Below are 120,293 nucleotides of genomic sequence, written 5' to 3' on the forward strand. Positions count from 1 at the left end.
GCAGAAAAAGTTGTAACAGTTAAAATATAATAGCTTCAACCATTGTATAGGCCTAGCTAATTTATAAGCGTAGCAACTTCCAAACATTGATATTCGTGTACACTTAAAAGTCACGAATACAAATTGTCTGACAGTCAGGCCCGGGATAAAGGTTAAATTATTTGTAAAACAATTTTACCGTGTGAAATATAAGGTTGTGACAAAGAGAAACAACTTTCATTCACATTTAATACATTAATTTTAGATGTATATTGTTTTAAAAAAATAGTTTTTTGAAATATTTGCCGCTGAACACATTTTTGTATTCCTCGGTTATTTAGTGAATGTGCTGAATTTTTTTTTTTTATCACTTCCTCGCCATTATCTCTTCGAACAAATAAAATCGGAACCAGCGATAGATACCTGCAATTTCACTAGATAAAATATAACTGCTAACAGAAAAAGCGAAAAACGTTACCCAATGTATTTGTAAACCAAACGTATCTTTATAACTGAATTAACAGTTGACAATTTTTAATATTATTTTTTATTTATTATTAAATTAGTTAGGTGTGAAATCATTCATGCATACACAATTGTTTTCAATACCCGTAGTTTTACGAATCACATTACTTCATAATAACGCTAATATACATGATATACTCTAAACCTAGCCGGGAACTCCTTATACACACACTTGTCAAACTTATCCCCATATACAACTGCTTTGTATTTTTAGGGCTTATTTCAGACACTTATTCTGAGCTTTTATCGGGGCTACATTTTTTTCTTTTAAAATTATAAATATTGCCGTATTAACCATATTGATTTCTATACATGTAAAACATAATCAATTAAAGCTATTACGGACATTTAACACATCTTTAGCGGCTATGGAAAACAAATTTTAAATCTATCCAAATTTAATTTATTTTATTTTCATGATTTTATCGTTTTTTTTTTTATTTTAGAATAGTTCAATATTAACTCGACTTTGTACTGTATATTCTTCATATTGTACGGAATGGTCTATATGAGTTCAATTGTAATTGATACACATGATACATATAAATAGCACGTCAGCATTCACGATTGAGGTAAACAAATATTATCACTCGCGAGAAAAAATCATATTTTCACCGGATTTTTCGCAAACAATTTACCATACATATTTTGTACATTTGTAAATACTAGTAGATGGACGTACTGTACATAAAAGACCCGACAAAATAACTAGCGCAAGTGTAAGTTCAAATGTTCAAAACAAGAAAACTCGCATTGTTTCAGACAGGAAAATCAAATCTTCTTTTATTTTTTTTTCACATCATGGTTTAGAACTTGATATATTTGGTCAATTCTAAAGACTGACATCGGATTCTCTTACGTGGTTTCAGTTGATCAGATGTCGTACTAATTACGTTTATCCAAAATATTTTCCCATTTCAATTGTTCAAATTCAAATTATTTAATCTTGTAAATGCTTGTACAATAATGACATACTATTTAATTAGTAAAGAAAACTAACAATGTTACTAGATGTAGACAATATTCTGGGTCCCTTAATATTTTGTTTGTTCGGTGTGAGCCGAGGCTCCGTGTTGAAGGCCTTACATTGACCTATAATGGTTTACTATTATAAATTGTTATTTGAATGGAGAGTTGTCTCATTGGCACACACGCCCAATCTTCCTTTATCTATGACAGTACAGTAATGGAAATTTTAAAAATGGTCACATTTATAAATTACGAAAATGGGTCCCATATTCTGAATTCATATATATACCTTAGAAAAAACAAGTGAAACTGCGAGCTACTGCTCACTGATGATACCCCGCCGCAAGTGGATAATATAAATAGTGTAAAAATATGCAAGTGTTCGGTAAACAGGAAATTGTCGAGTGATGAATCTGAAAACGCATCGCACGGTATAGCTGACTTATATAAATCCTGATACCAAATTTCAGAAATCCTTATATTGTAGTTCCTGAGAAAAGTGTGACGAAAATTTTCAACTTGGCTTTCATGTGTAAAATCATACAAGTGTTCAGTTAACAGGAAGTTGTCAAGTGATGAATCTGAAAACGCATCACACGATATAGCTGACTTAGATAAACCCTGAAACCAAACTTCAGAAATCCTTGTATTGTAGTTCCTGAGAAAAATGCGACGAAAAAATATTCATGGAAGGGACTGACTGACGGACGGACTGACGGACAGACAGACAGAGGTAAAACAGTATACCCCCTTTTTTTAAAGTGGGGGTATACAAATACACAGATTCAGTGACTTGTGACTCGTTTCATCCCGGATGGCAACTATTAAAGAACCTACCAAGTGTATTCATTGTAAATTGTTTTTGTCCTGAACATGCATGTAATATTTGCTACTGGACAATAGCAAATTAAAACCCCAAAAATATGCTTCCAAACATAAATATTATAATTAAATTACAACAAACAGCTCACTATTAGTGCAATATACATGTATGACTTTGTAATGCTTATTGTGTTTATGGAAAACAATGGGAAAATGTTGCTTAACATCTTGGGTCATATATTTAGAAGGCCTTTATTCAAAAGCAGATAGAATGGATTTGTAGAAAAAAACATGAATAAGGGCAGAAAATCACCGATTTAAAGTACAAGTCTTTGGTTAAACACAATATATTTGTCATCATTGGTGTATCAATGTTGCTTTTGTGTACATGGTATAAAAATCAAACTTGGGTTTCTCATCTAAACTTGTTTACATTGTGTTACATCATCCAATATAGCTAGGCCTGTTATAGGTTTTTCATTATCACACTTATGCGGAACTGATTTTGCTCATTGTTGAAGGATGTACAGTTACTAACAATTACATCACTTGGCTTACGATTGATGGTCGTCTTATTGAAATTCATACCACATCTCCTTATTCTGGTTATCATACAGTATTCATGTTATACAATACCTAGTATTATCAAATGAATTATAACAATTGTTAATAATGTAGTTGTCAGACTTTTGGTATCAAAAAGCAGCTACATATGTATAATCTTGCTTTTCCTACATGTATGAAGGTTTTAGTACATTGTACATGTACAGGTATCACACAAACTTTCCATTATAAATAACCTTTGAAAAAGAATTTAAGTCACAGTAAAATTAACCATGCCAGACAGATGATGTACACCCTACAAACTGACATTCCATACACAAAATTTAGTGATTTATACTGTCTGTGGAATAGACTTAACATTCTTAACATCCAAACCATGAAAATTAAACATTGCCCAATGAAACATGAAATGAGGTCATGGTCAGATGTAAAGCCTGCCAATCAAACTTGTACACCTTATGAATATATATCCAATAATATGCCAAAAATAGTGATCCTATACATGTCATGCATGTACATGTAGTTGATACTGTAGCATCTGAGAAACATTTGGAAATAGATCAAACAACAAAAACTAAGCATTGTTCAATGAACCATGATATTTTCATTGAGATCAAAGTCTGATGTAAGTCTTGCAATTAAGACATTTTTTCACCGCACTCATTTCATACACCAAATATATATAATTGACCTACTTTTCCTACTGCTTGTACTTTGTAGTATTTAACATGTGTGAGAAACAAACTTGACAAATTACATGTAACTGAAGTAACCTTAATCACTGATCCATGAAATGAAGTCAGGATCAGGCCAACCTTGCCTGACAGACAATGAGACATACAATGTAAACCTTTCAAGATACGTACATGTACATGTATATATAAATGGGTTTACCTAAAATTAATCCATGTTATACATGTAAGACTTAGAGTGTATTACACTGTGACTGTTCAAACAGTAATATTTTTTTCCAAACAGTTACATGTTCATGTAGCATGATGTAGTCTACCATGCAAACTAGGTTACGTGCAAGGGACAAGTCACTAACAGAAATGTCATAACATAAGGAAGTACCCAGGCCTTTCAGCTTCTAAAATGTATCTAGTGAAGCTCAAATACAAAACGGTACGTTGTAGTCAGATTGTAATACCAATTTCTTGCATGCATGTACTTCAACTTTTGTTGCAGATGGAATAATAAAATTATACTTTAAAGTACATGCATGGTTTATTTGTTTCAAATGCTTGGCCACTAATCATGCTAATTAAGATATTTATCTAATTCTAATTCAGACTTTAATAATTTAAGTACAGCAAGCAGTCATTTGACACTAAACAATTGACACAGACTGCACGAGACCCTCATAGTTGGTTAAGATCTTTTTACACACCCTGGACACGCTGGTGGTAGTTAACAATTGCAATGCCAACATAAACTTCAGATATGATATATACATGTACTGTTTTGTAAATTTCACTGAAGCTAGAAATTCACATATCCATATTCATGATATTGTTATTATAATAAATCCACTAATTAAAAGTATTCATGAATTCAGATATGATGCACTATTATTAGTAGTATTCACTGAAACTATGAATTTTCATTATTCCAAATTGCTATTTCAAATGAATAATTATCCTGGGTATTCATGGAACTCAGAAACAATGTACATGAATGATTGCAGTATTAATATGCATTACAACTATGGAATTTTGTTATTCCAAATTCACAATTGATCATGATTGATGATAATCCCAGGTATTTAGTCCTCCAGTAATGTGGTCCTCCTTTAATACAATATATTAAGTTTTCTATTTGTACAATGTTGTACAAGGCTCAATTTTCTTCTTGTTCAATTTAATCAGAACATCACATCATCATCATTGAATAATGCTGCAAGCCCTATTCTTTATTTCAAAAACAATAGATAACTAGTATAAAATAATGAATTAATCCATTGTTTCACAATTTGCAGCTATGAGAGCGACTCAGTGACGTCTACATTTCCTATGCATCAAAGTGCACATGTTTCCTATGCATTAAAGTGCACATGTACTAGCAGGCATCATATTCTAAGTGGGAATCAGGGTCAAAACAATACATTTTCAGTATGATTCTACAAAATAAAATATACATTAAGACTCAAGTACAGTAAATGTTTAACTAATAATAAATATATATAATACTACATGTACACGTATATACATTGTGCAATAATAAGAAAGTTAATTACAATAACTGTATTTACCTAAAACTATGGCACTCATTGACTGAAAAATTCTAGCACTAATACAATTCTATTTTCAAGTCACTATTAACAAGAAAAATGAATCTGTTAAGGGGGTCTAAATTCTTTATAGTGTTGTCTTTTTTTCCTGCATTAATTATTTTTTAAGTGTGATTGTGTACTTTCATTGAAGGGTTACTGTCTTATTGAGGCTCACACCATACTTTCAATTCTTTAAAACACAACAGGTTATTTCTTTTGTTCATTTTAATTATGTTTATAATTTAATATGAAATATATTGATACTACAAACATGACAAAGAAAAGTTTAAGGAATGAAAAAAATAAAATAAATAAACAACTTTGCACTGTTACTATATATACATGCACTAGATAATACACAGTGCATAAACATAACAGCCACTTCTGGCAGAAACGGATACTGCCACCAAAACCAACGGCGACTTTCTAAAACATGATAAATATACTTTTTTCTGAGGAGCGTGAAGTTGACTTACCAATAAAGTGTGAAGTGTCCGTTGCTACTAGCAGCCAGTATCCGTTTCCGCCAGAAGTGGCGGTTATGGTTATGCACCGTGTAATATTGACTTTACCTTTGTCCAGTGCATATAATGAATAAACCTTTGTGATGTAAATATATTGTTCCAAGACTTAACCATCCCAGTTAATGTTTTAAATCCTTGAGTTTAATATTTTTTACATCTTTTGTGTTACCCTGAATACTTTTTACTTATTCATTTCTTATTACAGCTTGCATTAAATAATACTTTGCAGCTCAGACAACACTTTTTGTTTATTTAATTTAGTCATTTACCCAATTTTATTTTAATAAATCAATATTCAAATTACTTTTAAAATTTGAATTTTTATATCCAAAATAATAGTAATATTATCCTGCTGTTTCATATTATTTAAAATTTGAATTTGTTTTGAAAAAGTTCTCAAAATTTTAATCATGATAATTTGTGAAAATTAACATAAAATTATATCATTATACCAATGACAGATTAAATATCATCCCCAGGGCAATAAACTATTGTGTCTTAATTTGTATATTAGCTACATCATGTATATAATAATTTCTTATTAATACCTATCAGATATCCAGTGTTAACATCCTGATTATTACCTATTGTAATGTCACATTTGCATGGTCATATTCAGTAAACACAAATATTTTATTTGTTTATTTTTTTTTAAATATTTTGAGCTTCATAAAATACTTTAAAAAGGTTTATACCATGTTAACATAAAAAAAAAATGCATACAGACATGACAGATAGATTGTTTTGTTATGTTTTCCTGACATATTGAATTTTAACATAAAATAATTATCATGATTATGTAGAAAATGCAAAAAATCAGCAATCGTTTGTGAATGCAAAGGAGGTGTGGGATATACCAATGATGCATCAACCCAACAGTTAGGTAACAATAAGGCCAGGATTTTTTAATTGTTGGTTTACGGATCTGCCACCCGATTTTGCCGATTTCCAAAATAAAATTAAATTGAATTTTCAGGCGCTTTTTTTTATTTTCGCCGACCTTAAGAAATGCATTATCCCTGAAAAATAATTAAAATACCCTTTTTTATGAAATAAAATGCATTTTTTAAAATCACTAACAGAAGGGATGAAACTTTCGATTCTGTTGTGAAAAATGAAACTTTCAGTTTACGTTTCTAAAAATAGACAAATCAATTATTAATGACCTTGAAATGTTGTTTGCGCAAATAATTTTGCCGAACGAAACCTGTGTTTAAAACCAATTACACAATAAGTTTCTTTCCCTTATTTGTCACCAGTCCGTAAGATGCATGTTCTCATAAAAATAGACTTGTCCAAATGTGGACAGGTGGAAGTTCAAGACATCAAGTTAAAATACTGAATTTTAACAAATCATTTGATATTTTCTTGTTTTATAGATAATAAAAAAAATATCGTCCATTTGGATAAAAAACGGGAATGCATGACAACAGATTATTTAACCTGATATTCTCGTTTTTCCAATGGACGAGTCTATTAGGTTTTTGACACGTGTTTTGAAACTTATTTTCATACGACGTTTTTACTTTTTTTTTCTTTATCAGTTTTCGTTCTTATTATTTTTCACCAAGTTTTGATTAAAAGCTAAGTCAAATAACTGACGTGAATCTGTTTTTCTTGTTTGTGAATTGACGATTTAATTTCGTCTTTGTCAGTGTACCCACCCCCCCCCCTTTTTTTACAGGAAATTATTAGACAATGTCATGCGATGTTTACAGCTGAGCAATAATAATTATCAAACTAAAATTTAAGAACGATGAAAAAATGGTATGACAAACATATATTAGAAAGATGAAATATATTTTTATGTTGCATATCAGTTTTCTGTCTTGAAAGATCTTTTTTTTTCTTTTTTTCCCCGACCGACCGACCCGACTTTTTCATGGAGAAAATCCGTAAACCAACAAATTAAAAAAACGTGGCCTAAAGTAACCAAAACACAATTGAATGCGTGTCAAAAAATATGACTATGACTCAGGATTAGAAGGTCCTTAATAAATGTGGGAATAATATAAAGACCATTAAATGTTACTACTTGTAAGTTACATAACATGTATTGCACAAATGAATTTTTAAAAACAATGCTAACAGGGCACAATTTATATAAAAATTTCACATGAAAATATATAGTTTAGGTTCAAAGTATTAACAAATTATAGTGATTTAATATAAATTTTATGTTAAATCTAAAAAGAATAAAATTATGATGCTAGCTTTGCTCTTTTAATATTTTCTTTTTAAACAATGCAGTACATGATAAAACAATTACTAATTGAATTAGCACAATTTGTTTAATCAACAGTGTTTAAATGGCAACTGTTTATGACTCTGTGCCTTGTTTCAGGAACATTAATTTAATAATATTGTTTTATTTTGATGATTAATGCTATTTTAAACCATTTCTGAAATACCTATTCACTTTCAATGCCTGCTATCATGTATTATCAAAAATATATATTAATATGATTTGAGAATTATTTAAAATCTAAATGAAAGTGGACACTTGCTAAATAAGTCACTATTTAATCTTAAAGTTAATAGTTTTCATAACATTTTATGATCAAATCAATTGTTTTTTGTATTATGCATGTTTTTTTTATGGAAATTGTGACATCACAATGCATTCCTAATTGAACAAAAACTATCAGCTGATAAAGCAAAATCAGGGAAATACTAGTAATCAAGCATAAGCATGATAAGAAACACATTTATATGGATACGTACATGTAAAGATCGGTTGGTTGTTGGTTATAAAATGTCCAGTGACAAGTATTTCATGCAAATTTATGACCCAAGTTAGCAATACTTTAACATTCAATATGTACGATACATGATGTATAGGTCAGTGGCACATCCAGAACTTTTCATAAGGGACAGGGTTGCTGACTGCCCTTAGGGGCACAGATCCAGTCATGCTTGAGTGATTCCCTATATAATCAACCAAATTTTTCCCACAAAAAAGGGGAAGATATCTAGAGTAACCTTTTCTGTATTCCACTCAGGGTGATGTATGCAAAATTATTAAGGTAATAAATGGCATACTGTTCACACATGATAATAGGGGGAGGGGAACGGTGTCCTTTATGACTTTCAATGATTTATTATGATGCTCAACTTTAACATTGAAGCTCAAAGCCTATATTTTCACTGGAATATGCAACTTTGCACGAGTGTGTTAATATAGAACATTGATTCATAGCTATAGCCTATCGGAGTATCTAAATACATAGATTCCGTAGGATCAGTGGCGGATCCAGACATTTTAAAAAGGGGGGGATGGGGGGGGGGGTCCAACCCAGGACAAAATAGTGGGGGTCCAAATATATGTCCCCATTCAAATACATTGAGCGGCCAAAAAAAAAGGAATGGGTTCGAACCCTCTCCCCCCCCTTTTGATCCGCCAATGGGAACAAATTGTAAGGTATGTAAGCCGACAAATGAGGGTATGGATGGGGGGGGGGGTCTGTTATTCTGTAAACATTTAATTTTCACCCCATTTTTCTCTAATCTTTAAAAAATTTACCCCTTTTTTCTCTAAACTTCCAAAAATTAACCCTTTTATTCTCTAATCTTCTATTTTTTGGCTCATTATTCTCTAATCTTCATTTTTTAAGGGCATTATTCTTTAATCATTTAACCCCATCCAAACCCTCACAAATGTGCACATTTTCCCTTCAAAATTATGAATCCATGATTACTCGATAGACATGCTATAAAATATTGATAATTTCTACTCACCGATTGTAATTTCCAGCTAAGATTATTGAACATGTGGTCTAACATCTGTAGTTACCTGTGTAAAAATATAGTTTGCCGACCTGAGGTCCAAGGTTTTTTGCCGACAAAAAAATAAAGAGGGTAAATCGTTTACGGTGAAGAATTGTTTTCCGTTTTTAATGAAACTTGACAGATTTTGCTAATTATTTTTTTAATCATAGGAAATGTCCTTCTTGGTGAAATTCGAATTAAAACTGTTTTATTATGCTGTACAATATTGGTAAGTGAGTCATAATCTTTAAATTTATTTCAAGTACACCCTTGTACATTTTTCTATTGCGCAGAATTTATCAAAACTTTTTTAAGTATAAATTTGAATGAATTCATTGTCATCTTCTTATTCTTCTGCAATAATATTAAAACTCTATTTTAAACGAAAGCTGCTGGTTTTTAAAACCAGTTATGAACGAAAATGTTATAAAACAGATATTATAAAATAAAAAGTAAGGATATCAGAAGGATTATTTAAAGTCAAACGCACATGACTGTCAAAAATGAACGGACAATGCTACGGCAATAAATAGAAAACGACAAAAGACAAACAACGATCGCAAAATAAATGAATAAACAGCAAAACAAGTTTACAATCGCACAATAGACGATAATAGTATAAGTAAAGACTATTTCACAACAAAATCAAATCTTGAGAGCCGGGTGAGACGTGATATTTTTACACTGATGGCCGACTACCGTTACGCTAAAATATTTGTATTAAAACATTTACCGACTGTATCAACCTATGAAGTGTTTGTTTTAAACATTTAACGACTGTGGCAACCTTTTATAAGTTGTTATAAACATTTAATGACTGTGCCAACCCTTAGAAAGTTGTAACAAACATTTAACGACTGTCCCAACTCTAAAAACGTTGTGACAAACATTTTTTGACTGCATCAACGTCTGAATAGTTGACACAAACAAATTTTAACTGTCTCAACTATGAAAAGGTTGGGACAGACATTATGCAACTGCCACAACCATTAGAAAGACTGTAATAAATAGATTTTGACTGTGACAACACCGTAAACCACTGCAACAGTTCTGAAATGACTGATGGTAGCATTTTTTGACTTTCACAACCCGTAGAAAAGTTGGGACAGACATAAATAAACTGTTGCAACGAAATATGACAGATTTGACAGTCATTACTGGTCTTTTACAGACTAAAACAGTCGTACAATGACTGTTACTGGTATGGACAGTTGTTTTTTCGTCCAGTAGTGTGGGCTGGTGATACCCTCGGGGACGAAACGTCCACCAGCAGTGGCATCGACCCAGTGGTGTAAATAGTTATCAAAAGTACCAGGATTATAATTTCATACGCCAGACGCGCGTTTCGTCTACATAAGACTCATCAGTGATGCTCAGATCAAAATAGTGAAAAAGCCAAAACATATACAAAGTTGAAGAGCATAGAGGACCAAAAATTCCAAAAAGTTGTGCCAAATACGGCTAAGGTAATCTACTCCTGGGGTAAGAAAATCCTTAGTTTTTCGAAAAATTCAAAGTTTTGTAAACAGAAAATTTATAAAAATGACCATATAATTGATATTCATGTCAACACCGAAGTGCTGACTACTGGGCTGGTGATACCCTCGGGGACGAAACGTCCACCAGCAGTGGCATCGACCCAGTGGTGTAAATAGTTATCAAAAGTACCAGGATTATAATTTCATACGCCAGACGCGCGTTTCGTCTACATAAGACTCATCAGTGACGCTCAGATCAAAATAGTGAAAAAGCCAAAACATATACAAAGTTGAAGAGCATAGAGGACCAAAAATTCCAAAAAGTTGTGCCAAATACGGCTAAGGTAATCTACTCCTGGGGTAAGAAAATCCTTAGTTTTTCGAAAAGTTCAAAGTTTTGTAAACAGAAAATTTATAAAAATGACCATATAATTGATATTCATGTCAACACCGAAGTGATGACTACTGGGCTGGTGATACCCTCGGGTACGAAACGTCCACCAGCAGTGGCATCGACCCAGTGGTGTAAATAGTTATCAAAAGTACCAGGATTATAATTTCATACGCCAGACGCGCGTTTCGTCTACATAAGACTCATCAGTGACGCTCAGATCAAAATAGTGAAAAAGCCAAAACATATACAAAGTTGAAGAGCATAGAGGACCAAAAATTCCAAAAAGTTGTGCCAAATACGGCTAAGGTAATCTACTCCTGGGGTAAGAAAATCTTTAGTTTTTCGAAAAGTTCAAAGTTTTGTAAACAGAAAATTTATAAAAATGACCATATAATTGATATTCATGTCAACACCGAAGTGCTGACTACTGGGCTGGTGATACCCTCGGGGACGAAACGTCCACCAGCAGTGGCATCGACCCAGTGGTGTAAATAGTTATCAAAAGTACCAGGATTATAATTTCATACGCCAGACGCGCGTTTCGTCTACATAAGACTCATCAGTGACGCTCAGATCAAAATAGTGAAAAAGCCAAAACATATACAAAGTTGAAGAGCATAGAGGACCAAAAATTCCAAAAAGTTGTGCCAAATACGGCTAAGGTAATCTACTCCTGGGGTAAGAAAATCCTTAGTTTTTCGAAAAGTTCAAAGTTTTGTAAACAGAAAATTTATAAAAATGACCATATAATTGATATTCATGTCAACACCGAAGTGATGACTACTGGGCTGGTGATACCCTCGGGTACGAAACGTCCACCAGCAGTGGCATCGACCCAGTGGTGTAAATAGTTATCAAAAGTACCAGGATTATAATTTCATACGCCAGACGCGCGTTTCGTCTACATAAGACTCATCAGTGACGCTCAGATCAAAATAGTGAAAAAGCCAAAACATATACAAAGTTGAAGAGCATAGAGGACCAAAAATTCCAAAAAGTTGTGCCAAATACGGCTAAGGTAATCTACTCCTGGGGTAAGAAAATCTTTAGTTTTTCGAAAAGTTCAAAGTTTTGTAAACAGAAAATTTATAAAAATGACCATATAATTGATATTCATGTCAACACCGAAGTGCTGACTACTGGGCTGGTGATACCCTCGGGGACGAAACGTCCACCAGCAGTGGCATCGACCCAGTGGTGTAAATAGTTATCAAAAGTACCAGGATTATAATTTCATACGCCAGACGCGCGTTTCGTCTACATAAGACTCATCAGTGACGCTCAGATCAAAATAGTGAAAAAGCCAAAACATATACAAAGTTGAAGAGCATAGAGGACCAAAAATTCCAAAAAGTTGTGCCAAATACGGCTAAGGTAATCTACTCCTGGGGTAAGAAAATCCTTAGTTTTTCGAAAAGTTCAAAGTTTTGTAAACAGAAAATTTATAAAAATGACCATATAATTGATATTCATGTCAACACCGAAGTGCTGACTACTGGGCTGGTGATACCCTCGGGGTCTTTCGTAAATTGGTTAAATTGTTATAAATTAGGCCGTAAGTTTTCTCAATGGCTTGCGCCTACGTTTTTTTCGCTAATAGGTGGCGTATTGTTCCATCAGTTATACTTTCGGAACTCCTCGTGACCTATCAAAAAAGCGCCATATTGTTGTCAACGTAAACACCGCGAATTTTAAAGATTAAAGAAGATGCCACAGTATTGTAGTGTTCCTGGATGTACGAATTCTGGTGGTCACAAGTTTCCTGAAGAAAGAGAATTGCAACTTAGATGGAGAGTGGCTATTAAAAGAAGAGACTCTACCACAAAAGGTCTCTGGAAGCCAGGAAAACATGACGTTGTTTGTGCCGCCCATTTCAAGGAGGCTGACTACAGAGTTTCTGGACTATTAGGTTAGATAACTTTCAATGATGAATAACATTAATATTTATTGATTTTTTTTTAAAGTGTAGTGATACTTCCAAGAACAAGTCATATACCTTTCACAAGTGGATGTCAATTTTAAGCGCAGATAATGGCAAATATAATATGATTATGAATATAAATCAGTTTTTAAGTGCACTTTGGCAGCACATTTTCCTTGTTTATTTGTTAAAATATGTATCAATTATATATTTTATCATGTTTATTGTACTGTAGCAACAAGTTTTTGTATTTTTTTAGAAGCTTGGGCGTGTTTGCTTGTTTGAAGAACCACTACACATATATATATTCATTGTTCATCATGTTTATAAACCAATTTCTACAAATGCAATTTTGTGTCAAATGATTTTTTTCATTCAACTTTTTTTTGGTTAAAAGGACAGTATTAAATTACCTTTCTATAAATTGGGCCTTTAAGGACATAGTCACATACATTTTTACATGTACCTATAGTACTAGGTGTCAGCTTTTCAAACCTCCCAAATATAGCTTTGTCTAGCTGATTAGACATATGTCTACATGTATCTATTTCAGATGGGTCTTCATACATTTCATCCTACACTTTGCAGTCAAATTTAATAACATACAATATATTGAATGACAATTGTTTTTCTAGCAACAAACTATTCATAGCTGCATGTGGCTTCCACTATATAAAAAAACTATCCACAAAAGACCAAAATGACACAAACATTAACAACTATAGGTCACTGTACTACTACTATACACCGTATAACCTGGATATTTTACTTTTAAAAGTTTTAAGAATGTAAGAATGAACATTTAAAAATGTAGATAAGATAAATGACACAATCTTGTATTTTAACTATTTGTTTAAGTTATGCAAATATGTTGCCAAATGTTTACCTTTGGTTACAATATCATTGATTCATATATATTACAAATGTATTATATGACTTGTATCTGACATGGACATCATCACATTCTTGAGTCTTACAAGAAGACACCCCATACCATATAGTTGGTTATTAAATATCACACATGAATAAATGTGAAGCAATTCAAACAAGTAATTAACATAAAATTAGAAGTTGTATGATCTTGTATGCTTGTCAGTGAGACAACTGTCCAGAGGTGGATTTAGAGGCCTTCCAGGGGGCCTGCCCTCCTATTCTAGCAAACATTTCGTTGATTATATAGAAAATCATTGAAGCATGGCCATAGCAGCCCCCTCTTAGACAGTCAGTGGGCCTTCACTTATGAATAATTCTGGATTCACAACTGCTGTCTACTAGCAACTTCAAATGAAGTGGACGTAGGCAATTAGAGGCAACTTTTTGCCTTTAACAATGAGAAAAACTCACACCATTATATAGCTGACTATAAAAAGCCTTGATATGAAAATAAGAAACAGTAATTTGTTTTACCTCTTAGATCTGCCTTATTGAGCAACTTGTGCTAATATTGATAACACTAACAGTATTCTGTTTTACTCTCAAACGAATTTTGAAGGAGCACATCATTATTCCTATACATCCTTTTTGTAATTTGGCATATTTTTTCCATGGTCAAATTCTCTCAGACTCAAATTCATTTCATTTTATCATTACTAGTTAATTTCTGTTATTTTTGCATGATATTTGCTTTGTTTGCTTTGTGTTTTTTGTTTGTTTTTACAGAAAACCTAGATGCACATTAATTTTGAAAGGGACCATTGATCTGACCAACAAACAGTCTAATGTCTGGAATCAGGAATTCAGTACTGTTGAAATGTATCATTTTATGGAATAAGCTTTGATTTTCAATGCTGTGGTAATTAAAAAATTCTAAAACCAGGTTATAAGGCAGAATAAAAAACAAATTCATCTCAGATTCATTATGCAACATCTGCATTTGACATGTACAAATGTATTTATATTAATAACTATATATTTACCGCATACAGGTACATTAAAAATAACCACATAAATAAATAATGAACAACAAATAAATATTTTGTGTACAAAGGGCAATAACTCATTCATTAGACAGATGGTACAATCTAAAATAATAAGTTCAAGTTGAATAATTATATTGTATCAGAAAAACATGTATTAAGGTGGTACTCAACACTTTCACTAAATTTAATTTGGCTTGTTTAATTTTCATAAAATTTGAACACAGTATTTACTTTGACCCTTGAACAAAAATTTGAAAATTTTGAACCATTCCTTTTGTCAGAAAAATTACAGTGGTTATATAGCAATTGGACAAACACCAATTTTTATGATTGAAAAGCTTAATATTCCCTTTACAACACAACGTAATTATAACGTTAATTTGACTTTACAGAGTTATCTCCCTGTAGTGTTAGGTACCACCTTAATATAGTGAAATCAAATTATAATTATATTACATTTTGTTAAGGAACTTTATTGCAATCACTCATTAATATTTGAATGAAATGCTGCATCTTTGTTTACTAACTTTTCGTCAAAAATTTTTTATTGATGCAGTTTAGGTGGTCAAGCATTTGATAGTTTGATACCAATAAAATTGAAAACTTCAAAATTGGTATTTGCTGCTACACAGCTAAGCACACAACTTTTAGGGATAAAAGTGTAGACTCTTGAATCATATCAATTTGTCTGGGAGTGGGAGAGTTGACATGACTTTTTGAAATAGTTTATTAAAAAATATCTGCCAAGCAAAAAGCTTGATTTAAACACATTATTAGTATTAAATTAACAGGTTTAACTCCTGATATAAGCATCATGCTGCATGTAATATTTGCCACTAAACATAAACCATTCATTTAATTTTTAAATTTGTTATAAAAAAAGATATGACTTGAAAATTCACAAGGACAATTAAAAAACATCTTTGGTTTCAGTATTCTTTTTCTTAACCTATTTTATAGGAATACCTTATGTTTCAAGGGATAGGGGGAGTTGCTATATTTTGTCAAATTTCTAGAAAATGATTTAAACACATTATTATTACATGTATCACAATAACAGGTTTAAGGCCAGATATAAGCTATAATGTTCACCACTAAATATAAACACTATAAAAAAGAAGATGTAATATGATTGCCAATGAGACAACTATCCACAGAAGACCAAAATGACACAAACATTAACAACTAAAGGTCACCGTACTGCCTTCAACAATGAGCAAAGCCCATACTGCATAGTCAGCTATAAAAGTCTATCTCTAGTTTTAAAATTTGTTATATAGAAAGAGAGTTGATGTAAATATATTGTCATTTATTGTTATAGCCTGTTTAATGTTTTTTCTTTCATTTTGATTGAAGTAACAAAAATGCCCTTTTTTTTAGGGTCACGTAAGCGGCTTCTTCCAGATGCTGTCCCTTCATTGTTCTTGTTTAGGGAAAGCTCTACACCCAGATCAACCAAATACAGTAGACGAGATGATGTGGACTTAAGGGTGGTCAATAATGTACAGCTTGAAGTTGAGGTTGGTAACGAGGCGGAGGTCAAAGAAGAATCTGATGACTTAGATGGTATTGAGCCTATGCAACATGAAATGGGAGTACACTGTACCTTACTTGGAAGATTTGGTATTGATAATTTGGAGAATGATTCAAAACGTGTCCAATATTATACATCATTCAGGGACTACGAGCATTTTATGTTGTTTTTCAATTGTTTAGGCCCAGCTGTAAATGAGTTAAATTACCAATGTCTGTCTTTGACACCAAAAGATCAACTGTTTATGTGTTTACTGAAGTTACGTCAGAACAAAGAAGATATAGAATTAAGTTTTTTATTTGAAGTGTCTGAGTCAACTGTGTCAAAGATTGTCATAACTTGGATTAATTTCTTGTACTTTCAATTAAAAGAGATAAACATTTGGCCATCTAGAGATATTGTCACTGATTATATGCCAGATGATTTTAAGAACAAATTTGCAACTACCCGAGTGATTTTAGATGCTACTGAAACCCCTATACAGAAGCCATCACATGTTGATGCACAAAGTGTGACATGGTCTAGCTACAAACATAAAAACACAATTAAAACCATGATAGGTTGCACACCAAGAGGCACAGTATCATATGTAAGTGATGCTTATGGGGGTTCAGCAAGTGACCGTCAGATCATTGAAAAGTCTGAATTGCTTCAGCTAAATTTGAATTTATTTGAACCGAAAGATAGCATAATGGCAGACAGAGGAATAATGGTTCAGGATTTATTTGCAGCACAAGATGTGAAAGTGAACACTCCCACTATGCTTAAAGGAAAAAGTCAGTTGGAACCTGAGGAAGTTGTAAGGGACAGGAGAGTAGCATCCAAAAGAATTCACATTGAGCGAGTTATTGGATTAGCCAAAACATTTAAGATCTTGAAAAATGAACTGCCATCAGGCAAACTTATACTTGGGTCTAGAATTGTTTTTGTGTGTTTTTCTATTGCAAATTTCAGAAAGTGTATTGTGAATGAAAATGCATAAGAATATATATATTTGACAAAATTACTCAAAACCAGATGAACTGTAAATGCTTGTTTATGTAAATGTTGTTTGCTTATTTATAAATTACACTTTATCACTTTCATGTGTCTAAAGTGATTCTTTGGCTTTTAATGGCAGAATTGATCCAAAATATTTAAAAGGCTTTGAAAAAAAGTAAGGCAATTACTTTTAATATCAGATTTACTGAAGCATTTTCAATCATAACATGCTTTTTAAAATTTGCCAAAATAATAACATTATTTGATTGTCTTTCAAAATTTTGAAGATAGTTTGAAACCCACATAATTTTTTGGTTACTTTTAAAGCATGTTAATTATTTAAAAAATGAGATTTATAAGTTTATTTTACATGTACCTACATAAATTATTTATTGACTTGCAAAATTTGAAAGAATAAGATTGATTTTCAAATTGATATTCTTCTCTTGTTATTAATTATGTTACTTGACAAACATTGAATTAATCATGGTTCCCAAATTTTGGCACATTCTGATTTTGCACCCAATAAATGGATCAAACATTGTATGCATGGTATTGTATACTAGAGAAGACTTTATTCCATGTAATTTCATTTTAGATATACATGTACATGTACAAAATTTTTAAAGAAAAAAACAAGTTTTTGGTTTATTCATTCTTGTCATGGTTAAATTGGTTCAAATTTTTATGTTTAAAATTGTTTAATTTCATTTAGAATGTTAAATTTATGATACATGTTTGAAAGCCATATGGCATGCATGGAATGTATAAAAATATTAAATTATTTGGAACTATCGACATTTGAAAAATTCTTAATGAATCCATTTTTTTTTTATTAAATACTACCAAAGATGCAGCAGTTATCTAATCTAAAAGTACAATTAATGTTTTTAGAATATCAAAAAACATGGGAATGTTTGAACTTTGAGAGTTATAACAAAGATGCCAAATATGGTCTGAAGTATTTCTCATAAAACATGGATAATTTTGGAACTAATGAGTTAAGGCAGAAATTTTCGTCATAATCGACTACTTGCACAAACAGATCTACAAAAGTATACACAATGAAATAGCAGTATTTTCTTTTTGCAATAAACAGTTGACCTTGAATTTGTGCATAATAGGTGCTTATCTCCTTTAAAGCTATTTCCCCAGATTTATTTCTGTATAGGAATGGAAAACATTTTCCTGGCAATATTTTATCATTTCTTCCATTGTATGGACATTTAACTTCTATTAAAAAATCACCATCAACAATGCCATCAGGTGAAGCCCCTAAAAATGGGAAATCTGGTCTAACAAACAGACCTGAGGGCCTACATTTTACACCTTTTTGTGCCTCAAATTTGCAAATAGCTTTAGATTCAAATTGTTTTCCATGTAACAAACACTTTCTAACTATTTTATGGGTATTAATTAAAGTTTTGCATAGTTTGTTTTTGTTTCTTCTACAAGTCATTCTGGTAATTTCCCCAAATCTTGACGCAGTCAATCTCCATTTTCTATGCCTGAACCACTCATTGCATTTACTTTGCTTCCTCGTACATTTCTCTATTGCCTTGCAGTCATTCTCAGTAACCTTCAACAAAATGAATTAATTTGGTTTTGTTATTTTTTTTAACCTTTATTCAGAGTAGAAACACATAGATATCGATTGCTAGTTATAGAAATTTACAAATACATGTCTTTGGTTCATGATCAAGTCTAAATTTGAGGATGAAGAGGTTACAATTGTATACCCGAGTTCTGTTATTCAATGCAAGTCAATAAAAAAAGTTTGCAAGAGAGCAAAAAAAAAAACCCAACAAAATAACACATAGAATTCATAGTCTGTGAATACCAAATACAAAGGTTAATTGTGTTAAATAAAACAAAAGATCTCATGAATATCAAAACAAATTGTTTGAAAAACAAAGGATATGGGAAATATCAGTAAATTCACAGCTAAGCAAAGGAACACTCTGGAACAGTGCTTTTCATTGCTGTTCTTCATCTCAAAGTGACAAGAAAAATGTTTCTCATGATGTGATCAGAAGTTCTTACTACATGTATGCATGAATCCTGAATCATGTGACTTTAGTTATAAAATATGTGTGTAAAAATATATACATTTTTCTTTAAAGATCATAATACATAATACCAGGAGAAATAATTACAAGTTATCCCAGCTTAAAATTTCTTGAATAAATATCTTGATGGCAAGCCTAGTCTCATTGGTTGTTCATCATCATCATATATTTTTGTAATCCATTCTTAGTCTAGTAGTTTTGGGGCCATTTATAGCTTGTTGTTTGGTGTGAGCCAAGGCTCTGTGTTGAAGGCCGTACATTTACCTATAATGGTTTACTTTTATTAATTGTTATTTGGATGGAAAATTGTCTCATTGGCACTAATACCACATCTTCCTACATCTATTAGACTCACCTTAAGGGCATTATCTATCCAATACTCAGCAAATGGCTTTTCAAGATAGTCATGGTCATGAACTGCATTTTGAAGATCTGCTTTTGGATATATATAGCGTAAGGATATATCCATGGAAGATGTTGAGCAAAAATTAATTAAGGAATTTCTGACATGATCATTGTACCCCTTCAAATTCTGGAACTTTGCTGGTCGTGGATCATCCATAATACTATCTAAATGTTTCCTTTTAGATGGAATATTTTGTGTCTTTACTGGTGATCCTGGAAAATACATATGTTGCTTTTAAATAATAATAAAAAGGTTCCCGTATGACATAATTTTGCAGGATATGTCGATGTATTGCAATTATACTGACGGTGTCATGTCACCTTGATCTAATAAAAATATTTTGTATCAAGTTTTTTCCAATTTGGCAAAATGTGGCAATGCAAATTTTTCATTCTTAATCATTTTCTGCCTATTACTCAAGTATGTAATCGTGTCGGTTTCAATTTACTTAGCAGTTACAGAGAAAATGTTTTGACTTCGACCTCATTTCATGGATCAGTGAACAAGGTTAAGTTTTAATGGTCAAGTCCATATCTCAGATACTATAAGCAATAGGTCTAGTATATTAGGTGTATGGAAGGACTGCAAGGTGTACATGTCCAACTGGCAGATATCATCTGACCTTGACCTCATTTTCATGGTTCAGTTGTCAAAGTAAAGGTTTTGAGTTTTGGTCTTTTTATCTATATGTCCACTATATTTGGTGTATGGAAATATTTTATGATCTATATGTCAGTCACGCAGGTATTTTTTTACCTTGACCTTGTCTTCACGGTTCATTGCTCAGGGTTAAGTTTTTGTGTTTTATTTTTCTTACATGTAAACTATAAGCAAATGGTCAACTGTATTTGCTGTATGGAAGCATTTTTAGCTGTACATGTCTGCCTGGCATGGTTTATCTGACCTTGACCTTATTTTCATGGTTCATATGTGACAGTTGTAGTTAAGCTTTATATTTAGGTGTATCAACATAATGTCAATGATAAGTAAAGAAGGCGAGACATTTCAGTGTGTGTAATCTTGATCTAGAGTTTTGAACTACTTTACAATACCATTGTAGAAAGCTTTAGGTTTGTGAAAAGTCTGGAGGTTTTCTGTGCAGCACTTTTCCACCTGTACGTCTCCTGTTTGAATAAAATGCATCAACATCATCATGACAGCAGCAATATGTTTGCATGTACCATGTGGTCCTTTTCCTGCTGGGCATTCACAGTGAGAATTTAATGGTTCCCCAGTACATCTATCAATTTTTATTTTATAGTTGTATGTAACCTACAGGTAGAAGGAATTGTATTACTTTCACAATAGTATCAACCTTTAAAAGCATGCATTCATAAAATTTAAGAAAGCCTTGTCATATGTGTTTTTCATAACTTATTTGTTATAAATGAGGTCCCTATTATTATGATTTGAATTATTAATTTTTCACATATTTAATGTGGAATTTTATCATTGTTGAAGGTCCTTTATAAAAGTCATATGATATATCCACTACATACATGTATGAAATTGAACTCTGTTGGATATGTTTCATTGTGGAAATCATACCACACTAATTATTTTATGTCAAAAGAAGCCACTAGTACTTTGGAATGTTAGAAATGGTCAACATAGTTTATCTGGTTTGATCATGTAAACATTCATTCAATTTTTGACCACTATGACAAGGTAAATATTTAAATAATGTGCCCTACAGAAACCGTGACAACTGGTCCAATGTATGTGTTGACATAAAAATATTAAATTCAAGAAACTTTTACAGAGTTAAATGACAAATATATGGACTATATATTATTTGTTTGTATGCACTTACATGTAACAGAGACTTTCAGAATCTAGTAAAAACTGAAGGAATTAAAAAAAAAAATATAATTTATGCAGCAAATGTGTGAGGCCCTCATGATCATATGCAGTGAAATCCCCCTAGTAGTAAAATAAATGATATAATGTGTTAATTTTCTGAATTTCTATTTAAATGGAACCTTATGTCTCATTGCTGCACCAACAATTCCACTCAAGAAAGTGTTTTGACCACTCTGATAGAAGCTGCAGGCTAAAATTCTATGTGATTCAAACATTTTTTTCCCTTTTTCCAATGCCTTGATATCCCCACTGGCCTGTCGATCTTCCGCCATCCGATATAGGAAGTATCCCTCTATTTGTTCTGTAGTAAGTTTTGGTAGCATAATTTTATGTTCAGGTCGTAACTGTTGGAATCCTGTCAAAGGCCACTGTGGCTCTAATGGTTCTGGCAAGTTAACAGGAACACCTCGGAAGTTTGCATTTCTGTCATAAGCTCTCAATCTGTAGTAAAAATAAAATATGGTACTGCATTTAAAAATTTAAAATATAGTTTTCTCATGTTTAATATCATTCATATTGGTAGGAAAACAACTGGCTTCTCTGTTGCAATCAATACGTCTCATTTCATACATATCATAAAATATAAGAATACACTTACTTTTGTTTGAACATTGACCAGAGATCACCATTTTCATACTTATCTTTTTCCCAACTTGGACAGTAAATGTGATGAAAATGAAATTGAAACAAGAGAGGAAGTCCAAGATGTTATATTGAAATCAACATACTAGCACTTCCCCTAACTGTGACAAATCAAATTAATTCCAACAACAACAGGAAGCATGCCAACTGGAAACTGAAAAAAAAATAAAATGAAATGAACTATAAATTGTAAAAAATAGGTACTAAATCCATTGCAATAAATACGACTCATTATTATGCTTCAGACACTTTAGGTTCTCCAAACTTTACTAGACTAGAGTTAATGTTACATTTGTCCTTACATATTGTGTGATAGAGGATGAAGATGATTAAAATTCTCTCGTGCCGCAGAAAATTACAGATCATAAATTTATGTTAACATTTTTTATCTCTTCAATTTATATGACATTTATAAAGGATATTAAAATGAAGCTTGTGACTGTTAATACATGTAGCTTAATTGTTGTTTTACGGCTGACCGCATTCAATTTTATCAAGGAAGGTCTGAGGTTTGTTTAAAGTATTTTTTTATTTACACATTTATACTGTTGTGAAAACATGACAACACAAACAATCAGGTTCAGGTTTCAATCTTTGCCATTATTTAGATTATTTAGATTACACATTATCACTAGTATCAGTATCCCTACATAAAATTAAGAATGGATACAGGGAATGTATAGTAGAGTCTAATTATATTATTTATTCTGGCTAGTGAAATGAGCTATTACTCATTTATAGTACACCAAATGTTCTAATGAGTTATATACAATAGCGACATAAAATTACCAAAGTGATTGAAATTACAGAGAGATTATAGTGTCAAGTTGACACTTCTAAAGACTAGAATTAAGTTAAATTTGGTAAATTTAATACATTATTCAGTGGTTCCCAAAGGATCAAAACAGAATAAATAACAGTATGATGGACCCCCTAAGGCCCTTTGATAGATGACAACAGCCACATCAGAATCAAAACTGAAAGTGACAAGATTAGATACAGGTCTACAAATTTAAATTATATCCCCTTTTTAATCTTTTAAACACGGTATTTCATGATAAAACCCTACGTAATGCCATTAAGTACAGATGAAATGCGGTTATTGGGATTATTACAGTATCGTGTATGGGTATTAAATTATTTAGATAACAAGATTCGGGAGATATTGCCATTATTGACGAGTGATTCAATGATCAGATCATGATTGATTATGACCTTGGTGCCAATCCAGTTTTATCCATAGCTTAAAACAGAACAAAACTGAAACAAATAACCTGTAAATCAATAAAAAGATATAAAATGGATTATCAACCTCTCAATTAAGTCTGTTTTTCTGCCGGTAGTAGTGGCACCACGACGTGAAAGCTCATTTTTTAGCTTCGGTATGGGCCACAGAACGTAAACATCCGCCATATTGGATTTTCTGTAACTGATAGTACAGTTGCGCCACCTGTCGTTAAGGTCGGCGGGTGAAAGCCATTGAATTGCTTCATATTTTTCATGTTGGGGCCTTTATAGCTGACTATACGGTATGGGTTTTTCTCATTTTTGAAGGCCTAACCGTTGCCTATAATTGCTTACATCCACTTTATTTGAACATAAGTGGATAGTTGTCGCATTGGTAATCATACCATGAATCTCCTTATTTTTATAAAAAATAAAATCATTTGTCTTTCTTTTACAGGATATAATGGCAAGTTGGGAAGAGGTAAGTTTTTCTTCTTAAAATTCAGTGTTCATGTGACCTATGTTGTTTATTAAATGTACAGAAAGGTACAGGCGTGCAGTATTCTTCATTTTCTTAGGGGGAGAACAGGAGAAATCAAAATGACTACAGTGAAAAGAATTTCAATATATACTAGTTCAAAATTCCAGGACACAAAAAAAGAGACATTAAATATCAAAGGACATTCACAACTCTTTGTAAGTCAAAGAGAAACTGACGACGTCGTGGCAAAAAATGAAAAACAATCAAATAAATAAACATTCTTCAAAACATTACATAGAAAATAAAAGACCCTACAATACTAACTCCAACAAAAACTGAGGCTCCATCTCAAAAATGATGCATAATACAATTGTCTAAAGATTTTTCTAAAAAAAACTGTGAAATTATAGACAATTTCTTTCCCTCTTCATAGTCATTGTATTTAATATACTATTAAAACTGTAAACATGTAGCTTATTAAATTCAATTATTACATTTATAATACATTTTTATATTCTAGAGGAAAATGTAAAAAGTTTGTTTTACTTACAGAAACTTCTTACAGCTGCAGAGGAGGGGAATATAAAAGAAGTAGAACTAAGTGTAAAGAACGGAGCTAATTTGGAATGTAGAACTGATAATTATTTGGTAAGTGAAGTAAAATGTATTTATAATATATAGTACACACAATATGAATCAGTTAAACATGGCTCTTGTTAGTGTTCAGTGATTCAATGTTAATTTCTGGTTATTATACGCCACGCAACTCGTTGCGTGGCGGAGGGTATAATGTTTTTGACCCATCCGTCCGTCCATCAGTATGTCCGTCAGTCCGTCCGTCATTCCGTCCATCAGTCCTGTTTCTTGTCATCGCAACTCCTCTCAAACCACTTAACAGAATTCCACGAAACCTTTTCAGATAATAAGGACATACTATGTAGTTGTGCATATCGTTGGGAAATTGCGATTCAATTTTTTTTAGGAGTTACGCCCCTTTGAACTTATTTACTTTTATGTACTACTGCAACAGTTTGTCATCGCAACTCCTCTGAAACCACACAACAGAATTTCACGAAACCTTTTCAGATAATAAGGACATACTATGTAGTTGTGCATATCGACGGGAAATTGCGATTCGATTTTCTTTCTAGGAGTTACGCCCCTTTGAACTTTTTTACTTTAATGTACTACTGCAACAGTTTGTCATCGCAACTCCTCTGAAACCACACAACAGAATTTCACGAAACCTTTTCAGATAATAAGGACATACTATGTAGTTGTGCATATCGACGGGAAATTGCGATTCAATTGTTTTTTCTAGGAGTTATGCCCCTTTGAACTTATTTATTTTAATGTACTACTGCAACAGTTTGTCATCGAAACTCCTCTGAAACACATAACAGAATTTCACGAAACCTTTTCAGATAATAAGGACATACTATGTAGTTGTGCATATCGACGGGAAATTGCGATTCAATTTTTTTTCTAGGAGTTATGCCCCTTTGAACTTATTTATTTTAATGTACTACTGCAACAGTTTGTCATTGCAACTCCTCTCAAACCACACAACAGAATTTCACGAAACCTTTTCAGATAATAAGGACATACTATGTAGTTGTGCATATCGACGGGAAATTGCGATTCAATTTTTTTTCTAGGAGTTATGTCCCTTTGAACTTATGTGCTTCAATGTACTTCTGCAACAGTTTGTCATCTCAACTCCTCTGAAACCACACAACAGAATTTCATGAAATTTTGTAGATAATAAGGACGTACTATTTAGATGTGCATATTGGCAGGAAATTAATTTTTCTTATACAATTTTTTTTTCTTACACTTATTTAATTTCTCCAATGACAATGTGGGGACGTTGGGTATGTGAGCGTGCTCACTAAGGTTCTTTAATTGCAAAAAGTCTTCAAAATATTAAGAAACATTATTACACATCCCGAATGTATATAGAACTCTTGTATTCCACAAAAACAGTGCAAAACATTATTTCACAACACCAATATATACAACTCCTGTATTCAACACAAACAGTGAGAAACATCAGTACCCGACATCAATGTATCCAACACCTATACCCAAATAAAACAGCGGAAAAAAACACATTAAGTACATGAAGTAGAAGAAGAATGCCATGGCCAGACGAAAAGACAAACAACAGCCCCAAACAAACTTGAAATACTTCATTACACTGATGAATACCACTCCAGTTTGTATGTCAAATGGTTGCTGTCTGATACTTCATAACTGTATACAACTGAAATATTGTGATTTATTCCTTACACATGTTACACTGATGAATACCACTCCAGTTTGTTTGTCAAAGGGTTGCTGTCTGATACTTCATAACTGTATACAACTGAAATATTGTGATTTACTTCATTACACTGATGAATACCACTCCAGTTTGTTTGTCAAAGGGTTGCTGTCTGATACTTCATAACTGTATACAACTGAAATATTGTGATTTACTTCATTACACTGATGAATACCACTCCAGTTTGTTTGTCAAAGGGTTGCTGTCTGATACTTCATAACTGTATACAACTGAAATATTGTGATTTACTTCATTACACTGATGAATACCTCTCCAGTTTGTATGTCAAAGGGTTGCCGTCTGATACTTCTTAACTGCATACAACTGAAATATTGTGATTTACTTCATTACACTGATGAATACCACTCCAGTTTGTATGTCAAAGGGTTGCCGTCTGATACTTCTTTACTGCATACAACTGAAATATTGTGATTTACTTCATTACACTGATGAATACCACTCCAGTTTGTATGTCAAAGGGTTGCTGTCTGATACTTCGTAACTGTAAACAACTGAAACATTGTGATTTATTCATTACACTGATGAATACCATTCATGTTTGTTTGTCAAAGGGTTGCCGTCTGATACTTCTTAACTGCATACAACTGAAATATTGTGATTTATTTTATTATACTTTATGACACTTAACATACACTTTCATGGTATTCTATAAAAAAATTCCTTTGGTTTTACATAAATTTTGCATCATCATGACACAAGACATGACACATGATCATACAACAATCATTTACCAATTCTGTATTAAACATGACATGTGGCACCTGATCATACAACATTCATTCACCACTCCTGTACTGAACATGACATGCGACACCTGATCATACAACATTCGTTACCACTCCTGTACTTAACATGACATGTGACACCTGATCATACAACATTCATTAACCACTCCTGTACTGAACATGACATGTGACACCTGATCATGCAACATTCATCCACCACTCCTGTACTGAACATGACATGTGACACCACATCATACAACATTCAATGAACACTTCTGTACTGAACATGACATGCGACACCTGATCATACAACATTCATTACCAATCCTGTACTGAACATGACATGTGACACCACATCATACAACATTCATCCACCACTCCTGTACTGAACATGACATGCGACACCTGATCATACAACATTACATTCGTTACCACTCCTGTACTGAACATGACATGTGACACCACATCATACAACATTCAATGAACACTCCTGTACTGAACATGACATGCGACACCTGATCATACAACATTCGTTACCACTCCTGTACTGAACATGACATGTGACACCTGATCATACAACATTCATTAACCACTCCTGTACTGAACATGACATGTGACACCTGATCATGCAACATTCATCCACCACTCCTGTACTAAACATGACATGTGACACCACATCATACAACATTCAATGAACACTCCTGTACTGAACATGACATGCGACACCTGATCATACAACATTCATTATCAATCCTGTACTGAACATGACATGTGACACCACATCATACAACTTCATCCACCACTCCTGTACTGAACATGACATGCGACACCTGATCATACAACATTCGTTACCACTCCTGTACTGAACATGACATGTGACACCACATCATACAACATTCAATGAACACTCCTGTACTGAACATGACATGCGACACCTGATCATACAACATTCGTTACCACTCCTGTACTGAACATGACATGTGACACCACATCATACAACCATTATTAACAACTCCTGTACTGAACATGACATGTGACACCTGATCATACAATTTTCATTTACCACTCCTATACTGAACATGACATGCGACACCTGATCATACAACATTCATTACCACTCCTGTACTTAACATGACATGTGACACCACATCATACAACATTCATTCACCACTCCTGTACTGAACATGACATGCGACACCTGATCATACAACATTCGTTACCACTCCTGTACTGAACATGACATGTGACACCACATCATACAACATTCATCCACCACTCCTCTACTGAACATGACATGTGACACCACATCATACAACATTTATTAACAACTCCTGTACTGAACATGACATGTGACACCTGATCATACAATTTTCATTTACCACTCCTGTACTGAACATGACATGCGACACCTGATCATACAACATTCGTTACCACTCCTGTACTGAACATGACATGCGACACCTGATCATACAACATTCGTTACCACTCCTGTACTGAACATGACATGTGACACCACATCATACAACATTCATCCACCACTCCTCTACTGAACATGACATGTGACACCACATCATACAACATTCATTTACCACTCCTGTACTGAACATGAAGTGACACCTGATCATACAACATTCATTTACCACTCCTGTACTGAACATGACATGTGACACCTGATCATACAACATTCATTTACATCTCCTGTACTGAACATGACATGTGACACCTGATCATACAAAATTCATTCATATACTCAATACCAACCTGACATAGCAATAACACTCTTATACTCAACCCCAACATGTGACATAGCAATGACACTCTTACACTCAACACCAACATGTGACATAACCATGACATGCTTATCCTCAGCACCAACATCTGCATAGCACTGACACTGTTTTACTAAACATCATCATTTGACCTAGCCATGACACTATTTTCCTGAACACCAACATGTGACATATCACTGACACTCTTATACTCAACACCAACATGTGACATATCAATGATACTCTTATACTCAACACTAATATGTGACATAGCAATTACACTCTTATACTAAGCACCAACATGTGACATAGCAATAACACTCTTATAATCAACACGAATATGTGACATAGCAATAACACTCTTATACTCAGCACAAACATGTGACATAGCAATTACACTATAATACTCAACACCAAGATGTGACATAGCAATGACACTCTTATACTCAACTCCAAAATATGACAACAATGACACTCTTATACTCAACACCAACATGTGACATAGCAATAACACTCTTATACTCAGCACCAACATGTGACATAGCAATAACACTCTTATACTCAACACCAATATGTGACATATCAATAACACTCTTATACTCAACACCAATATGTGACATAGCAATAACACTCTTATACTCAGCACCAACATGTGACATAGCAATTACACTCTAATACTCAACACCAATATGTGACATAGCAATGACACTCTTATACTCAACTCCAACATATGACAACAATGATACTCTTATACTCAACACCAACATGTGACATAGCAATAACACTCTTATACTCAACACCAACATGTGACATAGAAATAACACTCTTATACTCAACACCAACATGTGAAATAGCAATAACACTCGTATACTTAACTCCAACATGTGACATAACAATGACACTCTTATACTCAACACAATCATATAACATACCATTGACACTCTTATACTCAACACCATCATGTCACATAGCATTGACACTCTTATACTGCTCACAAACATGTAACCATACCACTCTTATATTTAACAGAAACCTGTGACATAGCACATTGTAGCAATGACACTCTTATACTCAACACCAATATGTGACATACCAATGAAACTTATACTCAACCCTAATATGTGACATATCACAGACACTCTTATACTCAGCATCAACATGTGACATAGCAATGACACTCTTATACTCAACACCAACAAGTGACATAGCAATGACACTCTTATACTGCTCACAAACATTTATAGGCAACGCAAACAAAAAGTAAAAACACGGCTTATTGAAGTTCTTCACTTATACTCAACACAACATACACCATTGCTATTTTACCATAATAAGCAACAGCAAATATTATATGAAGCAACACACAATACAAACATTTTACATGGAAATACCACTTAATTCTTTTTAAGCTTTGATCATTATTCTGAATTAACACAAAATACTGGTAATCAGACAGGTTTAATAGACAACAAATATTTGATAGAATTATATAAAGTGGGGTCTCATTTTTCCTGTCTCATAAATCTGAATCAGAAAACATAATTTGTTTTTATTTTTCTTGAAATTGTTTTTTTTTTAACTTTGATCATCATTGTTAATCAGACAGCTTTAAAAAAAACAAAAAAAACAGAAACTTGACAGAATTATATAAAGTGGGGTCTCATTTTATTGGTAACTCAGAACTTAATCAGATAGTAAAGGTTTTATTTTGTTTCCTGACGAAAAATTATTTTGTAAACATTTGATTTTAATGAGAAGTTGATGAGAACAAGTTGTGTTAACATCTGTAGTCAGATAATGTGAATTCTACAGATCTAATGTACAACATCTTTTAAAAATAACAAATACTTGACAGAATTATATAAAGTGGGGTCTTATTTTTCTTGTCTCTTCGTACTGAATCAGAAAATATAACTTGTTTTAATGTTTCTTGAAAAAAGTATTTTTTTAACTTTCATCATTCTACTTTTAAATCATTGTTAATCAGACAGATTTAATGGACAACAAATATTTGACAGAATTATATAAAGTGGGGTCTCATTTTAATTGTCTTATCCAGCTGAGTCCATTGATATAAATATTGTTTATGTTTCTAGAAAAAAGTTTTTTTTTAACCTGACAGTTCTGATGGAAGTTCTGACATCTCACAATAAAACATGTTGTTTATTTGCTGTTTATGTAGAATATAAATACAAGTGTGACTGGTCATTTTATTGAGTTTTGACCACTGATTCATGTGATATATATTTTGTTTATATTTATTACATAACATTGTCCAGTTTATGACACAAGTTTTGATGTCTGTTATATGTTGATATTACAGTATGGAAGGACACCATTAATGTGGGCGGCTCGGGGAGGACAACTGGAGGTGGTGACGTACCTGGTCACTCACGGCAGTCAGTTAGAGGCCACAGACACCTTGGTAATGATAGATATAATGACATTACTTTGACCAAACATCACTTTATACAGAATCTACACAAAATCATGCTGTTAATCAGACAGATTTAATGGACAACAAATATTTGTTAGAATTATATAAAGTGGGGTCTCATTTTATTCGTAACACAGAACTGAATCAGATAGTAAAGGTTTTATTTTGTTTCCTGACAAATTTTTTTTATGTTAACATCTGATTTTAATGAGAAGTTGATGAGAACAAGTTGTGTTAACATCTTTAGTCAGATAATGTTAATTCTACAGATCTAATGTAAAACATCTTTTAAAAATAACAAATACTTGACAGAATTATATAAAGTGGAGTCTTATTTTTCTTGTCTCTTCGTACTGAATCAGAAAATATAACTCGTTTTAATGTTTCTTGAAAAAAGTTTTTTTTTTTAACATCACAGTTCTGATGGAAGTTCTGACATCTCACAATAAAACATGTTGTTTATTTTTTGTTTATGTAGAATATAAATACAAGTGAGACTGGTCATTTTATTGAGTTTTGACCACTGATTCATGTGATATATATTTAGTTTATATTTATTACACAACATTGTCCAGTTGATGACACAAGTTTTGATGTCTGTTATATGTTGATATTACAGGGAGGAAGGACACCATTATTGTGGGCCGCTGGGGGAGGACACCTGGAGGTAGTGATGTACCTCGTCAGTCACGGCAGTCGGTTAGAGGCCACATCCGTGGTAATGATAGATATAATCACCTTACTCTGACCAAACACAACTTTATACAGAATCTACACAAAATCATGTTGTTAATTAGACAGGTTTAATGGACAACAAAAACTTGTTAGAATAATATACATGTAAAGTGGGGTCTCATTTTATTCGTAACACAGAACTGAATCAGATAGTAAAGGTTTTATTTTGTTTCCTGACGAAAAGTTATTTTGTAAACATCTGATTTTAATGAGAAGTTGATGAGAACAAGTTGTGTTAACATCTTTAGTCTGATAATGTTAAGTCTACAGATTTAATGTAAAACATCTTTTAAAAATAACAAATACTTGACAGAATTATATAAAGTGGGGTCTTATTTGTCTTGTCTCTTCGTACTGAATCAGAAAATATAGCTCGTTTTTATGTTTCTTGAAAAAAGTTTTTTTTTTAACTTTGACCATTCTACTTTATCATTGTTAATCAGACGGTTTTAATGGTGACCTAATAATTGACAGAATAATAAAAAGTGGGGTCTCATTTTTCTTGTCTCTTCGCACTGAATCAGAAAATATAACTCGTTTCAATGTTTCTTGATTTTTTTTTTTTTCAACTTTGATTATTCTACTGAATCAACATTAAATCATGTTGTTAATCAAACATGTTAAATGGACAACAAATACTTGTTAGACTTATATTAAATGGGGTTTGCTATTATTTTTTCCTGTTTTGTAGAACTGAATCAGAAAATATATATTTAGTTTATATATCTTAATCTACCATTTATGATCCATTTATCCGTTTACACAAATATAATTGAATATTTTTTTACCAGATGTTATATTTCTTACATTTTGATAAATTGTTTAACTCCTCTCTTGATTTATTATCACACACCATTAACATGTTTATATTTTTATATTGTTATAGAATGGATACACAGCTTTACATCATGCTGCTGGGAATGGACATATTGATGTTACAAAATTGTTATTAGATCAAGGATGCAGTCCTTGGGTGAAAACAGAAAAGGTAATATTCAGTTTTATATACCTATATGGAGTTATTTTCTTTCAGAATGTCAGGTCATTCTTTTTCAGAATCAACCCGGACGATATCATGTTTCAATGATATATGTTCCAAGGCATACAATAATTACCTGTGTAAGGTCATTATTTTCCTTGATAAACATAGTCTATGATTTACTTCACAACTTTATTCGTCTTATAGTTTTTTGATGGCGATTTGGAAATTTGTTTTTTTAAAGATCAATCGATAATAGGTGTAAAAGAAACTTTCATTGTAGTCCTGCAGTTTAATTTAAGAAACAAATAACGTGAAGTTTTGTTGATTTATCGCTACAATAAACATGATAAAGAAACATTTTCATATACATGTGATGAATTTTAATGTAGACTTTCATAAAATAAATCCAGATTTAACATATTCGTGTGTAAGATTTTGAAAATCTAATTGAGTCAAATTGAATAGGTTGATGGATTTTTGGTTGCTTGCTTAACGTCCAGTGGCAAATATTTCATGCATGTTCAGAAAGATACACACTGAATAGGAAATCATACTGTGACCTACATGTATTTATATTCGTCTTCGTGTCAGTTCTTAACTTTTTAAAATTTATGTATACCTTTTACTCTATCAAATGAGCAAATAATAAGATAATCTTACATTCTATTGAATAACATTAACGTAACTCACGCGAGAGTCGGTTGCGGAGGGTATATAATTATATCCTGATTATCTTTTAATAAAATGTATTTCTATTCAAAAGATATCTTTTAATAAAATGTATTTCTATTCAAAAGACAATCTTTTTTTCATTTTTCATTCGATTCAAGTAAAGTTGTTAAAAAAAATAATCACTTTTCCGCGATAGAAATAACAAAACAAATAGAAAATAAAACATATCCCACCCCCCTTTTTCCATAAGCTAAGTGGTAAACCTGTATACAGTTTTGTTGCTTGGTCGTATCTGTCATATTGGTTTTTCGAAAATTGTTTTGTACTAAATTGGGTTCCTTAGTTTTCTCAATTCAAGTTGTTTCATGTCAGGATCTTTTATAGTCGACTCGACGGTATTGGTTTTTATACGACTGTAAAAATGTTGTGGTCGTATATTGGTATCACGTCGTCTTTGTCATCGTCGTCCGAAGACACATGGGTTACAGGACAATAACTTTTGTTTAAGTGTATGGATTTCTATTAAATTTTACCATAAGGTTAATGACCACAAAAGGAAGGTTGGGATTGATTTTGGGGGTTATGGTCCTAACAGTTCAGGAATTAGAGGCCAAAATGGGGCCCAAACAAGCATTTTTCTAGTTTTCAGACAATAACTTGTGAAATGATGTAAGGATCTCTTTGAAATTATACCACAAGTTACCATATCACAAAGGGATGGTAAGAATTTGCTTTGGGGGGGGGGGGGGGGTTATGGCTCAAACTGTTTAGGAATTAGGGGCAAACAAGGGAGAAAACAAAGGTTTCCAGGATAATGGACAATTACTTAAGTACAAAACATAATTTGAAAGCAGTGTAGGGAGGTTATTAAAACACATATCATCAAATTACCTCCCTTACACTGCTTAAGAAATGTTTTGTCTTTAGGTGATTAGCTGTCAATTTTATTTTAGACAGGGGCGGATCCAGGACCTCGATGTCTGGGGGGGGCACCATGAACAAATTTTTTTTTAATATAAATATATATATATAAATATGTGCGAGTGTGAGTGGGTGCTAGGTTTGTTTTGTGTGTTGTTTTTTTTTTTTTTTTTTTGTGGTTTTTTTTTTTGGGGGGGGGGGGGGGGGGGTCAGATCATCGTTTCTGTATTTCGATATGTTTTAAGTTTTTTTTACTTTTTCACTTTACTGCCAATTGATCTTTATTATATTCAACCTAAACATGCATCAAATATTTGCCACTGGACGTTTAACAACCATGCAACAATCAAACACTATTTTCTTTATATTTCATCACCTCTATATTCTTTTATCTATATGTTTTGGCCTCACTTCCAGACTTACTTTTTTGCACATTATTCTAATATCTGCAAAACACCTTCATATCTTCATAAATGGTGACATTTGCAAAGCCTCATACATGTACATGGTAATTGAAACAAGAACAATAAAAACAATATAACTGCATGCTTCGGCTTTGAGAGAAATGTGTAAGTCCTAGATTCTGTTACAAACTTAATTTTAACGAACATCAAATAGCATTTTATTGATGATTATTTAATAGGAAATGTCAGTTAATTTTTCCTGGACGGGGGAAGGCATTAATTAGGGGAAAGGGGAGGGGGAGTAAAACAAATTGTTGATTTCCCTTGAAAATAAGAGGGGAATGAAATAGGACATTCCGTTTAAAAAACATATCTTCTAAGTTATCAAAAAATAAACAGTTTAATTTGTTGCTGAATAAATTCACAAAAACAAAGTTTTGGAAAAAAACGTACATTTGCAGGAAATGTTTGTACCGATTCTTCAAATACACAAATCAGAAGTTTCACCTTGTAATCGATCTTAATCGGTATTGTATTATAAACCAATACAAATGTGTACTATTCCAATCAACATGTAAATGTATTTTACATAAAAGCTTTTTCATAAAGACATTACACACAGGTGTCAATATTTACACACCCACCGATAAGTTGTCATAAATCACGCATGGGGACGCTGATATTAATTAACGTCCACTTTAAGAAGTCTAATCAAGCTGTGACAATTTCCGCCACTAGATAAGAAGTTTCAGTAACAATAAAATTATGTTAGAAAAAAAAATTGTTGACCTGAACTGGGGGGGGGGGGGCACGTGCCCCCTGTGCCCCCCCGGTAAATCTGCCACTGTTAGAAGTTACTATTCTTAAAATGTTTAATAAAGGTTATTTAATTATAGCCATGATTTTGGATGTGAAGGAATTTTATTTTTAGATATTACTATTTAATGTTGCTGATGGAGGCTTTTTAATTTTAGACATGATCATGATGTCATTTTCTATTTTAAAAAATAAATTATTTTATCCATGATTATCATGATTATGTATGTGAAGGAGTTTTATTTTTAGATATTACTATTTAATGTTGCTCATGGAGGCTTTTTAATTTTAGGGATGATCATGAGGTCATTTTCTATTTTGATACTGTTAATACTGATGTATTTAAAAGGGTTTTTGTGGTTGCAAAGTCCTAGCTGTCAATTTATTTTTAGAAGTTTCTTTTAAATGCTGATGAAAGAAATTTATTTTTTGATATTACTATTAATTGTTGCTGATGAAGTTTTTTGTCGAGCCTGCAACTGTTGTTGCAGAAAGTTTGACTTAGGGATAGTGATGCGGCGGCGGCGGCTACGGCGGATTTAGCTACCTTCTTAAAAGCTTTATGTTTTAGAAGGTAGAAGACCTGGATGCTTCATACTCTGTATTTATGGTTTCATGGTTCACGGTAATAGTTAAGCTTTTGTGTTTTGGACTGTTTTTCTTATACTGTATGCAATAGGTCTACTATATTTGGTGTATGGAATAATTGTAAGGTGTACATGTCTAGCTGGCAGGTGTCATCTGACCTTGACTTCATTTTCATGGTTCAGTGGTCAAAGTTAAGTTTTTGAATTTTTGACTTTTTTTTCTAATACTATATGCAATAGGTCAACTATATTAGGTGTATGGAATTATTTTATGATCTATATGTCAGTCGTACAGGTTTTATTTGACCTTGACCTCATTTTCACGGTTCATTGCTCAGTGTTATTTTTTGTGTTTTGGTCTGTTTATCTTCAACTATAAGCAATAGGTCAACTTTATGTGTTGTATAGAAGAATTGTTGGCTGTACATGTCTGTCTGGCATGGTTATTCAAACCTTGACCTCATTTGCATGGTTCATCTGTCAATGTTTAGTTTTCTTGGTTAATGTTAAGTTTATGTGACAGTTGTATTAAAGTTTTACATTTAGGACTATCAACATAATATCAATGATTAGTAAAGAAGGCGAGACATTTCAGTGTATTCACTCTTGTTAATTTTAGCCATAACTATGATGTCATTTTCTATTTTAATACTTTTATCATGTTTATGATGTACAAATGTATTTAAATGGGCTTTTATAGTTAAAAAAAAAGCATTTTTCTAATTTCCAGACAGTAACTTGTGATTAAGTGTATGGATCTCTCTAAAATTGTACTAAAACGTTCCATACTTCAAAGCAAAGGCTGCAATTAAGTTTGATGGTTAATGCTAAAAGGGGGATTCAAAAAGTTTGGGGGGAAGTGGGGTTTCCAATTTTTTTTTAAAGGGGTTCATATTTTTTTTCAAAATTTTCAAAATTTCAAATCTTTGAAAAGTTTCAAGAAGAAATCTTCAATTGCACAGTATTGTGCATTAGATTTGTAAAATCTTTAACCACATTTATTTTGTGTCAGAAACCTATATTATGTCAAAAATTTGATCACAATCCAAATTCAGATAGTATCAAGCTTGAAAATTGTGTCCAAATTTGCCCCAACTGTTGAGGGTTCGACCACTGTGGTCGTATAAGGCTGCGCTCAGCGAGGCATTTTATTCTCATTGTTGAAGGTCGTACGATTGCCTATAATTGCTTACATTTAAATCATATGAACTTTGGTGAATAGTTGTCTGATTGGCAAGCATACCACATCTCCTTATTGTTGAGCCTGCGACTTTTGTTGCAGAAAGCTCGATATAGGGATAGTAATCCGGCGGCGGTGTTAGCTAACTTCTTAAAAGCTTTATATTTTAGACGATGGAAGACCTTGATGCTTCATCCTTGTATATAGATGCCTTATGTTACGAAGTTTCCGTCTGTGACATGTCCATTGTCCTTGACCTCATTTTCATAGTTCAGTGACTACTTGAGATTTTTTGTAATGTTAATTTCTCTCTTATTATGAGTAATACGATAACTATATTTGGTATGTGCGTACCTTGCAAGGTCCTCATGCCCGTCAGACAGTTTTTCCTTTGACCTCGACCTCATTTCAGGGATCAGTAAACAAGGTTAAGTTTTAGTGGTCAAGATCATATCTCAGATACTATAAGCAATAGGTCTAGTATATTTGGTGTATAGAAGGATTGTATCATGTCCAACGATATTCCCGTGCTTGCATTTCCTAACATGATTTTCTTGATAGAGGGTTACTGCTCACAAGGAAGCTATTAAACCAAGAGTTCCAAATGGTGAAGTTGAAATCATCCCTTCGTAAATTTTACGGACGCCATCACGAGTTGGTTGACCGTTATGGAATAACCGTTTCACAAATGATATCAGATATGTTCCTTACGTTGTAACTACAATCCCCTTCCCTTTCATGAATTTGACCTACTGAGTTAGACTATTTACCGGATTTGTTATCACATACAGTCAGGGGCACTACTTGTACAAGTGTATTTTATTTACTTGAAGAAGTGAAAAAAAATATACATAAGTAAATAAATAATGTTTGAATAATCTCCCCTTAATTTTCTGAAAAATTTACTTGTATAAGTAAATTTTTCTTACAATCCAACAAAACTCCTCAAGTTTTGAGGTGTAAAATCATGCCTTTAATGATTTTTCCCAGGTTTGCTCAAATTTTTTCATTAAAGTTCAATGTTTCATCTCATTAATTCATCAAAGAAACTGATTGAGCAAAGATCTTGTATATTTGCGCAAGGCCTTCAAAAATTGCTCCTTTGGGGCTTGTAAATGAGCAGTGTTTAGAAGATAACAGACAAATGGGACTTTCATTGTCCATGAAATTACACTTAAATGATTATTAAAGACATCTGCAAAGGGTACACAATCTAAAATTCTTTTAGAGCAAAGAAATATTCAAAATTTAAGAAAAGAAGAAAGGTTGATTTTTTTACCTATACAAGTAAAAAAAATCTGAATGCCGAAGGGACATAACTCAGCCAATTTTTTTTTTTACCTATACAAGTAAAAAAAAATCACTTGTATAAGTATCCTACAAATTTACTTATATGTGTATATTTTTTTTTACTTGTTCAAGTAAATAAAATACACTTGTATGAGTAGTACCCCTGACTGACATAAGCAACACGACGGGTGCCGCATGTGGATCAGGATCTGCTTACCCTTCCGGAGCACCTGAGATCACCCCTAGTTTTTGGTGGGGTTCGTGTTGTTTATTCTTTAGTTTTCTATGTTGTGTCATGTGTACTATTGTTTTTCTGTTTGTCTTTTTTCATTTTTAGCCATGGCGTTGTCAGTTTGTTTTAGATTTACGAGTTTGACTGTCCCTTTGGTATCTTTTGTCCCTCTTTTGTCTTCTGACCTTGGCCTCATTTTCATAGTTCAGTGGTTATAGTTAAGATTTTGTGTTTTGGTCCGTTTTTCTTATACTTTATGCAGTATGTCTACTATATTTGGTGTATGGAATGATTGTAAGGTGTACATGTCCAACTAGCAGGTGTCATCTAACTTTGACCTCATTTTCATGGTTCAGTGGTCTAAGTTAAGTTTTTGAGTTTTGGTCTTTTTTCTAATACTATATGCAGTAAGTCAACTATATTTGGTGTATGGACATATTTTATGATGTACATGTCAGTCTCACAGGTTTTATTTGACCTTGACCTCATTTTCACGGTTCATTGCTCAGTGTTAAGTTTATGTGTTTCGGTCTGTTTTTCTAAAATTATAAGCAATAGATCAACTTTATTTGTTGTATGGAAGGATTGTAAGCTGTTCATGTCTGCCTGGCATGGTTCATCTGACCTTGACCTCATTTTAAAGATTCATTGGTCATTGTTTAGTTTTCGTGGTTAAGTCTGTTTCTTAGTAACTATAAGCAATAGGTCAACTATATTTAGTGTATTGGTCGAATGATTGTAAGGTGTTCATGTATTTCTTGTTTGGTTTATATGACCTTGACTTCATTTTCTTGGATCATGTTAAGTTTATGTAATAGTTGTAGTAAAGCTTTCATTTAGGACTATCAACATAATATCAATGGTTAGTAAAGAAGGCGAGACATTTCAGCATGTGCACTCTTGTTTTTATGCTACTATCTGATTCACGAATACCTGCTATTTATGGTTATTATTTTGTATTTAGGGGTGCATCCAGTTGCATCATTTTATCAAAAAGATATTTACCCGACATAACTTAAAGAGAGTCTTTACTTAACTTTTCTTGTATACAAATTATGAAACATCTTCTCGCAATTTTTACTAAGAGTAATTAATCTTCAAATTTAGCAAAATATGGCCTTGAATCTTAACTGTATTATAAATATGAAATAAGCCACAATTTGTTTATTAAAATGCTTCTTAGTCAAACACCCAAATAGTAGGTAAAATCAGTCTCCAGATATAGACTCGATCTAAGGCAGCACATTTTAAAGATTCTGCATTCTGCTTTTGCATTGTTTGGGCATAAAACACAAGTAAATCTAAAAACACATATAAAAATAAGGAGATGTGGTATGATCTCTCGTCAAGAGACCAAATGACACAGAAATTAACAACTAAGCATTCGTGTTGTCAGATTAAAATATCTTTAACACCCCAGTCCAGAGATACATTATACAGAATTTACCATATCCGTACTTATTGTGTAATAAGACATGTGTCCAGGTAAACAGGCTAACAACAAGTACTTGGTATTTCAAGTAGAAATACATTCCTAATGAAAAAAATGGACCGATTTGAGTTGGGATAATACTAATTTAGTTTGAATTTTAGATTTGGATTCCGCCTGGGTTCCTGCTATTTTTAAGCGGAATCCTCCTAATATTCTCATATGGGAAGTCTGCTACCAATAGTTATGCACACGTTTTAGAATTTCGTTTTTGTACCTTTTTGCATGGACTGGCTCATATATATATGTCTGATTTTTTGCATGAAATTATTTTAAAAATTTTAATTCGCATCGCTCGACTGTATATTTTCACTTTTAGGGAATTACGTCCCCTTCAAAAATCCTGGATCATCCCTGTGTTGTTCTGCTTTTGGGGCATATTATCAAAATTATAGAATATTGTATTAACCTTAACTCAGGACATGGACCGTGGCAACTTTGGATTTTGTTTGATATCGTCGAATTCAGAAATACTAATTGTTTACCTTTTCCTCTGGACCAAATCACTTCTTTACTTTAAAATTTACCCCAATATATTTACAAAGTAATTTCATCCCCTTTCTAGCTTTTTGAGTCTAAAACATGTAGTTAACGTACGATTTGAATTTTTTCTATGGGGGAATGGGGGGATGAAATAAGTCTTTATTGTCATATATACATGTAAGTCATGTAAGTATACATTGAAAATCAACCATATATTTGTGACAAATACAACAGGCTTTTTATCTCGCCTTGACGGAGGCAGGCAAAAAGCGAGACATAGGTATGCTGTTTCCGGCGGCGACGGCGGTGTCAACAATGTATTAGTTTGTGATTAGGTCTAGTTCATGGTGAACCACTAGTGGTAGGTCTATGATATTTGGTATACAGTTGTATTAGCATTGGCACATCTCATTCCCATATAGGTTATTTGGCCCCGCCCCCTCAGTCAAGATCTGTTGACTTTGAAACTTTTCATAGTTAACATGTATTAGTTTGTGATTAAGTCAATTTATGGGGAACCACTAGTGGTAGGTGAATGATATTTGGTATGCAGTTGTGTAAGCATTGGCATATCTTATTTCCACGGAGATTATCTGTCTCCGCCCCCTTAGTCATTGTCTATAGACTTTGCAAATTTTGCTAAGTTAACGTGTTCAGTTGTATAAGCATTAGCACATCTCATTTCCATGGAGAATATTTGGCCCCGCCCCCTCAGTCATGGTCTATTGACTTTGAAACTTTTGTTTAGTTTACATGTATTTGTTTGTGATTAGATCAGTTTAAGATGAACTGCTAATGTTAAGTCAATGATATTTGGTATGCAAATGCATTGGCATTTGAAAGTATCGTTTCCATGGATATTATATAGCCCCACCCCTGATCATGGTTCATTGACTTTGAAACTTTTACATATAGTTTACAAGTTAATGTTTGTGTTTAGGTTTGTTTAAAGGGAACGACATATATTAAGTCAATGGTATTTGGTATTCAATTGTATTAGCATTGGCACATCTCATTCCATGGAGATTATTTAGCCATGTACCTTCAGTCATGGTTCATCGACTTTGAATATTTGCATAACTTACATGTTAGATTATTGCTATTTTAATTTCAACATTTGCATTATGAAAATTACAAAAAGGCGATACATATCTCTGTGATAACAGTTTATTTATGCTTGTATTTTATTCTAATATAGTCAGGGACGGACCCAGAACCTTGATGTCTGGGTGGGGGGTGGGTCACCATGAAACCAAAATTAAATATATATTTAGAGATGTATGTATGCGAGTGTAATGGTGGTGGGGGAAGAGGTGTCAGTTTCTATAGTATCTTTGAATTTTTTGCCATTTCACTCTATTCTTTATTCTTCTGCCAATTGGTCTCTATTATATTCGTCCTTAACATGCATGACATATTTGCCACTTGACGTGAAGCAACCAACAATCAATCAATCTATTTTTTATATTTTATCACCTCTTTATTCTGTTTATTTTTTTCCCATTATTTTCTTTTGAAAATTGGAGGGAAAAGAAAATATGACATTCAGTCTTAAAACAAATCTTGCATGAACAACATTTTTATTTTTGAATAAAGTCAAAAGAAGACAATTTTGAAAATAAAAAATCACAAGAAATGGTAATGTTAGAATTTTGTTAAGAAGACATATGCCATATATCGATACTAACATTCTTGGCACTAAACAATGTATTTGTAAAGTTCGTATAAAACACGTGCCCCCCTGTGCCCACGGTAAATCCGCCACTGATATTAGTATTGTTCATCAGTAGAAAGCAATTATGCTTTTCGAAAAAGACAGTTTTGTTGTGTGGGAAGAATCAGAAAAGAGTTATTTTTCTAAATTCTTTTTGTTAACGTGGACTTCGTAGAGAAACCCGGTTTGAATTTTACAATATTGAGTATCCTATTGAAACATGAACACGGACTTCAATGAGAACACCTTGATTGAAAGTTTGCAAACGTTTCGACCAATGAAATTCATTTGAATATGCAACGCGGACTTCAACACCTGGATGAAATATTTTATTTAGATCAGCCAATCAAATAAGTTTTTAGTGATTACCGCTAAAATATAGTTCATTAAAATTACAGCAACTTTGCGGAAATGTTTAATTTCTATTCTTGTTTCAAAATGTTTGTCAACTTTTGGTCTGTATAATTATATCAAATGTCACAAACGTAAAAGTAAGTTATTTAAGTGCATCAAAAGGCGTAAGCCAGGACCGACCGTGTGAGGGCTAAATAGCCAGTCAAGGCCGTTAAACCCACCATCATTATCACAGACTGACATTTATCTTATCTTTTCCATAATCTATGTTCATTTATTGCAAGAATTCTTGTACGTGCAGACAGCACAATAATTCCGTAACACAATAGTAACCACGCTTCAATTTTCGTTTGATATTCACTGTTTTTCCACAATTAACGCACGTTTTGCACCATTGACCGGTATTACAATTTACATAGTTTGAAAAGTTCTTGAGCTGTTACTTTATTTACAACTTTTAGCAAGACTAAACTGTTTACTCAATGAATTCAACAAATGTCAATATATCTATATCAATTTTTATACGATCGCAAAATTTTGCGGTCATATATTGGTATGACGTTGGCGTCGTCATCGTTGTCGTCCGAAGACATATTGGTTTTCGCACTCTGACTTTAGTTAAAGTGAATGGATCTCTATGAAATTTCACCATAAGGTTCAATATCACAAAGGAAGGTTGGGATTGATTATGAGGGTTATGGTACCAACAGTTAAGGAATTAGGGGCTAAAAAGGGGCCAAACATAAGCATTTTTGTAACTTCCAGACATAACTTGTGTGTTAGTGTATGGATCTCTCTGACATTGTACCGCAAGGTTCCATATCACAAAGGAAATGCTGGGATTGATTTTGGGGGTTATTGCCTCCAAATTTTAGGAATTAGGGGCAAAAAAGGGGCAAAAAAGAAGCATCCGGCGTCAAGATCTATCTGCCCTGAAATTTTTAGACGAATCGGACAACCTGTTGTTGGGTTGCTGCCCCTGAATTGGTTATTTTAAGGAAATTTTGTAGGTTTTTGTTTATTATCTTGAATACTGTTATAAATAGAGATAAACTGTAAAAAGCAATAATGTTCAGGAAAGTAAGACCTACAAATAAGTCAAATGACCAAAATTGTCAGTCAGCCCCTTAAGGAGTTATTGCCCTTTATAGTCAGTTTTTAACAACTTTTCGTAACTGTTTGTAACTTGTACAAAAATCTTCTTCTCTGAAACTACTTGGCCAAATTTAACCAAACTTGGCCACAATTATTATTGTGGTATATAGTTTAAACAATCTGTCCGATGACCCTGCTTACCAAACAAAATGGCCGACATGGCTGAAATTAGAACATAGTGGTGAAATGCAGTTTTTGCTTTATATCTTTGAAACTAAGACATTTAGGGCAAATCTTTCAAGATTTAAACATGTTAAATGTCCATCAGAATAAGATCTATCTTACCCTCACAAATTTTCAGATGAATCCGACAACCTGTTGTTGGGTTGCTGCCCTAAAATTGGTAATTTTAAGGAAATTTTGCAGTTTTTGGTTATTATCTTGAATACTATTATAGATAGAGATAAACTGTAAACAGCAATAATGTTCAGCAAAGTAAGATATACAAATAAGTTAACATTATCAAAATTGTTAGAGGACCCCATAAGGAGTTATTGCCCTTTATAGTCAATATTGAACAACTTTTCGTCATTTTTGTAACTTGTACAAAAATCTTCTTTTCTTAAACTATGGGCCAAATTTAATCAAACTTGGCCACAATCATAACTAGGGTATCTATTTAAAAAAAAGTGTATAATGACCCCGCCTACCACCCAAGATGGCCGACATCAGTAAATACAGTAACAGGTGAGCGATACAGGCTCTTGAGAGCCTCTAGTTCTTGTTTCCCGACAATAACTTGTGTGTAAGTGCATGGATCCTTACTGCAAGGTTCCATATCACAAAGGGAAAGCTGGGTTTGAGTTTGGAGGTAATTGCTCTAAAGGTTAAGGAATTTGGGGCCAAAAAGGGGCCAAAAAACAAGCATTTTTCTAGTTTCCAGAAAATAACTCGTGTTCAAGTGTACGGATCGCTCTGAAATTGTACTGCAAGGTACCATACCTCAAAGGGAAGGTTGGGATTGAGTTTGGGGTGATGAATCATAAGGGGGTTAAAAGAATTTTTTTCTTTAAATTTTTCCATTTTTAATTGGTTATTTCTGATTTATATATTAAAAGCAAATAATAATGATATGGTTTGAATAGGTAAATTAATTTTTTTTTAAGTTCTTAGACCACATTCATTCTGTGTCAGAAACCTATGCTGTGTCAAATATTTAATCACAATCCAAATTCAGTGCTGTATCAAGCTTGAATTTTGTGTCCATACTTGCCCCAACTGTTCAGGGTTGGACCTCTGCGGTCGTATAAAGCTGCGCCCAGCGGAGCATTTTATATTATTTAACAAAAAAATGTTTTTAATTACAGACTCTTTTAAATGTCGGTATAATTGTAAATGTTTTTTTTTTAAGAAAATTTAAGTTGCATCGATTTAAATTATATAATAACAATGAATAATTTCTGTTCCGTTTACGATATTTTCAAAATCTAAATAACGAGTACAATATAGGAAAACAGAAAAAGAAAATGTAAATATACAGGAATACATTAATTCTTCACATATAATAAGAATTGGTGGACGCCCTATAGTGATCAGTCTGTCCAATCGTCTGTCCGTCTGTCTTTCCGTTCGTCCGTCCGTAACAAATTGTGTCTACTCTATATCTATGAACCGTTATCTTTTTAAAGTTTATACTTGACATGTATATTAACCAACACCAGAGGGTGTGTCATAATGTATGTACAAATTCCTAGGTCAAAGTTCAAGGTCAAAAACTTTAGTTTCAGTTGACAACCCCATGTCCTATGGTAAAGATCGTGTCCGCTCTATATCTTGAGAACCGTTATGATTTCAAAGTTTATACTTGACATGTATATTAACCAACACCAGAGGGTGTGTCAAAAGTCAAGGTTAAAAACTTTGGTTTCAATTGACAACTCCATGTCCTATGGTAAAGATACATTTTTTTTACCATACATTATTTCAGCGGGGCCCACAGAGATGGCTCCCATCTCAATGATGTCTAGATTATTCATGCTTTTAAACAGTAAAATCTCAAATATTGTTCATGTATCTCTTTATAATGTCACTTCATATTTGTTGTTGGTTTAGGTTGACTGGATTTATGTCAAGTATTGTATAGGTAAAATTAGTACAACAATTGCCTATTATTTAAAGAAGATGTATATTTGTATGATTGATAAAAGAGTTTTTGATTGTATTTCAGGGTGAGACTCCTTATGATATGGTAACAATGGAAAGCTATGATTCTGAAGAGATAAAAAGGAAGAAAAAAGAAGTGATGGACTTCCTAAAGGTGAATATTCTGTCTTAATTAATAAGAGATATTCACAAATATGTCACAGATATGTTAGAGTCACAACAGACTTGGTACAAAGAAGTTTCAATAAAACATTTGCCTTTAGTTGTCTATGTGGTATTTGTTGTCATTTAACAATGTAAGTTGACAAGCTTGGTACCTAATGTCAGAATGTAGATGTTGGCATATGTGAAAGAAAAATGTTTGAAAACTGTGTACTCATCTGTTTGGATATCTTTTTGGTATTTGTTTTGTCGGCTTGCTGTCTTGGTTGATAAATCACATCTCCTTTTATTTAAGCATAATATGTGCATTATGTATCAGTGTATGAAAATATTGATTTAAATGTTTCTCTAATTCTATGGAAATTTATCCCTTTCCGAACCCATTGTATAAAAAAATTTAATCAACGTGTGGTTGCTGGTGATCTCAAAAGATCATTGGATGATTTTAAGGGTCATAACCTTTCTAGCTAACTGGATGAATCAAAATATGCTAACAGGTGTTAATGAAATTGACAACTTCGTGGAATGTGAAAGGCACACGAAGGGGATTTTTGTTTAACAAAAAAAGAAAATTTATTTTTAATCATTAGAGAAACAGATTCTTACATTATTACTCGTGGATCATCGTGTTTATCCAAGCTCGATAGTTAAGTTATAACTGAGGCTCTGACTTTAAAATTGATAATTTAACTATCTCGATTGGGTATATCAGATAATCCACTGTTATCTATGTAAGTATGTGATAAACATATATATAAATGCACTTCTTTACATCATTTTTTACATGTGTAGAAAAACCTGTATAAAATCTTTTAGAATTTAATATAAATACAATTACAAGTTAATCACAACATTATTAAATATGCTAAAATCTACCATCATGTTGTATTGCATATAAGAAAAACAAATAACATGACTAGTAAAGGATAATGATTCTTTTTCAGTGCGTGCAAATACAAATATTTGAGACATTATTTGTAGCTATAGTAATGATGCTTTCAAAATTTATATTAGTTATAAATGTAACCTCAATTTTAATATTTTGATTAATTTTTCCACGTTTAATTAAAAAAAAAAAGTAAACCGTGTACAGTAATTTATATACATACATATGCAGATACAGTGAGGTATTTTCAGTTTGAACCTGGTACACAAATAAAGGAAGTTATTTACAAATTTGATACATCATGAATCTTGTCCTTTGTGATTTATTTGAAAGCTAATCAAATATAACAGTTTAATAACAAGAAGAAGAAGTTGTTTTGATTGTTTTTATGCCCCAGCGACAAAATGTCAGGGGGCATACTAATTTACCCCTGTCTGTCCTTCCGTCCGTCTGTTCGTCCGTCCGGAGTAGGATACATTGTTCGTCTGGCTAACTCCTCCTACAGTTTTGGAGGTACAACTTTAATATTTTGTAGGATGTTCATAAACATAATAAAGGTGTGCATGGCCACAGGATTTAGATTTTTTTCAAATATTCTGAGAATGACAGGTAGTTGGACTTAGTCATGTTTTTGGTACTAGCTGCATAAAGAGATCATGGTTTGTCTGGCTATCTCCTCCTACAGTTACATCATCATACATAGTGTTAAATTTTGATTTCCTATGGTCAGGCGGAGGCATCATTTGTGTCTAGCAGACAGCGTAACAATTTCAAGTTGTATGCCAACATCACTGTTTGTCAAATCTAAAATAGGTGGAACTATACTCGTGCATGTGGCAGAGCAGAAAAGGGAGTTGGGGGCATTGTCCATATCTAGTATTGTGTATAGTCATGTTTACATTTTTTCATGGTTTTTAGCTCACCTGTCCTGAAGGGCCAAAACAGTTTTTGTCATCACTTTTCGTCCATTTCAAACTGATGCATTAGATATTTTCAAACTGATATGTTATTGTGTTGTGTTGTTGCACCACTGTCTCAAGTTTAGGGGGATTGAGCACTCACAAACCTGTTTAACCACCACTTTATGTATGTGCATGTTCCAAGTCTGAAGCCTGTACTTCATCCAGTTGTTTTAGTTGCTGTCTGATATATTTGTATTTCGATTATTGATTGCTTGATATCAGACTGTTGATTTTCTCGTCTTAATGGCTTAACATTTTACCGTGGACACACCAGGTTTATGAATTGTTATGTAACATCAGATTGTTTTTTCTTTTGTAGACTGTTATGTTAAAGACTCCAGAAGGTAAGTCTAGTTATGATCTGACAGTATTATTATCTATCATACCGTTATTTAAGAATAAAGTGTTTTTCCTGTACTAGTATTGATAGCTAGTTTTTATACGCCCGTTGTCTTTTAGACGGGACCTATTATGGTATACCGTTGTCCGTCCGTCCATCTGCCCGTCGGTCCGTCATCCACACTTCGGACAATAAGTCAAAAACGCTTTCAACAATTTCCATGAAACTTAAGTCAATTGTTTATATCTATTGACGTAAGCTCCCTTTCGTTTTTTTTTAATTTCAGATTTTAAGTTTTGGATTTATGGGGCTTTATTCAGAAAAAAAGGGGGATTTTTAACACTTCGGACAATAACTCAAAAAGGCTTTCACCAATGTCCATGAAACTTTGGTGAATTGTTTTTATCTATTGATGTAAGCTCCTTTTCAATTTTTATAAATTTCAGATTTTACATTTCCGTGTTATGAATTTTTATGCTTAAAAAAGGGGGATTTTCCAATTTTGGGACAATAACTAACACTTTCACAAAATTTTATGCAACTTTGATAAATTGTTTATATCTATTAACATAAGCTCCCTTTCCATTTTTATAAATGTTAAAAGAGCAACGGGCGTATCATGCGCTAAAGCCCAGCCCTTTATTGGATGTCTGTTTTGTTAAACTTCTGATCGTGAATAAAAGAAGGTTGGGGGTTGAGATATCAAAACACTAATTTAAAACTTCCATATATCTGTATATTCATGTGCTTTCCCAAATCAGAAATCCTGAAAAGAGTATTATTGCTATAGCTTTTCGTTATTTTCAGAATTTTGTCTTTATGGCAGATCTTGCGTTGTGTTTGTTTAAAAACATCTTCTGTACTAATTTTTTCTGCACCAGGAACGACTGTCCACATTACAATTATTTCAGTGATTTCGTAGCTTGAGTTATATTTACACCTGTCCGCTTCAACAGAGCTATGAGAAAACTGACAAATTAACACTACCTCACAAAATGTAGTTTTACAGTCATTATAACAAATTGGTTGACCGATATACGACCTGTTTGTGGCTTTATGATTACCCACTAGCGAAATGCTTTTGAGAATATTGAGATACCATTATGTTCGTCTGATCTGTTCTTCATTCACTGAGTCTTATTTTCATAAAGTTACTTTTTTCTTAGTGTGAATTTGCGTATTTTCTTTTTTGAAAAACAAAATATTAAAGTTAAAGTTCCTAATGCCATAAAAGAGCTAAAACTAAAATATGGATGTTTAATATAAATCACCACAGCGGACAATGGGCTTTTAAAATCCTTTTTGTGAGGAGGTATTTTAACACCAATAATAACTTTTACGTAATGACAAACCGTCAAAAACATTGGGAAACTACCCAGAAAAAAACACTTCTATCAACCTTGATAATTGATCAAGGAGAATTCGAAATCGCATATTGAAAGTATATGACATGTATGATAGATAAACAGAACTCAGATTAATTGATACAAACAATTGTTATATAACTGCATCAAAGACGGAAAGATTAAAATGGCAGAAATCTGTTTTATTTTTTGACTTGTTAAATGATTTTTAGCTTCCGGTAAACATTATTGTGTGATTTTTTTCGAGCCTTTGAAATTTATAAATTTTACGAAAAGTAATTTCATGAAAGTGAGACATAGGGATCCTAGATTTCGTCTTCGCCGTCGTCAACATTTAGGTTCAGTTTGTGGTTAAATCTTTTTAGATATCAATAACTGTATCAAATCTAGATGGAGTTTTAGGGAATGTGGACAGACTTTATTATGACCCGGAAACAAAATTTTGAAAAAAATATTTGCATTTGTATGTATTTAACATATAAATGGACTTAAGTTTATTTTACAGTTAACAAATGGATACAGTCTGGAGTTAAGTTTGTTACACATCAGTTACTTTATCAAACCTTCATAAAACTTTATGAAACTTTGGTACAAGATTTTTGCTGATGAAGAGATAATGTCTGAAGCAAACTTTTGATTTTTTTTTTTGATTTTTAGGATTTTTTTCTGATAGTTTGACTTTTTACAGTTAACAGTTACAGACAGTTTAAGATTAAACTTTTATGAGATAATGAATGTTTAAATCTTCATGGATTCTTATGAAACTTGAACAGAAGCTAAGCTTCAGGACCATGAAATAGCATATAAAGAGAAAGTTTGAATTTCTGATAAATGAACTCACTTTTTAAGTCAACAGTTCACGAATAGCTGCAATCACAGACGAGACTCAGGATTCTGTCGAACCCCGTATGATTTTTTAAGACAAAGAGAAACACTTTATGTATTTGAACTCCAAAAATTCATAGTAATGGTTTTATATCAAGTTGATGACATTTTTTGCTGAAGCGAGACATAACAAGCTCACATTAATTATGTTGTAGGTGTCCACATTTAGGTTCAGTCTGTAGTTAAAAGTTTTTTAATCATTAGTAACTTTGTCAAATCTTCATTGAATTTTATGAGACATGGAAATAAGCTTTTTTATTGATCAAATAGACAGTATACAGATATTTTGAAAATATTTTTTCAAACCAATAGGACAGCCCATTTTGCAGAAATTGACCCTGAAACTAATGTTTATACGCCTGCTTACATGCTTACGGGACGTATTATGGTATACCGTTGACTGTATGTCCGTCCGTCCGTACGTAGTCATCACATCGGACATTAACACAACAATGCTTTAACCAATTTTCCTTGTTACGTTTCCGAGTTATAAGATTTTATTCATAAAAAGGGGTGATTTTCAAGTTTTTGGATAATATCCTTAAAGTGCTTAGAGCAGTTTTCATTAAACTTTGATGACTGATACAAGTCAATAAGTTACCAAAATTGGTCAACATCAAGACCCATGCATATTTATAAAATGATCATGCATTTACATGAACATTGAAAGACAATGCTTTGTCTTGTAAGAAAACATATGCATGAGAGCCTAAAAAAACGAAATAATGTTTATTTACTTTAAAATGCAACCATCTGTAACCACACATAATGAGGAAAGTAATCTATGTTAAGTAAAAATTTTCAATAAAATAATGTGATATACTGATATAGATAAATCAGGTCCATTTGAAATCTCCGAAAGGTTTATGATGTCAAACTTGGTGCACTTTGGCTACCAACTAAAATTATGTCTTTTCATAAACATAAAAAGACCTTAACAAGTCTGTCATTCTCTGACTAAAATAAGTCCGAAAATGAAAGTACATTTTTATGATAAATACATTTTTTATACGACCACAAATTGTGATCGTATATTGGTATGAGGTTGGTGTCGTCATCGTTGTTGTCGTCGTCGTCGTTCGAAGACATATTAGTTTTGGCACAAGGAATTAGGGGCCAAAAATGGACTGAAAATAAGCATTTTTGTAACTTCTAGACACTAACTTGTGTGTTAGTGTATGGATCTCTATGACATTATACCACAAGGTTCCATATCACAAAGGGAAGGCTGTGTTTTATTTTGGGGGTTATTGGCCAAAAATTTTAGGAATTGGGGGCCAAAAAAGGGGAAAAAAACAAGCATTTTTTTCTAGTTTCATGACAATAACTTGTGTGTAAGCGTATGGAACTTTCTGAAATTGTTCTACAAGGTTCCATATCATAAAGGGAAAGCCTGAATTGAGTTTGGGGTAATTGCCCAAAACATGTAGGAATAAGGGGCCAAAAAAGGGCCAAATATAAACATGTTTCTAGTTTTTATACGACTGCAAAAATTGAAAATTATTTGGTCGTATATTGGTATCACGTTGGCGTCGTCGTTGTCGTCCTCCTCCTCCTCCGAATACTTTAAGTTTTCGCACTCTAACTTTAGTAAAAGAGAATAGAAATCTATGAAATTTTAAAACAAGGTTTATGACCACAAAAGGAAGGTTGGGATTGATTTTGGGAATTTTGGTCCCAACATTTTAGGAATAAGGGGCCAAAAAGGGCCCAAATAAGCATTTTCTTCGTTTTCGCACTATAACTTTAGTTTAAGGAAATAGAAATTAATGAAATTTAAACACAAGGTTTATGACCACAAAAGGAAGGTTGGTATTGATTTTGGGAGTTGGGGTCAAAACAGATTAGGAATTAGGGGCCAAAAAGGGGCCCAAATAAGCATTAGTAAACAGAAATCTATGAAATTTAAACACAAGGTTAATGACCATCAGGTCCGAGACCACAATTATTTCGTAGTGCATTTCTTTTAGAACATAAATGAAAATTAAAAAAAAAAAAACCTGCGCTTTCTCAAAGAAACTTATACAGTGTGTTGTATTACGTTTGGGACAAATTATATCAAAATTATAGAAAACTTCATCGTTTCTAACTCAAAATATGGACAAATTTCTGTTTAGGGCGTCTTCAAATCTTTTGACAGCTTCTGAAGTGCTAATTTTAAACCTTTTTCATCTGGACCAAATCACTACTTTCCTTTAAAAATCTGGACCCAAATTTTTTAACAGTGTAATTTCAACCCCCTACTTGCAATTTGAGGCATTTAACATGGAGAAATAAATTTAGAAGGGGTATAAAAATTAATGGCAAGTAACCCACTATCAACACTAGGGACTATATTTGTTAACAACGAAAATCAAGGGACGACAATGGCGGTCTCTGACCTAATAGGGTAGAAAGAGTTGATAAATCTTAAAAAAAACTTGGTATGACCAAAGCCTAATGAATTATAACACTGCTTACAAAGTTTCATGACAATAGGATGTATATTATAGACATTAAGTTTAGTTCTATACTCATCTTTGCGTGTAAAATTTTGACGTTAAAATTGAAAAATTTCAACTATCAACATTTGGGGCTTTAAAAATTAATACATTGCAAAAAAATACTTTTTAAATGCCTTAATATATAACTTATCATGTACTAAAAGCAATAGAGTACTCATTTGATTTATCAGACTTGGCATAATTATTCAAAAGTCAAATTTATACGAGCCTGCGCCTAAAAATTGAGGTTTTTCATGAAGGGGGGCCTTACATGAAGATGTAATATTTTCCAGCAATTTTAAATTTGTGAAGCTTTTTTGTTATAAATAATCCTTACATATGTATTGAAAGTACTTTAAATGGAAAGAAAAGTTACAAATAACATATCATATTAGTTTAAAAGGGTCTAAGGCCAAGTAAGACATTTAGGGTCATTTTAGGCCGTGCCACATATTTACATTAAAAAATGCATATTGAGGCTATAAGAAATAAAAATTTGTGTCTTTTTTATCATTTCTTTACTCATGTGACATGATACAACAAATCTGAGCACAAAAAGACTCTTGCAATTATCTTTTCTTACAAACAGTATGGTCTGATACAAAGATTTTTGCCTTTTTTGGGAAAAACTTGCATGCAATTTATTCTCAACAGGCTTATATTTAAACCACTTGCTATCCTACAGAAGAAAAGAAAGATATTATGTGAAATTGAACAGGTACAATAGACATTGTAAAGTGCATTTGATACACATTTAGTGAGGTCTTTATTATGGACATCAAATTTTATGTACCAAGCTCCCCACTATTGACTTCATCCAAACAAGGTGTTAGACAAGGGTCATTTATAAAACACAGTTTGCACATTTTGTCTGAGATAATCTTCTTTTCTGTAGATTCAGAGTTAATAAATAAGTAAAAGAAGAAGATAAAGGCATAGAAACACAAATATTGAAACATGAAAACCTGTCGGATAGAAAGTAAGGATGCCATTTATGCATCAATATTGAAAAAGATATAAAATGCCTATTTTGACCGTAAAATGCCAAAATTGGTCATTTTTGCAGAAATTCTATAAAATAAAAGTTTAAATCCTTTAGTTTCATGCTATTTGACATATTGACACCATCAAATCATTTAGGGAAGTTGCCAAAGTACAGATTCTATATTTCCAGATTGCACCTCTTAGGTTTGAGACCACAATTATTTCGTAGTGCATTTCTTTTAGAACATAAATGAAAATAAAAAAATCCCACCTGCGCTTTCTCAAAGAAACTTATACAGTGTGTTGTACTACTTTTGGGACAAATTATATCAAAATTATAGAAAACTTCATCGTCTCTAACTCAAAAAATGGACAATTTTCTGTTTAGGGCGTCTTGAAATCTTTTGACAGCTTCCGAAGTGCTAATTTTAAACCTTTTTCAGCTGGACCAAATCACTACTTTCCTTTAAAAATCTGGACCCAAATTTTTTTACAGTGTAATTTTACCCCCCTACTTGCAATTTGAGGTATTAAACATGGAGAAATAAATTTGGAAGGGGTATAAAAATTAATGGCAAGTAACCCATTGTCAACACTAGGGACTATATTTGTGAACAACAAAAACCAAGAGACGACAATGGTGGTCTCGGACCTAATAAAAGGAAGGTTGGGTTAGATTTTTGGAGTTTTGGTCCCAACAGTTTAGGAATAAGGGGCCCAAAGGGTCCAACATTGAACTTTGTTTGATTTCATCAAAAATTTAATAATTGGGGTTCTTTGATATGCCAAATCTAACTGTGTATGTAGATTCTTAATTTTTGGTCCCGTTTTCAAATTGGTCTACATTAAATTCCAAAGGGTCCAAAATTAAACTAAGTTTGATTTTAACAAAAATTGAATTCTTGGGCTTTTTTGATATGCTGAATCTAAAAATGTACTTAGATTTTTTATCATGGGCGCAGTTTTCAAGATGGTTCAAATCAGGATCCAAAATTATTATATTAAGTATTCTGCAATATTAAGAAATTTTCAATTGCACAGTATTCAGCAATAGCAAGAAATCTTCAATTGCACAGTATTGTGCAATAGCAAGAAATGTTCAATTGCACAGTATTGCGCAATAGTAAGAAATATCTAATTGCACAATATTGTGCAATAGCAAGAAATTTTCAATTGGAGTTATCTTTCCTTGTCCAGAATAGTAGTTGAATCAACTTAAATCATTGTTTTATACAATATACAATGTATATTCACTTTTACTACCAACTGATAAATTAAAACAATCTTTACCATTCATTGATGACAAGCACTTTATTTTACATTTTAATATTTTACGATGTATTTAAATGAGTAGTTATTGTTGCAAACTCCATTAGAAATTTGAATTGAGATCAGTTTTGGAAAAAGGGAAAGGGGGATGTGAAAAAAAAGGGGGGGGGGTTAAATTTTTCTCATTTCAGATTTCATAAATAAAAAGAAAATTTCTTCAATCATTTTTTTGAGAGGATTAATATTCAACAGCATAGTGAATTGCTCAAAGGCAAAAAAATATTTTAAGTTCATTAGACCACGTTCATTCTGTGTCAGAAACCTATGCTGTGTCAACTATTTAATCACAATCCAAATTTAGAGCTGAATCCAGCTTGAATGTTGTGTCCATACTTGCCCCAAGCGTTCAGGGTTCAACCTCTGCGGTCGGATAAAGCTGCATCCTGCGGATCATCTGGTTAGACAATAACTTGTGTTCAAGCGTATGGATCTCTCTCAAATTGTACTGCATGCTACCATACCACAAAGGGAAGGCTGGGATTGATTTTTGGGGTAATTGCCTCAATATTTTAGGAATGAGGGGCCAAAAATCGGCAAAAAACAAGCATTTTTCTAGTTTCATGACAATAACTTGTGTGTAAATGTATGGATCCTTCTGAAATTATACTACAAGGTTCCATATCACAAAGAGAAAGCTTGAAGTGAGTTTGGGGAAAAATGCTTGAAACGTTTAGGAATTAGGGGCCAAAAAGGGGCAAAAAATAAGCATGTTTTTAGTTACCAGACAATAACGTGTGTTCAAGTGTATGGATCTCTCTGGAATTGAACTGCGAGGTACCATACCACAAAGGGAATGCTGGGATTGATTATGGGGGTAATTGCCTCAATATTTTAGGAATTAGCTGCCAAAAAGGGGCAAAAAACAAGCATTTTTTCTAGTTTCAGGACAATATCTCATGTGTACATTACATTTCGTTCTCATTATTAGACATTTAAATAATGAACATTTGAAAATTGCACAGTAAATGAATAATGAAAAATTGTAGCATTTTTCATTTTTCAATATCAAACGTCAAATTCAAAAAATGCTCCACATTGGAGCATTTTTCATTTTTCAATTATATCAAACGTCAAATTGAAAAATGCTCCACGTTGGAGCATTTTTCATTTTTCAATATATGAAGTCAAATTGAAAAATGCTCCAACCTAGGGCCAAGTGAGCTTTTCTCATCACTTGGCGTCCGTCGTCCGTAAACTTTTACAAAAATATTCTCCTCTGAAACTATTGACCCAAACTTAGCATTTAGAGCAAATCTGACATGGGGTAAAAGTGTTTATCAGGTCAAGATCTATCTGCCCTGAAATTTTCAGATGAATTGGACAACCTGTTGTTAGCTTGCTGCCCCTGAATTGGTAATTCTAAGGAAATTTTGCTGTTTTTGGTTATTATCTTGAATATTATTATAGATAGAGATAAACTGTAAACAGCAAAAATGTTCAGCAAAGTAAGATCTACAAATAAGTCAACATTACCAAAATGGTCAATTGACCCCTAAGGAGTTATTGCCCTTTATAGTCAATTTTTAACAATTTTTCGTAAATCTTAGTAATCTTTTAGAAAAATCTTCTCCTCTGAAACTACTAGGACAAATTTAAGCAAACTTGGCCACAATCATCATTGAGATATTTAGTTTAAAAATTGTGTCCGGTGACCGGGCATACCAACCATGATGGCTGCCACGGCTAAAAATAGAACATAGGGGTAAAATGCAGTTTTTGGCTTATAACTCAAAAACCAAAGCATTTAGAGCAAATTTGAGAAAGGGGTAAAATTGTTTATCAGGTCATTATCTATCTGCCTTGAAATTTTCAGATGAATTGGACAACCTGTTGTTAGGTTGCTGCCCCTGAATTGGTAATTTTAAGGAAATTTTGCTGTTTTAGGTTATTATCTTGAATATTATTATAGATAGAGAAAAACTATAAACAGCAAAAATGTTCAGCAAAGAAAGATCTACAAATTAGTCAAACATTACCAAAAATGGTCAATTAACCCCCTAAGGAGTTATTGCACTTTATAGTCTATTTTTAACCATTTTTCGTTAATCTTAGTAATCTTTTAGAAAAATCTTCACCTCTGAAACTACTGGGACAAATTAAACCCAACTTGGCCACAAATCATCATTGAGGTATTTAGTTTAAAAATTGTGTCTGGTGACCCGGCATACCAACCAAGATGGCCGCCACAGATAAAAATAGAACATAGGGGTAAAATGCAGTTTTTGGCTTATAACTCAAAACCAAAGCATTTAGAGCAAATCTGACAGGTGTAAAATTGTTTATCAGGTCAAGATCTATCTGCCCTGAAATTTTCAGATGAATCGGACAACCCTTGGTTAGGTTACTGCCCCTGAATTGGTAATTTTAAGGAAACTCTGCTGTTTTTGGTTATTATCTTTAATATTACTATAGATAGAGATAAATTGTAAACAGCAATAATGTACAGCAAAGTAAGACCTAAAAATAAGTACAAATCTGACATGGATTTAATTGTTTATCAGGTCAAGATCTATCTGCCCTGAAAATTTCAGCTGAATCGAACAACCCGTTGTTGGGTTGCTGCCCCTGAATTGGTAATTTTAAGGAAATTTTGCTGTTTTTGGTTATTATCTTGAATAATATTATAGATAGAGATAAACTGTAAACTGCAATAATATTCAGCAAAATAAGATTTACAAATAAGTCAACATGACCGAAATGGTCAGTTGACCACTTTAGGAGTTATTGCCCTTTATATTCAATTTTTAACCATTTTTCGTAAATCTTGGTTATCTTTTACAAAAATCTTCTCCTCTGAAACTACTGGGCCAAATTAATTCAAACTTGGCCACAATCATCATCGGGGTATCTAGTTAAAAAATTGTGTCCGGTGACCCGGTCAACTAACAAAGATGGCCGCCACGGCTAAAAATAGAACATTGGGGTAAAATGCAGTTTTTGGCTTATAACTCAAAAACCAAAGCATTAAGAGCAAATCTGGCATGAGGTTAATTGTTTATCAGCTCAGAATATATCTGCCCTGCAAATTTCAGATGAATCGAACAACCCGTTGTTGGGTTGCTGCCCCTGAATTGGTAATTTTAAGGAAATTTTGCTGATTTTGATTATTATCTTAAATAATATTATAGATAGAGATAAACAGTAAATAGTAATAATGTTCAGCAAAGTAAGATTTACAAATAAGTGAACACGACCGAAATGGTCAGTTGACCCCTTAAGGAGTTATTGCCCTTTATAGTCATTTTTTTACTTTTTGTATACATTTTTGTAGATTTTTAGAATTTATTTTCCACTGTAAATACTGGGCCAAGTTCATTATAGATAGAGATAATTGTAGCAACAAGAATGTTCAGTAAGATCTACAAACACATCACCATCATCAAAACACAATTTTGTTATGAATTTATCTGTGTCCATTGTTTAATATTCACATAGACCAAGGTGAGCGACACAGGCTCTTGAGAGCCTCTAGTTAAGTAATGTCCCTGCCAGTCAATGTTATATTCATAATTCATTTTAGTTGGTATAGTCAGTTGTACTGTTCATTTGTATATTTAGTACATTGTTTTGGGGACATTAAGGTGTACCCTTGTTTGTCAGTCGCGCCGTACATACGTCCCTAAATTGGTATACTGCTCTAAACTTTAGTTGGTCTCAACTTAATTGTATTAAACTTATAAACAATAGATATAGGAAGATGTGGTGTGAGTGCCAATGAGACAACTCTCCATCCAATGGTTATTACCACAAAACACAGATCAAGTTTGAATGCAGGTGGCATCACTTTTACCATTCTAGAGTTACGCCCCTTTACAAATGGAAAAGTTGCTTAAATTATCGTTTCCGTTCTCTAACTTAAGTTTGCCTTTTACAACTTGTGATGAAGCTAATACACAATGCTTATTACCTCAAAACTTTGATCAAGTATGAATTTGGGTAGCATCACTTTCACTGTTATTGAGTTGTGTCCCTTTATATTAACAATATAAGCAAGCGGGGGCATCATCTGTGTCCCATGGACACATTAATCATTAATTTTATCATCTTTTCCCCCCGGATACCATTGGAATTCATATAATTTAAGTGAAACATATTCCTGTCATTTTTACAGAATATAACAACTTGAAGAAAAAACAACAGTTAAATCGTTTAACGGGTAAAGGTACCTACAAATCGTATGACATGCGCTGTATGGTGACTGGCCAGTTCGCCGTCGGAAAAACTACTCTGGTGAAGCTATTAGTGGGGGACGTCATTCCCGAAGGGAGACATCCTACAGATGGTATCTCGCTTCTAGAAGGTCGCTGTGGTCTTGACGTCCAAACAAAAGAATGGATTCTTATAAATCCAGGTAAGAGCATGTTTGTTTATGCCCCTGTCGCATTGGAGGGGGGATTAAGTGTTACCCCGGTCCGTCTAAACGTCTGTCCAAGCATTATTGGGAAACAATACTTGAAAATGTTACCCCACCAAACCCAGGTATATGCAATTATCCCTCAATACCGGATGCTTTGCAGAGAAGCATAAATACCAAATTAGATTGTCACGCCAATTACTCGTTCCACTAAACATAGAAAATGATAGTGTGAGAAGGACATTTATATACTATGGACACATTCTTGTTTGAAACCTATATACTATGATCATTACCACAAAACTAACAACAATATTTTGAATTTTGGTGACGTCCCTTTTAACGTTCTTGAGTTATGTCCCTTTATAACATTATATGCAAACAGGGCATCATGTGTCGGCGTCCACAAATATTCACTCTGTGGTTAAAGTTTTTAAAATTTCAATAACTTTCTTAAACTATCCTGGAATTGTAAGAAACTTGGCCAGAAGCTTGTTTATGATCAGAAGATAGTATCCAGAAGTAAATTTTGTAAAAAATAAAATTCCATTTTTCCCGTAATTTACTTATAAATGGACTAAGTTTTTTTCCAGTTAACATTACATACAGTCTGCAGTTAAAGTATTTAAAACATTTTTAAGATTTTTAAACTAGCCTGGATTTTTACCAAACTTGGACAGAAGCTTCTGACAATCAAAAGATAGTATGGAGAGGAATAATTTTATTGATTTTTTTCATCATTTTTGATGAGTGTGTGATTAACAGCAAAAGTAGGCGAGACACTGGGTTCCGCGGAACCCTTACAATTTTTTTTATTAGTTGTTAGTGGCTTTGAACTAGCTGTCAGATAACTGCGAGTACTCTCAGATCTGTGCATTGTGTCTTTTTGTGTATAAGTACCCGGCCACGTCCACTTGTATTTTTGTCCATCTGATGAGTTAAGCCTTTTTCAACTGATTTGTATAGTTCATTCTTATGTTGTACTGTCCAAGTCAGGAGCCTGTACTTCAGTGGTTGTCATTTGTTTATGTGTTACATATTTTATTTTTTTATATAAATAAGGCCGTTCGTTTTCTCATTTGAATTGTTTTACATTGTCTTATCGGGGCCTTTTATAGCTGACTATGCGGTATGGGCTTTGCTCATTGTTGAAGGCCTTTCATGTATAGTTGTTAATGTCTGTGTCATTTTGGTCTCTTGTGGACAGTTGTCTCATTGGTAATCATATCACATCTTCTTTTTTATGTTGACCCGTTAGTCCCTTATAATCATCAAACTGTCCGTCTTATGCTTGCCATTGCACCCATCTGAAATTACAGCACAAAACTTTAATAATACTAATGACATAATATTTACATATGCATCTCGACATGATATTATTATTCAGTATCTGTTCTAGGAGTTATGTCAGCGCAAATTCTCTTTCAAATTTTAATACACAGTTTGAGTTTACTGTTTTTAAGACATTTTTTGTTTGGTAAGGAATTGGGGGTGGGGGTGGGGTGCTTTTGTTTATGTATTGTCATTTTTGAGTTAGATACATTTATTAGTTATGTACAATCAATTGAAGAAATCATTCATGCAAGCCATTTATATCTAAGACATTTTTGCATGTGCAGTTATAATTGATATTCAATACCAATCAAAATTTAGCTTTATTTGACATCATTTTTCAACGCGTCTTTTTACAATCAAAATTTAAATTGCTAAATTGCAAATATTTTTACTCTAAGTGAGAGGTTAATTGTTGTCGAGCCTGCAACTTTTGTTGCAGAATGCTAGACATAGGGATAGTGATCCGGCGGCAGCTACGGTGGCAGTGGCGTTAGCTAACTTCTTAAAAACTTTATATTTTAGAAGGTAGAAGACCTGGATGCTTCATACTTTGTTTATAGATGCCTCATGTTACAAACTTTCCATCAGTCACATGTCCAATGTCCTTGACCTCATTTTCATGGTTCAGTGACTACTTGAAAAAAAAGTTAAGATTTTTTGTAATGTTAAATTCTCTCTTATTATACATGTGTTATAAGTAATTGGATAACTATATTTGGTATGTGCGTACCTTGCAAGGTCCTCATGCCCCTCAGACAGTTTTCACTTGACCTCGACCTCAATTAATGGATCAGTGAACTAGGTTAAGTTTTGGTGGTCAAGTCCATATCTCAGATACTATAAGCAATAGGTCTAGTATATTCAGTGTATAGAAGGACTGTAAGGTGTACATATCCAACTGGCAGGTGTCATCTGACCTTGACCTCATTTTCATGGTTCAGTGGTTATAGTTAAGTTTTTGTGTTTTTGTCTGTTTTTCTTATACTATATGCAATAGGTCTTCTAAATTTGATGTATGGAATGATTGTAAGGTGTACATGTCTAGCTGACAGGTGTCATCTGACCTTGACCTCATTTTCATGGTTCAGTGGTCAAAGTTAAGTTTTTGTGTTTTGGTCTGTTTTTCTTTTACTATATGCAATAGGTCTTCTAAATTTGGTGTATGGAATGATTGTAAGGTGAACATGTCTAGCTGCAGGTCTCATCTGACCTTTCATGGTTCAGTGGTCAAAGTTAAGTTTTTGAGTTTTGGTCAATTTTTCCAATTCTCTATGCATTAGGCCAACTATATTTGATGTATGGAAATATTTTATGATCTATATGTCTGTTTCGCAGGTTTTATTTAACCTTGACCTCATTTTCACGGTTTATTGCTCAGTGTTAAGTTCTTGTGTTTTTGTCTGTTTTTCTGAATTTATAAGCAATAAGTCAACTATATTTTTTGTATTGAAGAATTGTTGGCTGTACATGTCAGCCTGGCATGGTTCATCTGACCTTGACCTCATTTTCATGGTTCATTGATCAATGTTTTGTTTTCTTGGTTAATGTTGAGTTTATGTGACAGTTGTAATAAAGCTTTATATTTGGTCTATCAACATAATATCTATGATTAGTAAAGAAGGCGAGACGTTTCAGAGTGTGCACTCTTGTTATATTTTATAGTGTGTGTTTCTATGTTAGGATGATACACTATTGTTCTTTATAAAAGTGAAAGTCGGTACCTATTAGATTGTTTAAACCATGAGTTCCAAATGGTGAAGTTGAAATCATCCCTTCGTAAAGTTTAAGGACGCAATCACAAGTTGGTTGACTGTTATGGAATAACCGTTTCACAGATAATATCGGACATATTCCTTATGTCGAAACTACAATACCCTTACCTTTACACGAATGTGACCTACCGAATTATACTTTTTACTGGATTTGTAATAACATAATAAACACGACGGGTGCCACATGTGGAGCAGGATCTGCTAACCCTTAGAAGCATCCGATATCACCTCAGTTTATGGTGGGGTTCGTATTGCTTAGTCTTTAGTTTTCTATGTTTTGTTATATGTACTATTATTTGTCTCTTTGTCTTTTTATTTTTGGTCATGGCGTTGTCAGTTTGTTTTCGATATATGAGTGTGACTGTCCCTCTGGTATTTTTAGTCCCGCTGCAAGTCTTTCTGATGTTCAGTAGTTGTCTTTGTTGATGTGGTTCATAACTGTTTATCGTTTCTTGTGATATATATATATATATATATATACTTTGATTACCTCCCTCACACTTCTTGAAAATTATGCATACAGAAATGATGATTGTCTTGAGATGATCAGCTGTAAAAAAAAGTTATTAGTTACTATTGATTAATATTAATTTTAACCATGACTGTATGTCATTTTATATTTTGATATTTAATGAGGTATTTAAATGAGTAATTATTGTTGCAAACTCCATTAGAAATTTGAATTGAGATTATTTTTGAAATAAGGTAAAGGGGAGGTAAAATAAAATTGGGAGGGAGATACACATTTGTCGGTGGGGTGGTACAATTTTGCTCATTTTAGATTTCAGAAATTAAAATGAAAATTTCTTCATTAATTTTTTTTTAAGGAGATTAATATCCAACATCCTAGTGTATTGCTCAAAAGCAAAATAAAATAATTTCATTAGACCATATTTATTCTGTGTCAGAAACCTAAGCTGTGTCAACTTTTCAATCACAACCCAAATTCAGAGCTGTATCAAGCTCGAATGTTGTGTCTATACTTTTCCCAACTGTTCAGGGTTCGACCTCTGTGGTTTTATAAAGCTGCGCCCTGCGAAGCATCTGGGTAATATATATATATATATATATTATTGACCTATCATGGTTTACTTTTATAAATTGTTATTTGGATGGAAAGTTGTCTCATTGGCACTCACACCAAATCTTCCTATATCTAGACCGTTGGTTTTCCTGTTTGAATAGTTTAACAGTTGTCAATGTTAAGACCCTGTATAGCTTGCTGTTTGGTGTGATTGAAGGCTCTGTGTCGAAGTTCGTACTTTGACCTTAACGTGCTATGATAGTTTACTTTTAACATTTGTGACATGGAAGGGGAGTTGTATCTTTGTCACTCATACCACATCTTCCTACTTCTATTGTAGTCTGGTGTTTGGTATATACACATAGAATGTTATCACCCTATAATGTACAATGCCATAGAAGCGCATCATATAGAACACCGTATAGCGGATTATTTTAGCGGGTGTAAAATATCGCGGTTGACATCTAAAAAGGTATACGAAATATTTAGGCAGTAATTATTTTGGCAGATTAAAAACTTTTATCAATTTTATTGCATGTGCGCTTTTTAATTGGCGGAATTTATTTTGGCGATTTTGTTCTATCTGCGAAAATAAGCGAAAATGTACACACCGCGAAAATCACCCGCTTTAAGTTAAGCATTTATTTTAACTTTTTATACTAGAATTCTTTTTTGTTCTTCTTATAGGAAGTTATAACGCCATGGATGTTGTTTACAATAAGGTTTTAATGACTTCAAGAGACGAGAAGGGAACAAATTCAAGTGAAAAGTTAGACCAACATCAAGCATCAGATATTAGTCCTGCTGGAAGTAAAGACGATAACATGGGTAATCCAGGTGTCCTACAGCAATCACAAGCTATGGCATTGCCTCTGCCATCAAACACATCAGATACTATCTCTAACCAACCCCCATCAGCCATACCTTTATCACCGGAGACGTCCTTCAGTGTGCCTCTATCACGACAGCAGTTGAAACAGAAAATGAAAGCAAAGATGACTATAGATGAAATCAGAAGAAAAATGGAAAAAGTCCTAAAGAGTGGAAAGTACAAGATGAAAGTTGGAAGACTCATCTTCTGGGATTTTGGTGGACAGTATGTTTATTATACAACACACCAGACCTTCATGACCTATAGAGCTTTGTTTCTTGTTGTTTTTGATGGAAGCAAAGGATTACATGAACAGGTTCCTGATGTCTTGTGCTTTCCAGGGCAGCATATGACTCCAACCCCAGCAGGTATTATTATGAAACTATTCATTTTATTAATCAACTTTGTACTAGTTCGGTGTTGACATGAATATTAATGATGTGGTCATTTTTATAAATTTCCTGTTTACTAAACTTTGATTTTTTTAAAAACTAAGGCTTTTCTTATCCCAGACATAGATTACCTTAGCCGTATTTGGCACAACTTTTTGGAATTTTGGATCCTCAATGCTCTTCAACTTTGTACTTGTTTGGCTCTATAAATATTTTGATATGAGCGTCACTGATTAGTCTTATGTAGACGAAACGCGCGTCTGGCGTACTAAATTATAATCCTGGTACCTTTGATAACTATTATTAATATAAACATATAACACGTTCAAGACTTACAAATCATTAAAACATGAACTTTGTTGTTAACTGATCATACGAATTCTAAATTCATCGATTGAACCAGAGGGTGTAAGTAAGAGGATGGAAATCAATGATGAAACATGCTGACAGACGGAAGCTTTTATACAAAATGAAAAATCCAGAGAGAAACAGGTGTTTGGAATCGCGATCTTTAATATATTTCAATCAAATGGGGTTCACAAGGTATTGAATGAATAAATGAATGAATCTTTATTGCATTAGCAACAACATTGCTTTAGCATAAAACTCGGTCAAATTAAATATTCAAAATTCCATTGATGGTTTTTTGGAATTAATCCATGATTCATTGGAAAATAACATATTGTTAACTTGGTGATATGGGCAGTGATCAAAATTGAATTCATAGTGACATTGAGTCAGAGAACTCACTTTGAAATGGCAATAACCTTTAAAAATAAAAGAACATTTTATGTATTTAGTTACAGACAAAAAACACAAGGAATTACTAGAAACCAATATCGATATTGCAAACTCAAGCCAGCTATTTATCCCGAAAATCCATATAACTGGAAGTAAGAGATGTATTGTATTGATATATTGTATTTTCAGTTTTTCTACAACACTGGGTCAACTGTATCCTTACCTATTGTAAGGCAGTATATACCGGAATTCCAAAGATCTTGTTTGTTGCTACTCATAAAGACAAAGTACCAAAGGTAAGTGAACTAATGTTAACTAATATACAGACACGTCAGATAATGGCATGGTATTCTTTACAACACTTATTTTCACTAACAATTCAGCACATGATCTATGAAAATGCTGTCAATCGAACTTATTCTTTTAATGTCTTTAATGTATGCCAATCATTTAGTATTAGAAGGACCTTAGTGATTGAGTGGTCTGAATAGTTCATATATTGTAATACCATCCCGTTAATACTGAGAAGTGAGGTACAAATAATCAATTAACAAATTGAAGAAACTACCTGGTGTGTAATAATGCAAATTGGTCAAGTTGGCAAAATGGTTGTCCAGCTGTAAGGAGAAACTCAAATAACATTTTCTTGAAAAGTTTATTGTTTTATAATTGGATAATTCATAATTACTACTGTCCCTACTGTAACAAAGTTGCAGAAGTGATATTACTAACTTTAGTGTGGTTTATGCATTAACATTTGTGAATTAATCAGTTGGAGGTAACCACTTTTGAAGTCAATACTGTTTGTTATAAAGTTTCATTAGCTTTGGTAGATAGTGCTATGAATGAGCAAAACACGTCGTACCTTTCCTTCTTTTTTCGGGAGAAGTTGTTTAATAATAATCCAAACTTAAGGTAAATAAATTTGTGTCAAACAAATATGTTACACAAATATTTGGACAAATATTAGATCAATTGAGAATGAAGCATCGTTTCTGTCAAAGGTCAGAATCACAGCAGTAGATTGAAATTAAGGCATGTTTGTTGTTAGAATATAACAGAAAAAGGCAAATTTAGGATTATTGAGAATACCTATACAAGATCTGACATCATTATTTTGATTGCATCAGATCAGATGCACATTTCTGCAATGTCTCTTTACTTATTCGAAAGGTTCAAATATTTTAAAATCAAGAATCTATTACAGACTTTGAAGATAAGATTTTTACCAACAAATTGAAAAACACGAGTTTTTTTCTTCAGTTCAATAACTTAAGTTTTAATGATGACACAATGGAAATCAATTTCTATATCGACGTATTTCACTGTTACTGTTATCGTGTAGTGATCTTTGAATGTATTGAAAATGTACCAGAATGTCGTTTCTGTGCGAAAACTTCTGTATCTAGTCCTCTTCCAAAATGATGTTTGTGATGAAAGTATGGAGGTCAAATTAAATATTCAAAATTCAATTGATGCTTTTTTGGAAATAATCCATGATTCATTGGAAAATAACACTTTATATCAATTTTGTGCAATTACGAAGAACACTTAACATAGTTTAATGTTATCACATTTCAATCTCAATATGTTGATTTGTTGAATATTCTTTTTTTAGGCATTTAGGAGTTGGCCCCATGAATTGCTTAATTGTTTTACATGAACAACCAATAAACAGTTTGCTGTCATTTTACACGCCCTTATTTAGTTTTTTCTTTTAATTGTTTAGGAGTATTAAAATCATCAACTTTTTATTTTGGATTACTGGATTCAATGATAACTTAGTTTTACATGAACTAAGTCAGTACATACATTGCATTTCACCATAAAATCTTATTACTCTCTGTTCTTCTGTATTTTTTAATAGGAAGATATTGAAACACGGCGTACAGAGTTGTATAGTGGAGTAGAAGAGTTATTTAAAGACCACGAAGGACGAGAACATCTGGTGATTGCAAACCAAATATTTGTCAATGCCACAGACAAAACAGACCCAGAGATCGTTGTCCTTAAGAAAGCAATCACAGACCTTACCTTTCAACATCCTTGTTGGGGAGAGTCAATGCCCAATGCATCTGTTCCCCTTGAACTTGAGATTGCTAACCTGGTTGTAAAGGGGAAACAAGTATTGTCATTTAGAGAAGTTGAAGAATTGAATTCCATCAGCAAGGTGTCTGTCTTATCAAATGAAGAGCTGAGAGATTTTCTACAATTTCACCACTCACTGGGGAAATTAGTCTATTTTGATACCCCACAGTTGAAAGGTTATGTGATCATCAGTCCGCTGCTTCTGGTCGAAGTGATGAGATCCTTTGTTACAGGTATTATATGATATAATATCCACTTGTATATTCTCCATGGCCATCAAACACAGCCAGGTGTCTATATACTATGCTAATAATCTCATTATTTTACATTGTCATATCGCGGCCTTTTATAGCTGACTATGCGGTATGGGCTTTGCTCATTGTTGAAGGCCGTACGATTACCTATAGTTGTTGATGTCTGTGTCATTTTGGTCTCTTGTGGACATTTGTCTCATTGGCAATCATACCACATCTTCTTTTTTATAATTAGGCTAGATAATTGTCAAAACAATTCAAAAGACTTTCAAAACTAAAAATTTGCAGTTCTAAAACTTTCTAGAAAAATTCTCAAACACACTCATAAATCAACCAATTATAATACTGGATATGATGTTTGAAGGTGTACAAATGAAAGTTTTAAGATAAAAGGCCTTACATATATACAATCACAGATACAAAAGGCAGTGAAACAAAGACTTGATCACCTGACAATTGCCATTTCTTGATGTCAAAAATGTTCTTCTTTGAAACTACTAAAACAGTTGCAACCAAATTTTCATTGGAGTATCTTTTCTAAAGAGTTTGTGCTTGTATCGCTGCGGTCAGTCATTCAAATGGCTGCAAAATAATACATAAGGTTGACATCATCGTAATGTATGTAACCTCTTAGCAAAACTTAAACAAATTAGACCAAAGTCATTATCAGTGTTATTAGAGTATATATTTTTTTAATCGGGTTTAAATATTGAACATAGGGACGAAATGCAAGCTTTGTTTATTGTAATGAAAATGAATAGCAAGAAAATATGACAGTGCCAAACATTATCAAAAGGTTGATATCTTGTAATAAGCTATTCTGTAAAAACTGTCAGACATCGTTTTTTATAGGAGTGAGTGCCCTTAAATGGCAAATGATACCAGTCTTTTGTTTTAAATCTTTGCCTATTTAGTTAAAAAGTATAAAAGAAAAATGGAAACAAAAAAGCCGTCATAATCAGCAAGACAAGATTTAAAAATTAGTCACATGTATGTCCCGACATCGTTAGTAAACTCTTTTTAGAGGTCACGAAATTATTTCCTTCAAATTATTTTTTTCTTTTTATACGACCGCAAATTTTGAAAAAAATTTCGTCGTATATTGCTATCACGTTGGCGTCGTCGTCGTCGTCGTCGTCGTCGTCGTCGTACGAATACTTTTAGTTTTCGCACTCTAACTTTAGTAAAAGTGAATAGAAATCTATGAAATTTTAACACAAGGTTTATGACCATAAAAGGAAGGCTGGTATTGATTTTGGGAGTTTTGGTCCCAACATTTTAGGAATTAGGGGCCAAAAAGGGCCCAAATAAGCATTTTCTTGGTTTTCGCACTATAACTTTAGTTTAAGTTAATAGAAATCTATGAAATTTTGACACAAGGTTTATGACCACAAAAGAAAGGTTGGGATTGATTTTGGGAGTTTTGGTTTCAACAGTTTAGGAATTAGGGGCCAAAAAAGGGCCCAAATAAGCATTATTCTTGGTTTTCGCACAATAACTTTTGTTAAAGTGAATAGAAATCAATGAAATTTAAACACAATGTTTATGACCACAAAAGGAAGGTTGGTATTGATTTGGGAGTTTCGGTCCCAACAGTTTAGGAATAAGGGGCCAAAAAGGGACCCAAATAAGCATTTTTCTTGGTTTTCGAACCATAGCGTTAGTATAAGTAAATAGAAATCTATGAAATTTAAACATAAGGTTTATGACTATAAAATGAAGGTTGGTATTGATTTTGGGAGTTTTGGTCCCAACAGTTAAGGAAAAAGGGGCCCAAAGGGTCCAAAATTAAACTTTGTTTGATTTCATCAAAATTGAATAATTGGGGTTCTTTAATATGCCGAATCTAACTGTGTATGTAGATTCTTAATTTTTGGTCCCGTTTTCAAATTGGTCTACATTAAGGTCCAAAGGGTCCAAAATTAAACTTAGTTTGATTTTAACAAAAATTGAAACCTTGGGGTTCTTTGATATGCTGAATCTAAAAATGTACTTAGATTTTTGATTATTGGCCCAGTTTTCAAGTTGGCCCAAATCGAGGTCCAAAATTAAACATTGTTTGATTTCATCAAAAATTGAATAAATGGGGTTCTTTGATATGCCAAATCTAACTGTGTATGTAGATTCTTAATTTTTGGCCAAGTTTTAAAATTGGTCTAAATTAAAGTGCAAAGGGTCCAAAATTAAACTAAGTTTGATTTTAACAAAAATTAAATTCTTGGGCCTCTTTGATATACTGAATCTAAACATGTACTTAGATTTTTGATTATGGGCCCAGTTTTCAAGTTGGTCCAAATCAGGATCAAAAATTATTATATTAAGTATTGTGCAATAGCAAGTCATTTCAATTGCACAGTATTGTGCAATGGCAAGAAATATCTAATTTCACAATATTGTGAAATAGCAAATTTTTTTTTAATTAAGAGTTATCTTTCTTTGTCCAGTATAGTAAGAAAGAAATATCTGCAAGAATTTTTTTTTAATTGGAGTTATCTTTCTTTGTCCAGAATCAACTTAAATCTTTGTTATATACAATATACAATGTATATTTACTTTTTACTACCAACTGGTAAATTTAAATAATCTTTACCATTCAGTGATAACAAGCAGTTTTTTTTACATCTTAATATTTTATGATGTATTTAAATGAGTAGTAATTGTTGCAAACTCCATTAGAATATTTTAATTGAAATTAGTTTTGGAATAAGGGAAAGGGGGATGTGAATAAAAAATTGGGTTCAATTTTTCTCATTTGAAATTTCATAAATAAAAAGAAAATTTCTTCAAACATTTTTTTGAGAGGATTAATATTCAACAGCATAGTGAATTGCTCTAAGAGAAAACAAAAATTTTAAGTTCATTTGAATACATTCATTCTGTGTCAGAAACCTATGCTGTGTCAACTATTTAATCACAATCCAAATTTAGAGTGGAATCCAGCTTGAATGTTGTGTCCATACTTGCCCCAACCGTTCAGGGTTCAACCTCTGCGGTCGTATAAAGCTACGCCCTGCGGAGCATCTGGTTGTGTTTTGAGCTCGTTTTTTATAATAAGATTTGTTTAAAACTTTTTTAATTTGTACTTTGTTTGAATTTTACTTTACAGATATTGCCTTCTGGCCAAAGAAAGGCCTTATTAGAAATACTTTCGAAAGGATGTCAGGAAGTGGAATAATACAAAGAAAAGATCTGTATCTTATTTGGGAACAAAAGCATTTCAATAAGATATCACCCTACAAAGAGTTCATATTTGATATGCTTATCCACCTTGATATTCTATCAGAGCAGCGTAGATATGATACTAATACGGGAAGTCGGTTACCAGTGGAAAACTTCTTTGTTCCCTGTATGCTCACTCAAAGAAATGACACAAGATTCATGACCCATGAATGCACACCAGAGAAAGCCATCAGTCTAGCTTTTGTTTTCAAAGGGACAATCATACCACCAGCCTTACCGAATCGTCTCATTAGCGCATGTCTCAGTATGTGGACTGTGAAGACATATGAAGGAAAACAACTCCTGTTTTCAGGATTCATTGGATTATCATTCGACAAAGCACATGATATTGTTGTATGTGTTGAAGGCAACAAGATATTTCTCTACATAGTCCATGAAACCTCCAATGGACTGATTGTACCAGATATTGCCACTGGTATCAAGGAATGCATGTATACAACATTGGAGAGAATCTCAGAGTTCTATAAGTCCACAGTCCAGGCCACATCTATCAGCCAAAAACTACCCTTCCACATTGAATATGCATGCTCCAAGTTAGGATGCCATATAACTGAAGAGGCAGCACTCACGACTGATGAATGGATCTGTAATAAACACAAGATTGTACATACTAAAGAAAAGTGGAATATTTGGAATCAAGATCAGGTAATAAATCATATGGCTTTAATAGAATAAGTTTATTTGTTTTGGAATACTTTGTGGTTCTGCTAGTTTTCATCTAAAGTACAAATTGTGATGTTTTAAAATGTTATCTTGTAATCTGTTTCTAGGTTTTATAGAATAAAGTGATGGATAGTTTATGTTGGAAAAGATAAGAATTATATCTCAGTGACTTTTTTATATATCTGCAGAGTTTCCACTGGGTCAATTATTTTTTTTTGCCACCATTTTCGGCAAAACAATATATTTTTCGCCACTTTATTATTTTTTCCTTTTTTTTTAACCCCCCCCCCCCCTCCTAAATAAGATGAGTTTGCTCCATTGTTTTCTGGGATTATTTTCTCAAACTTATCTTAGAGTCTACATTTAATGAATAAACACTAAACCTTTACTTTTGAAAAGAAGAACTTTTTTTAACTTAAAAAGGGGAAAATTCATTATATTTTGAACAGCTTTTCTAAAAAAGGGAGCCACTAACTTTTAATAAATAAGATATAAGTCCAGGAATATAACAAAATTCTTGGACATGTTTTGACCATATAATACCAGAAAGATGTACAGTTCTTTGGGGAAATTTCTTCAAAAGAAAAATATGTGCCCTTTTGTACTAAGAAGTGGTTTTTACAACAAAACAAAAGCTTTTATCACTCGAAATCAATCCCTCATTTAAGGTGTAGTCATTACAGTGAGTGGTTTCTCTCATTCGAGGGGTTATTTCCAACCTTTTGCATAGATTTCTTCATAACGACATTTTTCTTTTCTAGACCATCGTAAATGAAAAAGTTGAGACGTAAAACTATGCTTGAAACACGTCATTTATAAAGTACTCTTTCAAATTAATTATCTATATCAAAGTCAACATGGCCAAAGGATAAAGTTTAAATCGAAGATTTTTCTTGCTTCTGAACATTTTTCGTTATAAAAACAGTTTTATTTTCTGGACTATCATCACAAGAAGGAGAGGAGACGTCAAAAGTTTGCTTTGAACACGTGCGTCGCCAAGGGGTTAATAAATCCTTTATGTGACATGTGACGAACGCCATTTCATCATATTATTTTGTCAAACAACACAATCAACACCTTTATTAATTAGTACTTTGTTGTCGATACCTATCAAATGCAATCAGCTGATTATTGATTTCCTGTCAAAATATTAATGAGTTCAAGACGAATTCCGAGTATTGTCTGATCGGATAAAATGCGAGAAATCCGTAAAAAAAGTAAATAAACAAGCTAAGATGGATGACAACAAATAGTTATATATATTTCTTTCAAACAAATTTTTTCGCAAATGACGAATTTTAATCGCCACATTTATTATTATTTCCAGCAGAAACCCTGTATCTATACATACCCTTTTGGCTTCGTCTTTCTATATTTTCGTGTACAGGTTGACCGGTTCTTTGTAATTTGAAAGTAATCTACCCTAGTCAATAGCATGTTAAAGTTTTTATACGACCGCAAATTTTGAAAAAAATTTCGTCGTATATTGCTATCACGTTGGCGTCGTCGTCGTCGTCGTCGTCGTCCGAATACTTTTAGTTTTCGCACTCTAACTTTAGTAAAAGTGAATAGAAATCTATGAATTTTAAAACAAGGTTTATGACCATAAAAGGAAGGTTGGTATTGATTTTGGGAGTTTTGGTCCCAATATTTTAGGAATTAGGGGCCAAAAAGGGCCCAAATAAGCATTTTCTTGGTTTTCGCACTATAACTTTAGTTTAAGTTAATAGAAATCTATGAAATTTTGACACAAGGTTGATGACCACAAAAGAAAGGTTGGGATTGATTTTGAGAGTTTTGGTTCCAACAGTTTAGGAATTAGGGGCCAAAAAAGGGCCCAAATAAGCATTATTCTGGGTTTTCGCACAATAACTTTAGTTTAAGTAAATAGAAATCAATGAAATTTAAACATAATGTTTATGACCACAAAAGGAAGATTGGTATTGATTTTGGGAGTTTAGGTCCCAGCAGTTTAGGAATTAGGGGCTAAAAAGGGACCCAAATAAGCATTTTTCTTGGTTTTGGCATCATAACGTTAGTATAAGTAAATAGAAATCTATGAAATTTAAACACAAGATTAATGACCATAAAAGGAAAGTTGGTATTGATTTTGGGAGTTTTGGTCCCAACAGTTTAGGAAAAAGGGGCCCAAAGGGTCCAAAATTAAACTTTGTTTGATTTCATCAAAATTGAATAATTGGGGTTCTTTGATATGCCGAATCTAACTGTGTATGTAGATTCTTAACTTTTGGTCCCGTTTTCAAATTGGTCTACATTAAGGTCCAAAGGGTCCAAAATTAAACTTAGTTTGATTTTAACAAAAATTGAATCCTTGGGGTTCTTTGATATGCTGAATCTAAAAATGAACTTAGATTTTTTATTATTGGCCCAGTTTTCAAGTTGGCCCAAATCGGGGTCCAAAATTAAACTTTTTTGATTTCATCAAAAATTGAATAAATGGGGTTCTTTGATATGCCAAATCTAACTGTGTATGTAGATTCTTCATTTTTGGTCCCGTTTTTAAATTGGCCTACATTAAAGTCCAAAGAGTCCAAAATTAAACTAAGTTTGATTTTAACAAAAATTAAATTCTTGGGCCTCTTTGATATGCTGAATCTAAACATGTACTTAGATTTTTGATTATGGGCCCAGTTTTCAAGTTGGTCCAAATCAGGATCTAAAATTATTATATTAAGTATTGTGGAATAGCAAGTCTTTTCAATTGCACAGTATTGTGCAATGGCAAGAAATATCTAATTTCACAATATTGTGAAATAGCAAATTTTTTTTTAATTAGAGTTATCTTTCTTTGTCCAAAATAGTAAGCAAGAAATATCTTATTGCAAGAATTTTTTTTAATTGGAGTTATCTTTCTTTGTCCAGAATCAACTTAAATCTTTGTTATATACAATATACAATGTATATTCACTTTTTACTACCAACTGATAAATTTAAATAATCTTTACCATTCAGTGATAACAAGCAGTTTTTTTACATCTTAATATTTTATGATGTATTTAAATGAGTAGTTATTGTTGCAAACTCCATTAGAATATTTTAATTGAGATTAGTTTTGGAATAAGGGAAAGGGGGATGTGATTAAAAAATTGGGTTCAATTTTTCTCATTTGAAATTTCATAAATAAATAGAAAATTTCTTCAAACATTTTTTTGAGAGGATTAATATTGAACAGCATAGTGAATTGCTCAAAGAGAAAACAAAAATTTTAAGTTCATTAGAACACATTCATTCTGTGTCAGAAACCTATGCTGTGTCAACTATTTATTAAGGTTTATGAGCCCTTCTGTAGCCATTTTTGTGTGAACTTTTCAAACTTCAATTGAATCAAAACTACATATATAATGAATAATATTTCATTGCATTTAATAGAAAAAAAAGGACTTTTTGGCAAATTAATCAAGATTTTTATAGAAAATCAACAGCCTTTATCCTTGTACTCTCATGTTTGGCAATTTGATGACTGATAGAAATAGGATTACTGCATACAGTGCTAGCATTGATTTTCTTAAAACAAGTTTATAAATGTAGTTATTGGTTGAAACAAATTTAAATATGGACAAAATCCAGTACGCCTTTTAGGGTGCGCTCGACTTTAGGGACTCAGCACCAGGTGTGTTGGAATTTACAGGTTGCTTAGATCTTTTTGTAAAAAATAAACACTGCAAATCATAGAAAATCAAGTAAGTAATTTATGTTTCAAATTTTATAACAAAAATCTCTGTATTAAAGGCTGTGGATTTTTTATAAAAATCTTGATTTATTTGCCACAAAGTCCTCTTTTTCATTTAGATTTAATGAAACAGTAAAAAATAATGCCTTGCATCAAGTTTCCCCTTGAAATATGTACAAAATGGCCTATCTATATTATTCATTATATCTGTAGTTTTGATACAATTGAAGTTTGAAAAGTTCGTACAAAAATGGCTACAGAAGGGGTCATAAACCTTAATGGAAATACACGATGTGACGTCAACACTGTTTTCCTATTAACTTTAATTTAACATGTTTAACATAGCCCGCCTTATTTATATGTTTCAGGAAAAAGAACAATGTGAAGAGGACTGTCCAGGTAATTAACCTTAATTAGATATTACTGATCTGTTCATTACACTAGTTTATACCTTGCTGCAACCCAAAGACGTTTTCGCGCCTAATCACATTGATGAACTACTTGTTGTAGATCCAGACCCTCAGCAACGAGCTGTGAATCAAATCAGATATCATTTTTCTTCGAAATTCCTTCAGAGCAAAACATATGCATTAACTGCTTGTGTTAGGGTTGTTTGCAGTTTCAATCAAATTGATATCAAATCAGGAATCCTATATTTACTTCTTATTTTATCAAAAACAGCATCAACTTCTTTTCATCCACTGCCCTATTGCTATTATACTATCTTTGTTCTTTTCTTTCCCAACCTTTGATATCTTATAAACGATTTCTTCGGTATACTTTTTTGAACATTTCTTATTCATTTTTGTATTGCTTGGTTTGTTTATTTTCGCTCAAACATCATATGCTGCACGTTTGAATGATCTCATTTCCGGTTTTGGCAAGATAATACATTACACATGCAACAATCTGCTTACGTTTGGAAATTGATTCAGATCAATTAAGAACTTATTCATGGGGGCTTGAATATATCTTGATTTTACCACGGGTTGTCTCTTTATGCCGATATTTTACCCCCCTGCTATCGCTCAGGGTAAAATATTTGTCATAAAGGGACAACCTGTGGTAAAATCAAGATATATTTAAGCCCCCATGAATTATTTCGATTCTAATAGGACAAATACGACAATTGTTTTGGATCGAAGGGCTCTAGGTAAAGGCATTATTTGCCGTTCTGATAAATGAACGCACTATTAAATTGACGTAAAAGAACGGAGCAAACTGAATAAGTGGCAGCTAAAACTATTTACAATAACATATTTAGATGGGTTTGGAGGAACTTATATAAGTGTATTTATATGTCTTATGTGTATATGTTCCGGACCATATGAGTATTTGGACCATACGCGTATGGTCATGGGCATATGCGTATACTCATATGGTCCGACCATACGCGTATTTGGACCATATAGGTATTTTTTTTTAAATTACATTATAAACGTTTCAGTAATACAAAAACTTTATCTAAAAAAAACAATGATTGTTTAATACATGACAAAGTATTTATTTTATAAATCAAAGACTACGTTAAGATTAAATATTGATGCCATAATTAGTATTCATCGCTAATTACATTCTTGCATGTAGGCTTGGGGTGACATTTACTTCCACACGGTATCATAGCTTTTTGCATTTGCAATTCTTGGTTGTGCATGATCTTTTTTCATTTACACCTTTTGTTTGCGAGTGAAAAGTTAGCCTTTTTTGCAGCTATGTACAGTGATACCGAGGTCTTGTGTCATTCCGATATGTCTACGGTGTTTTTATGAAGTCTAGATCTCAGATATCGTAAAATGACTGCAAAACACCATATTCACAAGACACCATAAATAAACTATGTTACTTTCCAGTGACTTCTTGTGTAACAGTTCTGAAGAAATGTTTTGGATTTATTTGTTTAAGTTGACATATTGCAATTCACTCGTAATAACAAATTGGTAATGACCATCGGTAGTGACATTCAGTATAAACGTGTTTATTATAGTTTTGACAAGTAAGTAAAATTACCTATATGAAACTTCTAATTTTTATTTAGCTAATCTTTTTATTATAATAAAATAATAAAATTACCTATATGATAGCGTCTTTTTAATGAACGGTCATACCATATGAAAAGTTTAGAAGTATTCAAAGTAAACTGTAACATAGTGTAAATAACCCCGACCATAAACGTACGGTCGGACCATATGAGTATATACCTATATGGTCATAACCATACGCGTATGGTCCAAATACTCATATGGTCCGGAACATATACAAAACATGGCTTATATAACACATTTTAGCATCGTTTGTTTGCGTTTCCTTGTTGTGATGATTTTCCTTTTTACAAAGCGTGTATTTTCTCGTAAAATGCTTATATTCTGACGTTATCGTTTTATGACGTCAGGTAGCTCATTAATAAAAAAAAGCATATGACGCGAGAGTATGATCGGAACAGCCCAAACAATATATATTTATATTTTACCACGGGTGTGTACTCAAAGCGTTTAAAGGACGTCATGTTATAATTCCGCATATCCTTGGTACAAATTCTCCGTTTTGCTCCACATGCTCCAATGACATTCTGATTTCAATTATACAGCAATCGATCTGGTTCTGCATAGTATTGCCATATTGCCATTGTCCAGAAGACAAACGTAGGAATTATGGACAATTTGCCTAAAAGATTCCAGTGCTCATGTGGGTGGTTCTGATGCTCTCAGAGTTATTTCAGGATTATGTTTCCTTTGTACCAAACGCTAATCAGAATTTGCGAGATAGCTTTGCTTGTTGAAAATTACTAAAATCAAGGTTTTCAATTCAACTTTAGTTGTAGAATCTCTAAATTTGAATTGAAGCAAATTCAGGGAATGTTAAAGCATGCTGTTGATTGATTTGCAAAAATTGCGGAAGATATTTCGCACATTAATTAATCTCATTGGAACAGTGACAATGGCTTGACGATTAATTTTTAAGGTTGCAGTTCTGTAAATATTGACAATGCAATTTCCCATAGGAACTCCTTTTACGGCTAAAACTGTACCACTTTTACTATGAAGTTTTGAAAAAAATCTTATTCTAGAATTGAAAGTTCATATGCACTACAAATTTTTTTCAAAGGTCAAAATATAGGGCTGTGCGGCATATTTTCAACGTTTGTATGCCCTGAACTTTTCAGAGTTTAAACTAACACTAATTTTCTGAACTACCCCAACCTCGAATGAAGGGTTACCACAGATTTCAATGTAAACAATATATGCACATGTATATTTACTGGTAACATTCCCAAATTATGCCTCTATGAGATGGAACACAGAGAGCATAACTGGGAACCAGTATGTAAACAAAATTAATTTTCTATGAATATTCTAAATCTCCCCAAAAGAAGCGTGGTTTGAGAAACAGCTGTATTTACAAAGTGCAACCTATATTAAAGCAATAGAAAACAATGTTCTTTATCATAATTCTGATAGTCATGCTATTGGTAGCTGTACGCTTTAACTTGATTGGATGGTCAAACCAATATAGGTCTGATTTGAGACTAAGGAAATTATTTAATCTGTCTCAACGTTGGTCAAACATCAATAAAAATGTTCTTTATCATAATTCTGATAGTCATGATATTGGAAGCTGTATGGATTTTACTTGATTGGATGGTCAAACCATTATAGGTCTGATTAGTAGAAAAGGAAATTAATTTAATCTGTCTCAAAAATGTTTGTTGGTCAAAAATAAATAAAATGTTCTTGTCGAACATCATGTGACATTATTAATGAATTTAGCAAAGGTGTGGGAATATTCACTACCAAACTTCACATAGCAACCCAGTCAATGTAAATATGTTTCAGACTGGTGTCAGCATTGTCAATTGGAGATTAAAGTAGAACATATAGAAGATGTGGTGTGATTGCCAATGAGACACCTCTCCACAAGAGACCACAATGACACAGAAATTAACAACTATAGGTCACCGTACGGCCTTCAACAACGAGCAAAACTCATACCGCATAGTCAGCTATGAAAGGCCCCGAAATGATAATGTAAGACAATTCAAACGAGAAAAGTAACGGCCTTAATTATGTAAACAATATATTTTGTGGTTGTCCTGCCTTGCTTACTGTGGATTCATTTATTTTCGTGGGTACCAATTTTCGTGGATTGAGGAAAACTTACATGTTCGTGGACATTTGATTTCGTGGTTTTGCCAAAGTTTGCATAGAAGCCATCAGAATATTTGTCATTCGTTGAACATTTAATTTCGTGGTTCAACTGTTCCCACGAAATCCACGAAAATTGGTATCCAACGAATAATAATGAATCCACAGTATATAGCAAATCTAATTCCTCAAAAGGTCGATTGGAATTGTCAGTCCGATATCGGTTATATTCACAGTATTAGTGGTATGTGTTGTTTTAAACAGGTTTACAAGAAGATGCATTGAACCAGATTCCAAGTGATATTGAACTACAGAGATTTTCATCGAGATTTGACGAAACCACAATACGAGAATTGGCCATACATCTTGGAATGGCTTTACAAGAATGGGATGATCTTAAAAGTAATAATCCTAGATGTGTTCAGATTGTCAAGTATAGAATACTGGTCAACTGGAGAGAAAAATGTTCAGGAACTTTCAAGAATATGTGGAATGCTTTAACAAAGATGGGATTAACTACCCATATGCTCTGCCAAGTAAGCTATATTTTTATTTTTTTATTTCAATTTTAGGTTTTTAAATGAATACTTAAGTGTAAAGAATCACGTATTCTCTGTATAAATCTGCATGTCGAAACTGAGCATGGTTGTTACAAACCTCGTCAGCTTGTCTTTGTTGACATTAAATATCAATGATTCTTTCATTTTCTGTAAATTTTCTGTTGATAGATTTTGAAATATCGAATAAAATTTTACATTTCTTGCCACCACCCCTCCCCCTAAAAGCACACCCATACCTTCCCCCTCCTAACAATAATTCTTATTTGGCACAAATTTTCCAACTTTTAAGTTTAAAATACTCTTCTACTGTGTGTTAGATTTGGCTTTCCAACTGTCTTGTTTCTAGCAGGGACGAGTCTTATGTTACCGAAACACGTGTCTGATGTACAAACCTTTAAGGCTTACTATCGTCGACGAGATTTTATAAATCAACATGATCTTTTTATAGTATGTCTATCTGTATAAATAAAATGGAATCAACATGCTGTTTAAGAAAATGATGTATTCATAAATTGTAGAAATAAGAAGAAAAAACCTATAAACACATTCGAACATCTGGCTTAACAAATGGCTGTTATTGTTATGTGCTATTGGTTTTATGCTCTAAAATATGTGCAAATTTTCCCAGATTTCAAGCCTTCATGTCCATGATCATAATGTTATGTCAAGAAAAATTTGATCTGCTTCCCCTTCCGTAACACCTGGAAACATCCCTAGTTTTTGGTGATCGTGTTGTTTTTGTACCCTTATTTGTGACATTTTGTTCATGCATCATTGTCAATATAATGGAAATTGACGCGACTGTCGTACAAGTGAGAGGTTAAGCGCTATAAAACCAGGTTCATTCCACCATTATCTACATTTGAAAATAAATGTACCAAGTCAGAAACATGACATTTTCCTCGGAGTTCATTATTTTTGTGAACTTACTTTTTTTAAGAGTCCGAAAAGTCGTCTGATTGAATATCCCTTTTTTCACTTTTGTCGCAGAAAGCTCGACATAGGAATGATTTCCGGCGGCTGCATTATTTAACTTCTCAAAGGCTTAAAAATTCAGAAGGTAGAAGACCTGGATGCTCCATAATTTGTATATAGAAGCCTTACGATATGAAGTTTGTATGTCTGTAATATGTCCACTGTCCTTGACCTCATCTTATTAATTAAGTGACTACTTGAAAAAAAAATGTAATGTTAATTTCTCTCTTATAATGCGAAATAGGATAACTATATTGGTACATGTATATTCGTTCTTTACAAGGTCGGCATGCCTGTCACACAGTTGGTTTACTTGACCTCGACCTCATTTAATGGATCAGAGAACAACGTTAAAGTTCGTGGTCAAGTGCATATCTCAGATACTATAAGCAATAAGTCTACTATATTTGATGTATGATTGTAAGGTGTACATGTACAACTTGCAGTTGTCATCTGACCTTGACCTCATTTTCATGGTCCAGTGGTTAAGTTAAGTTTTTGTGTTCGGTCTGGTTTTCTTTTACTGTATGAAATAGGTCAACTATATCGGGTGCATGGAAATATTTTACGATGTGCAGGTTTGACTTGCAGGTTAACTTTTATTTGACCCTGACCTCATTTTCATGGTCCATTTCAGAATGTTAAGCTTTTTTTAGCTCACCTGGCCCATCACTTTGCGTCCGTCGTCGTCCGGCGTCCGTCGTCGTTGTTAACTTTTACAAAAATCTTCTCCTCTGAAACTACTGGACCAAATCAAACCAAACTTGGCCACAATCATCATTGGGGTATCTAGTTCAAAAAATGTGTGGCGTGACCCGGTCAACCAACCAAGATGGCCGCCAGGGCTAAAAATAGAACATAGGGGTAAAATGCAGTTTTTGGCTTATAACTCAAAAACAAAAGCATTTAGAGCAAATCTGACATGGGGGTAAATATGTTTATCAGGTCAAGATCTATCTGCCCTGAAATTTTCAGATGAATCAGTCAATCGGTTGTTGGGTTGCTGCCCCTGAATTGGTAATTTTAAGGAAATTTTGCTGTTTTTGGTTTTTATCTTGAATATTATTATAGATAGAGATAAACTGTAAACAGCAATAATGTTCAGCAAAGTAAGATCTACAAATAATTCAACATGATCAAAATGGTCAGTTGACCCGTTTAGGAGTTATTGCCCTTTATAGTAAATTTTTAACCATTTTTCGTAAATTAAAGTAATCTTTTACAAAGATCTTCTCCTCTGAAACTACTGGGCCAAGTTAATCCAAACTTGGCCACAATCATCTTTGGGGTATCTAGTTTTTAAAATGTGTGGCGCGACCAGGTCAACCAACCAAGATGGCCGCCACGGCTAAAAATAGAACATAGGGGTAAAATGCAGTTTTTGGCTTATAACTCAAAAACAAAAACCTTTTGAGGAAATCTGACACGGATAAAAATGTTTATCAAGTCAAGATCTATCTGCCCTGAAATTTTCAGATGAATCAGTCAATTGGTTGTTGGGTTGCTGCTCCTGAATTGGTAATTTTAAGGAAATTTTGCTGTTTTTGGTTTTTATCTTGAATATTATTATAGATAGAGATAAACTGTAAACAGCAATAATGTTCAACAAAGTATTATCTACAAATAAGTCATCATGACCGAAATGGTCAGTTGATCCGTTTAGGAGTTATTGCCCTTTATAGTCAATTTTTAACCATTTTTTCGTAAATCTTAGTTATCCTTACAAAAATCTTCTCCTCAGAAACTACTGGGCCAAATTAATCCAAACTTGGCAACAATCATCTTTGGGGTATCTAGTTTAAAAAATGTGTGGCGTGACCAGGTCAACCAACCAAGATGGCCACAAAGGCTAAAAATAGAACAGTGGGGTAAAATGCAGTTTTTGGCTTATAACTCAAAACCAAAGCATTTAGAGCAATCTGACTTGGGGTGAATTTGTTTATCAGATCAAAATCTATCTGCCCTGTAATTGGAAGATGAATCTGACAACCTGTTGTTGGGTTGCTGCCCCTGAATTGGTAATTTTAAGGAAATTTTGCTGTTTTTGGTTTTTATCTTGAATATTATTATAGATAAAGATAAACTGTAAACAGCAATAATGTTCAGCAAAGTAGGATCTATAAATAAGTCAACATGACCGAAATGGTCAATTGACCCCCTAAGGAGTTATTGTCCTTTATAGTCAATTTTTAACAATTTTCATAAAATTTGTAAATTTTTAATTAACATTTCCACTGATACTACTGGGCCAATTTCATTATAGATAGAGATAATTGTAAGCAGCAAGACTGTTTAGTAAAGTAAGATTTAAAAACACATCACCATCAACAAAACACAATTTTGTCATGAATTCATCTGCTTCCTTTGTTTAATATTCACATATACCAAGGTGAGCGACACAGGCTCTTTAGAGCCTCTAGTTTTTTGTTTTGGTCTGTTTTTCTGATACTGTATGTAATAGGTCAACATCATTTGGTGTATGGAAATATTTTATGACGTACATGTCAATTTTGCAGGTTTTATTTGACCATGACCTCATTTTCATTGTGCATTGCTCAATGTTTAGCTTTTGATTTTTTGGTCTGTTTTTTCTTAAACTTTATACAAAAAAACAACCCTATTTTGTGTATGGAATGATTTTAAGGTCTGTCTGTCTGGCAGGTATCATCTGACATCCACCTCGTGTTAATGGTTCATTGGAAAATGATCGTTTTTTCTGGCTAAATAGATATTACAAGATGTGGTATGATTGCCGATAATACAACTCTCGATCCAAGTCCAATTTTATAAAAGTAAACAAATATAGGTCAAAGTACGGTCTTCAACACATAGCCTTGGCTCACACCGAACAGCAAGTGTAAAACCTTTCAAAAGAAAAACCAACTGTCTAATCAATATACAAACGAGACAAAGAAACATTATGAAACAAATAAACAAACGTCAACTACTGAACAGCAGGTTCTTGACTTAAGACAGGTGCAAACAAATGCAGAGGATTAAAACGTTTAAATAAGTACAAAATCTGTATTCTTACCTGAAACAAAAGAATAACATAACAACAAAGAAAGACACACTTAAAAATATCAATTGAAATGGCTTAACTCGATCATACACACAATAGATATAAAACTGAAGTCTATATAGGCAGTTGATGACTGTAGATCAATGTGTTGTTCGTTTACTGACTATTCAAAGTCATGCAGACTTATCCATTTTTTAAAGTCTTGATGTACCCTTTCCTGCAATAGGAATATTTTCCTGATAGTATTGACAACAAAACAGATTTCTGTTTTTCTTGCAAAGTGTTTTGCCTCTCCTGATTCAAAATACAAACTGACTATACGACATACGTCTGCTTTGTCTGTTAAAAAGTACCTCATGAGCTCGTCCTTGATGGCTCTTATACCTCAGGAAACTTAAATTGCTTGTTTTAAGAACAACACGGTTGAGATGAAATTGTTCTTCAATCGTCATTGTCCGTAAAACATTCCACCATTTCTATTTTACCTTCGAATAGTGTGAATTTGTGGTAATTAAGTCTTTCAGTCGCCAATGGCATAACAGTACAGAGCCTTACTGGAATGCCTAAATTTTATAAAATCTACTCCTTGAGTGCCAAAAAATGAATCCGATATATTTTGTTTTAGATATTGGGTGTTGTTCTAGAACAACATTTAAAAAAAAGGTAGTTGAAAGGTAAAATTATTTTGAAATCAGATGGAATCATTTATAAAGAAAATGATATAACTAAATATAAAAGGAATAAGATTTAAACAAATGAATAAAACAAAAAGTAATATTACAAAAATACTGAACTCCGAGGAAAATTCAAAACGGAAAGTCCCTAATCAAATGGCAAAATCAAGTGATAAAACACATCAAACGAATGGACAACAACTGTCATATTCCTGACATGGTACATGAACATTAATTTTCAAATGTATAAAATGGTGAATTAAACCTGGTTTTATAGAACTAAAATGTTCACTTGTAAAGAAGATGTTTTGGTATCATCAACTTGAAACGCAGTACACATATAATCTATATTTATTTATAAAATATCTTTATAGGTTAAAAGAATCAGAAAGAGACAGTGTGGTATGTTTTTCAATTAAAATACTTTAAACTGTGGATGAAAGCAAAACATAGGTTCTTTATTGAAACAGTTGATTTATTGTGGTATTTCATGGCGTTACTTTTATTTGTTGAGGTTGCCGGAGTGCGTGCATAGACTCGCCAATCATCTGTAGGAAAACTGACTATATAGTCACTTAAGATTAGAGCTGAGCACACCTGTCACCTGTGGGATTCGAACTCACAACCTCAGTGTTGACAGGCTAGTGATTGGTACAGTAGTTGAACTTCTTAGACCGCTCCGCCACCGAGGCGAAACAGTTGATGGAAAGTAGTAAAGTAAATATAAAGGCATATAAAATATGATTAGATGGAGATTCGTGTAAGCTTGTGATGCACGTTTATGCAATACACAGTCTGATTCGCATTCTATTTTTATTTAATTATTGGCTCAATGAGCAAGTAATTTAATGGGCAATGGATGGTGCTAAATTCATTATAACGTCAAGCTATTTGAAGTGTCATTGAAAACAGCCTACGTTTTTTATTTTACATTTTTATTGTGCTTTACAGGAGAAGAAAATATTTCAAAACGATAAAATACCTAACATGTGTTTGCTTATATAAATGAATTTGCTTATGATTAAAAATAAGTCTTCATTCTTAACAAGTTAAGCTAGTATCTTGAAAATGTTGATTAAAACATTCAAGCAGGGAAATATTGAAACTCACTGAAAAAGAATAAGTGTGTTTCGGTAACAATGATGGGAACTTTGAATGCTCAACTTCATATTTCAGAGGTTCGAAAAATTAAATAATTTGTATGAATAGTTGGTGCCTGAAAGTTATTATCATATAAACATAAGATAATGTTGTATGATTGACAATGAGACATTACTTTTCAGTTAATCTTGATATTTTTTGGCTTGATGGTTTTGAATCTTGTCTTTTTTTCTTTGTCGCTAACTGGATATATGTGTGTGTGGTGGTTGCTGTGGAGTCCATTTTAATCCTTCAAATGATATGATAGTTGGACTATGTATATCAAAATATTGGAGAACTCTAAAGGATATCAAAGAAGTTGAGAAAAAAAACCTTTAGTATGCATACATACAATAATGATAAATAGGGGGTATTATTTTTTTCAGTAGAAGTTTGAAATTGAGACATTTTTAGGTTTTAGTTTAAGTGTTTAACATTGAGTTTGAGGTCACATCAACCTGAACCTGAAGGTAAATTAAAATAAACTGTATATTATGCTTTGAACTTTTTAAAATCATATCCCATGTAAGGGGTTTGACTTTAATTTCAGTTAGGTTGCCAGAGGCATGGTGCCCAGGAATATAAATTCTGGTTTTGTTTGTCTTTGATAACGTTTGTACTGTTTATCTTACTTTGAGTATAAGACAAGTTGGCAAAGACAATATATATTGATTTCAATACTGGCTTTATGTGTGATTATAAATCTACCACACACAGTACTAGATTTGTTGATTTGTTGGTGTCATATTATTAGGTATTGATGCATCGCTGACTTTTAAATGATAAGTTTGAATATTATCGATGAACTTCAAGTTAAATCCAGATAAGACCTTATTCTAAAGTGAAAATATATAGAAATCGTCAATTGAACACTTATATGAGTACCTTTGAAGCATTTTTTGTACATAATGTACATGTAGCAGAAAAAAGAAAACATTGAGAGAATCTAAAACAAAAGAAGAATGATCAGCAAATTTAGATCTACAAATAAGTCAGCATTGCCAATTAATCCAATACTAGCGTTATTGCCATTGAAAGACGCTTTTTTACCCTTTTGCCTTTGTTGTGGAAACTGTGGCAGATATTTTTTTTATAGATAACGTTCTGTAACAAAATCAGATCTACAAATAAGTCGACATTGAGGAATTTTTCAATTGATCTCTTTCGCGAGGTATTGCCTTTAGAATTTAGTGTTTACCATTGTTGCAAAATAAACAATAGTTTGAGGAAAAGAAAGGGCATCATGATGCGAATATCAAACAAGAAAACATGTCTGTAGTTGTCAATTGCATGATTCCTAGTCAATTGGGTTCAGCTTATCAACATATTTATCCAGAGTAACACGACGGATGTTAGATGTGGAACAGATTCTGATACTCTTTCAAGAGCACCTGCGATCACCCCTAGTTTTTGATGGGGTTTGTGTTGCCCAGTCTTTAGTTTCCTATGTTGTGTTATGTACATGTACACTGTTGTTTGACTTTTGGTCGTTTTGATTTTTTGTCATGGCCTTGTCAGTTCATTTTTGACTAAGAAGTTTAACTATTACTTTGGTGTAATTAGTCTCTTCTTAAGACGTAATTTCCCTTGAAAAGCAATTTCTACCCACATTTGTATGCCCCACCTACGATAGTAGAGGGGCATTATGTTTTCTGCTCTGTGCATCCGTTCTTCCGTTCGTTCGTCTGTGCTTCTGTTCGTCCCACTTCAGGTTTAAGTTTTTGGTCAAGGTAGTTTTTGATGAAGTTGAAGTCCAATCCACTTGAAACTTAGTACACATGTTCCCAATGATATGATCTTTCTAATTTGAATTCCAAATCATAGTTTTGATCCCAATTTCATGGTCCACTGAACACAGAAAATGAAAGTGGAGAGTTCAGGTTAAAGTTTTTGGTCAAGGTAGTTTGTGATAAAGTTAGTCCCATCTACTTGAAACTTAGTACACATGTTCCCTATGTTATGATCTTTCTAATTTTAATTCCAAATTAAAGTTTTGACCCCAATGTCATGGTCCACTGAACATGGAAAATTATAGTGTGAGTGGGGCATCCGTGTACTATGGACACATTCTTGTTTGCTTTTTGTTATTATCTTTAAAACTTGCAGACACAAATTGATACTGTCAAATGTAAATATGATCTTTGAGACAAAATATATGACTAAGGAACACTTATCTTGACTAATTACCAATAAGAAACCCTCATTCAGTTATTCGTAAGTTCGATTTATATACACACACACACTAAGAAGCACGTTTAACCCTTGTCCGTCTTAACGTCCGGCAGTATTTCCGTTCTCTAACTTTAGTTTGCCTCAACCAAATGTTATAAATCTTAAATACAATGAATATCATAACAAATTTCAGATCAATTTTGAATTTATGTTGCGTCACTTTTACCTTTTTAGAGTTATGCCCCTTTACAATTGTAAAACAAATTTCGTTTCCTTTCTCTCACTTTAGTTTGCCTCAACTAAATATTATGAATCTTATACAAAATGATTATCATCACAAAACGCAGATAAGTTCTTGAATTAAGCCCCTTTCTGACGTTATATGCAAGTGGCAGCATCATCTGTGTCTCATGGACACATTCCCCATTTATTTGTTAAAAAGTCAACCTTTTATAGGATCAGCAATGGATGTGCAGTTACATTGTGTAAACATAATGCACTTAGAAACCGTTAAATGATGCATGCTTTCAATACTTCAAAACACCAGTGCTCCTTTTTGAGCGAAATTGCTTTGATGTGAACCTTTATTTTTGTCACCGTTTTTCATAATGTTAGTATTTTTGCTAGAACATGACACACTGGTTTATTAATTTATATTTATATTTCGAAAGGTTATGTGATGTATATGTTTGAAGTACTTGTATTTATATTATTAACTATTCGTAAATAACTTAATAAAAATAAGAATATTTTACAGATTTCAATGAAGAATACTTGGATTTAATTCCAACAGATGAAATATTAGATAAGTTGGCACAAGTAATTGGTGAAGTATCCTTCCCTCTTGGTATAGAACTAGGATTACCTGTAACATTATTAAATATAATCCAGTATGAAAATGGATTACATTTAGTGGCAGAATGTAAGGAAATATTATTCCAATGGAGAGAAGATCAGAAAGTGAAGCCCACCATTAGTGTGTTGGTTCAAGCCTTGGTAAATGTAGGGAGAGGTGCTAGATGTTTGGAGGAAATCATTAAAACAGTTGGAGTAAAGGAATGTATTCAACCTGTGGAAGTTGAAGAGGAGAAACAAGGAAAATTTAAAACATTTCTGCAAAAACTAAATCCTTTTCAATAGCAGAAGCAGTACAAAACATTCAGTTGGCATTACTTTCATTATTCCCTTGTCCTGGTTTAGTAAAAAAGAAAAAAAATATGGACCATTATTGCGTTGACGTTGTTCTTTATGTTGGCTCCACATTTAACAGATTCAAGATAACTTAACATCACGGTGGGTATGGTTGTCCTGCGAGAGAACGTACTGTGCTGGTGATTTGGTCCTGACGGGTGCTGGTGGGTCCTGATTCTGTGCTGGGGGGTTTGTTTACATTGTATCAGAACGGCAATAAAACGACTGTTTTATTGCTTAATTTTTCTCTAATGTGTCATAAGTACCATGCAAAGTACATAACAACAATATTATAATGCAAAAGTCGTGCAAGTTCGTTAAACGGAACTGTCCTGACGCTGTGCTGGTGATAAAAAAAACGGTCCTGGTTCTGTGCTCCTATGTCCTGGTTCTGTGCTTTTATGTTTTAGTTAAAAGTGGCATATATTCAAGATCATTGATGCTGTACTGTTATTGACTAATAAGCTGTTGTCTGCTTTCTTGAAATTGACATTGTTGTGAATCTGTTTACTGTAATTATGAGAGAAAGAATACCCCTATTTTTTTTTTTTTTTTTTTAAATTAACTAATCTTATTTATTGGCCGGTTAATGGCACCCTTCTTGCCCCCTTTTAAGATAAGAAAATATGTTTACGATTTTCGGGATTACGATCATTTTGCAAGATCACCAAAATACGTTGTAGTTTATACAATACTTATATAAGGTAGATGATGTGGTATGTTTGTTGTCAATGGACAAATTTCCATAAGAAACCAAAGGAAGTATGTGATAACAACCATACGTCATCGTACGATCTTCAACAATAACCCATAAAATAAAAATGTAAAAGGTTTTAAATAAAAATGGAGAGCAAACATATAGAACAAAGGACTTTCTGGGCGTTTGAATCATGTCTTTAGCAGCTTAAAACACATTTGTGTGTGAACAATTGAGTGCTGACTATAAGAATGACAATAGTATTGCGGGTTTGTTTGTTTGGTTTTATTTTGGGGGGGGAGGGGGGGGGAGGGATGGGGATAAGTTAGAGCGAGGTTACAGTGAAAGCTTGGAATAGTTTCCCGTAAGATTTAAAAGTTGTATTGTAAAAGAAAAATGTATCTTTTAGCTGTTAAGAATCACTCGCTGTTAGATTTTTCCAACATATTTGTTTTGTCTAAACGGTTATCAGGTATTTTTTTTTTTTTTCGAAAGTTCGATAGAACACTAAAAACATCACTATTTTATGAAAGGACAGGCTAGAATATGTCAGAGTATGAAGACGAGATAACCTAGAGAACACTAACAAAATTAAGATTTCTTAGCTTTTTCATTTCAAAATAAATATTTTTGATAAAGAATTACGGGGGAGGAAGTGAACAATGTGTCCTTCTTTTCTATATTTAAATATTTTTCATGAATAAAAATAAAATGTGCCTTGATTATAATTGAAAATGAGTAAATGGAAAAAATACCCAACTAAAATACACTTTTATTTTAATATTGGAAACATCACTAAGCTTTTAATTTTTGTGTGTCAAACACACCATCTCTGTAGTAATGACTCCTTACTAAGATATTTCACTTCATTCATTTTTTTTTCTGCAGTTTTTTATATTGTGAATTCATAGAATTATTATATAATACTGTAGCCTTAATTTATATTTTAAAAAAACTGAATCTAAAGCCAGATATATCAAACATTTTTGTTTCTATCCGTTTTCCGACTCGGTTGTCTGTAATCGACCATTTTTAGACACCACAGGCTCCTAAAAAATAAGCCGGGATGGAGGTTCATAGATGCAAATTAAGTTCTTATATAAATATTTTATCTTTTTTTTTGTGTACGGTTTATGACCCCTCCTGTGGCCTGTCAATTCCGAAATGTGCAAACTGCAATAGTATCAAAACAGGACAGACAATGAATAATAGGGATATATATTTGTACATATATCAAGGGGAAACTTCTTGCACAGCATTATTATTTATAGTTCATTATTGTATTTAGTAGAAAAAGAGAATTTAGTGAAAATAAAATCACTATTTTTGTAGAGAATTCACAGACCTTTGTACAGAGATTTTTGTTATGTTTAGCATGGGATCAACACAATGGTTCATTACCGAGTAAAAAAAATCAAAATGTCTATCTACCTTGCACATTTTAGAAAATTTAGATCAGATAACGAAACTGGTTCCAGCAACATTTATAAGCAATCTAAGATTGTTACCCTCACAGTTTCCATTCACCACAAATATTCTCGTTACAACGAATCATTTTAAATACAAAAATACGTGTTGCAGCCTTTTGTTTATCTATTAATATATGTATACGGATAAAGTTATGAAAGGCAGCAGGGTCATCAGGGTGAGGAGTCCATGTCATCTGAAATAAATGCTAAGCATAGATCTAGAAAGCGACATATAATCATGACATTAAAAAAAGTCTCTTCTTTTCGACTTTTTTCGAACAAATCGACACATAAAATGAATTATATAGTATTGTGGAATTTTTAACTTATTTTAGATACTATATATTGTTATCTGATATTGTACGAAAGATGTTGCCCTTTTATGTTATTATGTAATACAAGTTCAGATCATTTGAAAACACATATCAAACAGCCAAATGTATGCACAAGAGCTAACATAGGAGTTATAGATCCTGTTGGCAACAATTATCTGGCTAACTTTATTGATTTGGAACATTTGTTTCAAATATGACCAACTTCTTATCCAAAATCACCAGCACCGTATCAGGACCCACCAGCACAATGACAGGACCCACCAGCACAGTATCAGGACATGTATAAATTGAAAAAATGCTAAATTTTAATAAATTGCAATGTTTTTTCACAAAATTGTTTTGTCGTGTGGATTGCGGTATAGAAAGCGGACTAAATGAGCATTTTTGTTTTATTTTTTCAGTTCGCGATTTTCTGAAAATTAGCATTTTTGTGTTACGCTTACTGAAACAGTTTAGAGAGTCAATTTTTTAATGGTTTATATATAAACCCATAAGAAACGAAATTGAAAAATCTCAACTGTTTTCGTCCATTGTTTATGAATGAAAACGTCAAAAATCATCATTTTCGTCTTTGTTTACATTTTTTCATTGATCACCAGCACCCGTCAGGACCGAATCACCAGCACAGTACGTTCTCTCGCAGGACAACCATACCCACCGTGAACATGGTTAATTAGACTGTTCGATTTATACAGAATGACACAACACAGTCAAAATAAGTTTATTAAATTTTTATTGGGTTCCACATCAGTTATTCAAAGCATACAGTTAATGAACAGTATTATGTTATTATGTCAGTCTTTGATTAAAGTTTGAAGGTAACCAATACATTTGTCAAACGTGAAATGTTGACAGAAACATTGTAAAGTGTTAATAATAAGAGTTACATTTTGAAAAAAATTTATAATTTTAATTTTTATACGACCACAAAAACTAAAAAAAAATTGGTCGTATATTGGTATGACGTTGGCGTCGTCGTTGTCCGAAGACATTTGGTTTTCGCACTCTAACTTTAGTATTAGTGAATAGAAATCTATGAAATTTAAACACAAGGTTTATGACCACATTGGGAAGATTGAGATAGATTTTGGGAGTTTTGGTCCCAACAGTTTAGGAATTAGGGGCCAAAAAGGGCCCAAATAAGCATTTTTCTTGGTTTTCGCACAATAACTTTAGTATAAGTAAATAGAAATCTCTGAATTTTTAAAACAAGGTTTATGACCAAAAAAGGAAGGTTGGGATTGATTTTGCATGGGAGTTTTGTCCCTACAGTTTAGGAATAAGGGGCCAAAAGGGTCCACAATTAAACTTTGTTTGATATCATCAAAATTGAATTATTGGGGTTCTTTGATATGCCAAATCTTACCGTGTATTTAGATTCTTAATTTTTATTCCCGTTTTCAAATTGGTTTAGATTAAGGTTCAAAGGGTCCAAAATTAAACTTAGTTTGATTTCAACAAAAATTAAATATATGGGGTTCTTCAATATGCTGAATCTAACCATGTATTGACAATTTGATATGGGGGCCCGGTTATCAAATTGGTCCACATTGAGGTATTAAGGGTCCAAAATTGAACATTATTTGATTACATCAAAAAATGACCTCTTGGGGTTCTTTGATATTCTGATTCTAACCATGTATTTAGATTTTGGATATTGGACCATAATAGGTAAATGTCCAATTTAAAATTTTTAAGGTTTTAAGATAAAGTTCTTAAACCACATTCATTATGTGTCAGAAACCTATTTTGTGTCAACTATTTAATCACAATCCAAATTCAGAGCTGTATCAAGCTTGAATGTTGTGTCCATACTTGCCCCAACTGTTCAGGGTTCGACCTCTGCGGTCGTATAAAGCTTCGCCTTGGAGCACCTCGTTTAACTTAGTTTGTGTTTACAGCTAACATTTATATTTAGTATAAGATTTTGTCAAAGTTGAAACCGTCATTGAAATTTACATAAGTTGGACATAAGATTCTTTGTATGATCAAGAGACAGTTTTCAGAGCCATATAATGAATATATTTGTTTATGAACCCACCGTTGCATTAAGACTCAATCAAATGTTAAGAAAAAGGTAAAATCCAAAAATTTCTGCACTCTGAGGAAAATTCAAAATGGAATGTCCCTAATCAAATGGCAAAATGAGTAATCTTCTGTAGCTTTATGTGTGTACAGTATTATTTAAACTGATTACCTTTTAATATCTGTATTCCCTTTTTATTACCAATAAACATCAGTTGTCGGAAGATAAAAAATAATCTTGAAGTATGACGTGTCATACAAATGATGAGCAGGAATGATGTATATATCTTACTTGTTAACTGCAGTACTGTTGTAGATTGTATCCCCACATCTATCTTACAATTTGTATCGTATTATTGATAACATAGTGTTCCAATGTAGCTGTCACTTATTTTCCACTACTGTTGTAGATCAAGTCAATCATTGCATATTTCTAACAAATTGTGTCGCATTAATGATAACATAGTGTTTCACAGTATTATTTTGTACACTTATTTTGCAACTGTTATAAATCGTGTCATTTTTGTCTAGCCTGCAAGTTTTGTCGCAAAAAGCTCGACATAGGGATAATGATCCGGTGGCGGCTACGACGGTGGTGTCGGCGTTAGCTCACTTATTAAAAGCTTTGTATTTTAGAAGGTGAAAGACCAGGATGGTTCATACTTTGTATATAGATGCCTCATGTTACGAAGTTTCCGTCAGTCACATGTCCAATGTCCTTGACCTCATATTCATGGTTCAGTGACTACTTGAAAAAACATGTTCAGATTTTTTGTAATGTTAACTTCTTTCTTATTATAAGTAACAGGGTAACTATATTTGGTATGTGCGTATCTTGCAAGGTCCTCATGCCGGTCAGACAGTTTTCACTTGACCTCGACCTCATTTCATTGATCATTGAACAAGGTTAAGTTTTGGTGGTCAAGTCCATATCTAAGATACTATAAGCAATATGTCTAGTATATTCGGTGTATGGAAGGACAGTAAGGTGTACATGTCCAACTGGCAGGTGTCATCTGACCTTGACCTCATTTTCATGGTTCAGTGGTGATAGTTAAGTTTTTGTGTTTTGGTCTGTTTTTCTTATACTGTATGCAATAGGTCTAGTATATTCGGTGTCTGGAAGGACTGTAAGGTGTACATGTCCAACTGGCAGGTGTCTTCTGACCTTGACCTCATTTTCATGGTTCAGTGGTCAAATTTAAGTTTTGTGTTTTGGTCTTTTTTTCTAATACTATATACAATAGGTCAACTATATTTGGTGTATGGAAATATGTATGATCTATATGTCAGTCGCGCAGGTTTTATTTGACCTTGACCTCATTTTCACGGTTTATTGCTCTGTGTTAAGTTTTTGTGTTTTGGTCTGTTTTTCTTAAACTATAAGCAATAGGTAAGCTATTGTTGTTGTATGGAAAAAATGTTAGCTGTACATGTCTGCCTGGCATGGTTCATCTGACATTTTCATGGTTCATTGGTCAATGTTAAGTTTTCTTTGTTAATGTTAAGTTTATGTGACAGTTGTAATATAGCTTTATATTTATGACTATCAACATAATATCAATGATAAGTAAAAAAGTTGAGACATTTCAGCGTGTGCACTCTTGTTGCATACGTTCTGAGACTACTAAACTATAACATACTATCTGTTATAGTAGTATCAGGTACGTTTTACAATTTTTACTGTGTAAATAAAACTATGCTGAATTGTTTCTGTTTTGTTTGTACACTTATTTTGCTCTCTATTGATGTTGATTGTGTCATTGTTACAATGTGTGTCTTGTAAATAAAAACATTTTGTTCCACTCAAACATGACTGATGTTTTTTTTTTAAATATATTTTACATTTAGGTAAATAACACAACTCAATAGATATAGGGCGACGATAACAAGTTGCAATCAAAATTTATAATTTGAAGAAAACCAGATTATACAAAAACGAAAAAGAAAGAAAAACACCCCCAAAAAATGCAACCGTCTTAACAACGTACACCTGGGAACAGTATATCTAACATAATATATATGTTCCTGCGTACACTAAGCAAAATTGGTAAGAAAAGGGCAACACCATCACTAAAAAAATGGATATGGTCGCAGGTGCTCAGGAAGAATAAGTAGTTCCTGCTTCGCTATTATCAATGAGTATAAAACTGGAATGATCACAGGTGCTCAGGAAGGGAAAGTAGTTCCTGCTTCACTAGTGTCAATTAGTTTAAAACATGAATGATCTCTGATGTTCAGGATGGGAAAGTAGTTCCTGCTCAACTATTGTCAATGAGTATAAAACGGGAATGATCACAGATGCTTTGGAAGGATAAGTAGTTCCTGCTTTACTATTGTGAATAAGTATGCCAAAGGAATTATCACAGTTGCTCAGTACGGGATGAGTAGCTCCTGCTCCACTTTTGTTAGTGAATGTAAAGCAGGAATGATTAAAGGTGATCAAGAAGGGAAAGTAGTTCTTCCTCCACCACTGTCAATGAGTTTAAAACGGTAATAAATACTGGTGCTCAAGAGGGGTAAGTAATTCTTGTTCCATTATTGTCAATGAGTTTAAAACGGTAATAAATACTGGTGCTCAAGAGGGGTAAGTAATTCTTGTTCCATTATTGTCAATGAGTTAAAAACGGTAATGAGTACAGGTGCTCAGGATGGGAAAGTAGTTCTTGCTCCATTATTGTCAATGAGTATAAAGCAGGAATGATCACGGGTGCTTAGTAAGGGTAAGTAGTATTTGCTCCATTATTGTCAATGAGTATAAAACAGGAATGATCACAGGTGCTCAGGAAGGGACAGTAGTTCCTGCTTCACAAGTGTCAATTAGTTTAATACGGGAAAGATCACGATTGTCAATGAGTCTAAAACGGGAATGATCGCAGGTGGTTTGGACGGGGTAAATAGTTCCTGCTTCACTATTTTCAATGAATATCAAACGGGAATGATCGTAGGTGCTCTGGACGGGGTAAGTAGGTCTGTTCCACTTTTGTCAGTGCATATAAAACGAGAATGATCACATGTGTTCCGAAAGGATACGTAGTTCTTGTTCCACTATTCTCAATGAATATAAAAGGGGAATGATCACAAGTGCTTAAGACGGGGTAGTAGTTCCTGGTCCACTGCTATCAATGCGTATGCAATCGGAATGGTCATAGATGCTCAGGACGGGGTAAGTAGTTCCTGCTCCACTATTGTCCATTGGTATAAAATGGGAATGATGACAGGTGTTCATAAACGGTAAGTGATTCCTACTCTTCTTTTGTCAATGAGTATAAAAACGGGAATGGTTACAGTTGCTCAGGAAGGATAAGTAGTTTCTGCTCCACTATCGTCAGTTAGTATAAAATGGTAATTATCACAGGTGTTCATGAACGGTAAGTAGTTCTTCCTCCGCTATTGTCAATGAGTATAAAAAAACGGGAATGGTTACAGGTGCTCAGGAAGGGTAAGCAGTTCCTTGTCCACAATTGTCAATGAGTATAACACACTCATTAAGAACTAGAATTTAGAGCAAATTATAAAATTTTCCAAAATTATTGTAGAACTTTGGAACTTGGAAATACTTAATACAAAAGTATGCAACAGTCACCTTATTTAACAATATGTTGATAATATCAACGAGGAAGGGGACCAAATGAAGTTTCTTGCCATTCGGAAGAAAAGGGATACTTTTAAGTCAAATACAAAATGAAAACACCATTAAAAAATAAACAACAGAACAAAATGCAAAAAAAGAAATTAAAGATTGAGCAACACGAACTGTCTTCTCTTACCACACTGAACAAAACCGTACATTTCCTCGATCCTTCTTAAAAATAATAAAATTCCGAATAGAATTTCTAATAAGAGACTGTTCAATATTGATCAGGCATAAAATTCACATACTAGACACATTCAGGTAGGGCCGGTGAAAACCATAGTAGGACAAACACTTTTTCCTTGACTTCAGGCATAGGGTCTCCACTGTTTTCCTTTGGTGGCCATAGGACATGAAGATTAATTTAAACTATTGCTAACTTAAAACAAAATTATTAACTAAATATCAAAACAAAATAATTGTATAATCAATAAAAGAGTTTAATAAAAATTTTTATTAAACTTCTGTGTATTTGTTATATTTAAAAGTATACTTCGTTTATTGAAATATATCATATTAAAAATATATGCTTCTAATCATTTTTTTTCTCAGTATGCATGTGCTTTATAATAGGTAACACACTGAAAGGATATTTACTATATCAATTGTTTGATTGGCATATTTCATTAAGTATGACATATCGGCTCTTTATTTTTTTAACGTTAATCATCATCTTTAATATATTATTTATTATACAGACAAAATAAAAATGGACATTACATTACACCACATCTTCCTATATCTTTTAAAAAGCAAGTAAGTATCATCATATTGAAGAAATCTCTTCCAAGGTTAATTTGATTTTTTCTAGTGTTCAAGAAATAAATTTCAATCTTTTTAAAGCAAGGGCAGACATGTTTTTGACTATGATGAGTCAAAACTGAAAACGTTGCTTGTTTAACCTTTAAATCAAATCAAACAATTTGACAGAAATAAACCAAACTACCAAATAAACTTGAGTTACCTGTAGAATTTTATGAAAATCCCAGTTGATTTAGAAAAGTTATACAAATGTTTAAAGGTGACTAGCTGGATTTAGCCTAAACTGAAAATTTTAACTTCTTTTACCTATTAATTAATCCATTATTTGACAAAAAGAAACCAAAATACCAAAGACACTTTGTAAGATTAATATATAGTTAGGATTGCTGTAGATTTGTATAAAAATCCAAGTTGATTTGGAAAAGTTATATACATTTGTAAATTAAAGGTGACTATCTGAATTTAGTCCGACCTGAAAATTCGAGCGTTTTTGCCTATTTAATATTAAATCCTTAAATTTGACAGCAATGAACCAAATAAAAAAATAACCTGGCATTTTGTAAGATCTATATAAGATTAAGATAGCTGTAAATATATATGAAAATCCAAGTTGCATGATTTAGAACAGTTATACACATTTTTAAAGTTGACTATCTGCATTAAGCTTAAACTGAAAATTCCAGCTTTGCTTACCTATTAATTGGATCCATTAACTACCAACGAACATGGCATTCTGTAAGATCAAACTATAGTTTAGATAGCTGTAGAGTTTTATGTAAATCCAAGTTGATTTGAAAAAGAAATATAGAATTTTTTAAAGGTGACACTCTGATTTAGTCTGAACTGCAAATTCTAGCTTTTTTACCTATTATTCAAATCCTTTAATTTGACAGTAATGAACCGAACTACAAAAAACACTAGAAATGTTGTAGGAAGAATATATAATTGAGCTAGATGGGTTGATTCAGACCAGTCGAGACTAAATTAAAAGGTCAAGACAGGTTGAGTCTGGTCAAGACTGAGTCCTGATTGGTCGAGCAATTCATCTATACCATATGAAGATCAAAATCATCAAGTACTCAATCAGACTTATTTTATAGTAAAGTTGCGACCAAGTTTTTGTACAGTAAAGATAAAGTCAAATCTGTGCTCGAAAAGGTGAAATATGATCTTTTTAGACTGAACAGTTTATAAATTATTAGGACACATACTTTAATTACGTATGCAAGTCATAGGACATTAAGTTTTAACAGATCTAATCAGTATAGGACATTCACTTTTTGGTCGTAACTTGAATTTGCTTTAGTCCCACATGCCTGATAATATTGCATGGCTTTTAAAGATAGAGCATAACAGGGTCTACTATCTTGTTGTTTTTTTCAAAATAAACAACGTCAGAAAAGACTAAAGTAGGAGCAGGGCAGCACTTGTTGGAATTTGGAATAAGATGCACTACAATTTTAAAATCAAATTGTGTCCCTAACCATGCTAACATACATGTACACAACACTTTATACAATTTTTAGAAAAAAAATAACTTCATTTGAAAGTAATTTCTCTACTCGGGCTTCTTCAGACCCGAACAATGTTCTCCTTTCAAAAGTATTGGTAGTCCTATTTCAAATGTGTACGTGCGTCTGGTGTAGCAAACTATATGCCTGTTACTTTCGACAAGTTTTAACGTTGTTTGAATAAAAAAATGAAGGACTTCTCTTACTCAATGTTACTTAAAATTGAAAACAACAGGTAAAATAACTTCATGCGTCTGGTTTTACCTTCAGCAGGAACGCTCAAAGCCAAATATTTGAAAGCCGAGAATGTATAAGAATCCTAACGTTTAAGAGTTTTATGACAAAAAAATCAAATCCTAAACAATGTTCAAACTCTTCTTAGGTCAACTTTTAATATGTACTCAAGTGATAGCTTTTGTTAAAAGTTTCCTTCTTAAAAATTTATGTGTAGATACTTAGAATTTGCCGAAACATATCAAAATTATTTGGTCCCATGTTTGAACATATATCAACATGGTTACAATCTAAGTTTGTGATCATTGATATGGTCATAATCATAAATTTACTGTTTATAAAACTTAAATTTTTTCGTCATATTAAGGATTTTCTACCAAGGAATATATCACCTTAGCTGTTTTTTACAATATCTTTCAGAATTTGTTGTCCTCAATACTCTTCACATTCGTATTTTATTTAGCCTTTTAATCTTTTTTTATTTGAGCGTCACCAATGGGTTCTTTTGTAGACGAAACGCGTGTCTGGCGTACACAGGTTGAATTCAATGTATCTATGATGATTTTATTCATAAAACGCACTATTTTTTTTTATCAGATTAAAGAGATTTTATAAAATGGCTTAGTAGTGATCATGTTTTTTTAATAGATTGGTTTATACTAACACCCTGTAATTCTTCTTTTGTATATTCATTTGAGAAGTACAACAATGTATGTATGTTACAGTAAATAGGTGAAATTGGGAAATTACACGTAATTACTAAAATTAGGAACTACATGTTATTCCTGATGCACTTAATTAATACAAGTAATTCCTGAAGCTGTCATGTTATTACCAGTAATTACTAATATTTAAATGAATTTTAACACCTATTTACTAACTGTTTAAACATTGTTGTAAAATGGTAATCTGATCAAAAGTTAGGGCAATACTGATATCAATGAGTTATGAGTTAGTTATTAAAAATGACCAACCTAAAATATACCTTCTAGTTAAACTCTCTCAAACAAATTTTTAGAAAATGGCGATGAGAATAAAAATATATTTACAGGAGAGTTGTTCACATTGTACAAAGAAACATGTGATGGAGTCTTAATGTAAAGGGAGAAGCTGAACAATATCGTCAGCAGATTTCAAAATGGTGTTTGAAAATGAAACACAAAAAAGAAGAGATATGACTACAGTCTTCTGTCGTATTTTTCAAATAATTCAACTCTTACAAGCTTTTTTCACAGTCCTGTCTAAATAGTACAGTTATGAGGAAGGTTGATAAGTGCATGTGCACAACTTGATATGCCGACCGTAAGCCCCTTCCAGGTCCCTTTCCTGGACCCGTTTGGAAATGGTCGACGAGAAGCAAAGATGAGTCAACAGACTTACTTACTTACTTACTTAGTCCTAGCTATGCCTTATGGCACATAGGGCATGGACAAGTTTCCTCCACTCTTCTCGGTTGTTCGCTTTTCTTTCCACTGTGTCCCAGGTATATCCTCTTTCCTTTAGCTCATTTTCTATTGTGCGTCTCCATGTGGTTTTAGGTCGGCCTCTTTTTCTTTTCCCCTCTGGTGTCCATCTAAGTGCCTCCTTGGTCATGTCATCAGATGGTTTGCGTATAACATGACCAAGCCATCTCCATCTTTTTTGTATCAGCAAAGTCTCCATGTCCTTCGTGCTGGTCATCTCATGTAGGTCTTTGTTGGAGATTTTGTTTGGCCAGAATATTTTATTATCTTACTCAGACATGTGTTATGGAAGCTGGAGAGTCTGTTGATATCTTTCTCAGTCATTCTCCAGCACTCTGAGCCATATATGAGTACAGAAAGTACACAGCTGCTTTATAGTCTGAGCTTGGTCTTCTTTGAAAAGGCTGTTGTTTTCCAGATGTTGCCTAATCTAATGAATGCGAGTCTAGCTTTTCCTATTCTGATCTTAATATCTCTTTCAGCACCACCTTATGTTGTTATACAACTGCCTAGATAATTAAATTAATCTACTGCTTCCAGCTGTTTCCCTTCTATAAATATGACAGGATGTCTCTCTGTATTGAGGTACATTAACTTTGTCTTTTTGGCATTGATCTCAAGTCCAATCATTTTAGCTGTTTCTTCTAGGTTTTTTTTGTCTTCTCCTGCATATTGTCTTCGGTATGGGATAACAGTGCTAAATCATCAGCATAGTCTGTGTCCTCAGCGTGGTACGAAGTGTCCATCTCAGTCCGGTGTTACTTTCTACTAGGGTTATCATTACCCAATCCAGAGCAATTATGAACAGCACAGATGACATAACACATCCTTGTCTTACTCCTTATTTTACATGGAAACTAGTGTCAGCTTCAGAGTTTATGGTACATGAGAAATTTGTATTGAACTGCTTGATGAGTGATACTATCTTACTTGGTATTCCATAGTTTCTCAGAATTTCCCAAAGACATTCCCGGTGTAAGTTGTCAAACGCTTTTTCAAAGTCCACAAAATTTACTAGTAGTTTTCACTGCCACTCATGACACTGTTCTAAGATGTTACGTAGGACAAATATGTGGTATATGCAGCCTCTATCTTTTCTAAAACCAGCTTGTTCGTGTCTTAGTTTCTTACCCACAGCCTCTGTAATTCTTGATATTAAAATTATGCAGAAGACCTTACTTGGAATGGATAGTAAGGTGATTCCTCTCCAGTTGTTGCAGTTAGTTAAGTCTCCTGATGTTGGTATTGTTATGATGTTGCCTTCAGACCAACTGTTAGGAATAACAGCTTGTTCCCATATTTTCTGGAATACTGGATGTAAACTATCCGCTGCTAGCACTGGATCTATCTTAAAAAGTTCTGCATTTAGTTGGTCTATGCCAGGTGCCTTTTTGTTTTTCAAGCTTTTAATGGCTTTCTGTATTTCTTGTTTTGAAGGTGGATCTGTGTCTATTTCAAGGTCTAAGGGTGCCTTACGAATACTAGCTAGATTATCTGGATCTTTTCGAATAAGAACCTCTTGAAAATGTTCCTTCCATCTCATATATTGATCTCGTTCTGTTGTTAGCATATTGTTGTTTTTGTCTTTAATTTGTAAATTAATCTTAGCTTTTTTACCACTAAGCTGTTTTGTTACTTGATAAATCAGTCCCATTCTCTGATTTGAAGCTGCACTTTCTGCTTCTCTTGCTAGGTCTTCCATAAAATCTCTCTTGTTCTTATTTGTTGCTGTTTTTACCTTCTTGTTGCATTCTGTATACTTTGTTCTTAGCTTTTTCTTAATTCTCTCAGAATATGTTGGATACATTTTGTTGTTCAATTCTTTTCTTTCATCTATCAATTTCCAAGTTTCAGGTGTTATCCATTCTTTGTGTACTTCATCCTCTGCTTCATTTGTTGTAGCATAGCATTGAATGGTGATTACTTTTCCCTGCCTTGCTTGGAAGCGAGCTCTGATTATTCTTTCGTTTACAGGGGCATACTCTATCATGGCCTTTGTTACGTTTCTGCTCTTTATAATTGCTACTCCTGCTTGGTGTTTTTCGTCGTTTCTACCCGAATTGTTTTACCTGTACTTGTAATTCTTTTACCACATCCAGTCCATCTACGTTCACTAATACCTAACAGATGGAGTTTGTATGCTCTCATTTCTCTGATAACTTGCGCTTGTTTTCCTGTTTCGTACATTGTCCTTACATTCCAGCATCCAATTTTTAGTTTTGTTCTCGTGCTCAAAATATTTTTCATGTTGTCAGCTTCCGTTAGGCTTTCACTGACATCATTTATACTTGCAGATGTCTGCTGGTACTGTGCTCTTAATACGAAATGAGATAAGTTTTTTCTTGTCCTTGTTTCCGTAACTGCATTTTTTTATGAGACGAGATAGTTGGTCGAGTGCTCAACCCCCAACCTGGAGGGCCACTGGATTTCCTATTAAGGTTCCAGTACTCTAGATCAGTTGCCAACCAAGGCTTACGAGTCATGATCTGTCCGGTTTTGTTCGAGTTGTCTCTCTTAGATAGGTTGCCTATCTAGCCAACTATGTACCCATAGCTTGAGCAAGGTTGATGAGTGCAAGGGCATGTCCACACATCGATGGGCCTACACACTGAATCTCTGGGGCTCTTGCTGCTCCGAGATCCCCAAGCAGTTCAGCCTGACTTCGAAAGATGTCAGTTACCAGTGTAACCAACGGGGAGGATACTGTTGGAGTCTTGGTAATGTAGAGGCTGTATACTGGCAGGAAAGACTTACACACTCAGCTCTCTTTTCACATAAAATATGCTAGCCAGCGGCGATAAGACCCATATAAATAGATCTACCGCACTAGACGCATAACATTACCCTGTGGAAGGTACACCAACAACACCTGAGTCAACAGATGTCTGATGTAAAAGCCTCATTACTTGAAACCTGGATAACACAAGCTCAAAGTGACCCCGTAGAAGATCACACTCCGTATGAGGTGCATTGCTAACAAAATGAACCTGAATGCAACAAATGTTCTGCACATTTTTAGACGGATTCAACATTTTATTAATAAATACAGGTCTGTTGCTACATCTGTTCAGAATGCATGAGTCAACAGAAATGTAATGCAACACCTAAAACTTGGTGACATCATTAAGCATGTTTGATTGAGATAATTTGTGAGTTAAACTATGTCGTTGCATATGAGTTTGACTGTCCCTTTGGTATCTTTCGTCCCCCTGTTATTACCACTGGGTCGATGTCTCTGCTGGTGGACATTTTGTCCCCGAGGACATCATCCGCCCAGTAGCAAAACTACAATTGCATGAACTTACGAAGAACTAACTGGAAACTGGCTCGGACGTCGCCCAGTATAAAAAGGTCCGAAACAGACGTCACCACGGTGTCGTCTGATACGGCAGGTGTCCCCTCATCACCAGACATGACAAATATCCCAAACACGACTCATCCAGATCATCGTCCTTTTGACAATAGCAATAATACACATATACAGCCATGTTCAGTTCTCCTTAAAGACATTTTGGTTTTTGATGACACAGTACAACACTGTCGCATTTCAAAATGTGAGACCAAAGGCTGCAAAACTTGTGCTGTTTTAATTACAGATGCTGAATTCACTAGCAATTTGACCAAGAAGTCATATTTTACCAGAAGTTACGATGATCAGAATTGTAAATCGATAAATGTCGTCTACGGATAAGAGTGCAACCTTTGCGGATTGGTATACGTCGGTGAAACGAAAGGAAGGCTAAACAAACGTATGTGCGGTCATAGATCAGACATTAACCTCAATGCTAACGACATTCTATACCAGCATTTCAATCAGCCCGATCATTCCATCGTTTCTATGACAGTTCGCATTATCGAAAAGATATACCATAGCTCTAACAATCCTAATCTTTCAACGACTCTCTGTAGACAAAAAGAAGACTACTGGATTGGACAACTGGGAACTGCAACACCGTATGGCTGCAATGACAAAATTGACGGTATAGGTATTCTATCTAGTCCTTCGTGTAACTCGGTGAATGTGATGAATATTTTCATCGTCATTATACATCACCCTCTATGCATGATGTCTCTATTAATGACTTGCTGCCATTCATACAAAAACCGTTAGGTATTCATCACATTTGCACGAAACTTTCTTCATTACCCCTTTCAAAACTTCATTCTCTGTTCAATTTATGTTTGGAATCCACTGTTACAAACCCTCATTCAAACCAATACAAACTTCAAGCTATAATTTCGGATATTGCAAGTCACAGACTTTTCAAGCCAGTTCGCATTGGAAAAGATGAATAGGGGAAAAGATCTTTTCTAAATCTTTCCTTTGCCAACAAAGGTCTCGATGGCGTCAACCTAGGCAATATCCTTCATGATAATTTAGTTCAATCGAAAATACCTCCTTATTTCAAAGACCAGTCTGTACCAATAATTTCTTATACATATACCAAACCTATTGCAACTAAAATTTTCAATTACAAACGCCTTTTGCAGGATCTCGATATTGACGACTTCAAGTCAAAACCTCCTGATTGCACTTGTGCTAGTTCCCAATTCACATATAATCCTGCTGGCCACGTTATTACCGGTGACCTTACCATTGTTAATAACACTTCTCTTCGAAATGTGTTATCGAAAGGTCCGAAATATCGTGAGCCTAAATCCATCAATTGGAAATACAACTTTAAAATTTTGATGGATTCAGTCGAGGGTTATGCCAGGCAATGGGCTAAGCGCGAGAAGAAAGACGTAGACACTCTATCCGAATGGATTAAGGCAGTGAGGTCGTTAATACAAATCAGAATTAAGAAACTGAATGGGTCCATCAATGCCCATGCTACGTCAATATTCAAAGACCCAAATGTTGCTAAACACCTATCCGACCTCCATGATAAATATGTTATTGTCCCCGCAGACAAAGCCCCAAATAACACCGTTTTTGTCTGTAAAAGTCATTACATTAATTGCTTGATAAACGAATTAGGTATGAACAATTCACTTGGAAACTCAACATATACCCTCACGATACTTACCAAAGAGGAAATCCTGGATAATCATAGGTCTGTTCTTTGTTCCTTTGGTATTTCAACCAAAGATAAAGAACTGGATCTTCCATCACTGTATTGGATACCTAAACTACATAAGTGTCCTTACAAACAACAGTATATTGCTGGGTCTTCCAAGTGCTCCACAAAACTCCTTTCTAATTTATTAACATCTATTTTATCAGCAATCAAAGACGGGCTTCAAAGTTATTGTGAAACTGCCTATTCTAGAGGTGGCTTGAATCAGATATGGATACTTAAAAATTCTAAAGATCTTTTAGAGTACATACAATCTAACTCTCTTTCATCTTGTAACAGTATTAAAACATTTGACTTTTCTACTCTTTACACTAGTATTCCACATTCCAAACTAAAAGTCAAATTAAAAGAGTTGGTATTACTTTGCTTCATAAAAAAGAATGACCAACGTAGATACAAGTATCTGGTCTTAGGGAGGGATAAATCCTACTTTGTAAAGAATCACTCTGATTCAAACAAAAAATTCTCTGAAACCGATATTACCAAGATGCTTGATTTCTTGATTGACAACATATTTGTAACGTTCGGAGGACGTGTTTTTCAACAGACTGTCGGCATCCCAATGGGAACAAACTGTGCCCCTCTACTTGCTGACTTGTTTCTTTATTATTATGAGGCTGACTTCATGCAGGAACTTCTTAGGAAGAAAGATAAGAAGTTAGCAATATCCTTTAACTCTACTTTCCACTATATAGATGACGTTCTTTCACTAAACAATTCAAAATTTGGTGACTATGTTAAACGCATCTATCCCATCGAATTGGAGATAAAGGATACTACAGATACAGTTTAGTCGGCTTCATATCTTGACTTACATCTAGAAATTGACAATGAGGGTCGGTTGAAGACAAAACATTACGACAAAAGAGATGATTTCAGCTTTCCAATTGTGAACTTTCCATTTCTAAGTAGCAACATTCCAGCAGCACCTGCATACGAGGTATATATCTCCCAATTGATACAATATTCCCGTGCTTGCATTTCCTATCATGATTTTCTTGATAGAGGGTTACTGATCACAAGGAAGCCATTAAACCAAGAGTTCCAAATGGTGAAGTTGAAATCATCCCTTCGTAAATTTTACGGACGCCATCACGAGTTGGTTGACCGTTATGGAATAACCGTTTCACAAATGATATCGGATATGTTCCTTACGTCGTAACTACAATCCCCTTCCCTTTCATGAATGTGACCTACCGAATTAGACTATTTACCGGATTTGTAATCACATAAGCAACACGACGGGTGCCACATGTGGAGCAGGATCTGCTTACCCTTCCGGAGCACCTGAGATCACCCCTAGTTTTTGGTTGGGTTTGTGTTGTTTATTCTTTAGTTTTTTATGTTGTGTCATGTGTACTATTGTTTTTCTGTTTGTCTTTTTAATTTTTAGCCGTGGCGTTGTCAGTTTGTTTTAGATTTATGAGTTTTTGATGAGTTTTTTATAACCATTTTTCAGTTTCAGTACGCAAACTGTAAATGAAAAGTATATAGTTTGGAAGGACCTTTGATACCTTAACCTTAAAGAAAGACATACAAACCCTTCCCCTTTACTTTATTATTCGGTTTATAAGAATATGTCTAAAAATTTGAAACAAAATTATCAGTTTAGTAAATAGCTGCAAAAGTTACAACAAAGAATCCGTGATTACAGGTAATCACTGAAACAAAATTGATTAGTAAATACAGGTATTTACTGATTGTTCAGTAATTATGTGTAATTCCTAAATTTACCTTATTATTGTAACATATATACAAGTAAAATGAAGGTCTACATTTTGCTGGTGTCTTCTAGTTAACAAAATACCAACATAAATTGCTTGGAATTGATATGACTTGGCTTACATTTTAACTATTTTATAAACGATTTACGAATTGTCTTTGGTGACAACTATTGACTGTTTGGGACATTTCCCCGTTTGGACCAATTGTTTACGTCTTCAATCATACATAAAGTGTTTTTTTCTTACAAAAGCGATTAAATCATTAATAAGATATAAAACACATATTGGTCCAAATATTGACCCTAGGTGTACAGTTCAGGAGCAGGATCTGCTTACCCTTCCGGAGCACCTGAGATCACCCCTAGTTTTTGGTGGGGTTCGTGTTGTTTATTCTTTAGTTTTCTATGTTGTGTCATGTGTACTATTGTTTTTCTGTTTGTCTTTTTCATTTTTAGCCATGGCGTTGTCAGTTTGTTTTAGATTTACGAGTTTGACTGTCCCTTTGGTGTCTTTCGTCCCTCTTTCATGTCACACGTGCTCTATGTACCTGATTAATATCTGGCATTAGTCGCTGGGACCGTTTTTAAAAATGTAGGCCATGAATGTTTCCTGCTTGTAAGATCATTGGATTAGTATGAAATAATGTTGATTTTGATATATCATATTATTGTGACATTACGATTCTTTCACTTACAAAAATGGCCTCATTGGGCGAGTAGTTTACGTAGAGGAACTACTGTATCACTAGCCAATCTACACTGAAGTTGTGAGTTCGAATCCCAAACGTACAAGGTGCTCTTGACTCTAACCTTTATTGACTACCGAAGGTCGGTTATTCTCTCTGGGCACTCCGACTTCTTCCACTAATATAAACTTACCGCCACGAATAGCACAATAGTGGCGTTTAACACCAATTAATCAAACAATCAATCACTTATAAAAGCTGTATATTACTTGTCCAGACTTTTCTGCTTTAAATGATCATAGAGCATTTATCAAATGAAATATTTTTCAATTCTAAAAGGAATTTACCGAAACTTCATATTTTTGTTGTCGTGCGACCAACAGGTGTATGATCAGGGACCACAGTCATATAGTCCCTACATAGTGAGGACAGTGTAAGCCAAATATGTAGCCTTTTAGGATGTTACGACCTTTAAGCATAGCTAAATTTCTATCCGACATTTGTTCATATTTTGTGTTGATGTTTCTTGATTTATTAATCAGTGGAGAGGCCAAATCCTCGAGAAAAGTAGACTCAGTAACAAATTGTACAACATGTGTTATATGTTTGTCCTGCTCTAACGGGCTGTTTGAAGCACGTGCAATTTGAAGACGTATTAATCAGTGGAGAGGCCAAAACCTCGAGAAAAGTAGACTCAGTAACAAATTGTACAACATGTGTTGTATTTTTGTCCTGCTCTAACGGGCTGTTTGAAGCACGTGCAATTTGAAGACGTATTAATCAGTGGAGAGGCCAAAACCTCGAGAAAAGTAGACTCGGTAACAAATTGTACAAAATATGTTATATTTTTGTCCTGCTCTAACGGGCTGTTTGAAGCACGTGCAATTTGAAGACGTATTAATCAGTGGAGAGGCCAAAACCTCGAGAAAAGTAGACTCAGTAACAAATTGTACAACATGTGTTGTATTTTTGTCCTGCTCTAACGGGCTGTTTGAAGCACGTGCAATTTGAAGACGTATTAATCAGTGGAGAGGCCAAAACCTCGAGAAAAGTAGACTCAGTAACAAATTGTACAAAATGTGTTATATTTTTGTCCTGCTCTAACGGGCTGTTTGAAGCACGTGCAATTTGAAGACGTATTAATCAGTGGAGAGGCCAAAACCTCGAGAAAAGTAGACTCAGTAACAAATTGTACAAAATGTGTTATATTTTTGTCCTGCTCTAACGGGCTGTTTGAAGCACGTGCAATTTGAAGACGTATTAATCAGTGGAGAGGCCAAAACCTCGAGAAAAGTAGACTCAGTAACAAATTGTACAAAATGTGTTGTATTTTTTGTCCTGATCTAACAGCACGTGCAATTTGAGGAGAGCTCAATGTACATAGATACTGAAACCCTTCATAAAACTTTCACTTAATCTGTATAAAAGTATTTAACAATGATTGATTTACCTGAGTCATGTCATACACACCACTTCAACAGAATTGACCATGTGACCTGAAATTTCTTCTAGAAGACTTAATTTGGAGTTTTGTTTTATTGTTCAACAGTTTTGTTTGTTCTGAGATAGTTCAGTAGCTCAAAATACGATCTGAGGAATGACAGAAAAAAGTAGCTAGATTATTTTTTACGTTAACTGTATTTAAAATTGGGCGTTTGACACTTACACTATTGGAAAGGGGCACTTGACGCTAACATTATTAGAAAAAAGAAAAACAAAATGGCTGGCAGACACCTCATTAAAAAAACCATAAGCAAGAAGAAAGTCAAGAATACAAAAAAACAAAGCACAATAAAGCAATGGCGGGATGCATAAATACCACGCCACGCCAAAAGGATATTACCGGAAATTTACTAAACAGTAAAGTTCAGAGATATACAAAGACAAAAAAAAAGAACACTATAACACGTTATTAAGATGATATTAAGCAACATCCGTACCTAGAATATGTACATCAATACCATCATGTACTATTTGTGAGGTTGATGTACCAGAGGGACATTTAAACTAATATGTTAGTCGAAAAAAAAACCTGACAACGCCTTGCAAGAAATCTTGCTACCAGGGGATTCATATATATCTTATATAGAGCGTTGTTTTTTAATCAAATTTATGGCTTAAATCTTGCATCGAGGAGTTTGGTATGGTGCATCTGGCCGTTCCAAGATTGACATAGCTGTAGTTACTGCCTCTGGAGATGGCATTATTAATGGCGATGTGTGTGGTGGTGTACGGAGTAACTCGGGATCATCTAGATCAAATCCCTCGTCAAAGGCAATCCGACATTGTTTACTCTGTGGTTGGTTGGGTGGAGATAATATTGGCGATGGCATGTCTACCTGGGGTTGAATGGACTGATAACAATGTCCGTCTTAATGACGATCCCGTTAGGTTCACCTTGGTATTTGGTAGGTGTTATCTCTCTGATTCCCTCTAGCGATGTAATGGCTTCTGTCTGGTGGTTCTGGTCTACGCTGGCGGTGGGTGGTATTACTTCAGCGGAGGTACAGCAGAGCTTTTGGCCTGCACCCACTGGTCGAAACACTTGGCGTCCCTTCTCCTGGTGAATGGTGGTTTGCTCTTTTTCAGGACTTTTGGGTTTACTGGAGGATGCCTCTGTTTCCTTAGCCTTGTTCCATGTTACCTGAACTGTCACCTGGTCAGTACTTACCGAAAATTCCCATGCAGGTTCGGTTCTTTTCCAGACACGTTCATGGCAGCCAATAAAGCGTTGAATTCATCTGAGAATTCCATTATGATTTGTCCAAGAAGTGTGTCGTGTTGTGAGCTGTGATCAGTTAAGTAAACTAGTAATCTAGTAGAACAAATGCAAAGAAGAGCTGCACGATAAATACTTGCAATAGATTTCACAACACGAGCAGTGTATCTGAAATGGTTCAAAAGCTAAACTAGCAAACCCCACAAGAACACAGACTAAACAGCAGACTTCAAATGTTCCACAAATTTATAAAAAATAAAAATGCATTTACCATCACAGGATGTTCTCATAAAAAGCCAGTCCAAAACAAGATCTACCCATTAACAAACATACAGGCAACTCCAAAGCAACAAAGACAGTTTTAAAATCTCATTCTTCAGCCAAACCATCAAAGATTGGTAAAAGTTACCACCTGCAAACCAAACCTCTACAGACAACTTTAAGGATGCACTCACTCGTGAAGTCACCCTTTCAATATGTGCTCACTGAAATCAAATGTGACTATTGTTTTTATCTTAATAAGAAAAAAATTATGATACATGGTGTAAGTGCAATGAGACAACTCTCCATCCATGTCACGTAATAGTCATTTTTCGCTCCACTTAAACATACTATTTAATATGTCGTTTTGCATTATGGTGTTGTCACTTTCGTTGTTTATAGCTCTATATAGTTTAGTGTCATCGGTAAACATGTATACATCAGACTCTGCACATGACGGCAAATCGTTGATAAAGATAACAAACAAAATTGGGCCCAAAACTGATCCTTGCGGAATACCACTAGTAACATTGTGCCATTTTGAAAAATTTCCATTAATTTGTACTCTTTGTTGGCGGTCACTAAGGGACGACATCAAAAGTTCAATGTAGGATAAAAAACTTAATTCACATAGTTGTTTCGCTGACCCCCCTACCCCCTTTCTTAACTTAATTTGGGGAAAATTGATTTACCTATATGGATATATGTAAAATCGATTTTAGATTTACAAAACTTGCAGCAATGTTGACCCCCCTACCCCCAAACTATCCGATTTAAGTTTTGTTATCCTACATCGATCTTTTGATGTCGTCCCTTAGAAAGTTCTTGATCCAATTACATGTTTGTAAGCTCATGCCATATGATCTAAGTTTGATGATAAGTCGGCACGGCTATGCGGGGCCTTGTCAAACGCCTTCATAAAATCGGTATAAACTGCATCTGTTGACCCACCGCTATCTAAAATGCTGGTCCAGTGATCTAGGACTTTTAATAGTTGTAATGAGGTTGATCTACCTCCAATACAACCAAATTGTCTATCACTAAAAAGGTTATAACGGTTCATATGGTCTACGATTTTCTTTCTTATAAGTTTCTCCATCAGCTTGCATATAATGCTAGTCAGGCTTACAGGTTTGTAGTTTGAGGCTAGTTTTTTGTCACCTTTCTAAAGAGAGCTGTAATTTGGCCAATTTTCCAATCTTTAGGTACCATACCAATCTTGGTTAGTGGGGTGTCTTTTATATCAGCCAGTTCAAATAATACTTTTGGATGTACCTGATCAGGTCCTGGTGATTTTTTAAGTTTTTAAGTTTTTAAGAAGTTTGTTGATTTCTTTAGTTTTAAAGTTATCGTCACTAGAATCTTTTCAATATATGTATCATCATCATCGTCCTCTACTGTAAAAACACTAGTGAAAAATTCAGCCAGTTCCTCAGCCTTAGGGAGCTACCATTTGATTTTTAGGGGGGGGGGTGCTAGGAGGAAAAATGTTGTCCTGCATTTTTTTGTTATCTGTAATCTCTGTCCTGCCTTTTTTTTTAGTTTATCCTGACCTTTTTTTACCTTTTTTTTTGCAAGTGTCTCATCCTGCCTTTTTTAGCTCACCTGGCCCGAAGGGCCAAGTGAGCTTTTCTCATCACTTGGCGTCCGTCGTCCGTCGTCGTCGTAAACTTTTACAAAAATCTAGATAGAGATAAACTGTAAACAGCAATAATGTTCAGCAAAGTAAGATTTACAAATAAGTCAACATGACCAAAATGGTCAGTTGACCCCTTTAGAAGTTATTGCCCTTTAAAGAAAATTTTTAACCATTTTTCGTAAATTTTATATATCTTTTACAAAAATCTTCTCCTCTGAAACTGCTGGGCCAAATTAATCCAAACTTGGCCACAATTCTCATTGGGGTATCTAGTTTAAAAAATGTGTGGCGTGACCCGCCAAACCAACCAAGATGGCCGCCATGGCTAAAAATAGAACATAGGGGTAAAATGCAGTTTTTGACTTATAACTCAAAAACCAAAGCATTTAGAGCAAATCTGACATTGTAAAATTGTTTATCAGGTCAAGATCTATCTGTCCTGAAATTTTTAGATGAATCGGACAACCCGTTGTCGGGTTGCTGCCCTTGAATTGGTAATTTTAGGGAAATTTTGCTGTTTTTGGTTATTATCTTGAATATAATTATAGATAGAGATAAACTGTAAACAAAAGGTCATGTGACCCCTAAGGAGTTATTGTCCTTTATAGTCAATTTTAAACAATTTTCATAAAATTTGTAAATTTTTACTACCGGTAACGTTTTCCACAGAAACTACTGGGCCAAGTTCATTATAGATAGTGATAATTGTAAGCAGCAAGAATGTTCAGTAAAGTAAGATGTACAAACATATCACCATCACCAAAACACAATTTTGTCATGGATCCATCTGCATCCTTTCTTTAATATTCACATAGACCAAGGTGAGCGACACAGTCTCTTTAGAGCCTTTAGATTTTACTCAAAACTCCTGTCCTGCCTATTTTTTTCTAATTTCATCCTAGCACCACCCCCCCCCCCCCCAATAAAAATCAAATGGTAGCTCCCTTATCTGTATCTGAACTTGCAATAAAGTTTTTACCATCTCTTTTTACACGAAGATCTGATACGCCACTTTTAGATTTTCGCTTTGCATTAACATAAGACCAAAAGTTTTTACAGTTTGTTTTAGCAGACTCAGCTATAGACTTTTCCCGATTTTTCCTTTCTTTAGCAATTGGTGCTTTTGCTTTATTTCGAGCTTTTGTATACCCCCTGTAGCTTTCGTTATCTTGATTGATTCCATATTTTTCCCATGCTCTGTGTTTTTTCGTGAAATAACATGATAATCTAGCCTCGGCACTAAGAGGTGTTTTAAATTTCTTCTTTGATATATGTTTTTTCGGAATATGTAAATTCAAAGCATCCGATAATTTGTCCATCTGTATCTTTATTAGCTAGTAATTCTTCCCAGTTAACATTCATATGTTCCTTCAACTTGTCATAATTAAAATAGTTAAATTTTACGCTTTTCGAGTTCTCATATCATCAGACACTTTTTTATAAACTGGATACCCCAATGATGATTGTGGCCAAGTTTGGTTTAATTTGGCGCAGAAGTTTCAGAGCCTCAGAGGAGAAGATTTTTGTAAAAGTTAACGTCGTCGGACGACGGACGCCTAGTGACGAGAAAAGCTCACTTGTCGCTTGGGGCCAGGTGAGCTTAAAAAAAAAGGGTACACGACAACTTGTACTCAACCAACTCGTACCCTATTTTTACCGACTCGTACCCGTCATTTTATTATTTGATATTATTTATATACATAGAAGTTGTAACTGTCTTCATTTATCATAAAATAGCAGCATAGAACCCCCCCCCCCCCCCCCCCCCCAGCATATGAATAAAAAATTTCCTATATCAAAGCTGATCAAATGCTAATCATTAACCATTAATCATTAGATCTTAGAATTTTGATTATGTGAAATTGTTTGAACGGCAATTTATTTGATATGCATATTAAAATGATTATGAACACAAAATATACTTATGATAATAATTGACCAATGTCGACCTTATTTTTGCAATTCCATAGATTGCTTTTATCAGAGACATATATACACGATGGCTTACAACTGAAAACAGTTTTAAGTTCATCTGGATATGCAAATCTGTTTGGATACTTAATGAACAACTCTAATGCTGATTGAATAGCATTAATAAAAAAAGTCATTGCCAATATATGACAGATGTGCGCCATCATCAGCGAAAACAGTTGGATGGATATCATCAAAATCAGTTTAAAAAACAATGTTTAAAGGGAAAATTCACGATTTTTTACTTATGGTTTAAATATGTTCATTATGACATAATATATATATTCACAAAGTTTTATCGCTATATGTGCAGTAATAAAGGAGAAATTCAATATTTAATGAAAAAATATTAACTACTTCCTGTAGGTCGTGACGTTTTCTCCTGGTTTTTGCATGCCGGGATTTAAAAAACAATCATTAAAAGTCTTGGTTTTTAATCATATTTTAACGTAATCGTAAGCGCGCCGATGACTTATGCTTTATCTTATAACCATCCGATAATAAGAAGATAAAACGCACATACTTTCAATTGTACATATTCATGAGATAAATTTTCTATGTTAAACGTATATATTCGAATTATTTTTGTAGACAACACAAAAACTTATAAATTGATTTTTAATTAATGTATTTTCGGACTGATAAGGTGAACAAAGTAAAGTACAATAATCTGTAAAGACAATATGTTGGTGTACTCTTATTGACCTTTTACTATCTCTGCTATGACTTGGTTGATACGATGTGTGTATTCATGGTTCTGTAGCAATACTCGTAGATGGCTTGTTGAAAGGTAAATTGTTATTTGCACTTCGGTATTTAACCACGCCTCTCGGGCACAACCTTGCCAGGTGTGACTGTCTATTCGGATCAGTGAATTATAAGACAAGGGGAGCATCCAATGCACATATTTAAAATATATATTCAAGTTGGTGACAAATAAAAATTGATCGCCGTGGAATTATTTAATTATGTTTGGTGCTATTATTTATTTGAATTCAAATAAGTTAATTTACTAAGAAATACACAATTTTTGGTTAAAGACGGGAAACTTAACTCATATGTCCAATTGAAATGATTTACACCTTTTGTCCTTGATTGATGTCTAATAAAAAGGAGAACTTAGAAATTATAAATAGCTTTACCAAAGTATTTTTATTTGTCTTTATTAGGCAAATAAATGAATGAGAACACTTAGATTTAGACTTTTTAAAAGCCACGTACAAATTAATAACTGGAACTCACTGAAGATAACTCTACCGAAGCGGAATATAATATGAACGAATAAAGAAAAAATGCTTTTGTACTTGAGAAGTCTTAAAACATTGACAGCAAATTTAAGGTCTTCTTGGAATGGAATCGAAAAATTACGAATAGATATTCTTTATCAAGTGTGAAAAACGTCAACCAAATTTAATCATAATCGGGGACGTCCTTATTAAAGTAGTCTTCGTCTCACAACGTATAATACTTAATAACTATTTGACCAAAGATGTTTAAAAACAAAAGACAACGAATTTAATGTCATCTTTCCCTATTTTTGAAGGTAATTATAAATCTGTTCAACTGGCAAGAATACCCCTAAAGCGGACAAATATCTGACAAGCAGTTTATTCTTTAAATTTGCTGTCATTGAATATCAAGAAAGAAAATAAATCCCGAAAATGATTTGAAACTTTAATACTCAATAGCTTTCCTAGAAAATATTCACATCCCTCGGGGATTATTAGTGTACGTCCAGTTGCATATGTCGGAACAGTTGTGGTGATGACGAATTTCTTTCTTTATAATTGATATATAAATCTGTGATTTTACTATGTTCATAACTTCGATGAACCAAAGCAAGTTATAGATCGACCTGTATTTAAATCAAATTGGTCCTCTTCTTCTTCTTTTGATATACAATAGTCTATCGAATTGGATGATTACATACTGTTGGTATACGTGGACTAGTCTATTTACAAAACTTTTACCCCAATTTGCACAAAATGTATGTTTCTTTCTTATGTTCAATGTATACATGTATATATTTTAAATTGCGCTGTAGTTCCGTAACTTTCTATCCGGGCGTATAAACGAATCGTCGACAAGTGCGCACATTTTTTTAATCAACATTTCTGGAATGATCCAACTATGTCCTTTACTATTGACAACGAGTAAATATTACATTGTCCCAGAGACATATAATACAATTATATGTCTCTGATTTTCCCCAAATTAACCCTTGGAAAAAATACGTATATTTGTATATCTTCAATTTTTTTTTAAATTTTTTTTTTGGTATCATTTTTTTTTTTTTTTATAAATAATATTCTTTACACCAGAAATTTTATTTATAAACAAGCGTAAGAGTTAAGTAATGACTAGTATATTATATCACTTTCGGACACGCAAGACAGAGATGTATATTATACATGCACCTGATAGTTCAAAATGGAAAGTTATAAGTTATCGGCCGTGTACACTGATCAATACCTACAGAAGTGAAACGATGCATGAACTTTGCAGGCCCGACAGGAAATCGCTTGAATACCTGGTCGTGTCACCTTACACCCCTCACAATACCTTTGGGAGTAATACCTTAAGCCATGCGGGTGATCAGTGGAGCGAAGATCCTAATTTATTTGAATAAATTATAGTTATACTTTAAAGAATTATGAACGAATTAGATTTTCGAAAACAATTTTCACGGAACTCTTATTTATGATTTGAACTTTGACTTTTTAACTAATTCCATTATTAACAGTTTAAAAATAACAGACTATATGGTTATTAAAAATATAAGAACATTTTCCGAATCAAGTTAGTTAGTCAGATAAAACAACCGTACGATTGACAAGATATCGACACGTAATTACGACAACATCGGTTACTATAGTTTTGTTTCTTTATGGTTTATAGACATATCGTGATTTTTATTTGGACAAGATAACAAAATGGCGGAACGCAAAGAACTGATACTCAAAATTTAAAATCGATGGTGATCTCTTATCTAGCGGAATAAAACTTTAATATTTATAAATTTGAGCATTTTTATAAAGAATGGACATAATATGAATTTTTGATTTTTTTGCGAAGTTTATGATTGTGGCCAAGTTTGGTTAATTTTGGCCAAGTAGTTTCAGGGGAGAAGATTTTTGTAAAGGTCAACGACGACGGACGCCGACGCCGGACGCCGGACACCAGTGCCCCCAACTGTGTGTAGGTAATATCTAACACCCCTATTTACACGGGCTCTATACCTTTCTATTGCCTTTTTATTCATTGCATTCCTCCAAATTCGACTTGGCAAAATGGATGACCAAATAACAGTTAGGTTTTTTAACGATGACATTAACTGACGTAAAGTGTCCTTAGAGGAATAGAATATTCCATCCTTGATATATTGACCGAATGCAATGCATTTTATAAACATTTGTGGTACTTTGAGAAATTGAACAATTCATCAATTTTGAAGCTTCTAGATCAAAAGATCTAAGAATTCTTGTGGAATAGTCTGTGGCGTTTTGTCGGCATTGTTCGTTATTTCTATGAACTTTTCCATCTGTCCACGAGAGAAAGCATATCAGCAATAGACTTGTCTTTTGAAAAAATATGCAACGATCTTAATTGAAAATTGAATAACAATATCCAAAAAACTACATAACCCTGTCATCTTTT

The 120,293-nt window shown here is 33.4% G+C and overlaps 3 protein-coding genes across 5 annotated transcripts; 2 read left to right on the plus strand and 1 right to left on the minus strand.

Moving 5' to 3' along the window:
• The first annotated feature begins 12,868 nt into the window (after positions 1-12,868).
• On the plus strand, positions 12,869-17,955 carry LOC134683420 (uncharacterized). 2 transcript variants are annotated; one of them, XM_063542708.1, is made up of 2 exons: positions 12,869-13,204; positions 16,516-17,952. In XM_063542708.1, the coding sequence occupies exons 1-2, from the start codon at positions 13,003-13,005 to the stop codon at positions 17,649-17,651; spliced, it is 1,338 nt and encodes a 445-aa protein (XP_063398778.1). In that variant the 5' UTR covers positions 12,869-13,002; the 3' UTR covers positions 17,652-17,952. The 2 variants fall into 2 exon arrangements, with proteins under 2 accessions (XP_063398778.1, XP_063398779.1); XM_063542709.1 differs by lacking the exon at positions 12,869-13,204 and adding an exon at positions 14,194-14,968 and having other exon boundaries at positions 16,516-17,955.
• Positions 17,956-18,109: 154 nt separating this feature from the next.
• Positions 18,110-24,054, minus strand: LOC134683419 (uncharacterized). Of its 2 annotated transcripts, none has more exons than XM_063542707.1 (5): positions 23,943-24,054; positions 22,108-22,784; positions 21,178-21,397; positions 20,075-20,337; positions 18,110-19,229 (listed from the first exon to the last, which is right to left on the minus strand). In XM_063542707.1, exons 2-5 carry the CDS (start codon positions 22,309-22,311, stop codon positions 18,582-18,584), a joined length of 1,335 nt encoding a protein of 444 aa, XP_063398777.1. In that variant the 5' UTR covers positions 22,312-22,784; positions 23,943-24,054; the 3' UTR covers positions 18,110-18,581. The 2 variants fall into 2 exon arrangements, with proteins under 2 accessions (XP_063398777.1, XP_063398775.1); XM_063542705.1 differs by having other exon boundaries at positions 22,108-22,429; positions 23,943-24,048.
• A 266-nt stretch (positions 24,055-24,320) lies between these two features.
• LOC134684951 (uncharacterized) lies at positions 24,321-90,497 on the plus strand. Its single transcript, XM_063544273.1, has 16 exons — positions 24,321-24,338; positions 24,891-24,986; positions 31,503-31,604; positions 32,236-32,334; positions 33,238-33,339; positions 46,798-46,887; positions 49,063-49,087; positions 60,240-60,479; positions 65,301-65,852; positions 66,807-66,913; positions 68,485-68,938; positions 72,066-72,844; positions 76,922-76,952; positions 80,957-81,228; positions 86,298-86,325; positions 89,993-90,497. The coding sequence occupies exons 1-16, from the start codon at positions 24,321-24,323 to the stop codon at positions 90,373-90,375; spliced, it is 3,378 nt and encodes a 1,125-aa protein (XP_063400343.1). The 3' UTR covers positions 90,376-90,497.
• Positions 90,498-120,293: the final 29,796 nt, after the last annotated feature.

The sequence above is a fragment of the Mytilus trossulus genome, chromosome 9 (assembly GCF_036588685.1).
Source record: "Mytilus trossulus isolate FHL-02 chromosome 9, PNRI_Mtr1.1.1.hap1, whole genome shotgun sequence".
NCBI lineage: Eukaryota > Metazoa > Mollusca > Bivalvia > Mytilida > Mytilidae > Mytilus > Mytilus trossulus.

Excerpts from the sequence above, each read along its gene's own strand:
- LOC134683419 (XM_063542705.1), bottom strand. The coding sequence starts at position 24,043 with ATGGCGGATGTTTACGTTCTGTGGCCCATACCGAAGCTAAAAAATGAG. Across the intron at positions 20,338-21,177 it reads ACCTAAAGCTTTCTACAATG|GATCACCAGTAAAGACACAA; the intron begins GTATTGTAAAGT and ends TGTATTTTCCAG. Across the intron at positions 19,230-20,074 it reads GGATAGATAATGCCCTTAAG|GTTACTGAGAATGACTGCAA; the intron begins GTGAGTCTAATA and ends ATTTTGTTGAAG.
- LOC134683420 (XM_063542708.1), top strand. The coding sequence starts at position 13,003 with ATGCCACAGTATTGTAGTGTTCCTGGATGTACGAATTCTGGTGGTCAC. Across the intron at positions 13,205-16,515 it reads CAGAGTTTCTGGACTATTAG|GGTCACGTAAGCGGCTTCTT; the intron begins GTTAGATAACTT and ends CCTTTTTTTTAG.
- LOC134684951 (XM_063544273.1), top strand. Across the intron at positions 65,853-66,806 it reads TATGACTCCAACCCCAGCAG|TTTTTCTACAACACTGGGTC; the intron begins GTATTATTATGA and ends TTGTATTTTCAG. Across the intron at positions 68,939-72,065 it reads GATGAGATCCTTTGTTACAG|ATATTGCCTTCTGGCCAAAG; the intron begins GTATTATATGAT and ends TTTACTTTACAG.